Genomic DNA, 144179 nt, shown 5'->3' on the forward strand with positions numbered 1-144179 from the left:
CTTGACTCACAGGTATGAATGTCTTCATAGCTCTTCAAATTCCCATGATTTGTCAGTCTTTTTCAGACCGAACAGCTAGTGCTGAGATTTAGACTACCTTCCCGGTCTGGACGACCTGGAATGAGAAAGATCAGATTTCTAATGCTTTACTAGCTTCGTCCTCCTTTTCCAGGATCATGCTCCGTGCTCTAAATACCTTAACTGTCTCTAAAGAGAAGGGTGGGCTGTACCCCACTGATTGGATAGAGCGGATTAGGAATAGCTTCTACCAATAAAAACATTTTGGCTTTTGTTGAAGTTGAGTGACAAAACGTGGCTAGCTAACATCTACTAACAGCTCTCTGCGCCATCATTGAGCAGCGCAAACAAAGCAATTCTCAGGTCTAAACATGCCACGTGTGTATCAAGCCATTGTTTTGACAGTGCTTCCTCTTATTTGACACAGTCTTATTCTCCAACTGAAACCCAAACAGTCGATAGGCCTACTACGGGCACAGTTGTCTGATGTTTCATTCCTCTTCGTGAATTGCAACCCAATGCATAAGACATGAAGGTACAGCCTGTTCAGAGAAACATTGAATACTTATCAATTCTGAAATTCTAATCATATAACCACAAGGTAGTTTATTTAGAACGCTTTTCTACAACAGCAGAGTTTTCAGGCAGCTAATAGCTCTGCTCATTAGTATGCACCTAGTCCAGCCTCAGAGAAAGAATCAGGATTCGGGTACTTTACTGCAGGACATTTCAACAGATGAGAATCTCCTCCCACTCGTAGTCCTAGCTATGGATCGATTCGGAATACAGAAACAAAAAAAGAAAAGTATAAAAACTGTCCCTTTGATTTATATTCAAATGAGCAGTAGGCCTATGTGTGGAAATTGGATTTCTCAGAAATGAATTTCCTGATGGCAAATTGTATTGGATCATCTTGCTGTATTAATATCCAGGCTATGAGGATCATCAGGCTAGGCCTATTCTTCATTTCACAGTACAAAGGTAGGTTGAATAGAACCCTCCAACCACAAAGGAGCTCTGTACAAGAATTAACATTAGCTCTCTGTCTGTGTGCAGACTGACTCACATTTCCATTCCAGTTTCCATGTTCAAACAATTCCCCCTAAGCAATTTTGGGGATTTCGTCCTTGTTCATTTACATGTGAAAGGCGATCATATTTCAAGAGTCCCAACATTAGAATTCAAAAGGCGCATGCATTGAAAGTTACAGAGGCGAGGGAGAGAACTTTTCTCCACAATGCTAATGAAGTATTTACGCTAAGATTGAAATTCAATGGCCACATCCTCACTGAATAAGTGAAAACTAAAATGATTGGCACCCTCCGATAAAGCTCAAAAATACTTTAAAATAAATTATACAAATTCTGCACTATATTGTATGAAAATATACACAGTACCAGTCAATAGTTTGGACACACCTACTCATTCCAAGGTTTTTCTTTATTAAAAAAAAAACTATTTTCTACATTGTAGAATAATAGTGAAGACATGAAAACTATGAAATAACCAGTGGTGTAAAGTACTTAATTAAAAATACTTTAAAGTACTACTTTAGTAGTTTTTGGGGGTATCTGTACTTAACTTTTACTTTTTGACAGGAAAATGGTCCAATTCACACAATTATCAAGAAAACATCCCTGGTCATCCCTACTGCCTTTGATCTGGTGGACTCACTAAACACATGCTTTGTTTGGAAATTAATGTCAGAGTGTTGTAGTGTACCCCTGGTTATCCGTAAATAGAAGAGAAAAAAACAAGATAATTGTGATGTCTGGTATGACTTTTGAGTACTTTTTACATCACTGGAAAAAGCACATATGGAATCATGTATTAAACAACAAAGAAAAACATTTAAATATATTTTGTGAGACGCAAAGTAGGTAAACGGAGGATCTCAGCATGTGTGGTTCCCACCATGAAGCATGGAGGAGGAGATGTGACGGTGTGGGGGTGCTTTACTGGTGACACTGTCTGTGATTTATTTCGAATTCAAGGCACACTTAACCAGCATTGCTTCCACAGCAATCTGCAACGATACGCCATCCCATCTGGTTTGCACTTAGTGGGACTATCGTTTGTTTTTCAATAGGACAATGACCCAACACACCTCCAGGCTGTGTAAGGGCTTTTTGACCAAGAAGGAGAGTGATGGAGTGCTGCATCAGATGACATGGCCTCCACAATCACCCGACCTCAACCCAATTAAGATGGTTTGGAATGAGTTGGACCACGGAGTGAAGGAAAAGCAGCCAACAAGTGCTCAGCATATGTGGGAACTCCTTCAAGAATGTTGGAAAAGCATTCCAAGTGAAGCTGGTTGAGAGAATGCCAAGTGTGTGCAAAGCTGTCACCAAGGCAAAGGGTGGCTAGTTTGAAGAATTTAAATATATTTAGATTTGTTTAACACTATTTTGGTAACTACGTGATTCCATATGTGTTATTTCATAGTTCTGATGTCTTCACCATTATTCCACAATGTAGAAAATAGTAAAAAGAAAATACAAATCCTGGAATGAGTAGGTGTGTCCAATCTTTTGACTGGTACTGTAAATATTATTTTATACTAATACAATGGCTCAGAGAAAGAGATATTGTTTAAAGCGGCACTCAGCACTTGAAACAATAGCAAAGCGTTCTCCCCACCACTGTTTGTTCTTCAAGAATCAATGGGTACATATGGTTAGTTTATAAGTCCAAACATGGATTTAGCAACTACTGATTGCCCCTTGAACAAGTAGTACAAATTATTGACACCCCTGTTTTCAATATACCTGCAAAAATGATTGGCACCCGTTTTCAATACTCCTGCAGCCTCCCCTTGCGAGGATAACGACACAGCCTTTTCCTAAAATGTTTTATGAGATTGGAAAACACATTGTGAGGGATTTTAACCCATTCCTTCAAACAGAAACTTTCCAGATCCTTGATATCCTTCGTCTTCGCTTATGGACTGTCCTCTTCATTTCAAACCACAGTCCGGCCATTGCGATGTATGGCCATTGCAATTTATTTATTTTGTGGTCAATTAAACATCTCTTTGTGAATTTTCATGTATGCTTTGGGTTATTGTCTTGCTGGAAGATCCATTTGCAGCCAAGTTTCAGCCTCCTGGCAGAGGCAACCACGTTTTTGGCAAAAATGTCCAGGTACTTGGTAAAGTTCATGATGCTGTTGACCTTAAAAGGACCAATATACCTGTTTTTATCTCCATATCAAATAATTTCTGAGTAACAATTCAAGTACCTTACTGTGAATTGTTCAATTAAAATGGTCAAAAATAAACAAAAATAATTTCTTAGCAAAGAGCGATTTCTCAAGCAAAGAGTTTTGCTAGGACCGTCTGGGAATGGCCTGAGTGGGGAGCCGAACAATTAAAACTAGCTGTTATTGGCAGAGAACTTTGGAACTCACTTTCTTATTGTTTTACTACTGGTGATATCATATCACCAGGCTAGCCAAAACTCCTTCCCACTAAAAGAGGCTGATATTTCAGGCAGTTTGTTCAAACAGCTCTCACTAAAATCACATTTTTGACCACACAGGGCCTTAAACAACAACAGTGGAAGCAAAATAGCCTCATGACATCAAAGATCCACAACCATATTTTGCAGTCAGTAGAAGGTACTTTCCTGCTGATGCCTCCATTTTATTTACTCCAAAATGAAAATAAACCTCTTTGGCCAAGCAGACCTGGTTCCACAAGGGGGCAAAGGGGGGCTTAGCCCCCTCAGTTGAACTTGTGCCCCTTCAGTTTTCATTTTATGTCCCTATATAAAAATAGCAAAAAAAATCCAAGGATACGTGAAAGGTGGCGCAAAAGATGTATCTCCTCTGCGCTGTCAGGCCAATGGACAGAGCGTACCGCAGTGTGTAGGGTGGCTATGGATAGCAAATGAGGTGGTTTGGTATGGCTCCTTTGGGTTTCCATAAAAATAATGAAAAAAAAACACTTCTCATCTGTGATAGGATAAGTGAATAACGTGATACGATTCTGTGTTGCACAGATTTGGATTTAGAAGGGCGGGAACAAGTTTACTGCTTCACTCAATTCTGCCTCACACCCCACCACTGAGCTAGCTGTAGAACGTGTTAGTGTTATTAGCCTTAGCCTATTTAGCGAGCTCGAACCAGCTAATCTGCCATGATGGTTATCCGAAATGGGCTTCGCTAAAGTAACAAAACAAAGCCAAAAGGAGGAAAGCAATGAGCAGCAGGAGCATCAAACCATGAGGCCGACATCAAGCCCAGCAGCGATGATGCTGACAGGCTCCAGCTAGCGCCAAGTGCAGAGCCTACCCACCCTTCCACAAGCTCTGCCAGGATAATGGCTCTTACAGCCCTCTCCGCCTCCGACTGTTCCTGACGAGGAGCCAGCACAGGTTAGCCTAGAATATTACCCTAGCTGCAGGTTCTGTTCAAAAACATTAATTTAATAGCAAATGGTTCATAGAAGAGTGGGTGGAATATTTGGTTACTGCAGAATTCAATATAATTCCAATGCAGGAATCCAAATGACGCCCCTGGGTATAGCTATATATCGGTATGTTTCACCATAGAAATATAATGAACAAAAAATGTAAATGCAACATGCAACAATTTCAATGATTTTAATGAGTTAATTGAAGAAAATAAATTAATTAGGCCCTAATCTATGGATTTCACATGACTGGGCTGGAGCGCAGCCATGGTTGGACCTGGGAGGGCATAGGCCCACCCAAAAGGGCTTTATTACAGACAGAAATACTCCTCCTTCATCAGCTGTCCAGGTGGCTGGTCTCCAACGATTCCGCAAGTGAAGAAGCCGGATGTGGAGGTCCTGTGCTGACGTGGTTACACGTTGACTGTGGTTGTGAGGCTGGTTGGACGTACTGTTAAATTCTCTAAAACAATGTTGGAGGTGGCTTATGGTAGAAATTAACATTAAATTATCTGGCAACTGCTTTGCTGGAAATTCCTGCAGTCAGCATGCCAATTGCACGCTCCCTCAAAACTTGGGATATATGTGGCATTGTGTTGTGTGACAAAATGAAGGTTACGTATATAACCACAGTTATGTGAGCTATATGGATCACTCCAATATATTGGTATCACTCCACGGCGGAGGGATACATCCGAGGTGTGGATTTACAGATATACTCCCTTGTACACCTGTGTCACGGCTGGGGTCCGCTCCTATATAGAGACCCCATGGCCATGACACGCATTCTCTACATAATTTCTGAGGCGCCTCTAACACCGTAGAGGATTGGAGTGATCCATACAGCTCACATAACCGTGGTTAGATACGTAACCTTCTTTATGTTTCACTATATTGGATCACTCCAATATATTGGTTTACCCATACCAGATTGAGCCGGTGCTAGAGGGACCTGGCCAGCCAGCAGTGAAGTCCCAGCGCGGGACCGAGACGCGGGGGCCGTCAATGTGGAAGGGGGGTCCCGGCACATTCCCCGGAAGGAGAGGTGACGCCCAGGACCATTAAATCAACCGCAGTGGGAGGTGCCACATTTACCCAATAGTACCTAGCAAGGGTGCAAGAGGAAGCCCTCAGCGAGGGGCACTCCACTCAGTAGAGCCAAGGAAGCAGCCACACCTCGTGTTGAATGTGCCACCACAGATCCCAGCACTGGCCTGCCAACCAGGCAGTATGCTATTGTAATCGTGTACACGATCCAGAGAGAACCTCTGCTTTGATAACCCAGCCCCCAGGACTCTCTCACTGACTGTGTCCTCTCCACATAGGCAGTCAGTGCCCGCACAGGCCTCAGCATGCCGGAGGAAGACATGACATAAGCAGACATGTCGGTCAGACAGAACCTTTGGGAGGAATGAAAGGTTGGGGCTGAGAGATGTACTACTCCCACCGGGGTTCATCCGGTAGCACTCAGAACTTTCCCGAAAGAGCATGGAGCTCACCCACTCTCTTCATGGAAGTAATTGCTACCAAGAAAGCCACCTGTATATAGAGGAGTTTCAGGGAGGCAGACTCCAACGGTTCGAAAGGCGGCTTTGCCAAAGCTGCTAAGACCGCATCCAGATCCCAGCTCGCCATTGAGTGGGTCCTAGCTAGACGAAGGCGACAAACCCCCTTCATAAACCTGGAGACCAAGGGATGGTGCTCCTCTGGCCTGTCCATCCACCCCACACAGCAGGCAGATATAGCGGCCAAATACCCTCTCAGTGTACAGGCTGCCAAGCCTTCATCCAAGTGAGACTGCAGGTATTGGAGGACATACTGCACCCCGCATGACTCAGGCACAACCTCAATACCAGTGCACCAAGAGCAGAGCGCAACTGGTATGCTGCGGTTGTAGCCAGTGCCCTTGCGCTCTGCATGGTGTTCATTAAGCGCTCCTGTAGTCCTAACATGGACCATTGGTGCCGTTCAGCGACCAAGCCCACAGACTGAGGCTATGCGGTCTCGGATGCCACAGAGTTCCCCCAGCCTGAGACTGCAGGTCAGGGCTCAGTGGCAGTTGCCCAATGTTTCTCAGACAACAGGGACAGGAGAAGGCTGAACCAGGGTCGTCTGGGCCCACCAGCAGCAGACGATGCTCCGCAATTCTGGTCATGTACAGCAAAGCTTGGATCAGGTGACAATGTGTGAATGCGTAATGCTCCAGCCCTGGCCAATAGGGAGCCAGAGCATCCATGTCCAGAGGCCCTCCCGAACTTGTCCCACAGGTGCTGCACCACCTGGGGATGTAGGCTCCAGCTCTAGTGTATTGACGTGCCTGCCGCACCTGAGAGAAAGGAGTGACAGCGCCACCTCAACAATGCCCTGAGGCACTGTGCAGTCACCCGCAGGTGGCGGTGACACTTCGGGTGGAGCTGGTGGGAGTTGAACCACCGTTGAAGAGGCCAGAGATGGAGCAGGCCCAGGTGAATCACCCAGTACCTCTGCAACAAAAAAAACAGGGATGACCCGGGTTGGAAACACAGGCAGACCAAAAAAAAACAGGAACCAGGTAATGGATTTGATTTATTCGATTTTTTGTTTTTCGCCAAATGCAATATTACCTAGCCGGTTAAATATCCAAGCAGTAAAACCAGCACCATATGATGGAGTAACTCCATTAATGATCTCCAAAGTTAATGTCTCAATGTAGTGGAAAGCCCACCACGATACTCTTACACTCTGCAGGGGGAAAGAACAACGAAAAAAACATGCAGGGTAATTACCAGAGAAGCAGCATGTTAAAAAGCAATTCACAACACACGCATAGAACAAGCCAGTCGACAAGTTGTGTAAGGTAAATGAGTACATTTACATTACATTTAAGTCATTTAGCAGATGCTCTTATCCAGGGCGACTTACTAATGGATGCACATGGAGTAGTAGTGTAACTCTAACGAAACACGAGTCCGACAAACCACAGTGAGTGGAGCACTCAAGACAAGGGGCTGGCCATGTCGCCAGCTGCAAACAGCCAGTGAGAATACCTCCACCCAAGATATTACACTTACCAGTGACTTACCAAGCGAACTTCAGAAAGTTTGTACCTCAAACCATAATGAAAGAGAACGTGTGCTGCGGCCATGGGGTCTATATATAGGGGTGGACCCCAACCGTGACACAGGTGTGTACACGAGAGTAAATCCTCAGCCTATTGATTTCGCACCAATAATCCCAAACTCACAACAAAATCCACCATTTTTTATATATATATTTTTATTGAAAACAAAACTCTGTCTCCGGACTTGAACCCTATTGAAAATCTGTTGTTTGAATTGAAGAGGGAAGTCCATAAAAGCAGATGAAGCATATCAAGGATCTGGAACGATTCTTTATGGAGAAAAGGTTTAAGATCTCTCCAAATGTGTTCTTCAATCTCGTAAAGAAAATTGACAAAAAGGCTCAGTGCCGTTATCCTCGCAAGGGGAGGGTGCTAGAGTACTGACAAAATCTCTTTCTCCGAGCAATTTATCAAGGGTGCCAATACATTTGGACCTGACTATGTGATAACACCAAATGTCAAAATCCTATAACCAAACATCACATCCAATTGAGAGGGCAAGTATCTAAACAGAACAGTATAAGCACCTTTATACATTTTGCAAGAAATTCAAATTATTCAAATTCCTTTCCTAAATACACATCTTTGTTATGTAAACCATTTGAAACTCTCAGAGAAACCAAAATATTCAAGCATCTAACACTCATACCTTTAACAAAATTCAAGCAGATTACTATCGATGGTTTGAAGTGATATCCATAGATTATCTTCCACAAAGCTGTAGCTATGTGTAGGCCTAATTTGCACAATATGCCACATTTGAAACTACTAGGTTTCTCACATGCTGCACAGTGCAACACAGAATCTATAGGTCTGTTGCAAGAGCTGAATAATAAGCTAAAGCGTATTAGCTAATAAGTTAGTTCCTTTTATGGGAGTCTTCTGAGCTCATCTTTGACCAATATTACTTCTAGAGATGAAGTCATTTTTGGAAGTCACTTTGTGTGGTGTCTTCAAACTACCAGTAGTCCAAGAAGGTTCCCTTCAGTGCATCATCATGTAAACTTCTGTTTTGCAGTCTTCCAATTCAGTGACTGAAGATGGTTAACACTCACTGACATGTAAACCCCAGTGTGGGGTGCAGCTGTCCCTGTACCCCACTGCTTCTGCTGGATGGGGTGGGAAGTGTTTATGGCTTATGGTGAGGGGCTGAGCTAAATGTCAAGGCCTGGTGGGATGGCGAGTTGTGGACGTGAAGGGTTCAGGATGGCTTGGGGAGCTGGTGGGGCAGCATTCTTTATTTTACTCACTCCCTCCCGCTCTCTCTCTCTTTCTCTAAATGGTTCAATAAAGAGCTTTCAGAAGTCTCTCTGGAGTGGTGATTGACAGGGGCATGGGAGGTAAGACTAGAGGTCCATGACAGTGAGTGTATCAGCGTACCCCGGCAATGCTGCTGCTGCTACTACTACTACTATTACTTGGCTGCAGCGTCCCCCTCCGGCCTCATGCTGAAGGGCTCCAGGCGTTCGCTCTCCGGCAGCAGGTTGTTGAGCCTCTCCATCAGAGGGATGGTCTGGTCGATGCCCATCTGGATACGCCGCAAGATCATGGACATCTCGTTCACCTTCTGGATCTGCTCAGCGTACTTGGCGTAGCGCTTCTGACGGTCCTGCATGATGCTGAACAAAGTCTCCACCGATATGTCCATCTGGGAGGAAGAGTGAGGAAAGAATATGCCTTTCTGGCTGTGGCACACAAGTGACAAACGTTGTGGTGATATGGCATGTATTTCAATAGCCTAAAGTGCGTTCCTCTCCTCCTAAACTACATCTGTGAGTTCAGTGCAGATGAAGGAAACGAGACAAGGAGGAGGCCACTTTCGTCCATCAATAGGGATGCAGACAGTTAATTACGGCATTAGTTACCTCTTTGATCCCCTTGAACAGGGTGTTCTGGTCGAAGGCCACGGCCTCAGAACGCTGGTGTAGGTGGTCCTGGTAGCGGATGCACAGCTGCAGCACCTGGGCATAGTCCAGCCGCTCCCGACACACACTGCTGGGGGATGTCTGGCCACTCAGCACACCTAGAGACATGGACAGACTGACCCTCAAAACACTGGACATTATCAGTCTTGCTTTAGACTTCATGGTCATAAAGGAATGTCTAGACCTATTCATACTTCTACACATTCTCACAATATGATTTTCCTGGACTATTATGTAGCGTATTCAACTTCAACTACTTTCTTCTCCGAATCTCTGCAATACTGTAAAGGCAGAGAAGAGGTCTAGATCCAGGTTAGAGGCCGTTGAGCTTACCATTCAACAATGGCTGAAAAGTTGGGATTTCACGAAGCTTAATGACATCAGGGTCATTATGGATGTTGCGCAATGACTGTGTCCCCTGGGCCACCACCACAATGTCATCCAATTTAGCCTTCGGCTTTGCTGGTGAGGGCACCACTGCAACAACAAAGCAATACATTTTTTTTAAATGGCCAACTATAAGTAATACAAATCAAATCGAAAGTATTTGTCACATGCTCCGAATACAACAAGTACCGTGAAATGCTTACTTACGAGCCCTTTCCCAACAATGCTAAGTTAAAAAGAATAATTTGCAAATAAAAAAATGGGAATAGTAACACAATAAAATAACAATAACGGAGTTAGAAAGTTCGCTGTCAGAAGTTTTAAAATGTAACAACTTTTAATCTACATAGTGATTTCAAAACACTGCATGTCGGGGTGCGGTGAGATACACAATGGGCTGGACCATACTTATCGCAGTCATTCTGAAAAAAAACCATTTTACTTCAAAAATTGAAATCAAATGATCCTCCATCATTAAGACAGCAGATTAATCAAATACATTATTATTTAAAATATTGAACAAATGTTGGCTACAGAGAGAAACAAAAGAGTGCAATTTGTGTTGCAAGCACTGGAGATATCAAAAAGATGAAAAAAGGACAGGGATGTTATTGTGAGACGGACGGGATGGGTATAGATACGGTGTGAGCATGTGGGTCTAAGCAAGTGTGATGTCATTAATGTTTGTTGAAATTTATGTACGTCTGAGTTGGTGTTTTTTGTATTTTTTTCTTTGTTGAAGGTTGCGCATTAAGTCCCAGTCAACGTCATGTCTATTTAGTGGATCTGTTTGTGGAATGTTAAATTTTGTCTTTGTACACAGAGTGTACAAAACATTAGGAACACTTGCTCTTTCCTTGACAGACTGACCAGGTGAAAGCTATGATCCCTTATTGATTTCACCTGCTAAATCCACTTCAAATCAGTCTAGATGAAGGGGAGGAGACCGCTTAAAGAATCCTTTTTAAGCCATGAGACATTAATTGTGTGTGCCGTTCAGAGGGTGAACAGGCAAGACAAAAGATTTGTGCCTTTGAATGGGGTATGGTAGCAGGTGCTAGTTCCACTCAATAGTTTCCCGTGTGTATCAAGAATGATCCACCACTCAAAGGATATCCAGCCAATTTGACACAACTGTAGGAAGCATTGGAGTCAACATGTGCCAGTGTCCCTGTGGAACGCTTTCGACACCTTGTAAAGTCCATGCCCAGATGAATTGAGGCTGTTCTGAGGGCAGAAAGTGGTGCAACTCAATATTAGGAAGGTGTTCCTAATGTTTTTATACACTCAGTGTATATGTATATTTGTGTATTGTCTAAAATCCAAAATAAATGACAGAAAAAAAAACATTTAAAAAACAAGGCTATATACAAGGAGTACCGGTACAGAGTCAATGTGCAGGGGCATGAGGTAGTTGAGGTAGAATGTACATGTAGATAGGAATAAAAGTGACTAGGCAATAAGGATAGATAATAAAACAGAGTAGCAGAGTGTAAAATAGTGTATACATTGTGTGTGTGTTTGTGTGGTGTCAATATGCATGTGAGGCTGGCTAGCCATGTGATTAACTAGAGGACCAAATGGCGCAGCAGTCTAAGGCACTGCGTCGCAGTGCTAATAAAGGCGTCACTACAGACCCGGGTTTGATCCCGGGTTGTATCACAACCGGCCGTGATTGGCAGTACCATAGGGCAACGCACAATTGGCCCAGGATCGTCTGGGTTAGGGGAGGGTTTGGCCAGGGTAGGCAGTCATTGTAAATAACAATTTGTTCGTAACTGACTTGCCCAGTTAAATTTAAAAAAATGTACTGTTCAGCAGTCTCATGGCTTGGGGGTAGAAGCCTTTTGGTCCCAGACTTGGCGCTCCGGTCCAAACACACCAACACAGTTGTGACGAGGGTTCGACAATGCCCTCTTCCCCCTCAGGAGGCTGAAAATATTTGGCATGGGCCCTCAGATTTGGTACCACAGTACCACTTCCTGTACAGTAGCAGAGAGAACAGTCTATGACTTGGGTGACTGGATTCTTTTGACCATTTTAAGGGCCTTCCTCTGACACTGCCTGGTATAGAGGTCCTGGATGCCAGGGAGCTCGGCTCCTGTGATGCATTGGGCCATATGCACTACCCTCTGTAGCGCCTTGCGGTCAGATGCTAAGCAGTTTCCATACCAAGTGGTGCTGCAGGCAGTCAAGATGCACTCCACTTTGAGGATCTGAGGTGACATGCCAAATCGGTTCAGCCTCCTGAAGGGGAAGAGGCATTGTCGTGCCTTCTTCTTGACTGTGTTGGTGTGTTTGGACCACGATAATAATAATAATAATAATATATGCCATTTAGCAGACGCTTTTATCCAAAGCGACTAGGTCCTTAATGTGGACACAGAGAAACTTAAACCTCTCCACGACAGCCCCGTCGGTGTGAATTAAGGTGTGCTCGGTCCTTCGTTAACTGTAGCCCACGATCAGCTCCCTTGTCTCCTTTTGTAATTGTTGAAAGATTGCTAACTAGAGAGCTCCTAAACAATGACCTATGACTATGGGCCCTGGTCAAAAGTAATGGTCTATATAGCAAAATAGGGTCATTTGGGACACATCATAGGTCACCCTGCTAATATGAAACACTGTCGTTATGTAGTTTACATCCTGCAACCACAATTCTTTTCAGTATCCTATGTGTAAAAGAGGGCAAGGAATAATGTAGGGTAGGAACTTTGCGAGTCACCTACTAGACCGACAATGCGTGTCCTCCCTTACCTGAGGTGCTGTAGTCAGAGTGCTTGTGCTCAGAATCACCACTTTGCTCGGCCCCCATCGTGTTCCTATGGCTTCAATTCACCACCTCAGGAGACCTAAACCCAAACAGTTAAGTTATCAAGCTAACGTTAGCTGTACCACGCAAACAGACGGTTGAATGATAAACAAGCTCCGCTAGCTAACTTAGCTAGCACATCCCTTAGCTTAGTTCTTTTTCTTGCTCTATTAGACCGCGTCTGTTCGATTTCTATGAGATCTTTACCGTCATGATTTAGCTAAACGATATTTAACTTAAGTAAATGCTAACAAACTTTAAAAGACAGCTAGCGTTTCCCAAGCGAGCTACTTCTATAAAGACACTTTCTCTTCTTCACTAGTAGTCTGCCAGCAGCACAAACTATGTTTCTTCTGTGGGTTTTATGGCGGACCCAAAAAGGTGTATTGCCGCCACCATCTGGACGGGTTGAAACCAAAACAAGGTAAAAAAGAAAATCCATACGCATACAAAATAAAACTCCCACTTTTCCAAAGTGTCCATATCTCCCTTCTCAAGAGGGTGATACGGCTTGTGACAATATTCCATGTAACTCCGTCGCGAAAATCTTTCAGCCCAGGAACCGCTCCACCGATTCCACAATGATTACTATCTTCCTGGACCTTCTCTCCACCTTGGCAGTGCCATTTATCACCATAGCTATTACATTTACATTTAAGTCATTTAGCAGACGCTCTTATCCAGAGCGACTTACAAATTGGTGCATTCACCTTATGCCATCGAGTGGAACAGTCACTTTACAATAGTGCATCTAAATCTTAAAGGGGGGGGTGAGAGGGATTACTTATCCTATCCTAGGTATTCCTTAAAGAGGTGGGGTTTCAGGTGTCTCCGGAAGGTGGTGATTGACTCTGCTGTCCTGGCGTCGTGAGGGAGTTTGTTCCACCATTGGGGGGCCAGAGCAGCGAACAGTTTTGACTGGGCTGAGCGGGAGCTGTACTTCCTCAGTGGTAGGGAGGCGAGCAGGCCAGAGGTGGATGAACGCAGTGCCCTTGTTTGGGTGTAGGGCCTGATCAGAGCCTGGAGGTACTGAGGTGCCGTTCCCCTCACAGCTCCGTAGGCAAGCACCATGGTCTTGTAGCGGATGCGAGCTTCAACTGGAAGCCAGTGGAGAGAACGGAGGAGCGGGGTGACGTGAGAGAACTTGGGAAGGTTGAACACCAGACGGGCTGCGGCGTTCTGGATGAGTTGAAGGGGTTTAATGGCACAGGCAGGGAGCCCAGCCAACAGCGAGTTGCAGTAATCCAGACGGGAGATGACAAGTGCCTGGATTAGGACCTGCGCCGCTTCCTGTGGTAGGCAGGGTCGTACTCTGCGGACGTTGTAGAGCATGAACCTACAGGAACGGGCCACCGCCTTGATGTTAGTTGAGAACGACAGGGTGTTGTCCAGGATCACGCCAAGGTTCTTAGCGCTCTGGGAGGAGGACACAATGGAGTTGTCAACCGTGATGGCGAGATCATGGAACGGGCAGTCCTTCCCCGGGAGGAAGAGCAGCTCCGTCTTGCCGAGGTTCAGCTTGAGGTGGTGATCCGTCATCCACACTGATATGTCTGCCAGACATGCAGAGATGCGATTCGCCACCTGGTCATCAGAAGGGGGAAAGGAGAAGATTAATTGTGTGTCGTCTGCATAGCAATGATAGGAGAGACCATGTGAGGTTATGACAGAGCCAAGTGACTTGGTGTATAGCGAGAATAGGAGAGGGCCTCGAACAGAGCCCTGGAGGACACCAGTGGTGAGAGCGCGTGGTGAGGAGACAGATTCTCGCCACGCCACCTGGTAGGAGCGACCTGTCAGGTAGGACGCAATCCAAGCGTGGGCCGCGCCGGAGATGCCCAACTCGGAGAGGGTGGAGAGGAGGATCTGATGGTATCGATCCTTCACAGTATCGAAGGCAGCCGATAGATCTAGAAGGATGAGAGCAGAGGAGAGAGAGTTAGCTTTAGCAGTGCGGAGCGCCTCCGTGATACAGAGGAGAGCAGTCTCAGTTGAATGACTAGTCTTGAAACCTGACTGATTTGGATCAAGAAGGTCATTCAGAGAGAGATAGCGGGAGAGCTGGCCAAGGACGGCACGTTCAAGAGTTTTGGAGAGAAAAGAAAGAAGGGATACTGGTCTGTAATTGTTGACATCGGAGGGATCGAGTGTAGGTTTTTTCAGAAGGGGTGCAACTCTCGCTCTCTTGAAGACGGAAGGGACGTAGCCAGCGGTCAGGGATGAGTTGATGAGCGAGGTGAGGTAAGGAAGAAGGTCTCCGGAAATGGTCTGGAGAAGAGAGGAGGGGATAGGGTCAAGCGGGCAGGTTGTTGGGCGGCCGGCCGTCACAAGACGCGAGATTTCATCTGGAGAGAGAGGGGAGAAAGAGGTCAGAGCACAGGGCGGGGCAGTGTGAGCAGAACCAGCGGTGTCATTTGACTTAGCAATCGAGGATCGGATGTCGTCAACCTTCTTTTCAAAATGGTTGACGAAGTCATCTGCAGAGAGGGAGGAGGGGGGGGAGGGGGAGGAGGATTCAGGAGGGAGGAGAAGGTGGCAAAGAGCTTCCTAGGGTTAGAGGCAGATGCTTGGAATTTAGAGTGGTAGAAAGTGGCTTTAGCAGCAGAGACAGAGGAGGAAAATGTAGAGAGGAGGGAGTGAAAGGATGCCAGGTCCGCAGGGAGGCGAGTTTTCCTCCATTTCCGCTCGGCTGCCCGGAGCCCTGTTCTGTGAGCTCGCAGTGAGTCATCGAGCCACGGAGCGGGAGAGGAGGACCAAGCCGGCCTGGAGGATAGGGGACATAGAGAGTCAAAGGATGCAGAGAGGGAGGAGAGGAGGGTTGAGGAGGCAGAATCAGGAGATAGGTTGGAGAAGGTTTGAGCAGAGGGAAGAGATGATAGGATGGAAAAGGAGAGAGTAGCGGGGGAGAGAGAGCGAAGGTTGGGACGGCGCGATACCATCCAAGTAGGGGCAGTGTGGGAGGTGTTGGATGAGAGCGAGAGGGAAAAGGATACAAGGTAGTGGTCAGAGACTTGGAGGGGAGTTGCAATGAGGTTAGTGGAAGTACAGCATCTAGTAAAGATGAGGTCGAGCGTATTGCCTGCCTTGTGAGTAGGGGGGGAAGGTGAGAGGGTGAGGTCAAAAGAGGAGAGGAGTGGAAAGAAGGAGGCAGAGAGGAATGAGTCAAAGGTAGACGTGGGGAGGTTAAAGTCGCCCAGAACTGTGAGAGGTGAGCCGTCCTCAGGAAAGGAGCTTATCAAGGCATCAAGCTCATTGATGAACTCTCCGAGGGAACCTGGAGGGCGATAAATGATAAGGATGTTAAGCTTGAAAGGGCTGGTAACTGTGACAGCATGGAATTCAAAGGAGGCGATAGACAGATGGGTAAGGGGAGAAAGAGAGAATGACCACTTGGGAGAGATGAGGATCCCGGTGCCACCACCCCGCTGACCAGAAGCTCTCGGGGTGTGCGAGAACACGTGGGCGGACGAAGAGAGAGCAGTAGGAGTAGCAGTGTTGTCTGTGGTGATCCATGTTTCCGTCAGTGCCAAGAAGTCGAGGGACTGGAGGGAGGCATAGGCTGAGATGAACTCTGCCTTGTTGGCCGCAGATCGGCAGTTCCAGAGGCTACCGGAGACCTGGAACTCCACGTGGGTCGTGCACGCTGGGACCACCAGATTAGGGTGGCCGCGGCCACGTGGTGTGGAGCGTTTGTATGGTCTGTGCAGAGAGGAGAGAACAGGGATAGACAGACACATAGTTGACAGGCTAAAGAAGAGGCTACGCTAATGCAAAGGAGATTGGAATGACAAGTGGACTACACGTCTCGAATGTTCAGAAAGTTAAGCTTACGTAGCAAAAATCTTATTGACTAAAATGATTAAAATGATACAGTACTGCTGAAGTAGGCTAGCTGGCAGTGGGTGCGTTGTTGACACTACACTAATCAAGTCGTTCCGTTGAGTGTAATAGTTTCGACAGTGCTGCTATAAAAGGCCACCAAGTCCACCTTCCTAACCGTGAAAATGTTAGGATCCTGCTGGTGAAAAGCAACCCCTGCAGCCTGCAGTAAAGGCCTATCCACCACCATTGCCTCTTCTTCAAGTGCACCATTCAAACTCTCATCCCTTTTAACAGTTGCTGCATATGATATGCTCTGGATAGCCCTGACTTTGTCCACCTCATTCTCTTTCATCCATGTTGGGGAATCAAAACACGTAGCTTCATGGTTCCCACCACAATTGCAAAATGTCACATTTTCCCCACTTTTAAAACACATTACATGATATTTTCCACAACTTGGACATCTCCTTTCTACAAACACTTGAAACATGACCAACAACTTTACAATGATCACACTGCATTGGTCTTGGGATAAATGCTCTGACTGTAGTTTATATACCCCAACTGCACTTGAGTAGAGAGACTCCATATCAAAAAACAACTGAACAGATACTCTTCACGTTTTCACCATTCACCACACGATTCATTCGACGTGCATCAATCGCTCCAGAAATATTTTTAATCTCTTCACAATCGACTTCCGACGAGACACCAGATATAACCCCCTTGAGGGGTGCCCTGTTCCAAGGAGAAGCACACGAATCATCAAATCGAGGGAGAAGCAGAAAACAATCCAAACATGCCAGCCTGTCGACATTCTTCACTTAATCCAGCATGCTCTCCTTCTTCTTTGGTTGAGTTTATCGGCGGTTGGCATCCAACGTTTTGGTGTATTACCGCCACCTACTATACTGGCGTGCGGGCCAGAGACGGAGAAACGAAATCCTACCTGCCAACCCCGTTGCTCTTTAAAAATATAACAAAATATATGAAACTATATCTAATGACGTTCTCCTCAATATACTTTTAAAACCAATTTCCTGTTTATCCTTCTCCCTCATACTATATCTCAGCCTCTCTCTTTCCCTCTGATACTGCTTACACTGTAGCAATGCAGTACCTGCTCCATGGTCTGTTTCCTGGCAATAATCACACTTTCCTGTTGGATGCTTTCCTATCACATTTAAGGTCTTATTCAACTGGCTGTGTCCCAGCCTTAATTTTGTAAAAAAGATACCCTCCTCTCTTCTGTCCCTTCCTACCGCCCTCCCCTCCCCGACTTTCCTCTGGACTTTAAATAAATGCCTGCCCTTAGTACCTCTACTCCACTGCTCCTGCCATCTCTGTCCATATCAGGCTTTTCACCTCTGCCTTGCTCATTGAAACTATATACTATATAACAATATCAACATCGCCACTACTAAGTGGTTGTTTAGCCAGTACATCAACTGCCTCGTTCCCCTCCACCAGCACTCTCTCTCCACCAGTTTGGATATCTCAAATGTTTTTTTCAAGATTGGTAATCTGCTCAACTGCTGCTCACTAACAAACCGTACTCCTATTAGATACGGAGGGGCATTCTCTTCACTGTACACTACTTTGCTCCATTTTCCATTATTTTGGACAATACTCAAATTATCCTTGATTCTACCGCCATTTAGATTCAGAATCCTCTTCATCGTCCGCCTCCGCCATCTTTTTCCTTTCACCGGGAAACACAACTCAACTGGTATGTTGAGAATATAGAGATAACTTTTCTACCTGTCTAAACTAAACTGGGGTTGAATGTACTCAGTAGGTTCTCTACTAACAAATGTGTGTATTTTTGGAGGGAGAGTGTGTCGTACATACCCAGCAACGCTTTGTTCTCCACCATCTCCATAGTCCCCAATGCAATACACTGTAATAGACTGTACATGGGACACATTTTGGCTTGCAGACAGAAAACGTTACAACCTTTCTCAGCTAAAGTAGGATGGGAAACACTCAGGATGGTCTCCCGAGTGGCGCAGCGGTCTAAGGCACTGCATCTCAGTGCTAGAGGCATCACTACAGACCCCGGTTTGATTCCAGGCTGTATCACAACCGGCCGTGATTGGAAGTCCCATAGGGCGGTGCACAATTGAACCAGCGTCATCCGGGTTAGGGTTTGGCCAGGGTAGGCCGTCATTATAAATAAGAATTTGTTCTTAACTGACTTGCCTAGTTAACAAAGGTGACATTTTTAAAACAAATATATGTGTAGTTTTGGAGGGGGACTGTGGCGCACATATCCAGCAACAAAGCTTTAAATGGCTGGGTACTATCCATGGTCCTGAAATAAATACACAGCCATAAAAAAAGAAACACAAAAGCTAACCTTTAAAAAAAAATCTAAAACAAAATCAAAATTGAAATGTAATGAAAATTAACCAGCCTATTTGGACACAGTATAATCACACTTTCTGAACAGCCACAGAGAAAATTATTCACAAGTTGTAGGCCGATATATGCTTCTTATCTATCAAGGTTTGCAGTATACAGTAAAGGCATAGGCCTTGTTACCTAGTTTGAAAGAATAATAACAGAGACAAGATTATTTACAAGCTATATTAATGATCAAGGTCAGCCAAGACACTTTTGTAGAGTTAGAAATGGCTTACAACAGGCAACAAAGCTACAAGGCTAACAGTACACAGCGTAATCAAGCTTTCAGAACAATAATGGAGAACATTATTTACAAGTTATAGGCCTCTATGTGTTGCTTTTCCATCAAGGTTAGCAGTTTACTGTAAAGTCATATTAACCAAGTTTTCAAAACCAATAACAGAGACAAGATAATGAACACGTCTCTGTATTATCTACCATGGTCAGCAAAGGCATTTTCTGTAGAGTTTCAAATGTATTACATAGTATTTTTCTCTCTGATCACTCATATGAAACCTACTCTCGCATGCCATTGTGACAAAGCGTATTCACATTGCCCTCCAATAAGACTGCTTTAGTGAATAAGCACACAAACTTACCTCAACTACTACCATCTGACTGTTTTATAAAATGAGGGCACCAATGAGAAAATTCATAGTTTAGTGTCACATACACCACAAATCCATGAATTGCCAGATTCTGTCATGCCAGGTATTTCTTAAGTGGAAGTAGTGTATCCTTTAATTCTCTTTCATACAGACTTAAGGAATCCATAATTGTTAGATTTCATCTAGAACTGTCCAATATGACTTTAAGTTCACAGGAACTGTCACATGCTCAAAACCCCATCAATTGTGCACCCGTTCCAGGCTGTTTTGTCACAGCAGACTCTGTAATTCCTGACCCGCAAAAGACGTTAACACAAATGGTTCATTCAGATGTGACTTCAAAGGAGCATTATACCCGTCAATTATTCGGTCACTGAACCACTTGTCGTCATTGCTTAATATGTTATAATCATCTTAAGTAAGTGAAGATGGAAGAGTTTTGGTTGTCTTTAGAATTTGAAGTTTAGACCCAGATGAGTCATTCTTTGTGCATTTGTCAGAGCACAGATGGCTTTTGTCTTTCTGAAGAAAATGTAGTACCTTTTCACAGTATTTATTTTCGTATGATACCATATAGAACACAACTTGATTCAATAATTATTGAACCTTCTCTAAGGTGAAGCCCACACTTGATTTTGATACTTGAGTGCAGTCGATATAAACAGAGCTATGTTGTGTGTACAATTTGACAAATAGGTAATTGTTTGAAAATTCTAAAATACTAGATAATTCTTAGAGGTGTATGTAATACTGTATATGTAGGATAGTTTCAAGCTCTTGGGTAAACAGCTGTCTACCTTCACAAGTAATGTCTCTGGAGCATGAAAGACATTAAAGCTTGACCTCTGAAAGCTGTTAGCGTTATTACATGTTTTCCTAATCTTCTTTTCTTGAGATGCGTGCAGTGAAAATAATTATTTAATGGCTCTTTCTGAAATATCACTTGGTTCAAATATGATTTTTTTACCCTGGCTATACATGGCTTTTTGCTTTGGCTGCTATTTTGACAGCATGAACTACAGATGCTGTCTGTAATCCATTGCTTCTGGTTGGGGTATGTACGTACAGTCACTGTGGGGACGACGTCATCAATGCACTTATTGATGAAGCCAGTGATTGATGTGGTGAAAATCCCAGAACTTATTCCAGTCTGTGCTAGCAAAACAGTCCTGTAGCTTAGCATCTGCGTCATGACCACTTCCTTATTGAGCAAGTCACTGGTACTTCCTGCTTTAGTTTTTGCTTGTAAGCAGGAATCAGAATTATGGTCAGATTTGCCAAAAGGGAGAAGGAGAGTTTTGTACAAGTCTCTGTGTGTGGAGTAAAAGTGGTCTAGTGTTTTTTCTTCTTCACATTTAACATGCTGGTAGAAATTAGGTAAAATTGATTTAAGTTTCCCTGCATTAAGGTCCCTGAATGAGCATTTTCTTCTTGGCTTATGGCCTTATACAGGTCGTTGAGTGGCGTCTTAGTGCCAGCATCGGTTTGTAGTGGTTAATAGATAGTTACGAAAAATATAGAGGAAAACTCTCAACCTCAGGCGAGCAAAAAAAAAACAGCTGTTATTTACAAATAGACCCAGACCGCCACCCCTTGTCCTACCGGAGGCAGCTGTTCTATCTTGTCGATGGACCGAAAACCCAGCCAGCTGTATCTTATCCATGTCATTGTTCAGCCACGACTCGGTGAAACACAAGATATTACCGTTTTTAATGTCCCGTTGGTAGGATAGTCTTGATGGGAGCTCATCAATTTTGTTATCCAATGATTGATGTATTATAATAATTGATTATGCTTATGTTGTATTAAGAGGGGGAAGGGCTATAAGATTCCTCCCCCACTACATTTATAGGATCCTGGACTAATATATATATATATATATATATATATATATATATATATATATATATATATATATATATATATCTGCGAACAAAGCACAATCGTTGCACAAATGTACCTGCATATTTAGTTAAACTAAATTAATGTTAGCAGGCAATATTAAACTAGGAAAATTAAATAATTTCTCTTGCGTTCATTGCACGCAGTCAGAGTGCAACAGTTTGGGCCGCCTGGCTCGTTGCGAACTAATTTTCCAGAATTTTCCATAATTATGACATAACATTAAAGGTTGTGTAATGTAACAGCAATATTTAGACTTATGGGCATTAGATAAAATACGGAATGGTTCCGTATTTCACTGAAAGAATAAACGTTTTGTTTTTGAAATTATAGTTTCCAGGTTATAGTTTCCAGTTTTGACCATATTAATAACAATATAAACCGTATTTCTGTGTGTTATTATATTATAATTAAGTCTGATTTCATAGAGCAGTCTGACTGAGCGGTGGTAGGCAGCAGCAGGCTCGTGAGCATTCATTCAAACAGCACATTACTGCGTTTGCCAGCAGCTCTTCGCAATGCTTCAGGCATTGCGCTGTTTATGACTTCAAGCCTATCAACTCCCGAGATTAGGCTGGCAATACTAAAGTACCTATTAGAACTTCCAATAGTCAAAGGTGTATGAAATACAAATGGTATAGAGAGAAATAGTCCTATAATAACTACAACCTAAAACTTCTTACCTGGGAATATTGAAGACTCATGTTAAAAGGAACCACCAGCTTTCATATGTTCTCATTTTCTGAGCATGGAACTTAAATGTTTGCTTTTTTACATGGCACATATTGCACTTTTACTTTCTTCTCCAACACTTTGTTTTTGCATTATTTAAACCAAATTGAACATGTTTCATAATTTATTTGAGATTAAATATATTTTATTGATGTATTATATTAAGTTAAAATAAGTGTTAATTGTTTATTCAATATTGCTGTAATTATCATTATTACAAATATTTATATAAAAATCAGCTGATTAATTGGTATCAGCTTTTTTGGTCCTCCAATGATAATATCGGTATCGGCGTTGAAAAATCATAATCGGTCGACTTCTAATAGACACAGAACCCTGTAGGGGAGTGAAAGAGATACAAAACTAGTCAGACATACCACTATAAAGCAACTTGGGAGTGGAAAATTACTGTTGAGTCCTTAGAAAACACTGGAACCATCGTCTCTGCTGCAAGTTTGTATAACTGTAAATGCATGTGATTTGTCTCATGAGTAGGTGTTGACATAGGCAGTTACATCACTAGGGGTTGACTGCAAGCATATTAAAGCAACTTGGACCCTTTCCTATTTTTCAGAACTTACTCGGAAACATGCATATGCTATGTTCTCATTGTCAACTTCTGTCTGCAATTGCATTAATAAAGGTTTTTGATTGATTTACTTAAAGATATTGTCTGATTGCTGATTTGACCAATAAGCAAATTATTGACAAGGAACCTACCCCAACATGGTTGGTTAATAGGATTGATGGTAGAGGGGGATTACTCACTTGCCGTCGGATCCTTACAAGGCACCCAAACTCCGTCCCCGATATCTCCATCTCTTCTTCATGTGAATGATGGGGATTTGGGCCTTGCGTCCGACTCGTTAAATAAAAAATCTTTGTCCAGTACGAGGTGAGTAATCGCTGTCCTGATATCCAGAAGCTCTTTTCAGTCATAAGAGACTGTGGCAGAAACATTACATACAAATTAAGTTACAAATAACGTAAAAAAAACACACACAATGGCACAATTGGTTAGGAGCCAGTAAAACAGCACCCATCTCTTCCGGTGCCATCATCAGGACTCATCATGGATATAACCCATTTTAGCATGAACATTGCCATTGAGGGCTTCCACCATTTTAAAGTCGTCAACTGGGTGGGGATTCCTATAAGTTGGGAACAAGCAGTCAATGAAGAAGAAAATTGATTACTTTCAATGGCGCTGCCCATGCTGTCACAGGTGCGATAATGGCAAAGATTTGTCCCCTATACATCTCTTTCACAGGAGGTTGGTGGCACCTTAAGGGAGGACAGGTGACAGGTTTGTGGTAATAGCTGGAGAGGAATTTGTGGAATGGTATCAAATAATGGCTGGAACGGAGCAAATGGAATGGAACGCATGTGTTCAATGTCATTCCATTTACTCCGTTCCAGCCATTATAATGAGCCATCCTCCCCTCAGCGCCTCCACTGATCTCTATGCCCGTTGTACACACGCATATCTGCCCTTTTATTGTCTAGAAAGGTCCCACCTGATCTTGTTTCCTCCCGCCTGCTTTCTATATTGAATAACATGTATTTCCATTGTTAGAGCGGTCACTCGAATTTCTTGTCAACATAGTTTTTGAGAGAACGCAGGCCGATAGGAAGTAAAACGGAAGCGCGTCACTGCTGAGCTTCTTCTTCTTCGATGGGGTTCAACGACGGTTGGCATCCAATGTTAATGGTGCACTACTGCCACCGATTGGACGGGTTACTGCTGATCTGACCAATCGACAAGGAGTTATACATTTGGTAGCCAATCACACACGACAACACAGTGTCTTTAAAACATTGGCGGTCAAAGCAGACGACAGTGTAACGTTTGCTTTCAGAATTATCGTAATAACGTTTTGCTTTATGTCACATACATCAGTATGATGCAGGTACGAGTTTAATTGTTCGTTTATCAAGGTTCTTCCCACATTGCTGTTGTCTCTAGCTAATAGCTAGCTATACAGCGTTGTTAGAGAATGGCGTTGGCTAGCTAAAATTAGCTCAATGGTGGAGCTAACTTGAAGTACTTGATAAACTATTAAATCTCTTTGCAGAATAAGGAGAATTGTGATCCTAAAGGGCTACATAGACCGGTAGGTTTTGCTACAAATATGTTTTCTCTATTTTTGCTTCCATCCTTTCCATCTGAAATTTGAGCGCGTTGTGTCTAACGTTAACGTAACTAGCAAATAATGTTGGCTAGTTAACCCTTATGTCCGTTTTAGCTGTCTAGCTAGTTAGCCACCATTTGAATTAATTTATTACATTCAGATGACAATTCAGAACGTTGTACCAGTACTGGGGAGTTGGAGGCAATTGGGTTGAATCTAGGATATTTTTTTCTATACGATAGATGGCAACTCCAATGGTTTCTTTGGGTCCTCAGCGAGTTCAGATGCCCTCTGCGCCAGACGCTACAGAGGAGAAAGAAATTACAGGTACATTTCTGTAGCTACTATTTTTGCCTGCGGTGTTTCTATAACTTTTCAGATGCCACATCACACCACAATATAATACACCACCACTTCTGTTGCAACATTCTGAACTCCCATCTCCTTAGGTCCTGGGAGAGAGCTTGCCAGGTCTTCATCCAGTACAGCTCTAGCAAAGTAAATATTCTATCTAACAATACATCACCTGACACTAAATGTGTTTAATCTAAAATTCTTATGTAATATATTTGTACATTCAAGTTGTGGCTTAGCAACTTCTGTTTCTTTTAAGCAGGAAATTCACCATCAATGACTTTGACATTGGGCGGCCACTCGGAAAAGGCAAGTTTGGGAACGTTTACCTGGCCCGGGATAAGAAGCTGGACTTCATCGTGGCGCTGAAAGTGCTCTTCAAGTCTCAGATGGAGAAAGAGGGCGTGGAGCACCAGCTCAGGAGGGAGATTGAGATTCAGTCCCACCTTAGGTCAATAGTTTTGATTGAGACTTTTATTACATTTTTAAAGGGGTGGTTTCTGAGTCACAGATTGAAACATAATACTGGAATGAAATTAATTTTCAATGGATATTTTGTGGAAAACCAGCCCTTTTGAATGTAGAGATATGTGTTGATGTTGCCTTACTATTGTGTTTCTGCAGGCAATGTTGTGGCATGTTGATTACCACCAACATTATGTCTGGAACAATACCAGTATTGTGATTCTCGTTAGTATTGTGGCAAGGAAACAAAACAAGAAGGGGATTTCTGCGGTCCTTCTGTAGCTCAGTTGGTAGAGCATGGCGCTTGTAACGCCAGGGTAGTGGGTTCGATCCCCGGGACCACCCATACGTAGAATGTATGCACACATGACTGTAAGTCGCTTTGGATAAAAGCGTCTGCTAAATGGCATATATTATTATTATTTAACTTCTTTAGGAAAATGGCCCTGATGTTGGAAACCAACATCATTATGTTGTCATCCAGAGTCTAATTTATTTTCCGAGCTACAGCACACTATTTTACATGTGTGGTCTGCTTTGTGTTTTCATTTTTGCCATGGAAGAAAAAAAGTGCGTCCAAGCCCTAACCAATATCATGCAATGTACTTAATTTGGTTCACTTTTGAAACGGACCATAAATTCCTTTAGTTCATTGTGTAAATTGTTCCGATTATGGGAAAACTGAGATTAAATCCTTGCTGTATCCGCCCTCCTTTAGACACCCCAACATCCTGCACTTCTACAACTACTTTCATGACCGCACCAGGGTCTTCCTGATCCTGGAGTATGCGCCGCTGGGGGAGATGTACAAAGAGCTGCAGAAGTGTGGTCGCTTTGATGACCAGCGCACTGCTACAGTAAGACAGGGATCAGTGTTGTGGGCTATTTATAATTAATCTATTCTTACTAATCCTTTGTTTTATTTCACTCTGTATTTGCCCAATAACCCCTCCAATTGTAACATTTTGTAACTGAAAGGTGATTTTTGTTTTATAGATGCTAAAATAATTAACTTGGTATGTATATTCCTACAATGGACTAGTTTTGGCAGGTAGATTCATGAGGCTGACATGACTTTCTTAGCATTTTAAATCCATTGTAATAATCGAATGTGTGTCAAATGTTCTTTGTCAGTACATGGAGGAGTTGTCTGATGCGCTGTTGTACTGCCATGAGAGGAAGGTGATCCATCGGGACATCAAGCCTGAGAACCTGCTGCTGGGATTCCGGGGGGAGCTGAAGATAGCAGACTTTGGCTGGTCTGTCCACGCACCATCCCTAAGGTGAGGGAACCCTGAACAGAACCCTCTCCAGCCTAATATGTTTGCCTTCACAGCATTTACTTTTGGTACAATGTGTGTTTTATGTTGTTGGCAGATTGCGCAGAATTGCTAATCGACAAATCACCTTGTGTTCCAAATACCTACTCATTATGTGATCAAGCGATTAGTGATGTGATTCTTAGCCTCCTCTTGCTCAAACGGATCCCAGCAAAACAAACTGAATGTGACCATACTCAATATGGCTGTCCCCGACAAATCTTGGTCGACTGAAAGTCGTCTGATTTGCCACTTTTAAAATGTGTATTTTTCTATAGACAAACTTGTTTGTAATAAAAATCAACTAAACTCGGCAACAACAAAAAGTCCTCACAGTCAACTGTGTTTATTTTCAGCAAACTTAACGTGTAAATTTTTATATGAACAGATTCAACAACAGACAAACTGAACAAGTTCCACAGACATATGACTAACAGAAATGGAATAATGTGTCCCTGAACGGGGGGGGTCAAAATAAAAAATAACAGTCCGTATCTGGTGTAGCCACCAGTTGCATTAAGTACTGCAGTGCATCTACTCATGGGCTGCACCAGATTTGCCAGTTCGTGCTGTGAGATGTTACCCCACTCTTCCTCCAAGGCACCTGCAAGTTCCCGGACATGTCTAGGGGTGATGTTGCCGGTGATGTCTGGTGAGGACCTGCCTTACAACAGGCCTACAAGCCCTCAATCCAGCCTCTCTCAGCCTATTGTGGACAGTCTGAATACTGATGGGGGGATTGTGCGTTCCTGATGTAACTAGGGCAGTTCCACTGCGAGGACGATCAGCTGTCCTTCCTGTAGCGCTGTCTTAGGCGTCTCATAGTACGGACATTTCAATGTATTTCCCTGGCCACATCTGCAGTCTGCATGCCTCCTTGCAGCATACCAAATGCACGTTCACGCAGATGAGCAGGGACCCTGGGCATCTTTCCTTTTGGTGTTTTTCAGATTCGGTAGAAAGGCCTCTTTAGTGTCCTAAGTTTTCATAACTATGACCTTAATTTCCTACCATCTGTTAGTGTCTTAACAACCTTTCCACAGATGCATGTACATTGCTTATGGTTCATTGAACAAGCATGGGAAACGGTGTTTAAACCCTTTACAATGAAGATCTGGATTTTTAAGAATTGTGTTAGAAAGATGGGGTCCTGAAAAATGACCCTTTTTTGCTGAGTTTATATATTTGCTACTGCTTGACAAAAAAAAATCTTCCTCCACAAACATCAGCCAGTCAAATAATTCGGGTCAGCCTTTGTATTCATTAATTCACTGAGACATGTTTTTCCTTCGTCTTCAACTTGACAGTCTATTTTGTACATATGTAATTTGTTGACTTGCCCCTCTAGGCGCCATACAATGTGTGGAACACTGGACTACCTGCCCCCAGAGATGATTGAGGGAAAGCCCCACGATGAGAAGGTGGACTTGTGGTGCATCGGGGTGCTCTGCTATGAGTGCCTAGTTGGAAACCCCCCTTTTGAAACCGCCAGCAACTCTGAAACATACAAGCGCATCACAAAGGTTAGCATTTTTAGATGGTCGTTAACTTGTTGGCAGAGGCTGCGGATCTGACTTTTCCGGGCCCCTCTTCCTAACAGCTAAAGATCCCGACGCTTCTGTGCGAGATTCTCTACTTTGCACACAATCTCTGCTCTACTCTGTCAAGAACCTGCTATCACATTTCTCACTGTCAATCGTGAATGCTAATTTAAGTTTTACCGGTGACTAGTCCATGCAGCATCTGCATACCAACCATTTGATCTTACTCAATTTCGTGGGGATATATATATATGCATTTAGATCTTGAGTTAGTGTTTTTGAAGTAGCCTACAGGGTTTTGACTGATGTGCAGCGAGCAACCATAGAGTAGCCTGTTCTCTACAAGTAGAGCAGAGACTGCGTAAAGAATCATGCACAGAAGCTTCAGGGCCTTTAGCGGTTTTAATCTTTATGACCATATATTTATCATTTAACAAAAAATATAGTTTTTACTGCTGTTTGACACTGGTGGACCAAAAATAGACATGGTTGATATTAATCAATTAACTAAATGCAGTGGGTGAACAGAAATCTAAATCAAATCCATATTTTGTGTGGCCACCCGTTGCCTTCAAAACAGCATAAATTATTCTAGGTACACTCGCACAAAGTCGGGGATTTTGTAGGCATATTGTCAGGTGTATGATTTAAACAATTACCAAACCGTTGCTAATGATCATCAATTCAATATGTATCAAATCAAATTTTATTTGTCACATACACATGGTTAGCAGATGTTAATGCGAGTGTAGCGAAATGCTTGTGCTTCTACTTCCGACAATGCAGTAATAACCAACAAGTAATCTAACTAACAATTCCTAAACTACTGTCTTATACACAGTGTAAGGGGATAAAGAATATGTACATAAGGATATATGAATGAGTGATGGTACAGAGCAGCATAGGCAAGATACAGTAGATGGTATCGAGTACAGTATATACATATAAGATGAGTATGTAAACAAAGTGGCATAGTTAAAGTGGCTAGTGATACATGTATTACATAAGGATTCAGTCGATGATATAGAGTACAGTATATATGTATACATATGAGATGAATAATGTAGGGTAAGTAACATTATATAAGGTAGCATTGTTTAAAGTGGCTAGTGATATATTTACATCATTCCAGTCAATTCCCATTATTAAAGTGGCTGGAGTTGAGTCAGCGTCAGTGTGTTGGCAGCGGCCACTCAATGTTAGTGGTGGCTGTTTAACAGTGTGATGGCCTTGAGATAGAAGCTGTTTTTCAGTCTCTCGGTCCCAGCTTTGATGCACCTGTACTGACCTCGCCTTCTGGATGATAGCGGGGTGAACAGGCAGTGGCTCGGGTGGTTGATGTCGTTGATCTTTATGGCCTTCCTGTAACATCAGGTGGTGTAGGTGTCCTGGAGGGCAGGTAGTTTGCCCCCGGTGAGGCGTTGTGCAGACCTCACTACCCTCTGGAGAGCCTTACGGTTGAGGGCGGAGCAGTTGCCGTACCAGGCGGTGATACAGCCCGCCAGGATGCTCTCGATTGTAGGTTGAAACACGATCATTAAAAGAAACAGCTGTGTCGGAGGAATAAAACTGGTTGAGGAACAGCCAAACTCTGCGAACAAGGTGAGGTTGCTGTAGACGGATTACTGTCAAAAATCATACACCACGGCAAGACTGAGCCCAGCAACAAGACACAAGGTAGTTTATCAGCAAGGTCTCTCCCAGGCAGAAATTAAGGCAGACGAGGCTTTCCAGATGTGATGTGCTTCTTGCCTGATGAGTCCATTTGAAACCGTTCAGCAAATAAACTGCCTTCTGCTACAGCCAAAGGGCTGGACAGCGGTACATGAATGAGTGCCTGCAGGTAACAGTGACTCGTGGTGGAGGCTCTTTGCAAGTTTGGGGCTGCATTTCTGTTTACATACACCATAGCCATACATTTAAACTCAGTTTTTCACAGTTCCTGACATTTTAATCCTAGTAAAACTCCCCTGTTTTAGATCAGTTAGGATCACCACTTTATTTTAAGACTGTGAAATGTCAGAATAAGTGACTTATTTCAGCTTTTTATTTCTTAATCACATTCCCAGTGGGTCAGTTGTTTTAAATGCACTCAATTAGTATTTGGTAGCATTGCCTTTAAATTGTTTATCTTGGGTCAAACGTTTCGAGTAGCCTTCCACAAGCTTCCCACAATAAATTGGGTGAATTTTGGCCCATTCCTCCTGACAGAGCTGGTGTAACTTGAGTCAGTTTTGTAGACCTTGCTCGTAAACGCTTTTTCAGTTCTGCCCACAAATCGTCTATGGGATTGAGGTCAGGGCTTTGTGGTGGCCAATCCAATACCTTAAATTTGTTGTCCTTAAGCCATTTTGCCACAACTTTGGAAGTATGCTTGGGGTCATTGTCCATTTGGAAGACCCATTTGCGACCAAGCTTTGACTTCCTGACCGTCTTGACGTTGCTTCATTATATCCACAATTTTCCTTCCTCATGAAGCCATCTATTTTGAAGTGCACCAGTCCCTCCTGCAGCAAAGCACCCCTACCACATGATGCTGCCACCCCCCATGCTTCACGGTTGGGATGGTGTTCTTCAGCTTGCAAGCATCCCCCATTTTCCTCCAAACATAACAATGGTCATTATGGCCAAACAATTCTATTTTTGTTTCATCAGACCAGATGATATTTCACCAGAAAGTATGATCTTTGTCCCCATGTGCAGTTGCAAACCGTAGTCTGGCCTTTTTTTATGGTGGTTTTGAAGCATTGGTTTCTTCCTTGCTGAGCGGCCTTTCAGGTTATGTGGATATAGATACTTTTGTACCTGTTTCCTCCAGCATCTTCACAAGGTCCTTTGCTGTTCTGGGATTGATTTGCCCTTTTCGCACCAAGTATGTTCATCTCTAGGAGACAGAACCCATCTCCTTCCTGAGCGGTATGACAGCTGCGTGGTCCCATGGTGTTTGTACTTGCATACTATTGTTTGTTCAGATGAATGTGGTACCTTCAGGCGTTTGGCAATTGCTCCCAAGGATGAACCAGACTTGTGGCGGTCTACAATTTATTTTTCTGAGATCTTGGCTGATTTCTTTTGATTTTCCCATGATGTCAAGCAAAGATGTAGAGTTTGAAGGTAGGCCTTGAAATACATCCACAGGTACACCTCCAATTGACTCAAATTATGCCAATTAGCCTAACGGAAGCTTCTAAAGCCATGACAACATTTCTGGGGAATATTCCAAGCTCTTTAAAGGCAGTCAACTTAGTGTATGTAATCTTCTGACCCACTGGAATTGTGGTACAGTGCATTATTAAAGTGAAATAATGCCTGTAAACAACTGTTGGAAAAATGAGTTGTGTCATGCACAAAGTAGATGTCCTAACCAATCCTATCCAAAACTATAGTTTCTTAACAAGAAATGTGTGGAGTGGTTGAAAAACCTAATATTGACACCAACTTAAACGTGTATGTATAAAATATATTTAATGGTACAATGATTCCTACACTACACTAGCAATTTAGCAACCAGGAAATGACAGCAATTTCCATTAGGGGAAACAGCCACATAGTCAGAACAGCTTTCCCAGTTTGACAACCGATACCTTGAGAGAAATCAATAGCCGAATATCACCGCCAGTCACAACACTGGAGGATATGTTATACTATGAAACACCATCATCCCACTGTTAGTGCCAGAGATTGACATTCTCTGAAATTACAATGCAAAAATTCCACCACAAAAAAGGTGCTACACATTTAAGTATCTGCTATATGGAAAATGCTTTTATGCAACCTAGTTGTAATTTATTCAGAGAATGATTGATCAATTCATCCAGTAACCAATGCATGGGTATGAACAGTGATTAAGGACATCTCCTCCCTCAATGCCTCAGGTGGACCTGCAGTTCCCCAAAGTGGTGTCCGACGGGGCTAGGGACCTGATCTCTAAGCTGCTCCGCCACAGCCCCTCCAAGCGGCTACCGCTGCGAAATGTAATTGACCACCCATGGGTGAAAAACAACTCACGGCGGGTCCTACCTCCTGCCTTTCCTCTCAAGAAACCCTAAAAGCACCGAAGAGACAAATCTATTCACGGTTCCAGTCTGCCATCTACCTGAGTGGGGGACTATATCTTGCACTGCTGATTGGGAGGGACTATGGTGATATGTTTTTCTTTTTTTTCCTTCTCCACTTTCAAGGGTTTCACACCTTATGTTACCCGGGCAATCTTCATCCACAGGGTTTAGAGTAGTCTTTTAACTTCTAATTTCTCTGGTTTCTAAGATCTGAGAGGTTCGGGGGGGGGGCAGTTTGGGGAAAAACTGAACTACATTACTGTCATTTATATTTCAATTTACACCAAGAACAGGTTAAGGCTGCTCTCTACTGGTAGAAATGAGGAAGGCCATTGAGAATATGGATGATTCCTTTATAATTCTTAAATGGATTTCAAGAAGAGGATGTCTGTCTACTAACTAAAAGTCTTTTCAGTTTTTGTACAGCATGTGTGTGTATAACGGCATCTACAAGCAAAGTTTATGTATCTGAAATTTCCTTGTGCAACTGTTTTGAAATAAAAATCATCCCAACTGTGAGGGAACCTTAACCTCTCCTGCCTGATGTTTGCACCACAAATAAATACCTTGAAGTCAGTGTTTGAGATGGTGCAAAAGTGTGGCAAGGATTAATTGAAGTTGTGCAATTTTACCTGCCAAAATGCATATCTTACCACCTTGGAAAGGCTGGTCATGGATCACATCAACAGCATCCTCCCGGATACCCTAGACCCACTCCAACTCGCATACCGCTCCAACAGATCCAAAGATGAATCAATCACACTGCCCTTTCCCACCTGGACAAAAGGAACACCTCTGTGAGAACCTCCCTCTGCAACTGGGTCCTGGACTTCCTGACGGGACCGCCCAGAGGTGGTAAGGGTAGCCATCAACACGTCTGCCACGCTTTACTCCCTAGATCACCCGCGACTTGCTAAACACTACACCCAACACCTTCATTGCGTTTGCTGACGACACAACTATTTGCACCCCCCACGCTGCCGCTGCTCTTATCTATGCATAGTCCCTTTAATAACTACCTACATGTACATGTTACCTCGACACCGGTGCCCCTTTTCGCACCAAGTACGTTCATCTCTAGGAGAAAGAACCCATCTCCTTCCTTAGCGGTATAACGGCTGCGTGGTCCCATGGTGTTTATACTTGCATACTATTGTTTGTTCAGATGACTGTGGTACATTCAGGTGTTTGGAAATTGCTCCCAAGGATGAACCAGACTTGTGGATGTCTACAATTATTTTTCTGATGGCTTGGCTGATTTCTTTTGATTTTCCCATGATGTCAAGCCAAGATGCACAGAGTTTGAAGGTAGGCATTAAAATACATCCACAGGTACACCAATTGACTCAAATTATGCCAATTAGCCTAACAGAAGCTTCTAGAGCCATGACAACATTTCTGGGGAATTTTCCAAGCTGTTTAAAGGCAGTCAACTTAGTGTATGTAATCTTCTGACCCACTACATATTACGTCAATTCCCTCGACACCGGTGCCCCCTGTATATAGCCCTGTTATTTTACTTAATTATTTATCTCTTTTTTTTTACATACTTGGGGTATTTTCTTAACTGCATTGTTGGATAAGGGCTTGTAAAGTAAGCATTTCACTGTAAGGTCTACTACACCTGTTGCATAAAATTAGATTTTTTAAAATAGTGAATGGGAGCATTACATTGCAGTTTTTCAAAACACCCATACATATTTCAGACAAGTTTGTACCGGTGTGCAGATCAGTAGATTGACTGCAGTTTGTACAAGGGTCGAGGAACCCCAGGATTTTGTGGGTCATGTTAGCAATAAACAATGAAACAGCTCCGTCACTGCTTCCAATAAGCCTGTGACCTCACATCTGTGCCATATGCATAAGAACATTTCACCGAGCATCTGTGATGGGACTTGATTTCATGACTGACAGTGGCGAGGTGGCCAGTCCTTCGCTGATCAAGAAGTATTTTCAGTTTTTCCCCCAGTGTACTGTGCCGCCACCATGGGCTTCCTAAATGTATTATACAGGGAGCTACACGCACTGAAAAAGTCCTCTCTCAGGTTCCTCAGACATAGCGTGCACCACAACCAAATCCAGACCTTCAAGCAGGCGTTACAAAAGCCCTGCTTTCTCCCACTTAAAATGAGGCTCAGGTAAATGTCAAGACAAGCCTGCGCTGGCTCCTTCCTCCAACACCAACGTCGTCAGGCGCTAGAGGCTGGGGTAACGGAGGTGCAGGTGCTGGTTGTGATGTCACCCTCGTGCTTAGCCAACTAGCTATAATTATTCAGTGCGCCAGTACCACAACTTAAAGCTAGCTGTCTGCAAAAGTGAACAACCTTTTCTCTCCTCTGTGAGGGGGGGGGGGGACAGTTTGACCCTGTCCTGGGATCCAATGAGCTTCCTAAATAAGGTAAGGAAGGCAATACCGAATGACATTGCATGGCTAGGTGCCCAATCAGAATGCCTTTTGGGATTTGAACCACTACATTTTACATTATTACATCACACTTTCTCCCCTACACACCGGCATATAGCCTTTGTCCCGGTCTGCGCTACTGGCAAGCCCATTGGCCACCAGGCATGGTAGTTAATATACCAATTGTTATGTTTATGGGAAACAAAACTGGGGGTGGGCACAAATTCTAGCTGGGGATCCATACCTGGCTTTGCCACCCCGTAGAGCCGGTGTTGTGCCGAAAACCTCTCCCCTGCCAGAACCCCCCCCTTCTCAATTCTATATTATTGCCTATCCTGATGTGAAGTTTGTTCTATAGAAAGTATTTGACTCTGTGTGCCACAGAAAGTATTTGAATCTGGACACAAAATTAAGGATATTAGAGGGGGGGGGGTTTGGCAAAGCTATTTTCTTGCCTGCCGAAATCTGAAACATTTTGGTAGCTCATGTTGACCAGTAGTGTGCCACAGAAATGATTTGACTAGCCACAAAATGAAGTAAATTAGAAGGGGGGAGGGGAGGATTTTGGCAAGGCTATTTTCTTGCCTGCTGAAACCCCCCCTCCCCTTCTCTCTTCTCTTGGTACTGCTACAGAAAGCAAAAGTAGAGTATAAAGAAACATAAACACTTATTTTAGAAACATATTGTAATGTTTAAGATAATACACATATTATCATACAGTAACATAAAAACATCACAGGAAGTTAAGTTAGTTAATAAACATTAAAAAGGAAATACAAATTTTGATCTTTGCACAATAAGATATAAAATGACAAATCAAATATAAAAAGACAAATAACAAACAAATACTGGAAAGCCACAACAGCTCGACTGAACATTTAGTCCACTTTTTATGGAAAGATTTCAGGTGATGCCGTCGCCTTGAACTCAAGCCTAACCAAGTCCTGACAGGCAGCGCAGAAGTAATCCTCCAATGATGGGATGGTTTTCATACAGGACTGGTGGAACCATCGTGGGCAGCGTGGTCACAACCACTCTGAAATGTATGCTGAAAAATGTTAAGATATTTTAAACATTTAAATACATTTTCTTGAATTACAATTATTTCATTATCAGACCAAGCAGATAATACTACCTCTATGAAATATTACTGCTTATACAAATTCGTACTTGTAAAAATGTGCCTTTAGAAGTGAACAAGCAATTACCCCGTTAGTATTTTCCTCATTATTGCCCACATCACAATGTAGAAAGCTTGCTTGGTTGACTGGCTGTTAAAATTCCACACCAGATGGAACATGTAGGCAGTGATGGTCTGGCAGAAAAAAAGAAAGACAATGAAGGTAAATCAAGTTATTCTTAGAATGTGATTTTTTAAAATAACATTGCAGTTGATGAACTCAGTCAACAGATGTATTGTCCTGTTCATCCTTTCTACCAATCCATTAATCTGGGGATGGTACGGTGAGCAGAGACTTCTTCGGATCGCCAGAGTCTTGCAGACATTTTTTGTTGATCTTTTAATATAAAAGGGGAAAGTTAAAGTTGAGTAACACAGTTACTATTTACTTCATTGACAATCTCCTTCCCTTGGTCTGTGAGTATACGTTTGGGTGCCTCAAACTGACAGACAAATGTGATTATGCAGTCTGTGACCTCCTTAGCAGACTTTGTGTGGGGGGGTTATGCCTGTGGCCATTTAGTGAGGTAGTCAATCATAACACAGATATACTGGTGTCTGCTGTCTGTTTGTGTCAGTTTGCCGATAAGGTCCATCCCAAGTAGTTCAAATGGCTGCGTGACCTTGAGGAAACATTGAACACACTTTACATTAAGTGTGTATTAGCTATGCTGTAGGTATATATCAACACCTGTAGTAACAACATTGTAGATTGAATTGCTATGTAATTAACCTATCTGTTATGTTAGGGTCACCTACATCACACACGCTAAGACACACACAAACTTAAATGCACCATTTTATGTGAAAATTTGCTAGCAACAGCAAGCTAGCTAAATAGGACAAATTAGCTAGCAACTGCAAACTAGCTAGCTTGATTGCCATAAATATTTAATGCTTTTCAACCTGTCCACAAATTATTATAATTGGTTCAGTTTGTTTTTATATTTCAACCTGCGTGTCGTGATCACGTTTGGTGTGGGGGGACAAAATCAATTAGCGTAGAAAGAGATAGAAATCAATCCTAATCCAGGCAACTGACTGTATGCAATATTCAATCAGTGAGCAGAACAGTTTACATGACTCTTCATAGCTTTCTGTTTGTAAATCAGACCCAGTTGTCATGTCAGCACAGCTGTAAGTACTGCTGCATACCACAACAAAAAAAGACATGCCCGAGGGGCCAGGCTTCCAGTCTGGAAACACGTTTTCTACGCTCTTTGGCTTAAAGATTTGAAGACAGAAATCTGTGGAAAGCTTGATATACTGCCATTAAATGTTCAATTTGATCAATGTTTTCCTGCATGTGTATGCCACATCTTCCATTATCCATTGGCCTTTTTAGAATATTGCATGGAATAGAAAAATAGCTTGTCAGATGTCTAAAATGTTGTGTCCTTTCGGGACTTTATCATCGAGACACTACAGCAGATTGTATATTTATGTACACAAATGCAATTTATGTAGATTTGCCTTTATTGTAACTTATGAACCAATGAGCTGAAGTTCTGAAATGCGTTAATATAAATGTATATCACTCAACATGTGGTGCAGTGATGTGTTCAATGAGCAAGAATAAACTGCAAAACGTATACACATTAGGTAGTTTGTTAAAAAAAAACTTTATTGCCATTTCACTATCGATTATACACTTAAAACCCATAAGAGCAACAATTTAAGACTACTTCCATTTGAATTAAATACAAAAACAATGCATCAGAATTATCAACATTCTGCTACAGTACGCAAGATGGGAGTATTATTAAACCAATGACTTAAACATATTTTAGTAATGCAAACTTTATTACAAAAACAATTACTTCATGCCATGCTCCTTGCTTTACTTCGAGAACAGAATCAACCTTCAAGTTTTACAAGTCTTAACTTCATAGATGGAAAAGCAAAATAGCAAGTTTAGCAAACAGTCGTATGTACTGACAGGGCCTGAAAACAGGGTCGGGGTCAATTCCAGAAGTAAACTGACATTCCAATTCCTACTCAGATTTTCCTAAATGCTTCTCTATGAGGAAACATTTGGTTTTTTGTTTACTTCCAGAAATAACTGAATTAAAATGGAATTGACCCCAAACCTGCGTGGAGGCTCAGAGAAGAGACATGTCATGGTTTGACTATGAAATTCAAAACCTTACGAAAAAAAAAGAAAGCTAGATTAAGTAACACATATTACAGCATTCTGAACATGGAAACTGTACACTGTAACCCTAACTTGACACTTAAAAGCATTGAGTGGTTAGCATCCATGAGTATATACACAATTGTGCCACGATACTCAACAAAATAATTGTCCACTTACAGAATATTGTACAATGAGACCAGTGCTTTTTCAATTTACACAGAAGAGGGGGTTAACCCAGAAAAAGAAAGCCAGGATAAGAGCAGGGTTTTGGGGTGGGTAAAGCCAAGGCTGGGTGGGTATCGGGTCGAGGCTGGCTAACACATTGGATAGACTGGGTATAGAGATGAGCTTGGGGGTCAGGGGTCGTTTATTGGCGGTTGCTCTTTATCCGTTCCAGCCTCTTCTTGAGGTCGTCGAGGTTGGCGGAGGGGGACGAGCATCGAGTGGGACTGTGGGAGTGGGACTGCTCCTGCTGGAAGTGGGACTCGCGGGACTCTTTGAGCTGAGACAGTTTGCTTTGGAGCATGTCTGTGGAGGAGGCCACCGAGGGCTTGGACAGAAGGGACGTGATGGGACGCATCGGTCCACTGTCCCCCTCCTCCTGCTGCAACAGCTGAGCCTGCTATTAGGATGGAGATGAGAGAGGAGCGAGAGAGAGAAGAGAAAATGAGGGACGGGAAAGAGAAGGAGAGAAAGAGAACAGGTGATCAGCTTTCAAATTTAAAGTAAGCAAGCCAAGAAACGATGCTACATTACTGTGGGTATGACAAGCTATAATATAATGGGGACACTCATTAATACAGCAAGTATTCAATTTCTACATCATCATAATACGAATGTGAAATTGTAAGCCGAGTGGCACCAATGTGATCAACATTAAACTAACCCTGGAGTTGTTCTCCAGTCCTTGTCTCTGTCTCAGAATCTTCAGTCTCTCGTAGTACACTGCAGGTTTCATCTCCTCTCCGTTCAGAGGCACTGAGCCAGAGTCTAGGCCATGTTGGGGAATCACTGGAACAGAGAAACATTTAACTTCAACAGACCTCGTCACAGCAACTGAAGCGCTTTTCAAGCAGTCCAGCACATGCATATACAGTAATATGCATTCGTCAAGTATTCAAACACCGTGACTTTTTCCACTTCAATCAAATAACATTTTATTGGTCACATACACATGGTTAGCAGATGATAATGTGAGTGTAGCAAAATGCTTGTGCTTCTTTCAATTACTAGCCTAACGCTTTAACCACTAGGTTTCCTGCCGCCCATATATTAAAGTGTCCAGTGATTGGGTCTCAATGTAGGCGGCAGCCTCTCTAAGTTAGTGATTGCCGTTTAGCAGTTTTATGGCCTTGAGGTTGAAAAACAGCTTCCATCTCTTGGTCCCAGCTTTGATGCACCTGTACGGACCTCGCCTTCTTGATGATAGCGGGGTAAACAGGCAGTTTGTTGTCCTTGATAATCTTTTTGGCCTTCCTGTGACATCAAGTGCTGTAGGTGTCATGGATGGCAGGTAGTGTGCCCCCGGTGATGCTCACCCTGCATAGAGCCTTGCGGTCGAGGGCGGTGCAGTTGCCGTACCAGGCTATGATACAGCCCAACAGCATGCTCTCGATTGTGCACCTGTAAAAGTTTGTAAGGGTTTTGGGTGACAAGCCAAATTCTCGTCGTTGTTGGTTATCAAGCCAACTACTGTTGTGTCGTCTGCAAACTTGATGATTGAGTTGCATGACCACCAGTTGTGGGTAAACAGGGAGTACAAGAGAGGGCTTAGCACACAGTCTTGTGGAGCCCCAGTGTTGAGGGTCAGCGAAGTAGAGATGTTGTTTCCTACCTTCACCACCTGGGGGTGGCCCGTCAGAAAGTCCAGGACTCAGTTGCACAGGGTGGGGTTGGAGGGTACTATGGTGTTGAATGCTGAGCTGTAGTCGATGAACAACATTCTTATAGGTATTATTTTTGTCTAGATGGGATAGGGCAGTATGCAGTGTGATGGCGATTATGTCGCCTGTGGACCTGTTGGGGCGGTGGGAATAAATATATCTGAATGACAGTATGAGGACTGGTCTTAATAAATCAAATAAGATTTTTCTGGTAATGTAAGGATTATTTTGCTCTTCACTCGCAGTCAGTAGCCTAGGCCTCCGCCTGACCGGTCAGGTTGTATAGCGCCATATTTTCCTAACAGAAACCCTTAATTACAATTGCTTTAACCGTGATTGAAAAATGTATCAATGCTCCCTTTGTCATTTAGTTTTATAACTAAAATGCTTGACTGCATTTAAAGACATAGATGACTTGTATGCTGTTTGATGACGTGCACAAATTAATTGATTGATGTACTGTATATTTAAGTAGGCCTTTATGCCAATAAGTAAGTTCTTAAGTTTCTTCTGTTGAACCATTCCATTGTTGATTTACTTCTGTATTTTGATTCGTTGTCCTATTGCGTCACCAAACTTCTGTTGAGCTTCAATTGGCGGACAGATAGCTTAACATTCTCCTGCAAAATGTCTTGATAAACTCCGTAGATGATAGCAAGCTGTTCAGGCCCTGAGGCAGAAAAGCAGCCCCAAACCATGATGCTCCCTCGACTATACTTTACAGTTGGGATGAGATTTTGATGTTGGTGTGCTGTGCCTTTTTTTCTCCACACATAGTGTTGTGTTCCTGTGCTGTGTTCCAATGGTTTTTTTTGGACAGCAGTGGCTTCTTCCGTGGTGTCCTCCCATGAACAACATTCTTGTTTAGTGTTTACATATCATAGACTTGTCAACAGAGATGTTAGCATGTTCTAGAGATTTCTGTAAAGGCTTTAGCTGACACTCTAGGATTCTTCTTAACCTCATTGAGCATTCTGCACTCTTGCAGTCATCTTTGCAAGACGGCCATTCCTAGGGAGAGTAGCAACCGTAGTGAACTTTCTCCATTTATAGACAAATTGTCTTACTGTGGACTAATGAACATCAAGGCTTTTAGAGATACTTTTGTAACCATTTCCAGCTTTATGGAAGTGAACAATTCTTAATCTTAGGTCTTCTGAGATCTCTTTTGTTTGAGGCATGGTTCACATCAGGCAGTGCGCCTCTTGTGAATTGCAAACTCAAGATTTGTGTTTTTTTTTAACAGGGCATGGCAGCTCTAAACGACATATCCAATCTCATCTCATTGATTGGAGTCTAGGTTAGCTGACTCCTGATTCCAATTAGCTTTAGGAGAAGCCATTAGCCTAGGGGTTCACATACTTTCCCCCAACCTACACTGTGAATGTTTAAATTATGTATTCAATATATACAAGAAAAATACAAGAATGTGTGTGTTATTAGTTTAAGCACACTATGTTTGTCTATTGCTTGTGACTTCGATGAAGATCAGATCACATTTGATGACCAATTTATGCAGAAATTCAGGTAATTCCAAAGGGTTCACATACTTTTTCTTGCCACTAACTTATTTTGAACAAAAGCCAGGACTGAGAAAGTCACTCAGCCCTATTCTGTTCCTGCTTCTGTTGCCTATTCTCATTGTCATGTTGGTTTTGTCAGACTACACAGTTGCCTAATAAACATATACATTTTAAAACAAAAAATAATACATCTAATTCATTACAGTTCCCGGTTTACAGTAGTGATGGACAGCAGGAGGCATTTTGAAAACATGTTGTTTTCAAACACTTGTTTTTCACACAAGTGTAGCAGGTTGTAGAATTCTGCAAACAACGTTTCCACTCCGAGAATGAGAATGGTAAATGACTGTAATTAATACATTCATTCAAGACTTTGGAATACGAAAGAAGCCATCTAACTATGATGGGCTATTAGCAGGACAATGGGAAAGGAGGGTAGCGGGAGCATTGTATTTAAAGCCACAGATTTTAAATAGTAAAGAAATACAAATCAAATTCAATAACATATATTTCTACCACAGTAGATGCTGTGTTTCTGGTTGCTGGACGACATTAAAAACAGTCAAATGCATTTGTGAATTCAATTGCTTTAGCTGACATGTTGCGGTTTATTAATAGTTTAATTACTTAAAGGCTCCTTTCTCTTCTCTGTGCTAGTTCGTTTAAGAATACAAAAGAAGCATCCCACCCTTGATGGACTATCAGCAGGACAATAGACTTTTGCCGAGTTTAGGGACTTTATATGTATTCATGGGTGTTTGCGAGGCATGTCACTTCTCTCACACTTTTGCATAGCCCACCACATGCACTGTTTTCGAACCACATCTGGATGGATCCATAACAAATTACTATGGGAATAAACATCACTGAATAACATAAAATATTGGAACAAAGTAGGCTAACGATGGCAACAAATTGTTGCTTACTGAAACTCCCAAAGTCATCCAATTGTTATAGTGGGATTTGAAGCAATAGCCTACCCGCATGTGGTCAACTATTTCAGCACCGTTTTGTGCTGCTCCGAGACAAGCATGGTCTTGATAAATCAATGAGATTTTTTTTTTTCACTGAATCTTTGGGTATTGGTTAGCCTACAATTAGGGTGTGGAAAGTTAGGATTATTTTGATCTTCACTCGCAGTCACTTAGTAGCCTAGGCCTACTCCCGACTGGACACGTTGTACAGCGGCATATTTTCCTCATATTATAACAGTCAAATGCATTCCTGAAATCAATCGCTTTAGCCGACATTCATTTTTTAAATATTCAAGGCTCCCTTTGTTATTTCATTTTATAACTAAAATGCTTTAATACATGTAAAAGACATTTAAAGACATGCACAAATGACTGAATGATTGATATACTGTATATTGAAGTAGGCCTGTATTACAATAAGTAAGTTATGCAAAAACCGCTACAGTAAATAGGATTCTTAAGTCTACAGCTCCATGTCATTTCAATAACTTAACTTCTCAAATATGCTTCCTGGTGGTCAAAGTAGCATTAATGGCAACAATGGCTAACACTTAAATAACGTGCCATAGAATTATGCGGCACCACGCAAGCTGCGCTGCAGTATGACCCAACTTTTAAAGGAAGAACCACTGTAGGTGTCCAAACTTTTGACTGGTACTGTAAGTATATTCAGACCATTTACTCAGTACTTTGTTGAAGCACCTTTGGCAGCGATTACAGCCTTGAGTCTTCTTGGGTATGGCGCTACAAGCTTGGCACACCTGTATTTGGGGAGTTTCTCCCATTCTTCTCCGTAGATCCTCTCAAGCTCTGTCAGGTTGAATGTGGAGTGTCGCTGCACAGCCATTTCCAGGTCTCTCCAGAGATGTTAAATTGGGTTCAAGTCCGTGCTGGGCCAGATCACACTGCTGTGTGCTTAGGGTTGTTGTCCTGTTGGAAACCCCATTCTGAGGTCCTGAGCTCAGTCTCCCAAGTCCCTGCCGCTGAAAAACATCCCCACAGCATGATGCTGCCACCACCATCTTCACCATAGTGATGGTGCCAGGTTTCCTCCAGATGTGACTCTTGGCATTCAGGCCAAAGAGTTCAATCTTGGTTTCATCAGACCAGAAAATCTTGTTTCTCATGATCCAAGAGTCCTTTTAGGTGACTTTTGGCAAACTCCAAGCTGGTATGTGCTTTTTACTGAGGAGTGGCTTCAGTCTGGTCACTACCATAAAAGCCTGATTGGTGAAGTGCTGCAGAGATGGGAGAACCTGCCAGAAGGACAACCATCTCCACAGACAAACTCTGGATTTCTGTCAGAGTGACCATTGGGTTCTTGGTCACCTTTTTGACCAAGGCCCTTCTCCCCCTATTGCTCAGTTTGGCCAGGCAGCCAGCTCTAGGAAGAGTCTTGGTGGTTACACACTTCTTCCATTTAAGAATGATGGAGGCCACTGTGTTCTTGGGGACCTTCAATGCTGCAGAAATATTTTGGTACCCTTTCCCAGATCTGTGCCTCAACACAATCCTGTCTTTGAGCACATGGCTTGGTTTTTGATTTGACATGCACTGTCAATTGGGGGACCTTATGTAGACAGGTGTGTGCCTTTCCAAATCATGTCCAATCAATTGAATTTACCACAGGTGGACTCTAATCAAGTTGTAGAAACATCAAGGATGATCAATGGAAACAGGATGCACGTGAGCTCAACTTAGAGTCTCATCGTAAAGTGTCTGAATACTTACGTAAATAAGGTATTGCTGTATTTCTTTTTTATAAATGTGCATGAATGTCTAAAAACCTGTTTTGATTTGTCATTATGGCGTATTGTGTGTAGATTGATGAGGAACATTATTTAATCCATTTTAGAATAAGGCTGTAACGTAACAAAATGTGGAAAAAGGGAAGGGGTCTGAATACTTTCCGAATGCACTGTACATACAATAGCTAGCTACTAGTAATCCTCAATAGTAATTCAAACAATACTAACACGGCTTATACAAAAGCACTAGAGCTGATGTCAGGATTGCATTTCCTATTACTCTGCTACAGATGTGTACAATGGGTTAGACACATGGTAGAAAGTCATATCAGATGGCATAGAACAAAACTTGACATTTAAACTTTTGAGTGGAATTCCCCTTTAATCGTTCAGGGTTTAGTACCTGTGCTAGAAGGCTGGACCCTGCCTTTGCCCTCTCTCTCAGACTCGATCACGCGGAGGCCTCTCTCCACGTAGCTCTGAAAGAACTGAGACGTGTTCCTCAGGAAGGGCTCCAGGTCAGCGTCGGAGTACTTCTGCTTATACTCATACAGCTCCGTCAGGCCCTGGGGGAAACAACAAATAGTTAACTCACAATTCTGGATTGGTACTGTAAATTAGTTTAGCCAGTCACTGAGAACACCATCTTTACAATTACGACCTTAACAAGAGGGTGCACACCGTCAAATTAAGGTATGACTACATGAACGACCAAGGAAATAAAGAAAAATAATCACCTCTTTTGTGTTTTCCTTGGAGCCAATCTTCTTGAATATCTCAGAGAGGATATCGCTCACGTTAGCTTTCGACATCCTGTCATCCTGGAAGCGTCAAGAACACATTAGGCTATTATGGAAGTGGACTCACGTTGCACTACAGACATGTTTGTAAAAACCTTTGTGTTATCCACAACTATTTTAAAAGCAGTGTATTCACTTGAATGACGTTAAATAAATCAAGCAATTAGGTTAACAACAACGCACCTGGCCTTTCTCTGTGCCCCGGTCAGACTTCATGCCAGAGAAGTTTCCAGAGTGTTTGACCACTCGCCTCAGGTGGGCCTCCAGCTCAGAATCATTCTTGTTCTCTATCATGGACATGTGGTCCAGGATCTAGACACGGCAAAGCAACAGGGTCAAAACAACAAGCCTAGTAAGCCTCACTATGGTCTACTTAAATCAAAACCACAGACAACAATCACTCAACTATTGGATGTGAATGAGCTTTGGTTATGTACAGTACGTACCTTGGCTCCAGTGAGTTTACACAGTGTGTGCAGCAGTGTCTTGAGTGTCCTGTGGGGCACGTCAGACTTCAGCTGCTTCAGCTTCTCCTTGGGGTACACCTTCATAAAGTTGTGGACATCCAACAGGATGCGGTCCAGGTTGATGCTGTTGATGGTCTCCGGCAGGAACCGGATCATACGCCACAGGCACTAAAGAGGCAGTGAGAACCAGAGGGTTAAATATATTACATTTCAAATTTGTTCATTGAGCCTCAAAATAATTATTCATAATGATTGGGATTGGAAATAGGTAATCATTTTTTTAGGAGCTACATTTTTTATTTTTAAAGAAGGTAAAATGTCCCAAAGAACAGGGAATACACATTTGACTAGCTCATGTGCAAACACCATACATATCATGCATAGACAAAAGTAAACACTCCCATAACAAATGAAATAGCAATACCTTCATGACCAGTTCAGAGAACATAGGAGACCCTGATGAGGTGGTAAGGCTGTCCTGTAGCAGTACTAGAAGAGCACTGGGGGAAGAGAAAAAGACAGGCAGAAAATACTAGATACACTATTCTGGAAATGCCTTTAGCTGTATCACCCTTAACCAGGGTGCATTCTACTGCTCAGAGGTTCTCTGAAGTACACAAGCCATCATCGCTAACATTTCTCAGGACAAGGCATTTTGAGTAATGTTAGTTTAATGTGCACTGTCCCAGTAAAACTAAATGTAATACAAAAAAAAAACATTTAAAAGTCAATGTTCTGAGTTCTGACCTGAGGATGTTGGTCTGGTCAGACTTCTCCAGTACTCTGACCACCAGCAGGTTGACGGAGCGAATGAGCTGCTGTCCGTCCTCGATGTCCTCCACCCGGGCATCCAGCATTAGGGTGATCAGACCGTGCATCAGGTCCTTTAGAACCCCCATAGATGCCTCTCGCGCCAGGCTCTCCATAGAGAACAACTGCAGTACACAGGTGACACACAAACACAGCTGTGGCACAGATGTCCACACCAGTCCACTATGCCTACTCGGGTGTGGTCTTATATGTTAAAACAAAACCTCTTTAGAGAGTCTGAGCCGACTCCGAAACAAAAAGACCAGTATCACCCCTTAGTGGTGTGAATGTGTAGTCGCTACTCACCGAGAGCATGTTGCCGATGATACAGCTGTAGAGCTTGAAGATGTCCTTCTTTTCGAGGCGGTCGTCGGCCATGTGTGTGTTGTAGATGAGGCGCAGCTGCATGAAGGTGGCGATGAGGAACTGGTCGATATGACCTGACATGGCCTCCGCCTTGTCCTCCTGCCTCAACACCTCATCAATCTTGGGGGAAGGGGAGAGACAGAGGTTAATACGCACAGACACTGTCCACTGCTTGCACTCTTCTCGTTTCTAACTAGAGCAGAGTACTGCAGGTAGATAGGTCAAAGTTCGATGTTCCCTAGTCTCCCATTTCCAGACTCCCAAGTACCCTTCACTCAACTATTGGAAGACGACAATCGAGGTTTGATGTTCCCTAACCTCTTTTTCAATAAAAGACTACGTACAGGAGATGGTGCTATTGCACCATGGTGTACCTGAGCCTATACTACAGTGATGTACCAACCTGTGCCAGCGCCTGGATGCTGGTGTTGATGTCTCCACTGGCCACCTGGGAGATGACAAAGTTGATGGTGGAAGCGGTGCTGTTGTGAAGATCATCAAAGTGGGGCGAGACAGAACGGATCCTGGACACACACACACACACACACACACACACACACACACACACACACACACACACACACACACACACACACACACACACACACACACACACACACAACTAATTACATAACCACTCACTGTCATTAGTCTTGGGATGCCACAAGTCTCTTGGATCTTAGAAATGATAAAAATAACTTCTACAGTAGATCAATGCACATCCCTCCCAGCCAGTTGGTATAATGCTCGGACAGTTTAACCATGTATCCATACTTTAAAAGATCATCCCTCTACTGTTCATCCCAACGCTATTTCAGAACTACTGTGAAAAAGGCTGAAATGGAAGTTCAGACCAGCCAGGCCAGCGTTGGTCTAAGACTTGGGACAGGTCGGTATGAAGTTTGGCTCCGTTCACACAGACACTCACTTGGGCTCTGGCATCATGATGGGCTCCAGCAGTTCGTCCAGTTTGTGTTGGACCAGGTCAGGCAGCTCACTGACCCGTGTGTGGTCGTTCTCAATCATGTCCAGGTCCAGCTGAAACTCCTTGGGGATGGACGGGTGTGAGTGTTCCCGTACAGCGTTCTGAGCCCGCGCTTGGCTGGGGGAGAACAGAAGAGGATCATTCAGAACAAATGTCATCGAAACCAACAGACAGACAGGTCGGGTCACACATCTCCGTTCCAATATACCCGCACCGGCATACTATTTGTAAGGGCTGTGGAATACATTGCTTCACCCTAAGTGGTTTGCTAGTATGGAAGGTTGCCATTAACACAGGACGACAAGGAAGGGGGGGACACACCAACTGAACTATTTAGTTTAGACTGGTGAGTGTTACGTTTAGATTCATCTACATTACATCCCCATTCTGAGTGATTCTGGAGGAGAGCAGAGTGCACACTGTCTGGGAGAGGCACGGCGGTACTCACATCCTATAAGTGCGATACATTATTCTGTCCATGGAGAGCAGAGCAGCGATAAGAGAAGAGCAATTATAAAGGAGAAGAGAGGCTCAGGATTAAGAGACCACACACACACCATGCAATGAAACCAAACAGAATAGGAGAAGGAAAGAACATTCAAATACTCTTTTCACACCCTCGTGCCAACCCAAACCGTGCAAACCAATTTGCCGATTTTTTAAAATTATCATCTCACTGTGCCGGCTCAGATATTTTTTATTTCAAATTGTTGTTCAAGCACGTATAATGGATGCGAAACCTGGCCAGCGCAGTAGAGCTCGGCACGGTTCGGCTCATCTCGTCAGTGTGAAAAGAGTAAAAGACGGACATTGAGGAGGAGCATAAAAGAGGCCTTATCCTTACGAGGGTTTTGTAGGTAAGGTCTTAAGACATGGACAGAATGTTTTTGCCACGAATGTGAGTAAAGTACAGCGGCACTTGTAACTGCTCGATCACCAGACTAAAGTTAAAAACCCCATAGATCCGTTAGAATAGAGAGCCATGCTTTGGTAGGTAGGTAGTTGAGGAGGCACTAGGTCAGGGATTTTCACCCATCCCATACTTGAGCTTGTTGGGCACATCCTCCTGAGGTTGCTGAGCAGGCTTCCTCATGAAGGTAGCGTTGGGGTTGGAGGGGTGCTCTCTCTGGGGCCTCTCCCTCTCTGCAGCCTGTCTGGCGGATGGTGGGGCTGCTGCAGGGGTCTTCTTAGCAGAGCGCTTGACCCTCTCCTCTAACATACTCATCTCCTTCTCGGACAGCTGCAGAAGAAAGACCGACAGGGTGTTTGAGATAAACACCGGAGATGACATCTCCAGAGGTGTATACTCCAAAGCAGGATACTAAGTTAGCCAACTTTAAGAAACATTCACATTTTCTGGTTCGTTAATAAAGTGAATGTTGACTACGGGTTGTCGGTTGAAACAGTCCATGGCCATTTCAAGCATATTTAAAAATATATATATATATTAATTTCTGAACATTTAAGCAAGTTTGCTGGCTAACTCATTGATCCTGCTTTGTGACATAACCTCTATTGCAGTATATTGTAGTAGTATCTTACATTGCCAATGAGTTTGTAGACTTGGTCCCCACAGACATTGTACACAGCCAACACTGTGTTGAGGGCAGCGTTGCGTACTGAATTGTCCCTGTCTCCGATGTGAACAGCTATCTCTTTCATGGATTTGGCCGGTGTTGGCTGACAGACGTTCATGCCATAGTTCTCTATCAGACAGCCCAGCTCCTCAAGACATTCTAGGGGAATACAGGGAGAGAATGGTTAGTTCGTGCCACAACAAGGAGATACAAATAAGGATATTGAAGCACAGGATGTTTACACTCAAGAGAAGGTTCTTACTCTCCCCCTGCTTACTGTTGCTTGGCGATATTAATATTAACGTAGACTTACACTAAAAACTTGTCTCAGATTTCATTGGTGTTCTATTTCAATATTACCCAACATGTACATTTTTACACTCTCATCAAGGGACACCTCGTCTGCTCTCTTGGCCTCAACCAAACTCATATTTCCCCCTCCCTGTTCTCACTCTGACAACAAGATCCTTAATATCTCTCTTCCCGCATACTCACCCCACAACACTGACAAGCGCCTCATCAACTTCCGCAACATCAAAGCTGTCAATCCCCTCCAACGCTCTGATGCCATTTGCTCTGCCCCTTGACCATGCCCAACAATTCACCTGATGAACTAGCCCCAATTCAACACTGTTCGGTTTCCCTCAACTCTCTGGCCTGTCTCCAAACTAAACTCTGCAATTCATTCCTTCAGTTTCTCAAGGACAAGTTCACCAAAATAAAATAATCTCCCTCAGCTGCCCCTCCCAGTCAACCACCACCCCTGAAACCCGGCTCTATGAATTCAGCCCCCCATTGACCATCCCTTTATCTGTCATCCAAGACTACAACTTGCACACTGGATCCTCTCCCCATTGTTCTCATCAAAGCCTGCATGCTCTCTGTCCATATATCACACACAACGTCAACAGGAACTGTCCCCTCCAGCTACAAAACAGCTGCAGTCACCCCCCATAACTTCCACCCCATTTCCAACCTCTCATTCCTTACCAAGGAATGGACTGTTGCCTCCCAATTACAAACCCACCTGCTATAACAACAACATATTCGAGCCCCTCCAGTCTCGTTTCCTCCCCTCCACAGTAATGAAACTGCGCTCAAAGTTGTCAATGACCTCCTCACCTATGCTGATTCCCTCTACATCCTTATTCTCCTTGACCGGAGGGCCACTTTTGACACAGCGAACCATCAGATCCTCATCACCAGGCATGAGGGTCTGGGTGTTGAGGACTCTGCACTTTCCTGGCTACACTCATACCCCACAAAATCGGACCCCCTACATCTGCCGCAATGGCCACACCTCAGACTAAGCTGCAGTTACACAGGCTGTCCCCCAATGCTCTGTACCGGGTCTCTTACTCATAATCTACATCCTCCCCTTTTGGGTCAGATCCTCAGGTCACTTCAACCGAGACTCACACTGCTATGCCGATGACACCCAGATCTACCGCAGTGCTAAAACGCTACTCCTCATTAGGTACCAAATCCACCCTACCAAAGCTCGCAAATTTACCGTTCACCATTGACGACACAACTGTCTCTTCCTTGGCATCATCCTGGATTCCACTCTCTCCTTTTACCACCACTAGAAACACGGTCAAATCCTCTTCCCACCTCGCAACATCAGGTCCTCGCGCCCTGCCACTGAAACCCTCATACATGCATTCATCTCCTCCAGTCTTGACGACTGCAACTCACTACTCAAGCTCCCTCCATAAGCTCCAAATGGTTCAAAACTCTGCAGCCCGACTCCTCACCCGCACTAAGTCCTGGCAGCACACCCCTCGTGTCCTCCGTGAACTCCACTGGTTTCCTGTCTCCCAGCGCATTGACTACAAGATCCTGCTTCTGACCTACAAAGCCCTTCACCACCTGGACCCCCCCTTACCTCTCAGACCTTCTCCCCTACCAACCCACACGCTCACTCCATTCTACCACAGCAGGCCACCTTGTCATCCCCAGGTTGAAGCGCCAGAGCTTCGGTGACAGGGCCTTCGAGGGTTGCTCCTAGGCTCTGGAACACCCTCCCTCCAGCTATCCGAGTCATTCCCCCTCTTTCAGTCCCTCCTAAAGCCCCACCTCTTTGACAAGGCCTACACTTAAAGAAGAATTTTACCCCAAATCCGGAAACTCCCAAGTGATTCCATCACTGAACTAGTTCAGTGGACTTGGCCCTCTCCCCCTCCTTGGATTGCAGAACTGAGATAGCTGCAAAAATGGGTCATGTGACGTTGCTGGATGCAGGCCTCACTCTGCATGATTCACAAATAGTGTGTTACTAAAAAGAGTAGGGACGAATTAGCTAACTTTGAGTCAGGAAATGTGCCACAGCAGCAGAGACGGGTAACAACTGAGCATGTGCGCCCTCGTGGGGGAAACCCTGCTCATGATATGCCCTTATATGGAGGTTGATGTCAACGCATACGAGCGAGATATGCAATCTGAAATTACGGGGGCAGAAACGAAGGGATAATAAAAGATACAACTGTTGCTACTGTAATTCCATGGCGCAGTGCATTTGAAAAGAGAAAGCGACAAAGAAAGCATGCGGCGGTATCATATGTGGTGGCCTAAGCTGATCCTTGAAGTGCATTGTGTTCTTATTACCATATCATGCAGGCCTAGGTGGTCGACAGGTTAGCATACAGTATACTCGGGGAAAGTATTCAGACCCCTTGAATTCTTCCACATTTTGTTACGTTACAGGCTTATTCTGAAATTGATTAAATAAAACATTTCCTTATCAATCTACACACAAAGCGAAAACGTACGTATAATGACAAAGCGAAAACAGATTTTCCACCTGTGATACATTCAATTGATTAGACATGACAGGTGTGTGTGCCAAGTTTATTTAAGGTCCCACAATTGACAGTGTATGTCAGAGCCAAAACCAAGCCAGGAGGTTGAAGGAATTGTCCGTGGAGCTCCAAGACAAGTTTGTGTCTGGACACAGATCTGGGGAAGGGTACCAAAAAATGTCTGCAGCATTTAAGGTCCCCAAGAACAGTGGCCTCCATCATTCTTAAATGGAAGAAGTTTGGAACCACCAAGACTCTTCCTAGCGCTGGCCGCCTGGCCAAACAGAGCAATCGGGGGAGAAGGGCCTTGGTCAGGGAGGTGAACAAGAACCCAATGGTCACGCTGACAGAGCTCCTGAGTTCCTCTGTGGAGATAAGAGAACCTGCCAGAAGGACAACCATCTCTGCAGCGCTCCACCAATCAGGCCTTTATGGTAGTGGCCAGACAGAAGACACTCCTCAGTAAAAAGCACATGACAGCCTGCTTGGACAGCCTAAAAGGACTCTCAGATCATGAGAAACAAGATACTCTGGTCTGATGAAACAAAATTGAACTCTTTGGTCTGAATGCCAAGCGTCACATCTGGAGGAAACCTGAAGCATCATGCTGTGGGGATGTTTTTCAGCGGCAGGGACTGGGAGACTAGTCAGGATTGAGGGAAATATGAATGAAGCAAAGTACTGAAATGTCCTTGATGAAAACCTGCTCCAGAGTGCTCAGGATCTCAGACTGGGGCGAAGGTTCACCTTCCAACATGACAGCGACCCTAAGCACACAGCCAAGACAACGCAGGAGTGGCTTCGGGACGAGTCTCTGAATGTCCTTGAGTCGCCCAGCCAGAGTCCAGACTTGAACCCGATCCAAAATCTCTGGAGACCTTAAAATAGTTGTGTAGCGACGCTCCCCATCCAACCAGACAGAGCTTGAGAGGATCTGCAGAGAAGAATGGGAGAAACTCTCCAAATACAGGTGTGCCAAGCTTGAAGTCATACTCAAGACTTGAGGCTGTAATCTCTGCCAAAGGTGCTTCAACAAAGTACTGAGTAAAGGGTCTGAATACTTACGTAAATGTATATTTCAGTTTAATTATTTAATACATTTGCGTAACAAAATGTGGAAAAACTCAAGGAGTCTGAATACTTTCCGAATGCACTGTATGTGCCTTATGTATTTATGACAAGGGGGGGGTTGAGAGGACAAGACATTGGACCAAATTGATCAGAAATATAGTGTTGTGAAATACAGTGTAGATATTGTTAATGTTGTAAATGACTACTGTAGCTGGAAACAGCTGATTTTTAAAGGATTCTCTACATCGGCGTACAAAGGCCCATTATCAGCAACCACCACTCCTGTGTTCCAATGGCACATTGTGTTAGCTAATCCAAGTGTATAATTTTAAAAGGGCTAATTTATCATTAGAAAACCCTTTTGCAATTATGTTAGCACAGCTGAAAACTGTTGTTCTGATTAAAGAAGCAATAAAACTGGCCTTCTTGAGACTAATTGAGTATCTGGAGCATCAGCATTTGTGAGTTCGATTACAGGCTCAAAATGTCCAAAAACAAAGGACTTCCTTCTGAAACTCAGTCTATTCGTGTTCTGAGAAATGAAGGCAATTCCATGCAGTAAATTGCCAAGAAACTGAAGATCTCCTACAACACTGTGTACTACTCCATTCACAGATCAGCGCAAACTGGCGCTAACCAAAATAGAAAGAGGAGTGGGAGGCCCCGGTGCTCAACTGAACAAGAGGACAAGTACATTTCAGTGTCTAGTTTGAGAAACAGACGCATCACAAGTCCTCAACTGGCAGCTTCATTAAATAGTACCCGCAAAACACCCGTCTCAACGTCAACAGTGAAAGGTCGACTCCGGAATGCTGGCCTTCTAGGCAGAGTTAAAGAAAAAGACATATCTCAAAAAAGTGTTAAAAGATACATCTGTCCAAGTTTGAGGTGTTTGGATGCTAGAGTGCTTGACACCATCTGTCAAGCATGGCGGAGGTAATGTGATGGTCTGGGGGTGCTTTGGTGGTGGTAAAGTGGGAGATTTGTACAAGGTAAAAGGGATCTTGATGAAGGAAGGCTCTCACTCCAAATTGCAATGCCATGCCCCGTGGACGGCGCTTAATCTGAGCCAATTTCCTCCTACAACAGCACAATGACCCAAAGCACAGCTCCAAACTATGCAAAAACTATTTAAGGAAAACGCAGTCAGCTGGTATTCTGTCTATAATGGAGTGGCCAGCAGTCACCGGATCTCAACCCTATTGAGCTGTTCTGGGAGCAGCTTGACCGTAAGAATTGCCCATCAAGCCAATCCAACTTGTGAGAGGTGCTTCAGGAAGCATGGGGTGAAATCTCTTCAGATTGATAACTAGAATGCCAAAGGTCTGCAAGGTTGTAATTGCTGCAAATGGAGGATTCTTTGACGAAAGCAAATTTTGAATGACACAATTATTATCTCAATTAAAAATAATTATTTATAAACTTGTCAATATCTTGACTATATTCCTATTCATTTTGCAACACATTTCATGCATGTTTTCATGGAAAACAAGGACATTTCTAAGTGACCCCAAACTTTTGAACGGTAGTGTACATTTCCTGAGTCAAAATTCAGCCTTACGCTTTCAATAAAACAATTAATTTGTCACAGTTAGCAGATTTGTGAATCATGCATTCACTGACAACGGAGCGGAGTGAAGCCTGCATCAAGCAACGTCACAAGTGATATGACCCGTTTTTGCAGCATTCTCAGTTCTGCACTCCAGAGAAAGAGGGCAAACTCAACAGAACTAAGTTTCAATGTATGGAATCACTTGTGAGTTTCTGGATTTTGGGTAAATTTATCTTTCAAAGAAACTTTGGGTCGTTGAAAAATGACAAGTCCCATGTATTAGTATTATTACAATGAACATAAGATTTGACAATGCAATAAATGATATTGTCTCGGTCTTTATTCTAGCCTTGGTCCACTTGGTCTTACCAGCTCTTTGTTTGGAGTTCTTGGACTTGGTCCCATCCATGAGGAAAGGGAAGACTTTGCTTGCAGGGTAGACCTTACACAGCATGGTGAGGATGGCACGCACGTCTTTACGCACCACATCCTTTGACTCCCCAACCTGTCAGGTGAACAGAGGATGTTAAAACAATGGTTAGTCACACAAACGAAAGCTTCTATAAAACAAAGACCACAACACATGGAGAAAGTGTGTGGTGGTCCCAGACCTAGGTTCAAATAGTATTTGAAATATTTGTAATACTTAAGTCTACCCTGAGTGCCAGATAGGTGGTACTCAAAATGTGCCAGAATCAAGCAGAGTTTAAGTATTTGGTACTAGGGGTGGTGGAAGAGGTGACTTATGTTGAGGTAGTGGATGAAGAATGAGGTGAATTTGAGAAGGAGGTAGGGGATGAAGGATAAAGTGACTTAGTTTGAGGATGAGGTAGGAGATGGAGGTGACTTAGTATTAGTATTTAGTCAGCCACCAATTGTGCAAGTTCTCCCACTTAAAAAGATGGGGTTGAGATCTGGAGACTGGCTAGGCCACTCCAGGACCTTGAAATGCTTCTTATGAAGCCACTCCTTCGTTGCCCGGGCGGTGTGTTTGGTATCATTGTCATGCTGAAAGACCCAGCCACGTTTCATCTTCAATGCCCTTGCTGATGGAAGGAGGTTTTCACTCAAAATCTCACAATCAGTCGTCCTGGTCCCTTGCAGAAAAACAGACCCAAAGCATGTTTCCACCCCCATGGTTCACAGTAGGTATGGTGTTCTTTGGATGCAACTCAGCATTCTTTGTCCTCTTAACACAACGAGTTGAGTTTACCAAAAAGTTATATTTTGGTTTCATCTGACCATATGACAAACTTCAGACGGGCCTGGACATGTACTGGCTTAAGCAGGGGGACACGTCTGGCACTGCAGGATTTGAGTCCCTGGCGGCATAGTGTGTTACTGATGGTATGCTTTGTTACTTTGGTCCCAGCTCTCTGCAGGCCATTCACTATGTCCCCCCGTGTGGTTCTGGGATTTTTTGACCCCACGGGGTGAGATCTTGCGTGGAGCCCCAGATCGAGGGAGATTACCAGTGGTCTTGTATGTCTTCCATTTCCTAATAATTGCTCCCACAGTTGATTTCTTCAAACCAAGCTGCTTACCTATTGCAGATTCAGTCTTCCCAGCCTGGTAGAGGTCTTCAATTTTGTTTCTGGTGTCCTTTGACAGCTCTTTGGTCTTGGCCATAGTGGAGTTTGGAGTGACTGTTTGAGGTTGTGGACAGGTGTCTTTTATACTGATAACAAGTTCAAACAGGTGCCATTAATACAGGTAACGAATGGAGGACAGAGGAGCCTCTTAAAGAAGAAGTTACAGGTCTGTGAGAGCCAGAAATCTTGCTTGTTTGTAGGTGACCAAATACTTATTTTCCTCATTTTGAAGTGTACCTATGATGAAAATTACAGGCCTCTCATCTTTTTTTTCTGGGAGAACTTGCACAATTGGTGGCTGACTAAATACTTTTTTGCCCCACTGTGTATATATATATAGTGTATGTGAACACCACTTCAAATTTGTGGTTCCGGCTATTTCAGGCACACCTGTTGCTGATATGCATATAAAATCGAGCACACATCCATGCAGTCTCCATAGACACACTTTGGCAGTAGAATGTCCTTACTGAAGAGTTCAGTGACTTTCAACGTGGCTCTGTCATAGGATGCCACCTTTCCAACAAGTTAGTTCATCATATTTCTGCCTTGGTCAACTCTAAGTGCTCTTATTGTGAAGTGTAAACGTCTAGGAGCAACAACAGCTCAACCGCGAAGCGGTCTAGGCCATTATTTTGGAATGGCATGTTCGATGAGCAGGTGTCCACATACTTTTGGTAATGTAGTGTACTTTGAGGACGAGGTAGTAAGGTGACTTACTTTGAGGATGAGGTAGGGGATGAAGGAGGAAGCCTCGTATTCGTTGAGGTGGTAGTTCTCTCTGCTCAGCATGGGGAAGAGCAGCTTGAGGTACTCCAGAACCTTCATCAACACAGTGCTGTTGGTCTCAAAGAAACGCAGTGTGAACCACTTCAGGATCAGGTCCAAGCAGCTGACTGTGCCCTCAAGCTCATCCTCCATTCGCTAATGAGTGGAAACATAACATCGTAGTCAGTCAAGTAAACAAACGACCTTACGTTTCAAAGAAACACGAAATGGTTTTAGTCTAAAATAAACATGTATATAATAGGCGGAATCTACCACACAGCCTTGGCTGATTTGTGAAGGTGCTGGAGGCAAAAAGGTAATACTGGAGAAACAGGAGACTTTTTCCTGTTACTCCCGTCTAAAATAAACTAAAAATAAGATTATATATTTGAATTCTTTTCACTCTTCAGAGTATAGTTCTCTATTGCAAAAAAACATATATAATCTCAATAACACAAGCCTGTATGAATAAGAAAGAGCACTTGTTGAGTCTATCATAAATGTGTTTTGCTGTCTCCTGCGGGGGTTCTTACCTCTCCCATGACCCCAATAGCCTTGACCTGGCGTTGGAAGTCAGAAGCGTGGAAGAGTTCGTCCTGGAGCCATCTGGCGAAGCAGGTGGACATCTGAGTCTTCAACTGGTCCACATACTCATCTCGCGGGGTGTTGAAATTCCATTTCAACACCTGCATCACAAGTGAGATGATTATTCAAGCACTATATCAGCGTTATTTGCTCACATTACCGGGGGGGAGGGGGCGGGATATGTTTTAAGATGGTCATTCCAAGGATCATTTAGATAAGACATTTTTTACTTTTAGAACCACTTTAGGTATCCCAAAAATAATCATCGTTGCTGAAACAAAGGAGTAAAAAAAAAAAAAAGTGTATTATGCCAATTCGAGTTTCCGCAAATTTACTCGGTTTAACTGACTCGCCAGGTTAAACAAAGGATAAAATAAAACAATATTTCTTCCTCAGCAAACAGTCTCATCTTGGACATCCAAAATGACACACAAAAAAAAGAAAAAAACTGTCAGGGAGCAGATGAAACACATGACATGACTCGTTTTGATCAACCTAGAATTTCCTTCAACACTACACAACCTCCCCTGACAACAAAGAGACACCTCAGCCACTCAGCCAATCAAAGTAAAAAGCTGCAAGGTGACAAACTGAATAGCTAAAAAGGTAAAGTGACTTTTCTGTAGCTCAGTTGGTAGAGCATGGAGCTTGCCACGCCTAAATATAGGTTTGATTGCCGGGACCACCCATAAATGAAATGCGTGCATGATTAAGTCGCTTATATTATTATATTCTATATTACTTGCCTTCAGCCCTTTTTCCTCCTTTATCCTCTGTTCCTTGCCGTTGGGTACCAGAATAAAGATAACACCAGACCTGTCCTCCTCATCCTTGGCAGTGGCCTTAGTGACCGGGGCCTTCTTCCCAAGCACACCCTGACGATGGGACAGAGGAGAAAAATGGGGAGGTTTACAAGACAGCACAGAGACATTATCAGTAAAAGATACAAAGCTACAGGTAACTGCCAAAATAAAGGAAACACCAACATAAAGTGTCTTAATAGGGCCATCGGGCCACTACGAGCCAGAACAGCTTCAATGCACATTGGTACAGACTCTACAAGTGTCTGGAACTCTATTGGAGGGATGCAACTACATTTTTCCACAATCAATTCCATCATTCTGTGTTTTGTTGGTGGTTTCAGGCACCGCTCCACAATCTCCCATAAGTGTTCATTTGGGTTGATATCTGGTGACTGAGACGGCCATGGCATATGGTTTACATCGTTTTCATGCTCATCAAATGATTCAGTGACAACTTGTGCCTTGTGGATGGCAGCATTGTCATCCTATGGGGGCATAGCCAAGGTAACCAAAATAATGGCCTGCCCAGCATTTTTGTACATGACCTTAAGCATAATGGGATGTTAATGGCTTAATTATCTAAGGAACCACACCTGTGTGGAAGCACTTGCTTTCATTTACTCAAGTGTTTCCATCATTTTGGCAATTTTCTGTATATAAAACGCTAGAGATCTATATTGTGCTCAGAATATGTGGTAGAGAAACGGGGAGGTTTAAAAAGACAGTTCGGAAACATAAGACATAAAACTCATTTATAGCATGGTCAGACAAAGAGAAAGGTTTAAAAGACTACATTATAAACCTGTGTTTATAATGTAAAAGAACTCGGATTTCAGCCTGTAAATGAGAATAAGTCAAGGGGTATGAGAAGCTAGACAAAATATTACTGCAAGATAATACGAAATAGAAAAGCAAAAACATACATCAGTTCGATAGTGTGTTCAGCCTCACACAGTGTGTGTGGGGGTGTGCGTTAATACCCACAAAACATGCTTTAAAAAAATCATTTAAAAAACATAGTTTTAGAGACAGACACACGTGCAGTGTCTCAACAACAGCCGGTGCAAGGCTCAGTCCACCCAGTTAGTAATTCCCATGTCACATATTAGCAACACAGTGGTGGTCGACTCCAACCATGTACCTGCTGGCTGCTAGGCTTCCCTTTGTAAGTCTTTTAGGACTACTGACACTATCTTTATCCGAGCTCGCAACAGATTCCTGGGGGGTGTTCTATTAAATGCAGAATGAAATATCCAGTTCACAGAGAGAAAAGCTGGCACATAGTAGTAGCTTGGTGTGCCAAGTGCCAAATGAGATTGTCATGAAAAATCTAATTCGGTACAGTGGCAGGTAAGATTCCCAGGGACTGGAGCTGAGCATTATCGGTCTAGCCACAGAGCATTCAAAAAGCATTTACAGCCCTTTACTTTTTCCACATTTTGTTGTGTTACAGCTTGAATTTAAAAATTGAGATTGTGTGTAGGCCAGTGACAAACAATACCCCATAATGTCAAAGGGGAATTATGTTTTTAGAATTTTTTTTACAAATGAACTTAAAAAAAGCTGAAATGTCTTGAGTCAATAAGTATTCAAACCCTTTGTTATGGCAAACCTAATTAAGTTCAGGAGTAAACATGTGCTTAACAATTCACATAAGTTGCATGGACTCACTGTGTGCAATAAGTGTTTTTGAATGACTGCCTCATCTCTGTACCCCACTCACAATTATATGGAAAGGTCCCTCAGTCGCACAGTGAATTTCAAACACAGATTCAACCAGAAAGACCTGGGAGGTTTTCCAATGCCTAGCAAATAATGGCATTGTTAGATGGGTAAAAATAAAAGCATGGTGAAACATGGTGAAGTTGTTAATTACACTTTGGATGGTGTTGCCGGAGAGGAAGGAAACTGCTCAGGGATTTCACCATGAGGCCAATGGTGACATTGAAACAGTTACAGATATTTGTAATGGCTGTGATAGGAGAAAACTGAGGATGGATCAACAGCATTGTAGTTACTCCACAATACCAAGTGCAAAGCAATCCACTTTTTGTCATGTTTGGGGCAAATCCAATACTCTCCATATTTTCAAGCAGAGTGGTGGTTGCATCATGTTATGGATATGCTTGTAATCCTTAAGGACTGGGGAGATTTTCAGGATCAAAAATAAAAACGGAATGGAGCTAAGCACAGGAAGAATCCCAGAGGAAAACTTGTTTCATTCTGCTTTCCACTAGATACTGGGAGATGAACTCACCATTCATCAGGACAAGAACCTAAAACACAAGGCCAAATCTACACTGGAGTTGCTTACCAAGATGCCAGTGAATGTTCCCGAGTGGCTGAGTTACTGTTTGACTTAAATCTACAGCAAGACCTGAAAAAATGGTTGTCTAGCAATGATCAAAAACCAATTTGACAGAGCTTGAAGAATTTAAAAAATATATATTTTTTTAAATGGGCAAATGTTGTACAATCCAAGCGTGGAAAGTTTTTAAACTTAACCAGAAAGACTCTCAGCTGTCATTGCTGCCAAAGGTGCTTCTACAAAGTATTGACCCAGGCATGTGAATACTTAAGTAAATTAGATATCTTTATTTCACTTTCAATACATTTGCTAACATTTCTAAAAACATGTTTTCACTTTGTCATTATGGGGCATTGCATGTAGATGAGTGAAAAAAAAACCTAGTATATTTTGAATTCAGGCTGTAACAACAAAATGTGGAATAAGTCAAGGGGTATGAATACTTTCTGAAGGCACTGTATATCTGGAACAATGCATCAAATGTATGTTTTAATTGTACACGGTGCCAGACAAATAAACACTTAAGATGAATAAATGCATACCTTTTTAGCAGCTCCGGGCTTAACCACTTTCTTAGTCTTAGTTTCGGGCTCTGGCTCGTCGTCATCATCATCATCATAGTCATCAATAACAGGTTTAGGTTTAGCTTTAGACGAAGCTGCACAACACCAACAACAGAGTGGTTAGGAAGTTCTGGGATGAACACGGCTTATATAAACAATACTCTATTATAGAAGATATTTTTATATAGATTTACAGACAAAGTCGACATTTTACAAAACAGGCTACCTATCCAAGGGAGGTAGAGAAATGTTTGTTTGCTCAAGATGATGGGTTGAGAATCTGAAATATACTTATTCATGTCACTGATGGAGTGCTGAGGTTTAGAGGGTCTACACCAGAAGTGAATGGTTATAGGAGGAAGGTATATAGTGTGTGCAATTAAGCTTGGAATGTGTTGAGTGCAGGGACGCGATTACAGGTGGCAGGCATTGATAAGGGGAGAGAGTCATGGATTAGTGATGGAGGGGTGGGTTGAGGTCAGGTAACCTTAAGGGAGAAATAAAAGTTTATGGCCCACATCACTAGTGTCCTGCCTAGCAGTAAAGAACGATGTTTGTACAGATAGGTAGGAGGAGACTCAAGCCTATGAGGATACGTTAAATATCTGTGCTTGTGTGAAAATGTTTGTCTAATGCAGCTGTATTGATCCTCTGGACAGAATAAACTTGGTTTCATAGTGTCCGTAGAGTTTTTTTACTCTGAGAATTAGAACCTAAGATAAGACAATTGGAAAAGATATAGCCACATGAAAAGGCGCATACTCCCCTATTGAACCTGGTCAAAAGTCATGCGTATTTAATTAGGTAATAGGGTGCCATTTGGGATGCACACTGTTCTGCACACTCATAGTTATACAGCTGCACCACCGAGAGCATCCGGAACGGTTGCATCACCGCCTGTTACGGCAACTGCTCGGCATCGGACAGTAAGGCGCTACAGAGTGTAGTGCGCACGGTCCAGTACATCACTGGGACCAAGCCATCCAGGACCTATATAATAGGCGATATCAGGCCCCCAAAATTGTTAAAGACTCCAGTAACCCAAGTCATAGACTTATCTCTGCTACCACATGGCAAGCAGTACCGGAGTGCCAAGTCAACGTTCAAAAGGCTAATTATGAGCTTCTACAGAGCTGTATGATCAAATCGTATGTCACATGCATCGAATACAACAGGTGTAGAACCGTGAAATGATTACTTACAAGACCTTAAACAATGCAGAGTTAAGAAAATACTAAAGTAACAAATGTAATAAAAAGTAACACAAAATAACAATAACGAGGCTATATACAAAGTGTACTGGTACCAAGTCAAAGTGCGGGGGTACAGGTTAGTCGAGGGGGGGGGGGGGGTTCAATGTAAATAGTCCGGGTGACCATTTGACTAATTGTTCAGCAGTCTTACGGCTTAGAAGACTGCTGAACAATTAATCAAATGGGAGTGACCATTTGTGTATTCGGCGCATGTGACAAGTACAATTTGATCACCCATCATTCAGACAGTAACTGAGAAGCAAGCCAACCTGACTTTGCAGCAGGGGCACCGCCGCTGACAGACTTGGCTGCGCCAGCTTTGCCAGGAGGTGGAGCGAGCTTGGCTGGCATCACTGCCCGCGCCTTCTCCAGCAGGGCAGACACAGGCTCCTTGGAGGCGGGCTGCAGGGACAGTGGGACACACAGAGAGTCACGACAGAACAACAATACAAGCCCATTGGCTTCAGAAAAATTGCGTCATTCTGACACGACAGCGTAGCCACGAACCGGACGTAAGACAATGTTCTCTAGCCTGGGAATCCAGCTCCATTTCACTTTCTTTCACTCCACTATCAATTAGTCATTCAGTCATTTTTTATATCTTTATATTTAGCCTGTCCAAGTCATCTCCTCCGTAGCAGGGCGTACCTTGAGTTTGCCAGTGGCCTTCAACATCTTCTCGTAGCCCAGGTGCATCATAAAGATGGGCAGGGCGTCCTGGGCCTTCTTCCTCACATCTCCGTTGCGGTCCTCCAGACAGGAGTACAGGTAGGGCACACACAGCATCAGGTCAGAGGGCACCGTACGCATGGCGGGGAGCTTCTCTGCCAGCCAGCCCAGCACCTGGGGGGGGGGCATGTTATAGGAGTCTTTCTCAATCAAATGCATTTATAAAGCCCTTTTTACATCAGCAGATGTCACAAGTCCTTATACAGAGACACAGCCTAAAACCCCAAACAGCAAGCAATGCAGAAGCACAGTGGCTAGGGGAAAAACTCCCTAGAAAGGCAGGAACCTAGGAAGAAACGTAGAGGAACCAGGCTCTAAGGGGTGGCCAGTCCTCTTCTGGCTGTGCCGGGGGGAGATTCTAAACGTACATGGCCATCAAACATGGTTGGGAGGTATTACGCTTCCCATTCCAGATGCCCCCAATGTTTCAACCTTGTGCTCAGATTCCACACAATACCAGCACCTAACCACATCCTTATTACATATTACTGCCAGCTACAAGAGGCAGGCTTTAAGAGAGGTTTAAAGTGATGACCTGAAGGGCTGTGTTTGTACCTCCTGCCTAAGGAAGGGGTTCTCTCTCTTGAGCTCTTCAGACAGGTCCTCTCCCTCCAGCCAGTCCTTCATGCCGGTCTGTTCTACCCAGGCCTGCAGGGTTGTCATGGCAGCAGCACGCACGTTGGTCTACAGGGGAGAGGGGATACACAGAGTCAGTCAACACCAAGTATTCACTCAATACAATACTGAGTGACAACTGATGCTGAGAACAACAAACAGTCACTCAGTCTATCACTTATACGAGATTGTTATGCTCATCATGTGTGTACTATGCATACAGTATAATATTCTCTATCACACTAATCATAATAACTACCTATGCCTTTGTGCATGCATGTCAGAGTATGATAGTCTTTACCTTGCCGTCTCCCAGTACAGTGATGATGGGCATGCCCAGGTTCTTGACATGTTGCTTCAGAGCTGGGCCCATTGCTACGGCGATCTGCTGAAGAATGGTCAGGGTTTGCTGGACCTGGGGAAAGAAGAGATACATTGGGGTCAGAAAAAGCTACAATAAATCAAATAACATTCTACTATCAGATAGAAGAAAATATACTTTAGACTTAACATACAAGAGTGCCTGGCAAAATGTTTGAAGACTTTGTCGTAAAATAACTGCCTTTTAAAACAATCCACGCCTTCATCATGCTGTATATTGAATTTGAAACTGGAAAAAAAAACAGACCGGTAGCTCTTCAGTCAGAGCCCAGCACACTTCTTACCAGGATCTTGTTGGAGTCGTTGAGGCGTCCCTTCAGTGCCATGGGTAGCTCTCCGATGCTGGGCTGGATAAACTTGGCCTCAGAGATGACCGCTGCCACCTCGTCCAGACCCTCCTTACGAATCTTCCAATTCTTGTCACCTACCTTATCCACCATGTCTTGCGTGATCTTATCACTGCACAGGAGACGAAAGAATGGAGTGCATTAATGAGGTGGAATGGCTAAACCATCAAAAACATAGAGCGGAAAAAACGTCATCTAAATAGTCAAAGTAGTACAGGGTTCTTCACACTACTGAGCTGAACAGAGCCAAACCAATCTAAGCAGTAATGAGCTGGCCTGATTACGCATCCATCATAGTTGCTGAAAATACAAAACAGCACCGACAAGGTAGTGTGAAAAAGGGTATAAGCGTAAAGTCAAACCTGATGTCGGTTCTAGGTAGCAGATCCATGACGTCAGGTGCTCCTCCCCCATCCTCCTCCTGCTCGTCTGCCTCCTCTCCATCCTCCTCCGCTCCTCCTTTCCTGGCTCCTCTGAACGCAGTTGGAGGAGACTGGCCTTGCATCTGAAGCAGCAATCTCATCAGCCCCATTGAAAATATATACATACAATATATACATGTCTTATATGCCTTCTTGACAATCTTATGTAGAGCGAACAGATTGCAGATGAAATCAACTTGTTGCTAGCGATTTCAAAAGAGAGCCAGAGAGGCCATTCATTAGAAAATACAAATACACAATTGTATACATACTACACATATTAGATACGGGCATATTTGTGGGTTCTCCAAATCAACCTATTCCTCACCCATGTTTTTCTTACCTTTTCAAACTCATCGTCTATCTGTTTCAGCAGGGCAGGTTTCTCATCCTCGAAGAACATGCGCAGAGGAGCTCCCATGTACAGGTACATGACTCCTAGGAGGGTGATGGCTGCGGTCCGCACCGCAGGGTTGGTCGCTCCCAACGCCGTCTTGACGTTGTTAATGAAACCCTTCACATTGATGCTGCAGGGGATAAACATGCACATTATCATACATATTTTGAACAAGTTATAAAGCATTATACTGGCAGACTTGTGTTACCACGATGGTTGCGTGAATTAGAACATCTTATCATAGGACACAGAATGCTTTGATATTGTCATTGGTGAATGAATACACCGACAACAATGGGTAGTAAGACACTTACCCAGCAAATCCAAATTCCTTCATGGCATTAGCCAACCAGTTGAGGGTTTCAGCTTGATTTTTAGGATTCTTCTGTGCAAAAACCATGGAAACCACCTGAGGGATGAAGAACGCTCGTGAACAACTGATATTTCTTACCCGTATTTTTTTATTATTTTTTATTCAAAGACACGGGAGGGAAAAATTGGAATAGCAGAACCACAGTGTCAATTAGAAATGTAGTCAGAAAGACAACAACAGACCTGTTCAGCAGTCCAGGGGAGGGAGCAGGCTTCAGCAGTAGCAGTCAGGCCCTCCTTGGCTTTTCCGCCACACTTCACATCTCCTATTTTATCCACCAGGCCGTCCAACACCACGAAGGCTGACGTCTTGGAGAATGATCCCTTCTGGGCTATCAGACCCACAATGTGAAGCTTCATCTGCATCACCTGAACCATGACCCAACCCAAGAACCAAAAGTCAATTGTGACGACAGAGCAAGGTGGATCCATCTAGTGAAGAGTTTTTTTATTTTACACAATCCACAATAAATGACAGGCGCTGGACAAATACAAGGTCCAATGCATAGGTCTAAGCCGTTAAAAAAACAAACCTCAGGTGATTAATCAACATTTGTATCTATGCATCCATTTTAGCGCTTGTTGTTGCGGTAAGTGTTTTAAAACGTTGGTATGATGTACCTGGAAGTTGGTCTCTTTCCAGCCTGGTTTCTTGGCAAGCATCCTAACCAGAGCCTGGCAAGGCATCTCACTCTTGTCCATCTGCTCCACAGCCTGATGACAATCACATGACAAGAATGTAACATAATAGTAATGAATCTATTTACAGGTTCGCAATACGAGCAAGATCACAGAATTAAATAGTACACAAACGGGTTCCATTTAATGAGATATGAGTAAGACAATACTAAAGAAGTCAGATTATACAGTCAAAACTAGTCACCTTCTGAAACTCCTCCATGCTGGCCAGTCTCTCCTTCCAGTTAGCAGAGTCCAGCAGCTGCATGCAGGAGGCAGGGAGCACCGTGGCGGACCTCTCCTCACACACCTCAATCTAGTGGACACAAACAGAAGGGAGATGAAAGAGTTCACTGCACGAAAAACTGTTTCGCTCATTCAAATCAGACCCATAAAGCATGAGTATTCCTACGGTTAAAACGCTGCACATAGCAGTCCTCTTAAACAGTCGACTCACTGATAGCTCGGTCTCTACAAATTCCTTCGTTTCAGGACATTTCTTTCCTTTCGCACTCGGAGCGGAGGCAGGTTTCCCTTTCTTAGGAGGTCCACCCAACTGCAAAATAACGAACACAAATACTCATTTTAGTAGTTTCTTTACATACGCCTACAATGGTTACAGTTTGTAATCGGGGACAGTGCAGCGAGCCTGGTGAATAAGACTGACAGCCTGGGCTTCACCTCGTCTCAGGCGGAAGTGGCTTTAATATGCATTTTAACTGCCAAATCAATTAAATCAAACCTTAGCTGCTGGGGCCTTCTTGGGCGGTCCAGAGGATCTAGCTGGAGCCACAGCAGGCGGTGCTGCCTTTGCAGCAGGTGCCTTCTTCTCCGCCCCAACACCACCTTTCTTTCCAGGCAGCTCCACTTTATCGGCACTTTCTTTAATCTGTTCATTTAGAGATGGATGGTCAGGTCATTTCATTTGTTGTCTACTCTTCCAAATGGGTCAACTTTAAAGGATACAATCTCATTTACTCATAATACTACAACCCTGTATCCGATAAAGAACTCATCTACATTGGCATTAGTTCACCTTTAGTTTCAAGGGGTAAACTAGTTTTACACAGGATACACAATATAACACGACACACAAGATCGACTGATACCAACGATAAGGTCATGCTGCATATTGACGATAAGCTAACACACTGATATTAATGATAAGATATACTGATAGCAATCCTCACCTTGTCAAGCTTGAGTTTGTCCAGATCAGCCAGGAATGGGTTGACAGCCTTCTCCCCAACCACCTTCATGGCTGTCCCCAAAGCTTCATACGCAGCGTCTCTCACCTCTGGGGCCGAATCATTCACTTGCTGAGAGGGTTAATCAAGAGATGGGGAAGTAGGAGTATAATTCCACACGCATTCACAAAATGGCAGACAAAACATTATCACTTGTGAACACAGAGGGACGTTTTCCCCAGGCACAGATTAAGCCTAGTCCTGGACTAAAAAGTACTTTCAATCCAGATTCTCAACTAAGCATGCTTTTTAGTCCAGAACTAGGCTTAATCTGTGTCTGGGAAACCAGCCTGTTGCCCATTTATGAATAGGAAATGTTTTCGGGAACCTTGAGAAATGCAGGACAGAAAACTTTGAGCATGCTCTTTGGCAACGTGGCTTGGGTGCAGTGGCGGAAGCTTCTGGCCAGGAACAGAGAGGCCTGCTGTTTGATGGAAGGGTTTTTGTTGTCCATCACACCCAACACATCCTCACTGATATTCTGGAGAGTTGTCTGCAAAACAATAAGAAGACATGGAAAATATTATGTTAGGCCCAGAAAATATAGGCAGTCCCTTGACCAAGTCAAACGGCAAAAAATATCTCAAAACATTCCAGATCTCACAAAATCAGCTTGATATGAAAGCCCAAAGCCCAAACTATTACCAGTGAATCCACATAGTACAGTTCACTCACAGTAAGGAAGATTGCATCAATAGCCTCTTGCAAGGCCTGGACCACTTGGGGTTTCTTCTCTTTAAACTTTTCTAAAATTGTTGGCACCACCTTGAAACACAGAGCATAATATAAGCACAGTGTTTCTGGCACAGTAAATCAGGATGTACAAGGACATGTTGCCACTGCTCCCTACTGTTAACCCACTCAGCTTGTTCATGCATCAGCTCCCACATTCACTGCTCTTGGCTTAGCATAACTGTTGTGAACACAATTCTATACCACTGCCTTGAAGGTAACTTACATGTCCTGCGTACGTTCCAAACTTCTTCCGAAGCCCAGCTGCTAGTCCAGCCACACATTTGGCAGCTAGGGTCACCAACATAACATTTGCATCTTTACCAATAACCTGGGAAACAAGAAATCGTTCTTTTCAGGACGTTTAACATTGTCCTACTTCCTGGAGACACATTTCACTACCCGGTATCCCCATTAGTGGTGTTCCCGTGAAGCATAAATGTTACAGTACCTTTCTTAGTGCTCTGACTAAGTCACCAAAGTCCCCGTTCTCCAATTTAGGGTTTTTAGCCAAGGTCTCCACTGCTTCCAGGGCCTCTTTCCTCTCCTGCCATTTTTTGGCCTCCTAAGGACAGATATGATGATAGATGGTTTGTGTCTCATGACATGGATTTCACACAATACAAGAAACAAATAATAGCTTAACTTTTGCTTTCAAAAAATATTACTACACATGTTTAGAAAATATATTAATTCAATAGATACACTTAAGGCCTATGTCCCTTAAACAGTGGTGCCCAAACGTACAATGTTGTCGTAGAAGTCTTTAGGTAGTTTCGAGAGGATCTCCACTGCTTCCAGCAGCTCGTAAGGGTCTACCTGAGGTGCAGGTTCATCATCCTTATCTCCTGAAAGAGAGAGTTTACGGTGTTAGACATTCAATTTGATAATGTAGGCCGGCCTACCCATCTCATCATCAACATGATTATAGAAAAAAACAAGACTATACAGTACCAGTCAAACGTTTGGACACACCTACTCATTCAAGGGTTTTTCTTTATTTTGACTATTTTCTACATTGTAGAATATTGGTGAAGACATCAAAACTATGAAATAACATAACCAGCTTCATGAGGTAGTCACCTGGAATGCATTTCAACTAACAGGTGTGCCTTCTTAAAAGTTAATTTGTGGAATTTCTTTCCCTCCTAATGCGTTTGAGCTAATCCCTTGTGTTGCGACAAGGTAACACTTTTATGGTTACTACATGATTCCATGTGTGTTATTTCATAGTTTTGATGTCTTCACCATTATTCTAGAATGTAGAAAATAGTCAAAATAAAAAAAAATCAGTGTGTCCAAACTTTTGACTGGTACTGTATGCTTGACAACGCTTCAGCAAAGGTTTTTCACAAGGCCAGTTTCCATCAAAAAGATAACATGGCACATTTAGATACATCTTCCACAAAGACAAAGCGTTGCGCAAATTCTCTCAAAAAAAAAGCCATTGACGAAGATCAATTGTTTCACAAATGGAATTAAGCTGCTGAGGAGAAGCCTAGTCACAGATCTGTTGGCGCCATCTCGTCAACAATTCCTTAAGGAGTTCCATAAGACAGCGCAAAGACTGCCATCCAGGCTAGGGGGGGGGGGGGGGGGGAAAGAGGTAAAAGTGCCTTAAAATGTGAACTTCAAAACTATAGGCTAAATCCGACAAAGTATACCATCTGCCTCGTCTCCTCCAGCTGCCTGCTGCTGTTCAAACTTGGCCTTGAGGGCCTGCTGTGAGCGGAGGAAGCGGCTCTGTTTGGGGGCTGCAGTCGGCAGCTTCACCCACTCTTCCTCCAGTTCCTTCAACTGTGAAAGAAAGAAAAGGAAAGACCGCTGTTAGACATCCCATTCATCAGTTGTTCCAGTATTTACGGAGACCCATGTTGCATATGAGCATAAGCAAACTCTGGCTGCATCTCAATTGGTCTTTTGAAGATTCCATGCATCAAGCCTATTATTGAAGAAGGTCCAAAGTCCCTCCTCTCAGACCTACTTATCCTATGTGTTTTGAGAAGGATGTAAGAAATCAAGGAAAGATTAACTGAGAAAGAGCCTCTGTATCAACATTTTCAGAAGCCTCATCTCACCTGAACAGAGTTGATGCCCTGGAGAGGAGGTCGAAGAGCATCCCGGATCCATTTATAGATCTCTACTGCTAGTAGTTTGGCCTCATCTCGAACTGCCTTTTCTCGAGACTCAAACTGTTTGGGCAAAACTTTCACCACTGGCTTCAGAGTAATAATTTTGGAGCCAAACTCACTGGAAATGAAGGGGAAAAAAGTGCTACATTTCAGGATTTAGCCCTATGGTAAAAAAATGTGGCTGAATTAATTGGTTGGAGAAATCTTTAGGAAAACTATGAAGTAGAAAAACTCACCTAAGTGCTTTCCTTAAAGTTTCAATACAGGTGACAACAATCTTGGGGTTTTTGTTATCGAGGCCTTTGATGAGCTCGTCCTGAACCACCTCAGCCCTCTCAATCTCCATGTACATGAGGCAGATGTCTGAGCCCAGCTCTTTGGCCCGAGCTTTAGGCTGGTTGAACACTTTACTGACCACTCCCGACACCACCTCTCCTGATGTTCTGGAACACATGCAAAACACTTAACCCGAAACCACACAGAGAGACACCGTCAAACTTTCCGTGCGAGAGTAGATTATCAATTCACAGACACTGCGTAGCGTATACCAGCTTAATTGTCATTAAGAGTCCAAAATAAACAGTTGAATGATATGTTTGCTACGTAGCCCTTACGAATTATTGTTGCGTGTTCCTTTTGACTCACCTTATATGTCCTACGGGAGCCACTGTACCTGCCTTCTGTTATGTTAGCTCACAAACGTGAGGAGAGTTCTAGCTAATACAACCTAGCCGTTTATAAAGAATTTCGCTAGTCTCGTTCTATCCACATAACAGTATTCTCTCTTGAACGGAGTTCCCCAGGCGTAGGCGATATGCCTGTGCTCGAAATCAACAAAGTCAGAGGCATAAAGTTATTGTTTTCAAATATGTATTATTGCCACTGGCAGCTACACAAACACTAAATAGACGCGTTTTAACTATACATGTCACAACTACAGACATGACAATGCACAAACAGTCTATTTTCTAGCTTTTTATCTGCTCACTTTACCACCATTGCTTTAGATAGACACGAGGAAAATAGACTTGCTTTCCAATTTGAAACACATAACGCCGTTGATGCTCGCGGCCGTCTTCTCTCATTCACTACCGGGCATTCTAATTCCAGCATGTTCACACACGTTTAAAAGAAAAGCTTTTTGTTTGACTTCAAATATAAGTTAGGCTTTGATATCTTGTAGAACATGTAAATATCAACCTAGACTAATCACCACATAGTAGACATCATCCGGGTGGAATCTTGAAGTGTCAACTCTGAGATGGACTCAAAGTCCCTACTAGTCATTCAATAGTGTAATCCTTGCTTGATAGGTTGCACACGATATACAGCTCTGATGTCAGACTGGCTCTCTCCATAAATAAGTATCAGGCAGGCTTAAAATGTATCCTGACAGCGTTGCAGCTCACTGGAGCTTCCACAACTAGCCCAGTTTCACACAGAGAGCAGCACTTAAAACAGACAAAGCTTTCATTGGGAGATGTAGATGTATGAATCCATCTAATTCAGTGGTTCTTAACCTTGGAGGTACTGAACCCCAACAGTTTCATATGCGCATTCACCGAACCCTTCTTAATTGAAAAAAAAATCAAATTCAAAACATAGGTATATATTTGACTGGTGCACAAAATGAACCATGCATCAACATCACTGTGTTCAAAGAACAAAATCATCAAAACATTTTCACACAGATTATCATTTTCACACAAAAACAAAAACATAATAATGAATATTTACTGCAAATCAGTGTGACTTCTGCTGCCTTTCAGAGACAAGTTCAGAAATGCGCGGCTTCACCTTGGCAAGTGCCACTCTCATGTCATTTTCGCAACAAAGTCTGTTCCTTTTCTTCATTTTTATGTCCAGCATCCTCGAAAAGGATTGCTCGCAAAGATATGTTGTAACAAACGGTATGAAAATCTCCAGAGCTTTCTTAGCAATAACAGGGTACGTTACCATTTGTTGACGCCAAAACGTTGAAAGCGTTGTTGTTCTGAAGAGTTGCTGTTGAACCTGGCTCTGCTGAATTTCAATGATTTCATCGAGGTATTCATCATTGACATCTGTTGTCTCAACACTAAACGTGAACGGCTGTCTCACCCATGCTGGATATGACTCTCTTGTAGGGAAGTATCCGTCGAGAGACTTTGCAAGCTCATCTAAGTGCGTGGCAATTGCTTGCTTCAGTTCAGCGGGTACAGAAATGTCTCCGATTCCAGATACATTTTCGATCTTACTTACACAGTCGTCCAGCAGGGGAAAGTTTGCGGTTATTGTTCTCTGTTCGTCGTTTCCATAACGGTAGCTTTTTTTGAAAAGCCTTCAGGTTTTCCTCCGCTTCGATGATGTTGACTCCACCGCCCTACATCTTTTGATTGAGATGATTGAGAGCTGCGAAGATATCGGCCATGTACGCTAAAATGAGAATGAACTCAGAATTTTTGAAGCAATCTGCATGACAATGTTGGTGCTCTTGCAAAAACAGGGCTAATTCCACACGCACGGCAAAAACACGATTCAGCACCTGTCCCCGGGATAACCACCTAACGTTAGAATGGTACAGGAGTACCTCGAATTCAGAGCCCATTTCTTTACACAGCTCACTGAAGATGCGATGCCGCAGAGCACTAGTTCGCACATAGTTCACGCATTCCACTACAATTTTTAATACTTCTACCAGTTTTGGAGGCAAGGTGTTTGTTGTCAACGCATGCCTGTGCAGAATACAATGCGTAACAATGTGTGGTGCATCGGCTTTCACTGGCGCACCAAAACCAGACTTTCTTCCCAGCATGACTGGAGCTCCGTCCGAACAAACTGCAGAAACCATATCCCATGAAAGATTGTTGTCTTTGAAGAAGTCATCCACAAGTTTCTTCACATCGGCTGCCTTAGTTGTTGTTGTAAGAGGCTTACAAAATAAAAATTCTTCCTTTATCACGTCGTCTTTCACATAGCGCACGAATACAGCAAGCTGGCTTAGATTGCAAATGTCTGTGGTCTCATCGAGTTGAAGGCTGAATTTTGCCGGGCTTGAAATCAGATCTGCAACTACTTGAGCCAAGATGTCTTTGCTCATGTCCTCTATTCTGTCGATGATGGTGTCATTTGAAAGAGGAATTTGGGATAAATGACTTAAATGTAAATGTAAACTTAACTTCGGCCTCTTTTCCCAGCATGATATTCGCCATCTTCAACACAGCTGGTTTTATGAGTGTTTCACCAATGGTGTGTGGTTTGCCCTGCTTTGCGATCAGGTAAGCAACTTTGTACGATGCTGTGAGGATCGGTTTGTTGATGGGTACAAAGCCGAGAACAGGCAGAGTAGCCTTTTCATCGAATCTGGCTCTCTTCACCTTGAATTCAGCGAGCGTTGTGTTCTTGTATTTTCTCCATCTCCATCTCCATGCAGCTTAAGGAAGTGTTATCTTAGCTTTGCCGGTGCTAGACTAGAATTGCTCAACTTGGCATTGCAAATCATGCAGTTAGGACACTGACTCCCATCACGTTCGGTTATACATGTAAATCCATATTGTACATATTCGTCCGACCACTTTCTTTTTTTGCTCGACATAGTAAGTATGAAGGAATTAAAATATTAAGAAAGAAATCACAAGACGTACCATCACCATTGTCACAAACTGAGCGCGCCAAATTCCCTGCAGCACAGATAGGCCAAGCGATGTAGCGTGATCACCTGCAGCCAATGATGGCCAAGCAGAGCGTGTCATCACGAATCATATGAATCTGATGTTTGTCTTGCCCTCCGCCGAACCCCTGAGACTGACTCACCGAACCCCTGGGGTTCGATCGAACCCAGGTTAAGAACCACTGATCTAATTACAATGAGTCTCTTGTATTATAATTGTATGCATTCACCTAACCTGTTAACCAAGGCTATGAGTTAGGCCTTTTCATGACTTATTTTCAACTAGCCTGAAGATCTAGGCAATGAGTTACTATTACATATTCTTGTATTTACAAAGTTCAGTTTGTGTAGTCAGATGAAATCTAGGTCTAATACTTACTTGCCAGCCACATGAGCATTCTCGACGTAGGCAAGTGCTGCCTCAAGGCCCTTAAGCTGGGCCACTGCGTTTGAGTCTGTCACAAACTTCTTAAGCAGGCCCAGGTATTTGCCCCATTCTGGGCTCTTCTCGTCCTCTATCCTCTTGAAGAGCTTCAGGGCTTCTTCATAGCCATTTAGTCTGGCTTTCCATACCTTGGTTGGGATGAAGCAGGAGAATAGTGAGCCTTGTGATGAGAGGGAGTCAAGGTACATTTTAGTTCATAACTAAGGGATTTGATGTGACCCAGATTCTAGTTGTACAGCCAGAGTAAGAAACACATTTATAATGGGCCTTATTTTGATGTTAAGTACAGAGGGCAGTTGTTTGGCTTAGCATATCCTCCATTGTGATTGAAGCAGTCAGTGAGTGTAAATAATTTGAGAGAGACTGAAGACAGGGATCGGAAACTTTAAATCATAAGCTTCACTGCATGTTAGGCTATCCTTTTGGAAAATCCATTGAGCAGTCTTCAGTCTAGCTCTTTGCTGTGGGAAACGTAGTCCAAATGAGCTGTTTTTGTGGGGGAAACGGTGTTCAAGAAAAGCTGCTCCTTAAAATGAGCTTACCAGTGTTTTTCACAAGTACACAGAGTAGCCACCAAAGAGAAACATTTGCCAGCCAGGCACCCCCGGGCCAGTAGTGCGAAATGATTGAATTGGCTACTTTATCGAGTTTACCTCCCAGATTGGAAAAATGTATTGTGTAGAAAGACATGACAATTTAAATGACTGAACATGTATGAATTCAGTGTATTGGTAGTAGTTCTGGATTTTGTCTAGGTCTATATGATAAGGGCTATTTCCTAAGTATAAGAATATGAAACATTTCATTTAACCTGTATTCGAGATTAAAGTCTTATTACGTTTTACTGCAAAGTATGCATTGCCACGTTTCTTTTTCAAATTATGTATTTTAATAGAATAGAAAAATTAAGTAAATAGCCCACATTACCTTGAAAAATAAATGAAAAGGGTTCAATGGAAAACATCAAAGGCTTTACGTCAGTCTTAAGTATTATACTCAACACAAAATTAAAAAACTCAACATGTTTCATACGCTCAAAACAAATTATGCTAAAAACATCAATACATTCGTTACATTGTTGAATTCCGTTTTAAAGCCCAGATTCCGTAAGGGACCTAATGGTCATATTTGGACCAGAATGAGGCTCTCCAGAACCTATTGTTCCTGCAGTGATGATTCTTCATCTAATGTTTTCATTATTTATCTGCAGATAATCATAAAAAAAAACCTTGGCCTACCGGTCCCCATGCAAATTAGAGAGCCAAATGAATGGCTCTCTCACCTATGCGATAGGCTACACTGACTGATGAGACCAGAGTCACTCACTTTAGCGCCACTGTCTGGCAAGCCCGGACATCCTAGGAAAGGAAAACCTTTGGTTTACTTGTCCCGATGCGATACCATGTACATAACCACGCTGCATGATTTATGAATGGCAAAGGGATATAGGACATCGACTTTATTCAGTCGGTTCGACACCTTTTATAACAAGTCAACACTTGCTTTTAAGTTGTCCAATAAAGCACAGTAAAATAGCTTATGCGTTACGACTCTGCGTCGCTGGCTATGTGAAAGACGCAAAAGAAAATACATTGTCGCAGAAAATAATAAATAGGCTAAGTGGATTTCGACTCATTGTTACAACTTACATGACATGGGATGTACAAACCCACGAGCATCATGCGCTCTCCCTCCTCCATGTAAAGAAATTCAACTGCAACCAACCACAGCACACACAAATTATACCGGGGATGGGACAGACGAAGCTTCCGTCGTCGCTCGCTTTGTGTATAATAGGCGCCTATCTATCAATAGATTGCTAGAAACTGCATGTCATTCATTCTAGCGGGAGAGGGCCTGAGGGACTAGCCAATTTAAACTTTTAAATGAAAAGTAGCCTTGTTAATAGGAAGTGGAAAGGGTAACCGGCTGAAAAGGAGTCCGTAACCGGCTGATTAGCCGACGGCTGGCACTAATGGAAAACACTAGCTGATAATGTGAGTTCAGGGTGTGCTATTGGATAACATTTTCTGAAACAAAACCACAGCTGCTGAAACACATCCAGCAAGGATTCAACACTGTGGAAAGTCAGGTTTGTCTTCAGTGTGTGTGTGTGTGTGTGTGTGTGTGTGTGTGTGTGTGTGTGTGTGTGTGTGTGTGTGTGTGTGTGTGTGTGTGTGTGTGTGTGTGTGTGTAAGGGGGTAATCACCTTGTGTTCACACTTCTGGTCGATGGGCAACTTCATCCACTCACTGTCATCACCCATGATGACCTCTGTTTTTCACCTTACAAATTCAACTGTAACAACAATATCAAAACAAAGTGGGAGTCACCAGTTTTGCTATCCATTCTCAGAACATCCAGTTGGAATGAGTGCTGGTATGTCAATAGTGCAGTCATAACATACAATGCCTTCAGGAAGTAGTCATACCTCTTGACTTATTCCACATTTTGTTGTTAAAAGCCTGAATTCAAATATTACTGCACACCGAGTGAGTCCGTGCAACTTATGTGATTTGTAAAGCACATTTTTACTCCTGAACTTATTTAGGGTTGCCATAACAAAGGGGCTGAATACTTAAGACATTTCAGCTTTTCATTTGTAAAAATTTCAAAAAACATATGGTCTATTGTGTGTAGACCAGTGACAAAATCTCAATTTTAAGCTCAGGCTGTAAGAACAAAATGTGGAAAAAGTCAAGGGGTGTGAATACTTTATGAAGGCACTGTACATTTCTGATTAAATGAAATGTGTATTTCACTTCCTTTCATCCAAGAGACATAACCTACTATGCATGCATCAAAAGATTGAGAAGATCATTCCAAAAGTGAATTTAGATAACAGCATGGCACTCACAAAAGCATCAGTGTGAAATGCTCTGGCCTGCAGCAATAACACGTGTGTGGAGAGTGCCAACATAATTCAGTTAAACAATTAGCTTGTCGAATGCACTGCTGGTGGAGAACTGAAGGCAACACTTGCCGTTACAATATAGCCAGCGAGTTAAGTAGATCAAAACGGCCGTACTAGGTGCTACAGCTCTATTTGAACGGACAAGCATGTCATTCCCTCCTAATGCCCGTCAGATTTCATATTGACCAATGCACGTTGGGGTAAACAGCTTTCAGAAATGACACTCATGTCATGTGTAACGGTATTCCTCAACATGTTAGCTATCCATCTATCTAGCTAGGCAAATTAACTACTTGCAAATAGCAGAGCGATATGTAAAGATTTGCCAAGAAGCATGGCAACAGACTCTGGCAAGCTACATCAAGTACATTACCGGGGGCAGTGTTCCCACCCATCCAGAACAGCTACTTGAAACGGTGCCTGAGGAAGTCCTGCAGCATAATCAAAAGGACCCCACACCCCAGTCCACTCCCTTACCGTCTGGCAGACGCATCTGAGCATGAGGCCTGATACCAACAGGCTCAGAGACAGTTTATATCTACAAGCCATCAAGCTGCTGGACTGACCACCTGCACCACACACCCACACAATGTAAATACTTGGCCCAATTCCCCCGTTCGTCTAGCGTTAGCTTAAATACTGTACTAGAAATGGTGCCTTCCTGTATTATACTAAAATGTTTATTCTACTTCCATTCACTTGTTCCTATTGTTATATTGTATTATATTTGATTGTTGCGAGTACGAATTTCGTTGTATCCTGTACATACGACCAAATACAACTTGAAACGTATGTGTGACTGGCTGGGACGAGTTCAGTATCTTGGCTGGGCAGAATGAACTAGCGAGCTACATTACAACCTAACGTTAGGTTGCTAGTTACAGTAACATGATGACCATTGCTGGCAGAGCCCCGCTCGCAACTAGTTAGCGCGCTAATATTTCGAGAGAAAAAAAACTGTTTGTTATGAAGCTAGATTTGGTTGGAATCAAATAACGATACAAATGTGTGGCACACGTCTTAAACGTCAGCTTGCTGAAACTGATGCCGTTGCAAGCGGCAGCGGACAGCGTCAAGCTAACGTGGCTAGTAACCGTAACGTTAGCTGGTAACTGCTAGCTGGACCTGTCAACACCACCAAAACCCAACAACCACGTTAACTATTTACAACGATGCTTTCTCACCAACCGGTGTAACGTGGAGCAAATATAGAAGGTACGACATTGCATTAAGCTGGCATGTGTACAAAATAAGACATGTCTAACGTTACCTGACATTTAAAAAAAAACAGCTATTTCATCTCCACCACAGCCAGGCCCAGACAACGCAGCAGTGAGCGAAATGAATGAGGTCTGTTGTCTGAGTGAACATCAAAGCGCGAACTCTCCTTTCATTAGCTAGCTAAGAAGCAGAACAATGAATAGTGGCTTTTTAAACATTACCTGTGGTCTTTCTGCTAGGCAAAATGGTGTTATCTATTTTGATGGAGCCGATATTCGATCATTACTTTCTCCAGTCCAAGCTTTGAAAACGCCTCCAAGGGCGGGGAACCAGAGGGAGGGTCATAACTAGAGTAACGTACCACAGCCACAAATGGCTAAACCCCGCCCTTTTCTACAATTCTCTTCGTTCAAATCTGAACTCTAACCTTAACCCTAACCTTAACCACACTGCTAACATTATGCCCAAACATTAAATTAAGCAGTCCCCCTAGGTAAGTGTCAATCAAAATATATTGACTTTTAGACCTCAACAATACATATTGTATTGCCAATATGGCAAACGCCATATCTGCACATGGCATATGGAATGAAAACATGTGTGAGCCCTGAAATTGTAAAGTTATAGAGTCAGCATGAGCATGGTCTCAAATCTCTTCTGTCTATTTCATCGCCAGTGTTTCCCCTTACTGTCCCTACCTGCCCTGAGGTCAGCTTGGTGCTCTACTGTCTCCAGTCCTCCCCTGCCCCTTCCTTCCTTTTCTCTGCCTGCCTCCTGTTGCTTGCACAGTCTTGCTCCTGCCTTAATCTTTGGCACATGATGCCCTCGTTCTGGGGCTATACCTGACACAGGACATACTGCCTTGTCTTCACAATTTGGATTATTGATGGACCTGGTTGGCCTACACTATTTATTCTATTCGTGTTAAAGGGATACTTCATGACTTTGGAAATGCATGCTAGCAGTTACCATAGACCTCCAGACATTGCGCTAACGCTTGTTAGCAATTACGCTAACTCTAGTTAGCAACTTCTTTCAAACTGAACCTAAAATGGTACAGTATCCACAAATTCATCTGACTCTGGGGAAGTAGATAAAGGGCTTCATTACCAAAATAGTATCCCTTTAATGTATTTGACTAGGGACAGATACAATAAAAACATTTACACATTGAATAACAGTCAGATACCTTGCACCATCACACTTTAGGTTGAACTAATTTCCAGTGGTGTGTAGGGAGTAATATTCTAGTGATTATGCTATTTCCAAGGATGATGACATTCTGAGTTCTTGTAGAATTCTGTGACAAATGCATTTAAATGTAGAAAGCATTACAGTACATAAAGTTGAGGATTCCACTGATTTATTTATACAGCATAGACTAGAATATATTCCTATGGTATACACAGTAACAATATGCTGTAAACTTGTAACATCAAATGTTAGTTTGTGTACTTGCATATTGGCGTATGTATCAATGAAAACATGGAGAGGACAATGATTTCCATGACAGGACCATGGCTTACCTTGCTTTCATCTTCTGATCTTGCCTCATTGTATATATATTCCATTAAAGACATGGAATATAATAAATGTTGCATGTTGTCAGAACAGCAGAACCAAATTAATGGATTAATTAGTGGAAACAGCATACTGTACTCATCAAGTTCAGGGTTTTCAGGCACACTGGAGCCAAGGGAGGTAGTTGGATGCCCCAAAGAGAGAGTGATTGCCTTGTAAAATGTAATATATGTACAGTACCAGTCAAAAGTTTGGACACACCTACCCATTCAAGGGTTTTTCTTGATTTTTGCTATTTTCTATATTGTAGAATAATAGTGAATACATCAAAACTATTAAATAACACATATGGAATCATGTAGTAATCAAAAAGTGTTAAACAAATCTAAATATATATTTTATTTTGCCTTGATGACAGCTTTGTACACTCTTGGCATTCTCTCCACCAGTTTCATGAGGTAGCCACCTAGAATGCTTTTCAAACCATCTTGAAGGAGTTCCCAGATATGCTGAGCACTTGTTTGCTGCTTTTCCTTCACTTTGCAGTCCAACTCATTCAAAACCATCTCAATTGGGTTGAGGTTGGGTGATTGTGGAGGCCAGGTCATCTGATGCAGCACTCCATCACTCTCCTTCTTGGTCAAATAGCCCTTACAAGCCTAGAGGTCATTGTCCTGTTGAAAAACAAATGATTGTCCCACTAAGCGCAAACCAGATGGTTGCTGCAGAATTCTGTGGTAGCCATGCTGGTTAAGTGGGCCTTGGATTCTAAATAAATCACTGACAGTGTGGGAACCAAACATGCAGAGATCATCCGTTCACCTACTCTGCGTCTCACAAAGACCCAGCGGTTGGAACAAAAAATCTCAAATATGTACTCATCATACCAAGGGACCGATTTCTACCAGTCTAATGTCCATTGCTCGTGTTTCTTGGGCCAAGCAAGTCTCTTCTTATTGGTGTCCTTTAGTAGTGGTTTCTTTGCAGCAATTCGACCATGAAGGCCCGATTCACGCAGTCTCCTCTGAACAGTTGATGTTGAGATCAAATCAATAACATTTTATTGGTCACATACACATGCTTAGCAGATGCGTCTGTTACTTTAAATCTGTGAAACATTTATTTGGGCTGCAATTTCTGAGGTGCAGTTAACACTAATGAACTTATCCTCTGCAGCAGAGGTAACTCTGTGGCGGTCCTCATGAGAGACAGTTTCATCATAGCGCTTGATATTTTTTTCGACTGCACTTGAAGAAACTTTCAAAGTTCTTGGAATTTCCCGCATTGACTGACCTTCATGTCTGATAGTAATGATGGACTGTCGTTTCTCTTTGATTATTTGAGCTGTTCTTGCCACAATATGGACTTGGTCTTTTACCAAATAGGGCTATCATCTGTATACCACCCCTACTGTATCTTGTCACAACAGAACTGATTGGCTCAAATGAATTATTAAGAAGGAAAGAAATTCCACACATTAACTTTTAAGAAGGCACACCTGTTAATTGAAATGCATTCCAGCTGACTACCTTATGAAGCTGGTTGAAAGAATGCCAAGAGTGTGCAAAGATGTTATCAAGGCAAAGAGTGACTACTTTGAAGAATCTCAAATTTAAAATATATTTGGATTTATTGCACACTTTTTTGGTTACTACATGATTACATACGTGTTATTTAATGGTTTTGATGTCTTCACTATTATTCTACAATGTAGCAAATAGTAAAAAATAAAGAAAACCCTTGAATGAGTAAATTTGTCCAAGCGTTTGACTGGTACTGTATATATTTGTTTACTATTGTGTATGTTATGCTTTATTTATACAGGTGAGTCACTGAGTTAAGAATCTATTTTCCATACCTGACAACTATTCACGGAACAGAGGAGTGTGTTTGTGACAGAGGGGGTGTGTTATCGATACAGCATTTGATTCATGTTGTTCTGACCACATGCAAAATGTATTTGTCTTTGATTTCTATGAACTAATACAATAACCTCCATTGGTGAGGTCATTATGTGTAAAGAAATCAAGACAAATACATTTGGCATGTGGTCAGATTAACGCGAATCAAATACTGTAGATGCAAAAGTGGAAACATTATATCCATAAGGTATAACACGACAGACACATTGGGGCCAAAGAGAGTAAGAGCTGGGTGCCCTGAGTAGACAGAGAAGTAGTAGATATTCCTGATGAGTAACATCTTGATGCCACATAATACTATTTTTATTGGATGTATTTGTCATGTAAAGTTGGTTAAAGCACAACAAATAAATTCAAAATTGTGTAATTGTGTAATGTACTATAATATAATTGTATTATTAATAACCATTAGTGAACCATTCTATAATTATCCTAAAATGATCCTTAAATATAATTGTTATTTATTATAGGTGTCACCTTCCTTCTCCTCATTCACAGTGCCAAGACACGTAATATCATTTCTGCTTTCCTCTGTAAAACAGTTGGCCTAAAGACATAGCAATCGCTGGAATTTTTAAAATTTAGTTGATGATGAGCCAACATCATAAACACCCCCTCGGTTATGCAGGCATTCAAATAACTGAGTGCCTTACATTTTCCAAAGACCCATTCCTTTTTGGCGAATCTACCAGACGTTTTGATTTGATATTTTCTAGAGAACGTGGCGTTGAGAAGAGTGGCCTCTCAGTCCTCTCTGTATGATTGTCAGGGTGAACCTGCTCATGCCATTGACGAGGACAATAACCAAGACTATCAAGCAAGGTCCTGTAGCGGCACTTCATGGCAAACTTTCCCAGATGTGTCCCAAATCGGACCAGGCAAGACTGAAAATGTCCAGTGTAATTAGATGGAGGGTCGCTACATCATTGTGGTCATTTCTGGAAAGGACAACCTACTCATGCTATGTGAGGTGGAGGTACATGCAACTCCTGCAGGTAATAGCCAATGACTGTCTTCACTGTTCATCTTCATCAGACAGTTGAACTCTTCCTATATTTCATATAGACCGTTTCAATCTTTTTTTTAGATAGGAAATTAACTCTTGCACATTTACAGAGATATGCATTAGCCCTGTCAAATACATTTAATAAAGTAAAGGAAACATTTTTGGTATCGTGGTAAGATTCCCTGCATGCTGTGTCAGTGAGTGCACCCGTGTCAAGAGTGAAATATTGTAAACTCTCTCTCTGTTTCAGACACACCCACCTCTGTGTCCTCCACTCAACCTTCCAAAATCCTCCTATCTTTTCTCCTCTCTTCCCCAATATCCACTCCTCTTCCTTCTTCTTCTACTAGTGCTTCAACTCCCTTATCTTCTCCCACACCCGCTCTCCTGCCCACCACCCCTCCTCCACTTCCTTCCTACAGTGTCCTCTTAAGGGGAGGAAGGGGACAGTGGTGACGAAGAAGCTGTGTTGGTCCGACGCTCTGTTCTACTGTAGGGATTACTATGGGGACCTGCTCTATGTCCGCAGCAAGGATGAACAGAGAGCGGTGGAGGATCTGCTGCAGCGCAGCGACCTGCCCTCACAGACAGGTGGTGCTGGATGACCGGGGACCACATGGACTACAGACACTGGGAGGGAGTCACACCCCCTAAGAAGGACTTCTCCAACCCCTGTGGAGCGTTGACCAACGGGTGAGTCTTCCTATGGGTGGAGCTGCGCTATGATGTCCATCACCCCTTCCTCTGCTACGCAGGTGAAGATGACAGAAATGCACTGCCTTACCGCCCCATGGTCACTCAGTGAACCTCAACAAACCTCTTTTCATCCTGTGTTTCAAATGACTTACTGTACCTCCAATACTTTAACTATATGTTATGATGCTGTGTCTGAATGTTTAGTACCAAGATACCACGATTACAAAATCCCTGTCTCGCCTTCCTCCTGAGTAACATCTCTCCGTTTCACTCCCTCTCTCAGATGCAGCACATAAATATGCCTCATACAGATGCTTCAAAATGTAGATAATAGAGAGATAATAATAGAGAGAGATCAAATCCAATGTATTTATAAAGCCCTTTTTACATCAGCAGATGTCACATAGTGCTAATACAGAAACCCAGCCTAAAACTCCAAAGATCAAGCTTTTTTGTGAATCCTTTGTCTCTCTCTCCCTCAGGTGCAGAGGAAGGGGTCTAAAGAGTGTGGTTCTACAGCACCTACAGAGACAAACGGCCAGAGACAGGCTCTGTGGAAAGACAGTCCATCCATTGATTCAACCGGTAGTGGAGTAGTAGTGTTTGATAAAGATCTGTTGATAGATGCAGACAAGAGTGATTTATTATCATTTTGAATGTACTTAGATGTTTTGTGTTGTCTTTAACTAAACATGGCCCTTAATTTAAATGTTAATATGACAAGCGGCAAAGGACGATTTTGATAAAGTGATTGAAATTAGACGATTGAGGCTACTCAGGCCAACATACTTCATAGCTTGATGTATTGCATATACGGACTGCTTTAATAAATGTGTAATAAGCTATTTGAATTATTGTCCATTACATTAATAGTTCATCAATCACTTATTGTCCATTACATCAATAGACCCATGATTGTTGCCTTCTGTTTGTGGGTTACACTAGGAACCTTTCAGTGAATACCGATGTTCCATGGGGGTTTAGTTGATAAAACCCAAAACATCCGGTACTGTTTCCCATGGAAACGAAGTCTGTGCCGAAACCTACCAAGGCTAGATCGCCACAGTAACATGAACATGCAATGTCAGCTATAAAATTCAAGTAGTGAATACATTAAAATATAAATATATAACCTTATAATTACGGACGCAGCAATGTGCACGAAAATGAATCCTGATCGTTTCAACTCTAGCCTCTCAGTTGATGAGTACCTTGGTGAGTAGCTAACGTTAGCTAAACCAGGCAGCAGAGCCGTTAGGCCTATGGGTAGAGATATGCTGCTCTGCATTACACTTCTTTGTTAGCTAGAAACACCTACATAAAAGGGCACCAATATTGGTTGGCCCAATGCTAAAAAATAGTTTGCAGCTACTCACCCTCTCTCCTCTGGCAGCTGAGACCAACGTGCTTTTCTACCTGAACGATGCTGTGACCCAGCTTCTGGAGCACAAGGAGGAATACACCCAGTTTGGCATCGTCCGTTACTTTGCAGAATAGTACGTTTCTATTCTATTCTACCAGTCTTTGTTTCTTCAGAGCAGATCATGTTGTTGGTGGAATACGTTTCCCTGCTACGTTCCTCAAATCAATTCATCTTATTTCAAAGTTACTACATTGTAGCTACAGTGTAGCTATGTAGGTAGATATACATTCTTACATTAAACTGCTTATAGCCATCTCCTGTTTATGGATTATTATTATGTTTTTGTCAAATTATTGGACCTTATGTTGTATTTCACTTCCTTTGTGATTGGTTGACAGCTTTAGCAGTGTGAAGAACGGCAACCACGTACTGTTCAGAGAGTTCGGCTACATCAAGGCCACAGCTCATAACAGGGCCTCCTTCATACGCGTCCTCTGGAGGTGCTTCCGACAGATTGGGAAGAATGGAGGTAGGCCTAATGAGTGTGTGTGTGACTGTCTGTGTGTGTGATGAGGTAATGCTGTCTTTGAACATTTGGAAAATGTGAAAACAATTGAGTGAAAAAGTTACAATTAAAAACACAATGCTTATGTGTGTCAAATCAAAATCAAATCAATTTTTATTTGTCACATGCGCCGAGTACAACAGGTGTAGATCTTACGGTGAAATGCTTACTTACAAGCCCTTAACCAACAATGCAGTTTTAAGAAAAATAAGTGTGAAGTAAAAAATAAAATACCAAAAAATAAAAGCAGCAGTAAAATAACAGTAGGGAGGCTATATACAGGGTTACCGTTACAGAGTCGATGTGATGGGGCACCGGTTAGTTGAGGTAATTGAGGTAATACGTACATGTAGGTAGAATGAAAGTGACTATGCATAGATAATAAACAGAGAGTTGCAGCAGCGTGGGGGGCAATGCAAATAGTCTGGGTAGCAACTTTATTAGCTGTTCAGGAGTCTTATGGCTTGGGGGTAGAAGCTGTTAAGAAGTCTTTTGGACCAAGACTTGGAGCTCTGGTACCGCTTGCCGTGTGGTAGTAGAGAGAACAGTCTATGAATTGGGTGGCTGGAGTCTTGACAATTTTTGGGGCCTTCCTCTGACACCGCCTGGTATATTGGTCCTGGATGGCATGAATCTTGGCCCCAGTGATGTACAGGGCCGGACGCACTACCCTCTGTAGTGCCTTGCGGTCGTGCCTTGCCCATACCAGGCAGTGATGCTCTTGATGGTGCAGCGTTAGAACTTTTGAGGATCTGAGTACCCATGCCAGATCTTTTCAGTCTCCTGAGAGGGAATAGATTTTGTCGTGCCCATTTCACGACAAATGTCTTGCTGTGTTTGGACTATGATAGTTTGTTGGTGATATGAACACCAAGGAACTTGAAGCTCTCATCCTGCTCCACTATAGCCCCGTCGATGAGAATGGGGGCGTGGTCGGTCCTCCTTTTCCTGTAGTCCACGATCATCTCCTTTGTCTTGATCACATTGAGGGAGAGGCTGTTATCCTGGCACGACACGGCCAGGTCTCTGACCTCCTCCCTATAGTAGCCTAGTGGTTAGATTGTTGGGCCAGTAACCAAAACGGTTGCTTGATCAAATCCCTGAGCTGACATGGTAAAAATCGTTGCCCCTGAGCAAGGCAGTTAACCCACTGTTCCCGGGGCGCCAAAGACGTAGATGTCGATTAAGGCAGCCTCCCGCACTTCTCTGATTCAGAGTGATTGGGTTAAATGAGGAAGACACATTTCAGTTGAAGGCATTCAGTTGTACAACTGACTTTATATTGTTGTCGGTGATCAGGCCTACCACTGTTGTGTCGTCGGCAAACTTAATGATGGTGTTGGAGTCGTGCCTGGCCATGCAGTCATGAGTGAACAAGGAGTACAGGAGGGGACTGAGCACACACCCCTGAGGGGCCCACGTGTTGAGGATCAGGGTGGTGGATGTGTTGTTAGCTACTCTTACCACTTGGGGGCGGCCCGTCAGGAAGTCCTGGATCCAGTTGCAGAGGGAGGTGTTTTGTCCCAGGGTCCTTAGCTTAGTGATGAGCTTTGAGGGTACTATGTTGTTGAATGCTGAGTTGTAGTCAATGAATAGCATTCTCACATAGGTGTTCCTTTTGTCCAGGTGGGAAAGGGCAGTGTGTAGTTGCAATAGAGATTACATCATCTGTGGATCTGTTGGGGCGGTATGCAAATTGGAGTGGGTCTAGGGTTTCTGGCATAATGTTGTTGATGTGAGCCATGACCAGCCTTTCAAAACACTTCATGGCTACAGTCTTTTAGGCAGGTTACCTAAGTGTTCTTGGGCACAGGGACTATGGTGGTCGCTTGAAGCATGTTGGTATTACAGACTCAGTCAGTGACAGGTTGAAAATGTCAGTGAAGACACTTGCCACTTGGTCAGCGCATGCTCGGAGTACACGTCCTGGTAATGTGAATGTTGACCTGTATAAAAGGTCTTACTCATCGGCTACGGAGAGCGTGATCACACAGTCTTCCTGAACAGCTGATGCTCTCAAGCATGTTTCAGTGTTGCTTGCCTCGAAGCGAGCATAGAAGTAATTTAGGTGGTCTAGTAGGCTCGTGTCACTGGGCAGATCATGGCTGTAGATCATGGTTGTACAATTCGATTTTAGTCCTGTATTGATGCTTTGCCTGTTTGAGGGTATAGCGGGATTTCTAATAAGCTTCTGGGTTAGAGTCTCGCTCCTTGAAAGCGGCAGCTCTACTCTTTAACTCAGTGTGGATGTAATACATGGCTTCTGGTTGGGGTATGTACAGTCACTGTGGGGACGACGTCATCGATTCACTTATTGATGGAGCCAGTGACTGATGTGGTGTACTCCTCAATGCCATTGGTAGAATCCCAGAACATATTCCAGTCTTTGCTAGCAAAACATTCCTGTAGGTTAGCACCTGCTTCATCTGACCACATTTTTATCGACCAAGTCACTGGTGCTTCCTGTTTTAGTTTTTGCTTGAAAGCAGGAATTAGGAGGATAGAATTATGGTCATATTTGCCAAATGGAGGGCGAGGGAGAACTTTGCACACATCTCTGTACGGAGTAAAGGTGGTCTAGTGTTTTTTCCCCTCTGGTTGCACATTTAACACACTGGTAGAATTTAGGTAAAACAGATTTAAGTTTCCCTGCATTAACGTCCCCGGCCCCTAGGAGCGCCGCCTCTGGATGAGCTTTTTCCTGTTTGCTTATGGGCGTATACAGCTCGTTGATGCGGTCTTAGTGCCAGCATCGGTTTGTGGTGGTAAATAGACAGCCACAAAGAATATAGATTAAAACTCTCTTGGTAAATAGTGTGGTCTACAGCTTATCATGAGATACTCTACCTCAGGTGAGCAAAACCTCGTCATTGAGTTATATAGATTAATGAATACCTCTGGTGTTGCTTGTCGGTGTTTATATATTTTATGTGCTTTTGTATGCTTGCTATAGACCTCCTGGCCATGTTGGAGTACAGCTCCCTTCTGCAGCTCCTCTGTCCAGACTTCCCAGTGGAGATGGTACAACATGCAGCAAGGTCTGATTTGGGATAATTTATTGATATTGTACAATATGTTAATTTAGCTACATTTAAGTTACATTACGTTCAGTGTGTTTCCATCTCTGTGAAATGGAATGCCAACACATGATTGTAAATATTTAAAGTATACACTATTTGTATTTGTATTTATTATGGATCCCTTTTAGCTGCTGCCAAGGCAGTTATACAATTTAAAAAAACATTACAGTACATTCACAGATTTCACAACGCACTGTGTGCCCCTCAGGCCACTACTCCACTCCACATATCTACAGTACAAAATCCATGTGTACCTGCTGTGGTAAACCGTGGGGTGTTGGATTGAGCGTGCAGAGATTGACACAGAGACAGGGAGGCTTTAGTCTGGAAAAACAACTTTACTTAAAACAGAAAATGAATATATCAAAGAAATAACTCAGGTTTGCGCGGTCTTCCGCCTCTCTCTTCTCTGGTGTCCGTCTCTCTCTCTTCTCTCCCGCGGTGTGCCGTCGTGCTCCTTTTATTTAGCCTCCACGGCTGGTTGGCACTTTCGTCTAATTACCTCCACTTAGCTGTCAGTGCCCAGCTCCCGTATTCCCAGCAGAGGGAGCCAACGTCGCCTCACGTACCTCCCCTCTATTACCATCCCCCGGGGTAGACCTCCTGGGATACCACAGTGTGTGTATAGTGCGTATGTTATCGTGTGTGCGTGTAAAATCAGATCAAAGTTTATTTGTCACGTGCGCCGAATACAACAGGTAAACCTTACAGTGAAATCCTTACAGTGAAAAAAGGCATGTGTGTGTGTGTGTAGGTAAGTAACGAAATAAAACAACAGTAAAAAGACATTTGAAAAAAGAGTAGCAAGGCTATATACAGACACCTGTTAGTCAGGCTTATTGAGGTAGTATGTACATGTAGGAATCGTTAAAGTGACTATGTATATATGATGAACAGAGAGTAGCAGAAGCGTAAAAAGAGGGGTTGGGGGTGGCACACAATGCAAATAGTCCGGGTAACCATTTGTTTACATGTTCAGGAGTCTTATGGCTTGGAGGTAAAAACAGTTGAAAAGCCTTTTTGTCCTAGACTTGGCACTCCGGTACCGCTTGCCATGCGTATTAGTGAGAACAGTCTATGGCTGGGGTCTTTGACAATTTTTCGGGCCTTCCTCTGACACCGCCTGGTGTAGAGGTCCTGGATGGCAGGCAGCTTTGCCACAGTGATGTACTGGGCCGTACGCACTACTCTCAGAAGTGCCTTGCGGTCGGAGGCCGAGAAATTGCCGTACCAGGCAGTGATGCAAAAGGTCAGGATGCTCTCGATGTTGCAGCTGTAGAACCTTTTGAGGATTTTAGGTCCCATGCCAAATCTTTTTAGTTTCCTGAGGGGGAATAGGCTTTGTCGTGCCCTCTTCACGACTGTCTTGATGTATTTGGACCAATCTAGTTTGTTGTTGATGTGGACACCAAGGAATTTGAAGCTCTCAACCTGCTCCACTGTTGTGTCGTCAGCAAACTTAATGATGGTGTTGGAGTCGTGCCTGGCCATGCAGTTGTGGGTGAACAGGAAGTACAGGAAGTACAGGAGGGGACTGAGCACGCACCCCTGGGGAGCTCCAGTGTTGAGGATCAGCGTGGCAGATGTGTTGCTACCTACCCTCACCACCTGGGGGTGGCCTGTCAGGAAGTCCAGGATCCAGTTGCAGAGGGAGGTGTTTAGTCCCAGGATCCTTAGCTTGGTGATGAGCTTTGAGGGTACTATGGTGTTGAACGCTGAGCTGTAGTCAATGAACAGCATTCTCACATAGGTGTTCCTTTTATCCAGGTGGGAAAGAGCAGTGTGGAGTGCAATAGAGATTGCATCATCTGTGGATCTGTTTGGGCGGTATGCAAATTGGAGTGGGTCTAGGGTTTCTGGGATAATGGGGTTGATGTCAGCCATTACCAGCCTTTCAAAGCACTTCATGGTCTGTAGTCATTGAAGCAGCTTGCCTTTGTGTTCTTGGGCACTGCTTGAAGCATGTTGGTATTACAGACTCAATCAGGGACATGTTGAAAATGTCAGTGAAGACACCTGCCAGTTGGTCCGCACATGCCCGGATCACATGTCCTGGTAATCCGTCTGGCCTCGCAGCCTTGTGTATGTTGACGTGTTTAAAGGTCTTCCTCACGTCGGCTACGGAGAGCATGATCACACAGTCGTCCGGAACAGCTGATGCTCTCATGCATGCCTCAGTGTTGCTTGCCTCGAAGCGAGCATAGAAGTGATTTAGCTCGTCTGGTAGGCTTGTGTCACTGGGCAGCTCGCGGCTGTGCTTCCCTTTGTAGTCTGTAATAGTTTGCAAGCCCTGCCACATCCAACGAGCGTCGGAGCCGGTGTAGTATGATTCAATCTTAGCCCTGTATTGACAGGGCTTTGCCTGTTTGATGGTTCGTCGCAGGGCATAGCGGGATTTCTTGTAAGCTTCCGGGTTAGAGTCCCGCACCTTGAAAGCGTCAGCTCTACCCTTTAGCTCAGTGCGAATGTTGCCTGTAAATCCATGGCTTCTGGTTGGGGTATGTACGTACAGTCACTGTGGGGATGACGTCCTGCACTTATTGATAAATCCAGTGACTGATGTGGTGTATTCCTCAATGTCATCGGAAGAATCCCGGAACATGTTCCAGTCTGTGATAGCAAAGCAGTCCTGTAGTTTAGCATCTGCTTCATCTGACCATTTTTTTTATAGACCGAGTCACTGGTGCTTCCTGCTTTAATTTTTGCTTGTAAGCAGGAATCAGGAGGATAGAGTTGTGGTCGGATTTACCAAATGGAGGGCGAGGGAGAGCTTTGTACGCATCTCTGTGTGTGGTGTACAGGTGATCTAGAATTGTTTCCCCCTCTGGTTGCACATTTATCATGTTGATAGAGATTTGTTAGAACTGATTTAAGTTTCCCTGCATTAAAGTCTCCGGCCACTAGGAGTGCCGCCTCTGTGTGAGTGGTTTCCTGTTTTCTTATTTCCTTATACAGTTGACTTAGTGCGGTCTTAGTGCCAGCATCTATCTGTGGTGGTAAATAAACAGCCACGAAAAGTATAGCTGAGAACTCTCGAGGCAAGTAGTGTGGCACTCAACTTCAGGCGTGCAAAATCTAGAGACTTCCTTAGATTTCGTGCACCAGCTGTTGCACAGACCCCCCCTGTCTTACCGGAGAGTGCTGTTCTATCCTGCCGGTGCAGCGTGTATCCCGCTAGCTAAATATCCATGTCGTCATTCAGCCACGATTCCGTGAAGCATAGGATATTACAGTTTTTGATGTCCCGTTGGTAGGATATTAGTGATCGTACCTCGTCTAATTTATTGTCCAATGATTGCACGTTGGCGAGTAATATTGACGGTAACGGCAGCTTTCCTAGTTGTCTTCTGCGGGTCCGGACGAGGCATCCGGCTCTTCGTCCTCTGCGTCGCTTCCTTTTGTGAATAATTGGGATGTCTGCCCTGTGGGGTGTTTGGAGAATATCGTGTGAGTCCTGCTGTTGAAGAAATCTTTGTCTAATCCGAGGTGACTGATCGCTGTCCTGATATCCAGATTCTCTTTTCTTCTGTGAGATACGGTTGCAGAAACATTATGTACAAAATAATTGACAAATATTGCGAAAAAAAAACCCACATAATAGCACAATTGGTTAGGAGACCGTAAAACGGTGGCCAACTCCTCGGCGGCCATCTCCTCCGGCGCCATTTTTTATATGTGTGTGTTTGTATGCATGTGTCTGTGCCTATGTTTGTGTTGCTTCACAGTCCCTGCTGTTCCATAAGGTGTTTATTTCATCTGTTTTTTAAATCTAATAGTACTGCTTGCGTCAGTTACTTGATGTGGAATAGAGTTACATGTAGTCATGGCTCTATGTAGTACTGTGCGCCTCCCATAGTCTGTTCTGGAGACTGGGGACTGTGAAGACACCTCTTGTGGCATGTGTTGTGGGGTATGCATGGGTGTCCGAGCTGTGCGCCAGTAGTTCAAACAGACAGCTCGGGTGCATTCAACATTCAACACCTCTCATAAATACAAGTAGTGATGAAGCCAATCTCTCCTCCACTTTGAGCCAGGAGAGATTGACATGCATATTATTAATATTATCTCTCTGTGTACATCCAAGGGCCAGCCGTGCTGCCCTGTTCTGAACCAATTGCAATTTTCCTAATTTCCTTTTTTGTGGCACCTGACTACACGACTGAACAGTAGTCCAGGTGCGACAAAACTAAGGCCTGTAGGAGCTTAAATCTTTGTTAAGTGTTGCAGTAATTTCAGTTGCTGTAGTAGCTGACATGTATTGTTGAGTCATCTTCATACATAGACATGCTGGCTTTACTCAAAGCCAGTGGCATGTCATTAGTAAAGATTGAAAAAAGTAATGAGCCTAGACAGTTGCCCTGGGGAATTCCTGATTCTACCTGGATTATGTTGGAGGCTTCCATTACAGAACACCCTCTGTGTTCTGTTAGGCAGGTAACTCTTTATCCACAATATAGCAGGGGGTGTAAAGCCATAACACATACATTTTTCCAGCAGCAGACAATGATCGATAATGTCAAAAGCCGCACTGAAGTCTAACAAAACAGCCCCCGCAATCATCGTTTTATCATCTACACTATGACTATATCCAACTGATATCTCTTTCAACATAGGATAGTGCTAATGGATGATGCCATGGACTGCCTCATGTCCTTCTCGGATTTCCTCTTCTCTTTCCAAATCCAGTTCTACTTCGAAGGTAAGTACATCTGTATAAACCAATGACGAGAGAACTTGGTTTAACACTCTGTACCTGACATGATGATCAAATCAAATAAACTTTATTTGTCACATGCCGAATACAACAGGTATAGACCTTACCGTGAAATGCTTACTTACAAGTCCTTAACCAACAGTGCAGTTCAAGAAAGAGGGACGAAAATATTTACCAAATAAACTAAAGTAAAAATGAATAACAAGTAACACAATGTATATAGTCCGGTGGCCATTTGATTAATTGTTCAGCAGCCTTATGGCTTGGGGGTAGAAGCTGTTAAGAAGCCTTTTGGTCCTAGACTTGGCGCTCCGGTACCGCTTGCCGTGCGGTAGCAGAGAGAACAGTCTTATGACTTCGGTGACTGGAGTCTTTGACAATTTTTGGGGCTTTCCTCTGACACCGCCTAGTATATAGGTCCTGGATGGCAGGAATCTTGGCCCCAGTGATGTACTGGGCCGTACGCACTATCCTCTGCAGCGCCTTATAGTCCGATGCAGAGAGCAGTTGCCATACCAGGCGGTGCTGCAACCGGTTACATAAACTCTAATGCTATAGAGCACTAGATCCTTTTCAGACTCTAACTGGGTAGACTCTAGGTTGTACTGTGTCACCTGAAATCCTGTATTCCTTTTACTTTCCACTAACAGAGTTCCTGGAGAGTATTGCTGTGATCTACCAGGACCTGCTGTCAGGGAAAAGCCCCAACACTGTGATCGTCCCAACCTCTACCTCAGTGGAACAGCTCCCCCAGGTGGCCACAGAGGAAACTGAGGCCCAGGAAGGAGTGGACTCCTCTGTCTTTGGAGAGTGCATCGAGGTGCTTTGTGAAAGGTTCAAACACAAGTAAGAAATAGTTCCATGATTACAATACATCTAAATACATATTGTGACTAGCCTACAATGACAATATAAACAAACATTCAATGATTCTCAGGTAACGCCAGCACTCGGGAGAAGATCATACCGGGGGGTCAAATGAAGTTGTATTGAACTACTAGGGTACATAACTCCTGATTAGAGATGCTCTATGTTGAAATCGCTCCACCATTTCCTGGTTGCTAAAAATGGAATAGTTTGCCTAATATCAGTTTATGTGATAAAACAAGCAAGTATAGTGTAGAGAATTATTGTACCATCTAAACAGCTTTTAAATATATTTTCCAAACCCATTTTTTTTTGTAATTTCAGCTGTTTGAAGCTTTTGTACAAAACTGAAAGTAAAGGACGCAAAAACTAAACTTAAAAACAGGAAGTATAGAAATAGTGCTCATAGAACAGATCTACTGCATTTTAGATTTTTTTGGGGGGGGAATGACAGATCCATAACACACATTTCTATGTGAATTTGGTCAGGTCACCGAAAAAGTTACATATTGCCGCTTTAAGTTAGAGTGATTTATTGATCTTGTGTGTTTCTCCATAGCCATCCTTCTACATCTGCCATTAGAGAGGTTCTGGAGCTAACACAGAGAGTGACATTCTATGGCTTTGTGATGGCTCTGGTCAGACATGAGGGCATCAACCAGGACATTGGTGAGAACTAGCCTACTGTGTCGTTATCTATTGACAACAAAGACTATTGTTCCAATAATGAAATAGAACTACAATGAAATACAATAAATGTACCTTAAAAGGCTTTTCATTTAATCACTGTTTTATCTAGTGTTTGTAATTGAGTTGACCTTGCTAGGTGCCCTACCAAACAAGTCAGAGCTTCTCATTGACCCTGAGATGGACCAGGAAGTGGAGAAACTGTGAGTAAACTGGAGCACATAATGTACTATAATCAAAACCTAAATTTACCCATGTTTCTACTACACTGTTAAAATGGCTAATAGAGCACGTTGCATGCCTTCATTGCCTTGACACAACTTGACTATGAACCTTCAGTCACCCTCTGGTTGGAAGCTCAGTCAGTTCCGTAGTACTGTGTATCCTCTCCTCTCAACAGGATTAAATAATATTATATTGTAATATGTTATGATATCTCTATGCTCTCTACAGCATTGCCCAGATCGCTATCAGCCCTACGTCCAACAGCAGCAGCAGTGTACCAGGACACAAGGAGCCCCCTAGGAAGGCCTCCCCACGCAAGTCCCTTCACCACCGCAAGAGGATCGAGATGGAGAGTGACGGATCCACCGAGGAGACTGACTCCTCAGAGAACTGAGCCTGGACTGAGGCTGACCTCCCAATGGCCCCTTGGCCTCCCATTAACACACTTATACTTCCACTGGCAAACTAAATTTGTCATTAACCCTGTTACAACTATAGTGTCTGTGTTACAACGGTGTAGGCTTATTAGGCTTATTACTCTAGGCGAATTTCTGTAGAACTGTTATATATTTAGTACTATGAGAGAGAACCTGTCTGTCTGAGAAGTGTGAAAGTTTTATTTTACGATAACATCTCTGCAGGTTGGAACTGTAATACAGTGTTCCCTACCTGGTAACACACATTCTTGTATGTAGTTATTTATGATGTGATATATTTGTATGTAATTTATGATTACCAACCCTGTATCACCTAATATAAAAATTGTTGCTGTGTGTCACAATGTCGCCCATGGCAATAATGTCTCACTGCATGGCCAGGAAGATTTTTACACCTCAGGCTACCTCTTCGAGTGTTGTTTAGAGATGGAATCATCAAGGAAAATATAAATCATAAATTTCAGAGAGGATGCAAACACCTTCACATTTAATGACAAGAATTGACATCCTGTGTTTTTTTTCTCTACAATGTTTTGTTTGACATTGATATCATGCAATACACACCCGGTTTGATCAAACTAACTGTAGGACATTTCATTTACAAACAGCATATTTATATTGTACAGGTATTACATCTGTCCCACAGTGCCAGGATAACCTTCTCAAATAAAAAGGAAATACATCATGTATACAGTAACCACAATAATTAGAAAATAGGCACTACTTGTGGTTTGAAAACATGATTTTAGAACACATGCCTTCTGGGTGACTTTTAAAGTGGAAAGACCACAGTGATTCCAAGATCATATTTATTAAAGTATTTTCCTAATAAAGGAATCCCACCTTACCATTTGGGCCAAAAATATTGTTTCCAAGTTACGGTAGTAGTATGGGCTCTATTAAATCATATCCGCTTTGGCCGACATCCGCATAGCAGTTGTTTTGGAGGTGTCAGAGGTGGAACTGCGTTAAGAGTTGTCAAATCCACAAGCCTAAAGCGGACATTGCCATTGGCTGTACGGAGTCACATTAAGAGAAAAATAAAAGTGAATTCACCTTTTTGGTATTGGAAGATAGATGAGAGGCCCTAGTCAGAGTTCATTGGTGAGAATGATGAACGGGGCTTCATTTAAAGCCTGTTATGATGTGATGGGGAACATTAATCCATTAATACACTTTCCCATCCAACATACATACTAACTGAATCTGAAATCAAACACAGTGTGATTTTAAAAACAGTCCAGGGACACATACGGACAGATTGAAATCACTGCCTCTCTGTCTTCCTCTGTGCCAAGACAAGGTTTCCAGGTGACTTGATATCGTGATCTCATATCATTTGGAATTGCTCGTAAAGCCACACACATAGAAACATATTCTATCTTGATTTTGAGTGTGATATTGAATTAGATCTGAAATCTGTAACTACTTTTGGGATTTTCTGTACTGTAGTGCCGGGCCTTATATTTGGCTGCATACTTGACATTTAAAAGTACTGTACTTTTGGCCAATTACCTTCTTTTTCTTTTAAGGAAGATACATGTTTGCTCTTTTGGATAGGATTGGTAATGCTTTAGTTTGGGTATTTCTGTTTGTGCTGTGGAATCACGACAGTGAATAGGAAGACCGCACCAAGTAGACCTGTGTGACAGATCAATATTACTAGAAGTTAGTTACCATTCAATGCAGTAATCCACCAATGCAAGTTGTTTCATCATGACACAACATTGGAGAAATGTACTATAGCCAGAAGAAAGCTACTCAATGAAGATGTCCTCCGTTGGGCATGAGTAGCCCACCGTTTCCTTGTAGTACAATTGAAAGGCTTTTCTATAGGTAGGAACAACAAAAGAGGGGTTAGGTACAAATAGTGAGTAGCAGTTTGTGACTAGAAAGATGTGTTATTATAAACAGTATGATGTTCATATTCATGAGCGTATTTGGATAGCAAGAAGTGATGAGTGGTAGAGAGAAAGGAGGAGAGAGAAACGCTAGAGAGCTTACCCAACAGACTGAGCCAGAGGCATCATGGAGTCGTCTGACATAAACACGTGGCAAGCAAACCTCTGGTGATCAGGATGTTTGGTGATGAATCCAAAATACCTGGAATCAATGGGAGAGATGTGGTACAACCTGCTCCAGATACAGTAGCTGCTACTTGCTAGTCTTTCTGCCCTTGAGATACAGCTCTTTTAATTTTTGTTATAATAAGTTGCCCACTGGGCACAGACGTGGAATCAACAAAAAATGGAACCATGTCATTGGATTTAGGTTAAAAGTTCAAAGTGAAAAATGATGACTGTGCAAATCCAATCAGTTTTCCACGTTGATTCAACGTCATCACATCATTTCGGGGGGTTTAAATGACATGGAAAGTTGATTGAACCAGTTTTTGCCAAGTGGGTGAGGTGGCCATCAATCTGATTTGGTATTTATAGGCCTGTAGCCTGGAGTTGAATGACTTCCTTAGTTAAGTACGTGTCATTTACTCACTTGTTATGTTTTGGGTGACAGCCGCAAAAGGAGATGTTCTTAAGTTGAAAAAAGTGAAAGCACTTATCCCCCTGTGAAAATATACATAGAGATGAGAGATAGTCACGGTGAGTTCCTGCACTAGCATGTGATGTCATAGAATTAGAGAGTACCTATAGAATGTGCTAATTCTATTTCTATGGGTACAGTAGTTGTTGGGCCTGAGTGAATGCATCATACTAGCGTAGCCTGGGTCCCAGTCTGTTTCCGCTCATGCTTGCCATGGCAATTCAATAACGAGTTGTCAAGAGAGCAGAAACAGACTGACTCTCAGGCCACACCACACCATACACCACACCTCGGTAAGAACAGAACATAATGTTAGGCTCAGACCCTATCGTCTGTGTCTGAGAGTGTACTCATACAGTAAGCCAGTCCAATGGGACACACGGGTGGAACCACGAGTGAGGAGGATTAAAAAGTCTTAAGACTAAGTGGTCATTACGCAAGAGGGGTTATGTCACCAACCCACAGGACCACAGTATCCCACCAGGGAAATGTCCACCCTGCTAAATGACTGCTGCTTTCCACCCAAGACTGTTTTGAAAAGATCTAGTCATACTTAACCTCGTTTTGAACCTTGTTTGAACCCTGCTTTGAAAAGGTCTAGTTATACTGTATTTTCCATGCCTACAGAAATACTCCAGACTTGTATTTCCCAATGTATGACAAACGCATGAGGGACTACGACTAATGTATGACTACAAGTGACTTACAGGATTAACTTTGTTCTGACTGGAACATTCCTTATCGCAACGTGTGTCTAGCTAATCGAAATGAGATATTCTGTATCTACATAGGACTTGAACACAGATGCATAAACTCATAAGAGTGAGGCATTGTGAACACGGATACCAATAAAAAAATGGCATTTGAGTGTATAAGAGAGGACATACTCTTTCCGAGGTCCTACATTCATCTTGCACAATGATTTTCACCCCCTTCAGGTTGATTTCCAGAATACACGCAGAGGGAGGCTGCATGGTCATCCGGCGGTTGTTAGCAACCTGTTGACGAAAACAATAAGCACAGCTTGATTGTTTACACGTGTGTACGTCAGCATATCCACTCAGGTTTTAAAGAAGCCAGTCCGTTCTCAGACTTTGCTGTAAGTACAATAGGCTGCCTTAATCCCCTTCCTTCTGTGTTGTTCTTCCAATTGAGGATTGTGAAATGATGGTTTAGATTACCGACCCCAACACACCACCAGGGGGGGGGGGGTACTGTACCTTTTGCATAGCAGCACAAAGCACGTCGTTGCCTTTGTGGTAGGGTACGTTAACAGAACCCAGGAACTTCACTCGGAACCTGTCTACCCAGTCATCTTTGTTATCTAACGGAGATGGGGTAAGACAAAGGCAAGGACAAAGACACACTTAGAGTTCTATTTGTCAGCATATTATTCAGTAGAGGTTCATTCAAAGCCAAATCAGGCTATTTAAAGATCCTATCCATCCTGTACTGTTTGAACTCTCTTGCCAAAATGCCAACTCCTATGGGCAAACATGTTTGGCATGACAATAAGGGACAAGGAGTTGGCAAGAGGGCACAGACTTGCACTCAGGCTAATGAATTGAATGCATTTCATAGAACGTCTATATTGATCCTATAACCAAACACTGATGCCCAAAGTGTATTGATGACAGTACCCTTGCTGTGTTCAAAGCCTGTCTACTGGATTAAATAAACCATCATAAACAGTGTAAACCATATGTGATACCTTTGATGGGTTCCTGGGTGACCTTGGCAGCGTAGTAGGCAGGGAAGATGCCGCAGGCCCCAGTTCTCATATTGTAGGCCTTACACCACAGATCATCAGCCTGAACCACCATAAGCAGAGGGTCGTCCACTTCTAGCTCCAGCTCATCGCTATGGCGAGGGACAAACCTGTTAATCACACAGACAGCATGGTTAATCATTCAATCAATAAATCAATCAAATGTATTTACAAAGTGTGTTTTGCATGATCTTGCTTAATGAGGTGTTAATCACACTGACCACTATGATGTTATGTTTGATATTAATCCATGTAATTAATCTCCAATGTGTTTGTCGGTACTTGAAGGAGGACCCTGTGTAAGATTGCGTCAAGCATTTATAAATATTTATATCTCAGCGTTGTTGAGTACTCGTCGCTGATTGGCTAGAAGTCCATTCTAGGGCTTGAGCCGGTGTTTGGAGGGGATATATTGGCACGGTATTGTTAGGCCCAAGTCAAAGTAATTCTAATTATTTTATTCCATAGCATTGTTGAATAGTCGTTTATGATTGGCTGGAAGGGCATTCTCGAGTGGACATTTAAACCAGATGGGACAGTTGGAAAATATATCGGGACAGTTGGAAAAGATGTTGGGACACCTTGCAATCATGGCACAATAAGCGCAGACACATGCAGACCGTACTTGCTGCAAACAACCACTCAAACTGAAGTTGGATACATTGTAAACGCGGGTCCAACAAGGAAAAAACCTAGCTAGCTAGCATTGATTTCTTTTTGCAGAGACACATTTTTTGGGTACATCTCATGACCTAACGTGGTGAGTGATAAACACGAATTGACCTTTTTTGGGTACATCTCATGATGTGGTGAGTGATAAACATGAATTTCTCTGGTCCCGGCTACTGTTGCACGCAAGTGCTGTCAAATCCGCCCACGTTTCAAGTTTGACCAGCTGTTTTCAGCAACTGATATATTTATAATTTGGTTGTCATATTGGCAGGTTTGCTAGCAACAAACTATTTAGCTAGCTTCTAGCTTAGTGTTTGATGCAATCCGATCTCCTTGTAATTGTAACAGCGTCGAGTGTCCTGACGAGAAGGCAAACTTTCCTAGCGATGCCAGGCAAAATTGGGCATTATCAGCTTATTGTTATGGATGTATCCAAATGAATGTCAATAGAAAACAGCTACTTTGCTGTTATTCTGGCTGCAGAGGTCATGACTGTGTTAGCCGTAGCTAGCTGGCTAGCTAGCGAGGGATAAGAACGCTGCAAGCAGCAGGATGGCAACGGAACATAAAGAATGAATGACTGGGTCACATCCATAAATATCGAACTAATCGAATGAACGACTGGATGGCGTCTCTAGCAACCAAATGTTTTTACTTGTTACTCCCAAACTTTGGGATATCTAATTGGTAGTTACAGTCTTGTCCCATTGCTGCAACTTCCTTATGGACTCGGGAGGGACAAAGGTCGAGAGCCATGCGTCCTCCGAAACACGACCCTGCCAAGCTGCACTCTTTACCCAACCCGGAAGCCAGCTGCACCAATGTGTCAGAGGAAACACCGTACAACTGGTGACCATGTCAGCATGCATGCGCCCAGCAAACCACAGGAGTCGCTAGAGCACGATGGGACAAGGTTATCCCTGCCGGCCAAACCCTTCCCTAAACCAGAAACAATTGTGCAATTGACCCCATGGGTCTCCCGGTCGTGGCCAGCTGTGACAGAGCCTGGACTCAAACCCAGAATCTCTAGTGGTACAGCTAGCACTGCAGCAGTGCCTTAGACCACTACACCACTCGGGAGGCCTCTGGCAACATTCTTATCCCTTGCTTGCTTGCTAGCTACATCTAACACAGTCACAACCTCTTCAGCCAGAATAACAGCAAAGTAGCTGTTTTCTATTGACATTCATTTGGATACATCCATGACAATGAGCTGAAAACGCTAGATTTTGCCTGGCATAGCTAGGAAAGTTTGCCTTCTTCACAGGACATTTGGCACTGGTCATTACAAGGAGATCTCAATACATATCAAACACTAGGCTAGAAGCTAGCTAAATCGTCTTTTGCTACAAACCTGCCAGTATGACAACCAAATAAAAATATATAATTTGCTGAAAACAACTGGTCAAATTAGTCTAGAACTGTGGGAGTATTTGACAGCATACAGTTGAAGTAGGGAAGTTTACATACACTTAGGTTGGAGTCATTATAACTCATTTTTCAAACACTCCATAAATTTCTTGTTAGCAAACTACAGTTTTTGGCAAGTTGGTTGGGACATCTACTTTGTGCATAACACAAGTCATTTTTACAACAATTGTTTACAGACAGATTATTTCACTTATAATTCACTGTATCACAATTCCAGTGGGCTAAAGTGTACACACGCTAAGTTGACTGTGCCTATAAACAGCTTGGAAAATTCCAGAAAATGATGTTATGGCTTTAGAAGCTTCTGATAGGCTAATTGATGTAATTTGAGTCAATTGGAGTTGTACCTGTGGATGTATTTCAAGGCCTACCTTCAAACTCAGTGCCTCTTTGCTTGACATCATGGGAAAATCAAAAGAAATCAGCCAAGACCTCAGATTTTTTTTTGTAGACCTCCACAAGTCTGGTTCATCCATGGGAGCAATTTCCAAATGCCTGAAGATACCACGTTCTTCTGTATAAACAATAGTACGCAAGTATAAACACCATGGGACCAAGCAGTCATCATACTGCTCAGGAAGTAGATGCGTTCTGTCTCCTAGAGATGAACGTACTTTGGTGCGAAAAGTGCAAATCAATCCCAGAACAACAGCAAAGTACCTTGTGAAGATGCTGGCGGAAATAGGTACAGTAGTATCTATATCCACAGTAAAACGAGTCCTACATCGACATAACCTGAAAGGCCGCTCAGCAAGGAAGAAGCCACTACTCCAAAACCGCCATAAAAAAGCCAGACTACGGATTACAACTGCACATTGGGACAAAGATCATACTTTTTGGAGAAATGTTCTCTAGTCTGATGAAACAAAAATAGAACTGTTTTGGCCATAATGACCATCGTTATGCTTGGAGGAAAAAGGGGGAGGCTTGCAAGCCGAAGAACACTATCCCAACCATGAAGCACGGGGGTCGCAGCATCATGTTGTGGGGGTGCTTTGCTGCAGGAGGGACTGGTGCACTTCACAAAATAGATGGCATCATGAGGAAATAAAATTAGGTGCGTATATTGAAGCAACATCTCAAGACATCAGTCAGGAAGTTAAAGCTTGGTCGCAAATGGGTCTTCCCAAGGAGGCCTACAAACCTGACTCAGTTACACCAGCTCTGTCAGGAGGAATGGGCTAAAGTTCACCCAACTTACTGTGGGAAGCTTGTGGAACTTCTACCCGAAACATTTGACCCAAGTTGAACAATTTAAATGCAATGCTATCAAATACTAATATAGCGTATGTAAACTTCTGACCCACTGGGAATGTGATGAAAGAAATAAAAGCTGAAAGAAATGATTCTCTCTAATATTATTCTGTCATTTCACATTCTTAAAATAAAATGGTGATCCTACCTGACCTAAGACAGGGAATTTTTACTAGGATTAAATGTCAGGAATTGTGAAAAACTTCCGATTTCAACTGTAGCTCGACATGCCTCAAGACTGCTACAGTAGGATTCGTGTTCATCACTCACCACATTAAGGTGATCAGATGCTCCCTGCAAAACAAATCAATGCTAGCTAGTTAGCTAAGTTTTTTCCTCATTGGACCTGCGTTTACATTGTATCCAATTTCGGTTTGTTCGGTTGTTGGTTTAGCTTTCTGTAACTTTGCACGGTTTGCATGTGTAGGTGCTTATTGTGTCGTGATTGCAAGGTGTCCCAATATCTTTTCAAACTGTTCCGTTATATGGTTAAATATGCTTTTATTGTCCATTCTAGAATGCTCTTCTAACCAATCAGAGCCAGTATTCATCAATGCTGTGGTATAAATATATATACATGTCATTTACCAGATGATCTTATCCTAAATGACTTGCAGGAGCAATTAGGGTTATGTGCCTTGCTCAAGGGCACATCGATAGATTTTTCACGTAGTCAGCTTGGGGATTCAAATCAGTGAAATTTCAGTTACTGGACCAACGCTCTTAACCACTAAACTAGCTGCCGTGGCTCTATGCACTCTCTGGCAAATAATGTAACTTTTTCCATAGAACGCTCGTCGTTGATTATCACTTACGGATAACTCATTTATAATGGCTTATTCGTGAGTTTTTATATAAACCAAGTTTTTATAAAGAGTAAAACCGTACAACCTCTCACCTAAACACAGCTCTGTGGCTCTGCTCTTGCTCTACTCCATCCAACACACAGGAGAACAGGCCAAAGGACTCCGCACCTGGAGGACACAAGGCAGGAGAGGAGCTTTAGGTCATTGTGATAAAAATGGAAAAACAAAGTGCCAAAACAAGAGTGCCTTACAGGAGTCACTTTGCTGAATTTAGTGTCTTTCAATCATGTTAAATGGGGCATTCTAACTTCTGTAATTCCTTTGAATTAAGAAAGTAAGTTCAGCTCTTTGTGTTCAGAAAGGTAAACACGGTTTCAATGAATTTACAACACAATTGAGTATGAGCTTTATCCTGAGCCAGGTCTGCCTCAGGGGGAAATAAGGGTAATTGGCAGCAGCCAGCCACACAAAACTCACCAGAGGAATGTAAATGTCTGTTCACAAACACATTGCGGAACTTGCGTGTTCGAGGTCCCCCGCCAACTCCTGCCTCAGAGGACGAAGAAGCCCTCGACAGACGTGATGACTTCCTTTCTCTCTTCAGCTCGCTGTGATCCACCTCATAGTCCTCTTCCTCGTTGGCTGACTCATATACCGTCTCTGTGTCGCTTTCATCACTGTAGCTCTGGTAGCACTGCTTCAAGCTCACCAGTTCTAACTTGGCGTGCTCGTCCACCACTAGGGTGTACTTAACAGAGTCATAGGAGAGGCCATCGGCCTCGGAGCTCTGAGCGTGTGCAGTCCGCAGGGCCCCCGACCCCCCCGACTCACCCTTAGAGCTAGACTTAGAGTCCCTGTCCCACAACCCCCTTTCCCGCTCCCCTCCCTCACTGTCAGATGGCCTAAAGCATGAGGAGATGGAGAAGGAACGTGGAGGAGGTGCAGGGGGGTGCAGGTAGACCTCGTCCTCCTCGCTGATAGAGGGGTTTGTTCGGTTGGGGAGGGCAGTGTTTGTGTACGCTGGGGGTCCCTCCGCGTCAGAGCTGATTGACATGCGATTGCCCTCGCTGCTCTGAGACAGGAAGGGACGGTCAGAGTCTGGACAGTCAGTGTCTGTGTTCTTCTGGTGTACCGGTGTCAGGTAGATCTCCTGCGTGGCTTCTGGCTGGCGCTCCTCCTCACTGCAGCACCCCCGCCCATGCCCCTGTCCTCCTCGCCCCCTGCTCCCATCCCTATCCCCATCCACAGCTTTGTCTCTCACGCTGTCTGCTTTCGGCTTTGCTGCTGTCGTCCGGTTGTGCGGAGCAGTGGAGGACTTCTTATCCCGCTGCTTTGCGTCACGCCGCCTGCCCCGTGATTCTGTCGGTCCATGTGAGATGAACGTGGAGTAGTCCTTGCTGTATGCCTTGACTGCCTTCTCTGGTACTCTACCTCTGTGTTGGGGTTGTTTGGCCACAGAGCCATCGTTGTGCTGCTGGACTTTAGACTCATCGTTGACCTGCTCCTTAGTGGGTGTCAGATCGCCTTTAACACACACAAACAAAACAACAGCACAAGCAAAAACAAAAGATGATTAACTAGGCCTCGAACTGCTGAAGGATTATAAGGGATGCAGCTACAGTAACAGTATCCATGCTGCATGGGAAAGTGTTACAGGATGAGAGCCATTTGTTGGGTTTCCTGGCCAACCATGTTCTGATTGTGTGTATCATCCTGAAGTATGAGAACGCCGAAGATGTTGGGCTTTTAATATTTTCTATTTCTTGAACATTTGAAGGACTGTGACCGTGAGTGTTCATGTCAGGGTCACCTTATGAAGGGATTAGCGGATTGGAGTTGAATAAATACCGTACTGTAGTGTTGACATACTGTATGTGCAATTACATTGTGCTCATTGACACAGATGAAATAAAAATGTCGAGAAAAATGCCACTGAAAGTTGTCATTTTCTAAACGCTTCCGCTTCCGCTTCCGCGGACAGAAACGTTGCTGCCTTGTTCAAAGTTAATGTTGGTATTACTCTCACAAGAAAGTACTGTATACATGTACAGTATATGGTTTAAACCAGTGAATATCCCATTCTCACCTGTTATGTGGGGGGAGGAGGAGTTTGAGTTTGACAGATTCTCCTTCCATGTGTCCTTCTTTCCAAATGAGTTGTTGTTAATTGTATCCTTGTCCTACAACGATATTACAGACAGAGAGAGGTAAAGATTGAGAGATAGGAAGAGCGAGAGAGGTGAGAAAGATAATGAGATGTAACTTTTATTTGATCAACTTTACATCACCCTTTAAGAGTGTGTGTACACACACAGTCTGTACAGCTACCCTTGTAGGGACACACAGTTCAGTCACATTCAAAATCCTATTTTCCCAAACCCCTAACCCTAAACCTAACCTGTACTCTCACCCTTACCCTAACCCCAACCTTAACCCTAACCTAAAAACCTAACCCTCAAATGAACCCTAGCTCCTAACCCTAAACATAATTCTAACCCTAATTATAACCTTAACCCTAAACCCCATAGAAATAGCATTAGACTCCTGGTCCCCACAAGAATAGTTAGACACGTCCACACACACGCACGCACGCACGCACGCACGCACGCACGCACACACACACACACACACACACACACACACACACACACACACACACACACACACACACACAAAGGAGTGGCTGTTAAAACGCATGAGTGGTTGTTCTGCCTAAGAAGACGGCTGTTCTCTATTCTCTATTATTACCGCCCAGTCAGTCCACAGCCCTTTTCTAGCCAAGCAGCTCTATGATCAATGACTTGTCTCAGCTGTCAATCATCTACCCAGTCCTATCCTCTGTTCCAGGCTTCCTGCAGCCAAGTGATGAACGAGGCTTTGGACTACGGTAACGCAAGATCACAGCCATCTAAATATATGGCGCTGGCTTCACCAAGCCCCGATGACATCATCTCACATATCATCACAATTTGATCCGGCTGCCAGGAAGAGGAATCAGGAGCTAGCCAATAAAGAGGAAGTCAAGACTGTTAGACTACACAGCAGCACACTGTCATAGAGACCAGTCACAGTGATGATGCTGACTCACAGTCGTGATGCAGCTGCTGCTGGGCACTGGAACTGGCTCTGTTACCATGGTTACCATGGCCAGGAACTGGAGGAGAGCGAAACCGTGTGTAGGTGTGTGTGTGTGTGTTTCTTTCGTGTGTCGGGTTTGTGTTGATAGAACGGTTTGATGCTGAAACGCTCCAAGTTCTATTTATGAAATGAAAATAAGACATTTTGGAATTCATGGGACTGACTGTTTATCAAGACTGTGTTATCATTTTGGTAGCTGTTATCCCTTTGGTTGAAGTCTTCGGGTCTCAGGTAAGGTTACTCCTCATGTAGCTTCACAAACTTTGGTACACTTCACCCTCCCCCTTGGTCTCCTGTCCACAGTAACCAACCCCGGGAACTGATAACCATCCACTGTGTAATCCGATTCACGACACCACCATAATCAGTCATATTGCTCTGAGAGATTCAGGCCTGTTCAGGCCTCAGGCAACATGGCACCGGCATAGTTTAGAGTAGTATCATCACGTCTAATAGCCTAATTGTCAGAAAAGTGTTCAGCCCAAATAAACAACCGTGATGACTGTAATGATAATTGGACTGCCGTGTGCTCCATAAGCTGCATTGACCACGCACCTATGTACGCGTGTGGCCAATGCAGCTTACATACATAGTCACGCATACACACACACGCACGCACGCACGCACGCACGCACGCACGCACGCACGCACGCACGCACGCACGCACGCACGCACGCACGCACGCACGCACGCACACACACACACACACACACACACACACACACACACACACACACACACACACACACACACACACACACACACACACACACACACACACACACACGGCTCAACCCATCCATCACAACAGCGTGATGTAACAAGGTGGGACACATAGTGACGGCAACAGCCATGGTGACATATCAAACTAATCCGTTTTTTTTGTCTCAACAAAGGGGCTAAAGTTTCTAAGTAATCGTTCACCTTGATCACATTAGAAACCTCAGTGGGTGTGATATAGTATAGAGCAGGGCTCTTACAACCCTGTTGCTGGAGAGCTAGCCTCCTGTTTGGTTTTCACTCTGCCCCAGTTGTAACTAACCTGATTCAGTTTATCAACCAGCTAACTATTACGAGAATCAGGGGCGCTAGACTAGGTTTGGAGCGAAAACCTACAGAAACAGGGTTGGAGAGCCCTGCTATAGTCACTTGATCTTGAGGGGGGATGTATTCTCAAGGACTGTGAAAATAGGCCTTGCTACAGCACAAACAGATCTGGGACCAGAATATCTGAATCAAGCTTTCACTACCTGTTTCCCCAGTCCTTGAGCTCAAGTGTCTCTGTCATCTGTACCAGGCTAACACTCAGACAGAGTAGGAGCGAGACATCAAACATGGTTCGCCTAATCACAGCGTGAACACGGGCAGCAGCAGGGCTCTGAGGTCAGGTCATGTTGTGGTGCCATACACAGAGACGTTAGTCACGTGACCAGGTCTGACAGGGCCAGAAGTAGGAATTACACCACCTAGAGGGGAATAACATCCCAGGCTTCCCTCTATCCTCCGCAGGCCACACCTGGGTTCAAAAACAAATACTTTCAAAATCCTTTGAATAATTTTTAGCATTTGCTTTAGTCTGCCTAGAGTGCCAGACGGACAGAGTCTGAGTCTAAAGTGGATGTGGTGTTAGGTTATTTGATGGGAAGGGACCTTGACAGGGTAAGGATTAACCAGTCAGTGTAGCAGGTTATCCAAACCGACATCTGGTCACACACCTCATCCTGATCTTCTTTGAATTGAATCAGAAGTCTGCCATAAAGACATTGTGCTCATCATTCGTGGATGCCCTTGTGAAACAGATTCTCTGAAACATTTCCTCGTTTAGCCTCTTGATGTTTTGGTGGCAACTGATTATAAGCGGTTATGTCTGATTATCACCGGTTTCAACTGGTTCCGCCTGATTTGAACTAGTTATAACTGGGTGGAGTTGTTTGGGTGGGTACATATATCATACATACACTACAATAATCCTACCAATGGCTTAGGTTAAAAGATGAAACCGTCAAACATTCAAACTGCAGTCTGCACTCTACTACTAGATACTGTAGAGTATTTGGCTGTGCTGAGCATTGTTGGCAATTACTAAGATCATTCCAAATCTCCTCCAGAGAAATGACAGCCCTCTCCCCGTCGCATACGTCTTCAATGAAGACAGGTCTGAAGCTCACTGGACTGTATCAAAGCATCCAAGCAATAATAAACCCTTTTTTCTTTTTACTACAAAATACTAACCTACAAAATCTAATTCTGGCAAGAGGTCTATTCTGAGGGAAAGATCAAAGACGTTTTTATAAAGATCAACATGAGGATGCAATGGATGAAAGGCGAGTGAACAGATCCTCACTCGTTTATAGACACTCTACATAGGATCGCCATTGTAAACGGCCCTATCCTTGGACTGACACTGATGGACTCTGACCTGTCCTTTCCATCGTAATCCCTAGTCAGCAGAGCACACACACCCTTCCTTCCCTGTCTGATGCCATTCAGCTGGCGGGGAGAAGCCGACAGACTCACAGAGGGACAGAAGGGTGCGCTGTTTACAGACAGCAAAGATCCAGGACAGCAGTCACACGGAGCACATGCCACAAACACAGTCGTAAGCATGGGCTCCGTCGAGAGAGAGAGAGAGCACATTCATTATCACACGCGTGAACATTTCCTCTACTGTTACAATGCTTTGATCCAGAACCACAACCATCCCAGCTTTATGATTTTCTGGTATACAGTGGCTGCAAATGTGAAATGAAAATATTTCCATTTAACGACATTAACAAATAAACACTGTAGACATATTGCTTACATTACATTAAAAGGGAATCCATATTTATATTGGTGCCTGGGTAAGGCATGCTGCCTCGACACAGATACCATTCTATACCGATTCAATTCTATCTGGTCTCCCATTAATTATTTAAACCAAACAGACGATCTGTAAAAACAGAGGAGAAAATAAGCAGGATCTCTACTGTAAATTGGTGCTGCGTGTTAAGCTACCAGCTTCTATTCTGCTCTTATACAGATCCCATCCTATCCAATCTCATATTTCAAACAAACCTAATATGATCTATAATACAGTACATGATCTGCCTGTCATCCCAGGGAAGATATAGAAGCAGCCCCTTTAATGCCTCTTTACAGATCCCGTTCTATAGCTAATCCAATATTATATGAACCAAACAGATGATGTGATGATGTCGTGTCATCACAGAGGGTAGAAATAAACAGTCCCCACCTGAGTCCTGGGAGGCTGAGGAGGCTGAGGCTGCACCTGTGGAAACAGCGCTAGTGTGGTGGGTCTCTTGGGCCTGTACGTATCCATAGCGACTGGATGTTCAGCAGATTTGAATTCTATCACATTGGGCTGCTGCTGTCTGACAGGAGTTAGAACGACGGCCCCTCTCTCTCCCTGGTTGAGTCTGTGGTCGCCGAGGGAACCATGGATCAGGCCCCAGTGCTCCTCTTCCTCCTGGATCTCCCCCTCAGCATCGATCAGTTCCAAGTGGAGCATCTCCGCCTGCACTTCCCTGAACCCCCGCCCGTCTGCCTTCCCCGCTTCGCTACTGGCTGGCCACGTCACATGGTCCTGGGAAGAGCCAGGCAGCAGTGTTGCAGCAGATAGAGAGAGAATAATTCAGTGAGGTGGAGGGGGAGAGGGAGGGAGGCGGAGAAAGCAAGAATGAGAGCGAGTGGAGAGAGAGAGAGAGAGAGAGAGAGAGAGAGAGAGAGAGAGAGAGAGAGAGAAAAGGATTCAGTGAGGAGAAAAGGAAGGGAGGGGAAGAGGAGGAGGAGAGCAGAGAGGGAGCCAGTCAATCACGGCCTGGCAATGACATCAGCAGCCTGAGCCCGTGGCTCGTTCTCTGCTCATGCTCACTGTAATGCCGTTCTAATTCAATCATACTGTAGTAGGATAAACCTCGATGAAAACAAACACAGGCAAAGCTAGGCTACTGTTCTGTTCTGTGAGGTATACAACAGCAGCATGTAACACCCTTACTGTCTTTACACTGACGTCAAATCTAAAGATAATGTTAATACGGAATCATTTCTTTAACCACAAAATACTAAGATGCACACAGACCTGCTGTACGGTACATCAACGCCATACAACCGTCCCCTGAGCTAATGTATGGTCTGACGTTCTCCATTTGACTCATACTAAAATGACAGTTCACCCTAGCAGCTCGTTGAGTGGAATATCTGCAGGGCTGAAGGCGGAGGCCAGGGATGCGATGGCCAGGCTTTAATGGCGTGTGGCATGTTAGGTCTACTCGGCTCTGGAACACATGTGTACCAGGACCATCCCCGCCTGCAGTCATTAATCTGATTAGTGACTTTGGACTACTAACTCTGGATTCTACTGCCTCTTCTGCTTCTGCTACGATCTCACAGCGACAGCCCCAAAATAACATCAAGAATACAAAATGGGGAGCGACATTTATCTCAATATCTCAACCTTCTGTCATGAATATTCATATTGTGAAAAACAGGACTGCAACAGGGCGAAGTCAGGCAGTGTGTTGTCGGAGAAGGGAGGGAGGAGTTTGTTGAGGGGAAACTGGTGCAGAGGAGCTTACTTGGTCATCCCGGTTGCCGTAGTTGAGGCTGGCACCCCGCTGTGCACTGGGTTCATATACGATTCAAAATCATTTCAAATACTTGATCTGTGCTTGATTGAGCTTGCCTGGCTTAATGGACCAATAGAAAAGTCGCAAAATTGCGATCCGAGCTCATTTGACACTTTGAAACTGTTTTTGAACCCAGGTCTGGTGTGTGTACATGTAGATTAGCTTACTTGAGAGTCAAGGTCGTCGTAGTTAAGGCTGGTTCCAGCCTCATCAGTGATCTCTGTGACCTGAGAAAGGTCCTCGTCCTCAAACTCCTCCAGGCTAATGTCATGGGTCAGCCTGAGGACACGACATACACACCGCATCACACCACACTACAGAAAACAAACCACGCCGTCACTCAACATCTCTGAGAGCCGAGGGCAGAGCACACTGTTTTACACACATCAACGAGAGAGTTTGTCTGCTCTCTGCAGACAAACGACTTGGTCACACTTTCACCTTAGTGAGGTACTGCTTGATACTCCTGATGGTAGGTGGCAGTTGCACAACCAGGTGGACAACCATCTGTGCTGACATCAAAAAGCTCTGAACCCTTTAATAAAAAGGCGTGCATTGGGGTTTGCATGAAGGCCCGAGAGAGACAGGAAAAAGTGTGCTCTCTTACATTAGCATCACTGTACGTCACTGCCAGGAAGTCTAGACCTTTATGGCAAATAAACGCTTGTCTGGTAAACATTTGTTTTAGTTATCCTTTGAAAAACATTTTGTTACTTTTTACCCTAATGAATGTGACCCTGGTTTAACTCTACAGTATATAAATACTACTGTACCATTTCTCCCACTGGTCCTCCATCCACTTCTCTCCATTCTCCTCCTCCCTCCAATTCTCCCCATCCTCGTTGGACTCCATGGCCAGACTGAGGTAGAGCAACATCAGCTGGGCTGGGCAGGGTAGGCAGATGGACGAGGAACTGGTCGATTCAACAGGCAATTACAGCACTTCCGCCTTTCAACAGAGCATCATTCACAGTCCTGACTTTTCAATCTCCATCCGCTCTGGCCCACACGTCAGCAACAGCATCAGCAACAAAAACAACAACAACAACACCACCACACCACTGATAGAGAGGGACTCTGAAGCTAAAGAAAGCTTATTTTTCCTTTTCCCCACACACAGTATAGAGCTCTCTTCTCTTCACCACGGGCTCCACCCAGGCACTTATCTCCTCTCTGTGTATTTGTACTCCCCCTCTGGTCCAGAATAATGACTGGAGGAGGATGGGGGGAGGTGCAGGCTGCAGGTGGACAGTAAAGAGACTGGCGATCGGGTGACTCAATCACTCGCTCAAGCCCCAGCCCATCAGCCCTAGCTGGGTAGGTTCTCCTCCTGTAAGTCCCTGCCTCCTGTATGATGGGCGGCTTGAATCGATGCAGCTCTACTCCGTTTGCCTGCCTCCTCCTCCGCAGGCCAGGCAGCCGTACACAGGGAGGGCAAGACTGAGGGAAGGGAAGTGGTGACTGCTAGGATCAATGGAGCCGCTGTAGTGCTGAACTAGAGCCTTCTTCCCTTTTATCCCTGGTCTGAGGGAGGGAGGATTTGGAAGGTATGTGGCCCTGCTTAGAACATCATGGCTTCCATTGTGTTGTTGTTTAGGTTGGTTCTCACGCCATGGAATGACCCACGCCTTCTTCTCCTCACTCTGAACAGACTGTGACGTGATGTGTGAGCCGGTGCAGCAGAGAGAATTAACAGCTTACGTATGTCGGCGGTGTACATTTTTTTAAATGGCGGAGGAGGTCAAGTGTGCTAAGCGGGCATTACATTATTTACCTCTAATGTGATTGGCTGTCCCTGTGGACATGTCCACACATTACACACTAAAATACTGTTTAAGACATGACATGCACATCACAGTCCATTTATAACTGGATACACCAGAAAGAAGGGAGGGCAAAATCACAGTAAAAAGTTTGACAACCCGGGCCTGTGTACATTCATAGACACAATATCCTATTCTTGGTATCCTAATCCTGTCCTCACTTTATCAAGTTACAAACCAGGATAATTATACTGTACGGGAAAGCTAGAATGTCACTTTCACTGCGCCAGGTCTGTATCAGATAGCTTAAAGACAGCCAGGTCTGTATCAGATAGCTTAAAGACAGCCAGGTCTGTATCAGATAGCTTAAAGACAGCCAGGTCTGTATCAGATAGTCTGTAAAGCTTAACAGCCAGGTCTGTATCAGATAGCTTAAAGACAGCCAGGTCTGATAGCTTAAAGACATCAGGATCAGATAGCTTAAAGACAGCCAGGTCTGTATCAGATAGCTTAAAGACAGCCAGGTCTGTATCAGATAGCTTAAAGACAGCCAGGTCTGTATCAGATAGCTTAAAGACAGCCAGGTCTGTATCAGATAGCTTAAAGACAGCCAGGTCTGTATCAGATAGCTTAAAGACAGCCAGGTCTGTATCAGATAGCTTAAAGACAGCCAGGTCTGTATCAGATAGCTTAAAGACAGCCAGGTCTGTATCAGATAGCTTAAAGACAGCCAGGTCTGTATCAGATAGCTTAAAGACAGCCTTTAGCTCGTTTCTCTCTCCTCACCCTTCTATTCTTTGCTGTTCACCGCAACAGACGGGTCGTCAGAACCATTCAGGAATTTGTTTCTATCAGAGTTGATATCAGGGAGCGAGGCGAGAGAGTGTGAGATGGAGAGACAGATACAGAGAGGAGGGAGAGACACACACACACAGACAAAGAGAGAGACAGAGAGAGAGAGAGAGAGAGAGAGAGAGAGAAATAGATAAGAGATAAGAGAAGAGAAATAGATAAGAGAGAGGGAGAGAGAGGACTCAGACCGTTAGCAGTGATCCCTGAGGAGATGGCATGAGGGTTACTGCTGGTCAACAATTCACTGTTAAACCTCATCCTTCTCACCCTCCTCCCAGACTACAACCTGTACAGTATTACATAACAAGCTTCTATTGCTATAACTGACCTGAGATTACCACTTCAATAAACCAAAGTTTGGCCCTAAAGTGTTTATGGATTGTTGATTAATTGATAAGTCTATTAATGATACATAACCATTGATGAGCCACAACCATTTTCAGAAAATAAGGGTTGTTCGAGTGAAGTGCAGATGACCCGCGGTCCAAGTTCAGTTCCAGACCTCCTGCACTGTACAAAGCTTTCAGCACATTCTGTGCTAAGAACCTACTGCATGTGGCCCTCCAGTGGCGAAACACAGTACTGAAAAAGTGGTACTGTAACTACCTACTACCAATTATAAACTGGGTGGTTCGAGCCCTGAATGTTGATTGGCTGACAGCTGTGGTATATCAGACCATGGGTATGAAAAAACAGTTATTTTTACTTCTCTAATTACGTTGGTAAACAGTTTATAGTAGCATTAAGGCACCTCGGAGGTTTGTGAAATATGGCCAATATACCACGGCTAAGGGCTGTAATCCAGGCACTCCGCGTTGTGTCGTGTATAAAGATAGCCCTTAGCCGTGGTATATTAGCCATATAGCATACCTCCTCGGGCCTTATTTCTTAAATACAATGCTATGAATTAACTATATTTATTACCATCGACAGTGAATTCCAGCATCAGGTATAGAGGTTCATATACAGATACAATCCCGAAGACTGAGTGGATCACTATACTATCAGCGCTTTAATGAAAATAAAACTATTTTGTACAATACAAAACAAATAAATACATACACGTTTCACAAAGCTCATCATGGGATTTTGTTTTTATAGTAAATGTACTCTTTTTCATGGAATGTACAATATTTGGTGACTGACAAATTATGACAAGCTTTAGATGTTAACGGGAAATATAAATGAAGTTTGACCTCTGTCAGTATATCCTGAAGTCTTATTTATAGCCAATTTAAGTATGCAACGCAAAAATGCAAAATGGCTGTCCTGAGTACTTAAGTAGACTATACATTAGGCAAAACTCATCCCCTTCTGGGCAGATCCACAGACAGAACAGTGCAAACAAAGGAAACGTGTTTTATGGTAATATATACAGTATAATATACACACAGGGCTGATAGATGTGCACATATAAACAGAATATAGCGGGAATTAATACAAATATTTTATACACATGGTACTTAGCGGAACTAGCTCTTATTGTATTAGTATAGACACTATTATGATTATGGGATCTTTTGGCAAAATATGTGTTTCTAAACCAACGACATGGTTGTGATCGAAGTCAAAATATCATACAGAGGACAAACAGACGAATGACAGTAGAAGCTCAGATCACGAATGGAGGTTGTTAGGAACACTGAAATGTATAGAAAATATGAATTTCGTATTTTACATTTTTTATTTTTTTTTAACCTTTATTTAACCAGGCAAGTCAGTTAAGAACATATTCTTATTTTCAATGACGGCCTGGGAACAGTGGGTTAACTGCCGATTCAGGGGCAGAACGACAGATTAGTACCTTGTCAGCTCGGGGGTTTGAACTCACAACCTTCCGGTTACTAGTCCAACGCTCTAACCACTAGGCTACGGTGCCACAATGAATGTGTATTGTTTTAATGCGTTTTATTTAATGCCGGGGATAACAAAAAAAAACATCCATGTTAATATTGCCTGCTCGCTTGACCAGTCAGTTCGTAAATCTAAGGTTTGTATCTTTGAGGTTCTACTGTAGTCCTAAGGCAGTTATTCACTCACGAATCAAAGTGTCTGGTGGTGCAAAAAAACTATAGCAAAAAAAAAAAACAGTTTAGGAAAGCTGAACGAACGGTGTAAAGCACTAACTTGCTATATAATACACTGGTTGTAACCTTTCTGTATGCAAATGATTATTGGCAATTACAGAGATGTTCTTGCTGCTCTTATACCTCATAAACCGGTTATTGTATGTACAACTCTGTGTATGCTTGTGTGTGTGTGTGTGTGTGTGTGTGACTAGTCTTGGCCGAAGGGAAAGAGTGAGCACAAGACATCAGAAGTCTTCTGCTATGTCTCTCTAGAATACGCCATCCCACATGCCAAGCTCCGAAAAACACAGAAACCAAATTGTACAGTTGGTTAAATTTCTACAAATAGCCTACAGCAGGCTTCCCCAACTGGGAACAACTTGGGAACAGATATCTTAAATAAAAATCACTTGGAGTTTATTTCCTGGTGTTTTCCCAGTCTTTTACACTTCCAGTCAAAAGTTTTCGAACACCTACTCATTCAAGGGTTTTTCTTTATTTAACTATTTTCTACATTATAGAATAATAGTGAAGACATAAAAAACATGAAATAACACATATGGAATCATGTTGTAACCAAAACAGTGGTAAACAATATATTTTAACAAATTATTTTATATTTGAGAGTCTTCAAATAGCCACCCTTAGACTTGATGACAGCTTTACACACTCTTGGCATGGAAAGACACCAGGAAATAAACTCCAATGGATTTTTATTTAAGATATCTGTTCCTGCAAAAGTATTCATCCCCCTTGGAGTTTTTCCTATTTTGTTGCATTACATCCTGTAATTTAAATAGATTTTTTAAAACATATTACTAGCTCAAAGCATTTGAATCTGCTATATGACTAGTTAATCAGTGGGTGATGAGGATGTTGGATAACAAGGTGGGGGCACAAATCTGTTAGTGGTAGATGTACACACACATTGTTGAAGTGAAATTTTTAAAATTACTTTTTAAAATTACTTTAACAAAATAAAAATTTAATGGAAAAGTGGTGCATGCATATGTATTCACCCCTTTTGCTATGAAGTCCCAAAATAAGATCTGGTGCAACCAATTATCTTCAGAAGTCACATAATTAGTTAGATTGCACACAGTTGGACTTTATTTAAGTGTCACATGACCTGTCACATGATCTCAGTATATATACATACACCTGTTCTGAAAGGCCCCACCACTAAGCAAAGGGCACCACCAATTAAGCTGCAACATGAAGACCAAGGAGCGCTTCAAACAGGTCAGGGACAAAGTTGTGGAGAAGTACAGATCAGGGTTGGGTTATACAAATATATCTGAAACTTTGAACATCCCACGGAGCACCATCAAATCCATTATTATTATTTTTTTAAGAATATGGCACCACAACAAACATGCCAAGAGAGGGTCGCCCACCAAAACTCACAGACCAGGCAAGGAGGGGATTAATCAGAGAGGCAACAAAGAGGCCGAAGATAACCCTGAAGGAGCTGCAAAGCTCCACAGCGGAGATTGTAGTATCTGTCCATAGGACCACTTTAAGCCATACACTCCACAGAACTGGGCTTTACGGAAGAGTGGCCAGAAAAAAGCCATTGTCTAAAGAAAAAAAATAAGCAAACACATTTGGTGTTTGCCAAGAGGCATGTGGGAGACTCCCCAAACATATTGAAGAAGGTACTCTGGTCAGATGAGACTAAAATGTAGCTTTTTGGCCATCAAGGAAAACGCTATGTCTGGTGCAAACCCAATACCTCTCATCACCCGAGAACACCATGTTTTTCATCGGCAGGGACTGGAAAATTGGTCAGAATTGAAGGAATGATGGATGGTGCTAAATACAGTGAAATTATTGAGGTAAACCTGTTTCAGTCTTCCAGAGATCTGAGACTGGGACGGAGATTCACCTTCCAGCAGGACAATGACCCTAAGCATACTGCTAAAGCAACACTCGAGTGGTTTAAAGGTTAACATTTAAATGTCTTGGAATGGCCTAGTAAAAGTCCAGACCTCAATCCAATTGAGAATCTGTGGTATGACTTAAAGATTGCTGTACACCAGCCGAACCCACCCAACTTAATATTGAAGGACTTGAAGGAGCTGGAGCAGTTTTGCCTTGAAGAATGGACACAAATCCCAGTGGCTAGATATGCCAAGCTTATAGAGACATGCCCCAAGAGACGTGCAGCTGTAATTTCTGCCAAGTAAAAAAAAAAGCCTTATTTCTTGTTTGTTTCACAAATTTAATTCCAGGTTGTAAGTCAGCAAAATAGGAAAAATGCCAAGGGGTGTGAATACTTTCGCAAGCCACTGTATTTGTTTGGGCTTTTTGCGGTCAATTTGCAGTCTACAAATGATTTGTAATTATGTTCCGCCCCCCCAACCATCCACTGAAGAAAAAAATTGGCACATGGCTGAATCTAGTTGATGATCCCTGGCCTACAGAAAGAGTATTGAAAGATTTTATTTGACTGAAATTTGATGACTTCTGAAGAGGTTCCAGTAAACATTTCAGAATACAGAACAACCCAGTGTCTTGTTATCGTGTGCCACTGCAGATCCATTGGCTGTTCTACAGTCTGCTGCTCTGACTGTTCCTCCCACTGCTCCTGTGCTGTTCCTGTTGTTGCCGCTTGTCTCCTTGGGCATTGATGGTGTGCTGGTGTTTCGGGTGGGTGCACTTCTGGGTGCTCTATGGTTCGGAGGGCCTGCCTCTCTTCAGAGTGTTGGACTGGGCAGACAACGTGTGTGTGGGTGACTGCATTAAATAGAGTTTAGATTGGTCATGTCTTTTTCCTGTACATGTATCCTTCACTTTCTGTTAGACGACATGTATTTGTTTAGCTGATACATTGAAACTTTGAGAAAAGAAAACTCACGCATTCAATTTCAAATCATAGCTTGTTTTTTTAACGTTAATCTAAAGCAGCAACTAAAAGCTGGAAAATGCTGCTTTCTTGACCAGGACTTTCCTGGTTAATTAAATGATACATTTAAAAAAACATACCACAGGTGCTGCTGCTGATCTAAAAGTCGTCTGTTGGGGGAGGCACTGCCTCTTCCTGGATGGTGGGCACAGAGGCCAGGAGACCTGATGGACACACACACACACACACACACACACACACACACACACACACACACACACACACACACACACACACACACACACACACACACACACACACACACACACACACACACACACACACACACACACACACACACACACACGTTACATCACTGTTACCATGGCAGCAACGGACTGGAAATAGCCTACATAACGGCTGATGGCAGAATGAAAACATAACACAGAAAAAATGGTAATGCAGGACATCCAAAGAAAACAACAACAACATTTAACCACTAGGTGGCTCTCTATTCTCTCTACGTCCATAGAATAAGACAGGAGAAGTGCTTTGTAAAAACAGGATGCAAAAAGAGTCAAATGACTAGCTAGAGGATTGTGGTGGAGTTATGGGCCGAATCAAGAGCCAAATTGCTTCAGTTCTCAATAGGAACTGTGAGAGAGAACCATGATGTGGAATCAGAAGAGAACGAGTGGGAGAGTTGCTGGAAGACCTTCTTCATCTTTTCTCTGTTGAGCCTGCTGCCCTCTGCATGGTTGATCATGGGCTTAGGGTAGTCCACTCATGATGCAGTTAGCTGCTTTCTGGACAGGCTCTGGGGCTCTCCACGGCTCATAGATGGATAGTCCTTTAGTGTAAGGATGTAGCGCCTGTGAGATAGACAATCACAGATACAGTATGTTAGGGACAGGCATTGTTATTAGAGATGTGCATCTCTCCCTCCTTACAAGCGCGATTTGATACACATCTAGATACATGGGCTCTGATACGATACAGGAACGCGACTTTTAGTTTGAAACGATTCGGTGTGATTCAATTAGATTCATGGAACGAATCGATGCGATTCGATGTACTAACAATTGTTGCATGTACCCATTCATGTTCTATTCAAAATGTTAATAAGGTACTGATGGAGCTCAGGAGCTGACCTGGATCTATCTGAATTGACTTCTCTGAGCTGAGTGGCTCTGTGTGTTTGTGTGTGTGTGTGTGTGTGTGTGTGTGTGTGTGTGTGTGTGTGTGTGTGTGTGTGTGTGTGTGTGTGTGTGTGTGTGTGTGTGTGTGTGTGTGTGTGTGTGTGTGTGTGTGTGTGTGTGTGTGTACATCTACCACTAACAGATTAGGGGGGGAAATTTCTGTTTTTTTGTGCCCCCACCTTGTTATCCAACATTCTCATCACCCACTGATTAACTTGTCATATAGCAGATTCAAATGCTTTGAGCTAGTAATATGCCAAAATCTATTTTTAGAAATGAGCTATGACATGACTAGGGAATTAATAGAACACAGTTTTGGATTTGACCCCCATCTCAAAAGCAAATAGTTGTGACCGTTTGGAAGTTTATGGAGGAGAGAAGCTCTCTCCCAAAAAAATGGTTGCTGTCCTTGTTATGAAAATGATCATGTAAAAGTTAGCAAATGCACTGACTGTTGAAAGCAGACAAAAACCCACATCTGTTTACAATGAACCTGGCAATCAAAAAGCCCCAATCAGCAGTAAGATGTTTTCTACACCGCATTTGGTGACAATGACCCAGAAACTTACGTTGGTTGTCACTCAACGAATAAAGACTATGATTGAATATTGCGAAAGCCATTTTACAAACATCTAAATGCTGAAGGTGCCGCGCAGATGAAGCCTACGAATGTCAGAGCAGGGAAAGAGGGTAGGCCTCGTTGACACAAGCAGCTGCATCAATTATTCTGCCAAAGCACAAACGTTGTGGTAATCACGGACCAATCACTGTCTTTGTCTGAAGCCCAGGAGGGCAGTATAAAGTGAGTGTCTGTGTTTGTGTGTAGTGTGGGTGTCTATGTCAGTACCTGATGTCGTGTGTGTGTAGTGTGTACCGGAGTTAGTGTGCATGTGTGTGTGTCTACGTGTGTGTCTATGTGTGTGTATGTGTCTACGCGTGTCTATGTGTCTACGTGTATGTGTCTACGTGAGTGTGTATGTGTGTGTGTGGTGTGGGTGGGCGGGCGTGCGTGCGTGTGTGTGGGCGTGTGGGCGGGCGTGCGTGCGCGTGTGTGTGTGTGTGTGCGTGCGTGTGTGTACCTGATGTAGTCTCCTCTGGGGTCTTTCCTTCGTCCGAAGCCTACAGGAGAGTAGCAGTGGAAGAACTGCTGGAAGAAAGACACTGCAGGAGAGCCACATCCAGTGCCTGAGTTTATACTCTCGTCTGCATCCAGAGGCACCTCCTCAAATACCTGACAGGCAAAACCAACCAGCACAGAATACAGTTAGTCAGATTCTAGTGAAGCGGCACCACTACTGTCTCTCTTAAGCATCTATCATAGTCCAAAAACGTGTATGTGTATGCACAGCAGTGTTCGAGTATAATGGACCGTTGGCTTTCGTGCTTTTAAAATTCTCAGAGGAGCTCAAGCTATTTCTCCAATGTCACCACATTAAAATGAATACAGGATGTGTAGCGGAGCCGCGTTGGTTGGGAATTGTGGAGAGGTGAGCGTTTGTGATTTGCATCCCCCGCAGATGGTGGTCTCAAAGCAGTTTATCTATGCATTGCGTCTTATCGTCTGTGGACTATGATTTACGCTCGGTTGTCTTTATGCCATGCTTTGTATATTAAGTAAATCCCCATGTCCCCCAATGCTTTTATGTGTGTGTAAATGTCTTGTATTTGTGAGAAACATATTGGACTGTTTTGTGGAAGTAATAGGCTAAGGTAAAGGAAACACTGCGTTGACATTCTGTATTCGGTAAAAGCTCTTTAAACACATGGACAAGGGGAAAACGCCCCAATAAGGAAAAGCCCCTATAGAGAAAAGCACCAATAGGGAAAAGCCCCAATAGAGAAAAGCCCCAATGTTACATGCTCTAAGACACAGACTAACTGATAACATGCTTTGTGGCTTGGCCCAGATGTATATTTGCAACGGGCTTATGACAAGCTTTACAGGTTACTTTTATATGTCCTCCTAACAAATGTAAGCTTTGAAATTATTACGTTTTTGTCAAACTATATCTGTTTGGGTTTCCTGCAGTCAATTTGCAGTCTACAAATGATTTGGAATTCTGTTGACATTTTATATATTTTATATGTTTAGTAGACGCTCTTATTCAGGCTCGGGGATTTGAATCAGTGCCTATTTACCTGACTTGTTTAATATTCATATTTAACAGGTAATATGCTTAACAATGGTATAGACATGTCTTTAGTGCCAATGCTGTGCTTCTGAGAAAGGATGGCTCATTTCTTCCACGTTCACTCCCCGCAGCTGGTCTAGGCGTGTAGTCAGGGACATGGGATAGAGATCAGCTGGTCTAGGCGTGTAGTCAGGGACATGGGATAGAGATCAGCTGGTCTAGGCGTGTAGCTGGTCTAGGCGTGTCAGTCAGGGACATGGGATAGAGATCAGCTGGTCTAGGTGTGGAGTCAGGGACATGGGATAGAGATCAGCTGGTCTAGGCGTGTAGTCAGGGACATGGGATAGAGATCAGCTGGTCTAGGCGTGTAGTCAGGGACATGGGATAGAGATCAGCTGGTCTAGGCGTGTAGTCAGGGACATGGGATAGAGATCAGCTGGTCTAGGTGTGGAGTCAGGGACATGGGATAGAGATCAGCTGGTCTAGGCGTGTAGTCAGGGACATGGGATAGAGATCAGCTGGTCTAGGCGTGTAGTCAGGGACATGGGATAGAGATCAGCTGGTCTAGGCGTGGAGTCAGGGACATGGGATAGAGATCAGCTGGTCTAGGCGTGTAGTCAGGGACATGGGATAGAGATCAGCTGGTCTAGGCGTGTAGTCAGGGACATGGGATAGAGATCAGCTGGTCTAGGCGTGTAGTCAGGGACATGGGATAGAGATCAGCTGGTCTAGGCGTGTAGTCAGGGACACATGGGATAGAGATCAGCTGGTCTAGGCGTCTAGGCGGAGTCAGGGACATGGGATAGAGATCAGCTGGTCTAGGCGTGGAGTCAGGGACATGGGATAGATCAGCTGGATCGTGTAGTCAGGGACTGGTCTAGGCGTGTAGTCAGGGACATGGGATAGAGATCAGCTGGTCTAGGCGTGTAGTCATGGGGGACATGGGATAGAGATCAGCTGGTCTAGGCGTGTAGTCAGGGACATGGGATAGAGATCAGCTGGTCTAGGCGTGTAGTCAGGGACATGGGATAGAGATCAGCTGGTCTAGGCGTGGAGTCAGGGACATGGGATAGAGATCAGCTGGTCAGGGACATGGGATAGGCTGTAGGCGGAGTCAGGGACATGGGATAGAGATCAGCTGGTCTAGGCGTGGAGTCAGGGACATGGGATAGAGATCAGCTGGTCTAGGCGTCAGGGACATGGGTAGTCAGGGACATGGGATAGAGATCAGCTGGTCTAGGCGTGTAGTCAGGGACATGGGATAGAGATCAGCTGGTCTAGGCGTGTAGTCAGGGACATGGGATAGAGATCAGCTGGTCTAGGCGTGTAGTCAGGGACATGGGATAGAGATCAGCTGGTCTAGGCGTGTAGTCAGGGACATGGGATAGAGATCAGCTGGTCTAGGCGTGTAGTCAGGCGTGTAGGACATGGGATAGAGATCAGCTGGTCTAGGCGTGTAGTCAGGGACATGGGATAGAGATCAGCTGGTCTAGGCGTGTAGTCAGGGACATGGGATAGAGATCAGCTGGTCTAGGCGTGTAGTCAGGGACATGGGATAGAGATCAGCTGGTCTAGGCGTGTAGTCAGGGACATGGGATAGAGATCAGCTGGTCTAGGCGTGTAGTCAGGGACATGGGATAGAGATCAGCTGGTCTAGGCGTGTAGTCAGGGACATGGGATAGAGATCAGCAGGTCTAGAGGCTGGTCTAGTAGTCAGGGACATGGGATAGAGATCAGCTGGTCTAGGCGTGGAGTCATGGGGGACATAGGGGATCAGGGACATGGGAGATCAGCTGGTCTAGGCGTGTAGTCAGGGACATGGGATAGAGATCAGCTGGTCTAGGCGTGTCAGGGTAGGCGTGAGTCAGGGACATGGGATAGAGATCAGCTGGTCTAGGCGTGGAGTCAGGGACATGGGATAGAGATCAGCTGGTCTAGGCGTGGAGTCAGGGACATGGGATAGAGATCAGCTGGTCTAGGCGTGGAGTCAGGGACATGGGATAGAGATCAGCTGGTCTAGGCGTGGAGTCAGGGACATGGGATAGAGATCAGCTGGTCATGGGGCGTAGGGCGTAGTCAGGGACATGGGATAGAGATCAGCTGGTCTAGGCGTGTAGTCAGGGACATGGGATAGAGATCAGCTGGTCTAGGCGTGTAGTCAGGGACATGGGATAGAGATCAGCTGGTCTAGGCGTGTAGTCAGGGACATGGGATAGAGATCAGCTGGTCTAGGCGTGGAGTCAGGGACATGGGATAGAGATCAGCTGGTCTAGGCGTGTAGTCAGGGACATGGGATAGAGATCAGCTGGTCTAGTCAGGGACATGGGTGTAGTCAGGGACATGGGATAGAGATCAGCTGGTCTAGGCGTGGAGTCAGGGACATGGGATAGAGATCAGCTGGTCTAGGCGTGGAGTCAGGGACATGGGATAGAGATCAGCTGGTCTAGGCGTGTAGTCAGGGACATGGGATAGAGATCAGCTGGTCTAGGCGTGTAGTCAGGGACATGGGATAGAGATCAGCTTGAAAAACAGATAGACCTGTATTATTTCCATTTCTCTTTGCTTCTGAAAAAGCTGGTCACACGGCATAAGACAAAGAGCCTCTGAGAAGTGACCACTGTACTGGACCCTCCTGTTCTTTTACTGTCTTCCAAGGGCACAGCTGTGGGGAGAGAGAAGAGAACGGAGGCTAGCTTGGTAGAGAAGGGAGTAAACGGAACCAACGTCTGCTATGACCCGATACACATAGCCACAAGATGAAAACAAGGTAGCTTAAATTGCCCTGATCTGCCAGGGAGGGTGGAACCAACCATGACTAAGCAGTTTTGTGTTTCAATATAAACCCCTTGCTTCTCTGTATTATTAGAGCACTCAATCGATTCACCTTTTATGTGTGTGTTGTATTGATCTGTTCCCTTACTAATAAGTGAATAAAGAAGTATAACTGACTTGTGTGATAAGCTTGTCTTTCCTCATTTGATAATACAGAAATAACCACTACACGGTCCACGGCTGACTCTAGTAGACGATCCCTGCTGTATAGGCTACTTGCTCAGCCCATAAAATGAAGGATAAAATCACCTGCTATTGAAATTATGCTCTCATCATTCACTTTCCTGTCAGATCGACTCGGGCAGTATTTGTTTCATTCGGGCCAGTAGCTTTCAGTTGAATGTTGAGCCCTGCTGTGTGCGGTGTGCTATGTGCCCCAAAAGAATGTTGCAGGAATGGTAATCTTATTGGTTTCTAACGGAAACGACATCAGAACAATCTGAGATGATGTGTGCCAAAATTCTCTTTCTTGTGCTTTTGGAGGTGGAACGACCCACATCCAATTCTGTTGTTTTAATTTAAAAAAATTGAAAATGTGACATTTATTTAACCAGGTAGGCTAGTTGAGAACAAGTTCTCATTTGCAACTGCGACCTGGCCAAGATAAAGCATATGGAGTAAACAATTAACAAGTCAATAACACAGTAGAAAAAAAGAGAGTCTAAGGCATGAGGAGGTAGGCGAATTTTGCAGATTAACACTGGAGTGATAAATGATCAGATGGTCATGTACAGGTAGAGATATTGGTGTGCAAAAGAGCAGAAAAGTAAATAAATAAAAACAGTATGTGGATGAGGTAAGTAAAAATGGGTGGGCTATTTACCGATAGACTATGTACAGCTGCAGCGATCGGTTAGCTGCTCAGATAGCAGATGTTTGAAGTTGGTGAGGGAGATAAAAGTCTCCAACTTCAGCGATTTTTGCAATTCGTTCCAGTCACAGGCAGCAGAGAACTGGAACGAAAGGCGGCCAAATGAGGTGTTGGCTTTAGGGATGATCAGTGAGATACACCTGCTGGAGCGCATGCTACGGGTGGGTGTTGCCATTGAGACCAGTGAACTGAGATAAGGCGGAGCTTTACCTTGCATGGACTTGTAGATGACCTGGAGCCAGTAGGTCTGGCGACGAAAATGTAGCGAGGGCCAGCCGACTAGAGCATACAGGTCGCAGTGGTGGGTGGTTTAAGGTGCTTTAGTGACAAAACGGATGGCACTGTGATAAACTGCATCCAGTTTGCTGAGTAGAGTGTTGGAAGCAATTTTGTAGATGACGTCGCCGAAGTAGAGGATCGGTAGGATAGTCAGTTTTACTAGGGTAAGTTTGGCGGCATGAGTGAAGGAGGCTTTGTTGCGGAATAGAAAGCCGACTCTAGATTTGATTTTCGATTGGAGATGTTTGATGTGAGTCTGGAAGGAGAGTTTACAGTCTAGCCAGACACCTAGGTACTTATAGATGTCCACATATTCTAGGTCGGAACCATCCAGGGTGGTGATGCTAGTCGGGCATGCGGGTGCAGGCAGCGAACGGTTGAAAAGCATGCATTTAGTTTTACTAGCGTTTAAGAGCAGTTGGAGGCCGCGGAAGGAGTGTTGTATGGCATTGAAGCTCGTTTGGAGGTTAGATAGTACAGTGTCCAAGGACGGTTAATACATTTTCAAAGTGTGATTTTGCTCTCAAAATCCTGAAAAAATGTGTTAAAATCATTTGCTTTCTCCCTGTTTTTTGTTTGTTTGTTGCCTTGGTATCATTTTGGTATCAAGTCTAGTTTTTATTAGCCTAGTTCCAATTCTATTAGTTTACATGAATATTACATGGCGATCAGCGAACACGTGTTGATCCTGGTCCACTGTTAGTTAGCCACCCAGGCCTTTCTGTCTAAGTGTTTGTAGAGTCTCTAGTGCTTCAGACTCCTCACCCTTCAACATCGCTGGGTCCAGTCCTTGAGTCTTGAATCCCGGAGAACGGAGTACAAGTCAAGCACAGTCAGATAACAAGCACCAAATGTACATGGACACTGTGACTCTCTATTTCTCCTTGTCAACAGACAATAATGCAAACAGTACTGCACACAGTATGTGAGGAATAACAGGATGTAACAGTTCTGGATATCACAATGGTGGATATGTGTCAAGCACTATATTATACAGTACAATCACACTGTTGTTCCACCAGGTGTTAATGAAACAAAAAGAGTAGATTTAGGTCAACGTTAAAATGACCTTCTTCCATATGGTCCCTTCTCCCTAGTCTGGATTACCCTGTTTGACAATAGCTGATGTAAAAGGGGATTTATACAGAGCCTTCAGAAAGTCATGACTTTTTCTACATTTTGTTGTGTTACAAAGTGGGATTAAAATGGATTTAACGCTTTCGGTGTGATCGAGGCGAAAGAGCTTTGCACACCTAGATTGTACAATATTTGGGCATTATTCTTCAAAAAAATATTTAAGTTCTGTCAAGTTGGTTGTTGATCATTACTAGACAACCATTTTCAGGTCTTGCAATATATTTTCAAGCAGATTTGGGTCAACCCGGTAACTCGGCCACTCAGGAACATTCCCTGTCATTCTTGGTAAGCAACTCCAGTGTAGATTTGGCCTTGTGTCTTAGGTTATTGTCCCACTGAAAGGTGAATTCATCTCCCAGTCTTTGGTGGAAAGCAGACTGAACCAGGTTTTCCCAAGGATTTTGCCTGTGCTTAGCTCCATTCCGTTTATTTTTTATCCTCGAAAAACTCCCAGTCCTTAACAATTACAAGCATACCCATAACATGATGCAGTCACCACTATGCTTGAACATTTGTGGTGTGGTACTCAGTAACGTGTTGTATTGGATTTGCCCAAAACATATCACTGTATTCAGGACAAAAAGGTAATTGCTTTGCCACATTTCTTGCAGTATTACTTTAGTGTCTTGTTGCAAACAGGATGCATGTAAAGGTGAAATAAAAAAAATAAAAAAAGGTTTTGGAATATTTGTATTCTGTACAGGCTTCCTTCTTTTCACTCTGTCAATTAGGTTAGTTTTGTGGAGTAACTATAATCTTGTTGATTCATCCTCAGTTTTCTCCTATCAAAGCCATTAAAGTCTGTTTTAAAGTCACCATTGGCCTCATTGTGAAATCCCTGAGCGGTTTCCAGAAACAGAGTTAGGAAGGACGCCCGTATCTTTGCAGTGACTGGGTGTATTGATACACTATCCAAAGCATAATGCATGCACCAAGGGTTAACCCCCTAGATTCGATGTCTGTGCCCCACAAAAACAAAAACAAATCCCCATCAAAATCAGTCTAAACTAGAGATATCCACCGCATGCACCAATGGCGACCTTCCACATCTGCGGAACATGAGACATCCCGAAAATCAATCCTCCCACCAAAATGTCTGTAGTGTTCAAACGAATACGAAAGGAATGGAAAGATGACGCTCTCACGAACACGATGGTGTTATCAGTTTTGCTCTACAGCCCCCACAAGCGTCACGGGAAACATCTGAAGCTAGCCTGGTACCAGTTTAAAATGTTTTATTCAATGCGTTTCTGTGGGTTAATAGCAGTAAGGCTAAATTCAATGTTTCATCAAATAATTGTTTTCGATACCTAAAAGGGTCCTGAAATTCAAAATCAAATGCCTTAATAAATGATCCTTGGTATGACCATCTTAATTAAAACAACTCCATATGTTAGCTTTGTAGAACCTCCCCCCATAACAAAGGGGTTTGAATACTTATCGACTTACTTATTGGCTTACATTATGGGGTATTGAGTGTAGGCCAGTGGCACAAAATATAAATGCAATCCATTTTCAATTCAGGCTGTAACAACAAAATGTGGAAAAAGTCCAGGGTTCTGAATACTTTCCGAAGGCACTGTAAAATACATCGGATTGATTGATTACCCGGCTCTTCCAGAACAGGGGACGCTGTAGTGTCGGTCTGTGGTTGTCTGCGGTCTTCGTCTGACAGCTGTCCAGTTGTTCTTGTGCGATGGTGGGCATGGGTTTCCTAGGCAGCTCTAGCCTGTTCCCTAAGGCCTGGAACTTCTTGAATGTCAGCGGAGGACTGCCGTTGTCCTTCTCAATTATCCTGATAACAGCAGAAACATGAGGGACAGTGGGATTAAAACATTGACATCTGGGCCCATATTCATGAAACTAATCAGAGTAAGTGATGATCTAAGATCAGGTCCTTTAGGTAAGGTCTACACTTACCTAAAAGTTTGATTTGATTATATGTGACAAAAGTTTGATTTGATTTGATTATCCTGTTCTTGTGATCTTACTCATTATTTATCTCAAAGGCATAACTGATACTAGATTAGCACTTCTACTCTGAGACAGTTTCTGAATACTTGGCCCGAGGTAACTTTGTAGAAATGTCAATAATAATACTGTTGGTGTGGGGAAATGATGCTGTTAATAAAAATGTCTTCTTTGGTATGACGCTACAAGCTTGGCACACCTGTATTTGAGGAGTTTCTCCCATTCTTCTCTGCAGATTCTCTCAAGCTCTGTCAGGTTGGATGGAGAGCGTTGCTGCACAGCCATTTTCAGGTCTCTCCAGAGACGTTTGATCGTGTTCAAGTCTGTCTGTTGTCTGTGTGCTTAGGGTTGTTGTCCTGTTGGAAGGTGAACCTTCACCCCAGTCTGAGGTCCTGAGCACTCCGGAGCAGGTTTTCATCGAGGATCTGTCTGTACTTTGCTCCGTTCATCTTTGCCTCGATCCTGACTAGTCTCCCAGTCCCCGCCGCTGAAAAACATCCCCACAGCATGATGCTGCCACCACCATGCTTCACCATAGGGATGGTGCCAGGTTTCCTCCAGAGGTGACGCTTGGCATTCAAACCAAAGAGTTCAATCTTGGTTTCATCAGACCAGAGAATCTTGTTTCTCATGGTCTGAGAGTCTTTAGGTGCCTTTTGTCAAACTCCAAGCGGGCTGTCATGTGCCTTTTACTGAGGAGTGGCTTCCGTCTGGCCACTCTACCATATAGGCCTGATTGGTAGAGTGCTGCAGAGATGGTTGTCTTTCTGAAAGGTTCTCTCATCTCCACAGAGGAACTCTGGAACTCTGTCAGAGTGACCACCGGGTTCTTGGTCACCTTCCTGACGAAGGCCCTTCTTCCCCGAATGCTCAGTTTGGCTGGACAGCCAGCTCTAGGAAGAGCTTGATGGTTTCAAACTTCACCCATTTAAGAATGATGGAGGCCACTGTGTTCTTGGGGACCTTTAATGCTGCATAATTAATTTGGTACCCTTCCCCAGATCTGTGCCTCGACACAATCCTGTCTTGGAGCTCTACAGACAATTCCTTCGACCTCAAGGCTTGGTTTTTGCGCTGACATGCACTGTCAACTGTATGACTTATATAGACAGGTGTGTGCCTTTCTAAATCATGTACAATCAATTGGACTCCAATCAATACAATGTATCAAAATGTGGAAAAAGTCAAGGGGTCTGAATACTTTTTGAAGGCACTGTAAATGTAGAGGTAGAAATGATTAAAACATAATTTCAAGATTAAAATAGAGCATAACTTGTTGAAATGCCAATTGATTCTGATCTGGCAATCTTTGCACACCAACAAACTGGTTGTTTCAAGTTAACTACACAGTACATAATTTCTCAGCACAATTCAAAACATCATAATACCAGTACAGTTTTACTTTTCAGTCTTTGAAATTCTGTAGATTTTACATTTAGTAAAATCTAAAATCCTACTGTATAAATGATTTTTAGTCCACTTGTAAAGTAAACATAGTCATGGTACTTAATTTGATCATCGTTATCAAGTTGTTATTCATCTTCTCCATTACTCATATACAGGATGTACAACAAAGTACATATAAAATATATATTTAACTAATTATAATAAAATGGCAGCATCATGACTCATTATAGAACAGCAGGCAGTATCTACATAGCCATTCCATAACCATGCCCTGATGAAGTTACAGCACGTCATCTATATCGGTGCTGGCTGGAGCCTTTCAGACCTTCCTATTGGATCATTCCCTGTTGTGGGCTGGGCCAAACAGGCGTATCAAGAGCCCCCATGAGTCTCCAGCAGAAACATGGTTTGTAATGGCTAAGCACTGCCACTCTACCGGGCCAACCACTCGCAAGTCTGCCACGGTGACTGCCTCCCTGCTTAGCTATTTCATCTTCTCACTGCTTGGAGCACACGTTGTGCGGTGTGACAGCACTGAGCTATGGGACTCTCTGCTGTAGGAAGTAAAACATCAAAACTCTTTCAGTTGGTTCTACATCAGTGAGAGCTTTTTCCCCTTTGACCTCCGGAGCTTTGCTCGCAGCTTGCGTGTCTTTCGAGCATCGATCACATTTATGTAACCCACTGTGCTCTAGTTTAGTTACAGTAACATACTGACATCGGTTAGCCTACTGGATAGTAAGAAATAGGCTGAATGGACGCTACTGTGCTGACAACAGACGTTGTGGAAATGTGAAAGTAGAAATGATAATCTTTATTGATCCCTCTCGGGCAAAATACCCCACCAATACTGCACTTTACACTGTCCTGGGGTTCTGGATTTTCTGGAACCTGATTTGCCGTTCTGGATTTTTCTGCTCAGTGCTCCCACTGCTCCGCTGCCGCATCCCTTTCATTGACACGGAGGGAGAAATGTTGTACAATAAAGATATGGTTGACATGTTCAAACTATGTATTCCGTGCGTCCTCCTCCTCTCCGAAAACTCGGTGTTCACGGCCTATAATTGAACATGCTCTTAGATGTGCCGTTTCCCTATCCGCGAGCATTTTCTCAATTTACACTCTTATTTTCCAGTTGGCTCTTCTCTATCCAGCAAGCAACCGTGTTGAATATGCCACCGGAAACAGTTTGAACTCAAAATTCAAATATTATTCAAATCACTATTGAATGTACAGTTATCGGACTAATCAGAATTGGGAGACATAACTTCAAATGACATGGGTAGGTAAGCACTAGCCTGGTCCCAGATCTGTTTATGTCGTCTTACTAACTCCTATGATCATTGTCCTCTGGCTACAGAGCACAAACAGATTTGTGACTAGGTTTTTAAAAATTATTTTACATTTTTTAAACTTTACCTTTATTTAACTGGGTAGGCTAGTTGAGAACATTTACAACTGCGACCTGGCCAAGATAAAGCAAAGCAGTGCGACACAAACAACATCACAGAGTTACACATGGAATGAACAAGTGTACAGTCAATAACACAATAGAAAAAAGAAAGTCTATATACAGTGTGTACAAATGGCGTGAGGAGGTCAGGCAATAAATAGGCCATAGTAGCAAGTAATTACAACTTAGCAAATGAACACTGGAGAGATAGACGTGCAGATGTGCAGATGATGATGGGCAAGTAGAAATACTGGTGTGCAAAAGAGCAGAAAAGTAAATAAAAACCATATGGGGATGAGGTAGGCTATGTACAGCTGCAGCGATCGGTTAGCTGCTCGGATAGCTGATGTTTAAAGTTAGTGAGGGAAATATAAGTCTCCAGCTTCAGAGATTTTTGCAGGTAAGCACTATCACGGAGAGAAGCATTTCACTTATTGGACCCTTCCTACTGAGTGTGGCAGTAAGTGACTAACCTGTTCAAGTTGTAGAGTGTGTTAAAATTCCCCACTATTGTCTCCACTACAAACTCCTGGGCCATTTTAATGATGGATTCATCTCTCTCCTTCCCAAAGGTCACCCGGGTGATGTTCCACTCCTACAGAGAATACAAAGGCAGGAGGAGGGATAGAGACGGGTATAGAGGTGGGAATTGGGGCGGCAGGTGATTAGAGCTGTTGGACTAGTAACCGAAAGGTTGGAAGTTCATATTCCCGAGCTGACAAGGTACAAATCTGTCGTTCTGCCCCTGAACAGGCAGTTAACCCACTGTTCCTAGGCCGTCATTGAAAATAATAATTTGTTCTTAACTGCCATGCCTAGTTAAATAAAGATATTTATTTTTATTTTTATACATTTAAAAAAATGAGAGAGGATGAGAAATGATAACATGACATATTGTATGTACTGGGGTTGAGATCATTATCCAGTGAGGTTTTTGGGACTATCTGTTGACAGATATGCCAGACTAGCCATATCTCCCAGACATACAGATCAGAACCTAACAATACTGTTTGTGCCTGCATGATATTGACACAATTTTGTACCTACTAGGGCAGAGAAATCAATCTTAATGCGTGTTCAGGAAAACACATTTTGTATTCACCTATTGGGCCTATATTCACCTATTGGGCCTATATCTACTAGCATGACAGGTTGCCAGAGTGTACACGTAAATCCATGTGTTTATTAAGATGAGGGAAAACAGAGTATGCTTGTTGCAAACCAGTGGTTTCTTACTAGTCACAGAACCTTCTAAACATCCCCCAGGGATTGTTCTGCCATTGAAATCCTTAGGATTTCAAAATTCTAGAATGGGAAAGTGCTAAAACCTGATATACGGTATGTAGAAAAGATCATGTACCTATATGTTTTAAATAAATATATATAATCTTAGAGAACTATGTTGGAGCAAAATAATACAGCATTAACCAAAATGTTCTCTCAGCTCCATGGCAAAATGTGTAGAACGGCAAGACATTTGCCGACAGCACCCATTGCCTGGCCCCGTGCCACGCCCACCACCTAAGCCCCTTTTTGAGCCAATAAGACCCTGCTTATCTGTTGAAGCAGTGGCTGAATAGATGCAGCAATCTCCTATAGTGATCACATCTCTGTGCAGAACAATTTCATCACTATCACTGCATTCACTATCAAAACAGGCAGCAAGTGTGCACTGTATCTGTACTTCTGAAGAGGGGCTGTTATTGGAGTTTTATAGACATCTGATGTTGATGGCTATTCAACCATCTAGGCCCTGCTGCTATACACACAATGGTGATAAGAGCTTAACAGCTGAATATGAAATGTGCTGACTGCTCTCAGACCTGAAGGACTCTTGCATAAGCAACCCTTTCTCTAACCGTCTGGTCGGTGCTTCACCCACTACACGTTCACAACATCTAGCGCTGTCAATTGGACATCTCAAAGTTTGGCTGTTCACAAGCACATAACTTCTGAATTATTGTATTATGACAATCAGCCTAAAAGTCTGTGAGACAATCTTTGCACAACTGTCAAAAGAGTGATGTTTTCTCTCTCCTCTTAGTTATCAACCTTTCAGAGATGAATTGAGACATACAAAAGTGCCATTTCTTAGAGCAGGTGAAAACAGGTGACTGGCATCAGACCACTTAGTTTTTTACAGGTTGTTCAGTGTGGCTTGATTGACTTATTAACCACAGGCTCTATTTCTGAAAGGTGGAAAACATTTTCTTCTCATAGGCACCTCACAAGACTAATGGTGATTCATCATCTTGTCTCATGCATGAACAAACTCATTGCATGCTAGAAAATATGGGTAATTAAGCAGGTTGATGCATATTCTCAGTGTTCAGTTTATTTCTTTGTGGAGGAAATTAAGGTGTCTGAGTTGTAGGCTGTGTTGTGTTAGGCCAGGCATAGTCATTGCGCAGCTCGCAGAGCCTTGATTGGTGGCTCGCGGTAATATTTCGATTTTACATGTGCAGACTACCAAATACAGCACAATTTCAAATCGTTTCCGAGCAGTCAAATTCCACAAACTCCCAACAGGTGGCAGTATAAGATAGATGTTGAGCTTTTGCATTAACATGTGCAGTCGAATTGCCTTGCAATAAAGATTTAAAATTGAGCGATTTGTAGTACTCAAGCAGAAGCAAAAAAATGCAATAATGAGAAACTTGCTAGCAGGGTGTGGATAAAATCACGGGGGAAGTCAATGCCCCCGCCCCCCATAAAACAAATCCATATTACACACACATATATATATACATATGTACTATAGGCCTCTGGCCAGTGAAGTCCACAAAGCATATTGCATGTAGAGTAACAGACAGATACATGACCTACAGCAGGGTCAACCAAGTTAATGTTTCCGACACTTTCGGACCACTAAACAACTATTGATTTAGACCCTTACGAAAATAGATTGCAGTTTTGAAACTGCAGTAAAAGTGCAGTAACTGCAGTCGACTGTGGTATTTTGGACGCAGTGATTACAGAATAACTCCAGTGTACTGCAGTTTAACTGCAGTTATACTGCACTGTAACTGCAGTTACACTGCAACATTACTGCAGTAAAAAAAAAATTGGGGGTGCAGTATTTACAGCCTGCTGCAGTTATATTGTATTCTAACTCCAGTTAGATTACAGTGTACTGCAGTTATATTGTATTCTAACTCCAGTTAGATTACAGTGTACTGCAGTTATACTGCACTCTGACTGCAATCTTTTCTTGTAAGGGGAACCACAGAAAAAGAACAAGAGCTACCTCCACTATTCCAGCACCATTTCAACTTCATCAAATCACCTCTGCTTAGTCTAATACATTGACAACTAAAAGACACCAAAGACAATCAACGTAAGCTAAATATGATGTGGCTGTCCATGGTTCTGATTTCACTCTGCGCGTGTATGTGTGTGCATTCGTGCAAGTAGAAAAACTAATCTCCCAACATCAGTGCCCAACCTCACTAATGCGCTTGTGGCTGAATGGAAGCAAGTCCCCACAACAATGTTCCACCATCTAGTGGAAAGCCTTCCCAGAAGAGTGGAGGCTGTTATAGCAGCTACGGGGGGACCAACTCTACATTGATGCCTACGATTTTGGAATGAGATGTTCAACCAGCAGGTGTCCACATTATTTTGGTCATGTAGTGTATTTACAGTTGAAGTCGGAAGTTTACATACAATTAAACTCAGTGGTTTTTCACATTTAATCCCAGTAAACATTCCCTGTCTGAGGTCAGTTAGGATTAATGTAAGAATGTGAAATGTCAGAGAGAATGATTTCTTTCTGATTTGATCTCTTTCATCACATTCCCAGTAGGTCAGAAGTTACACTCAATTCGTATTTGGTAGCAATGCCTTTGAATTGATTAACTTGGGTCAAATGTTTCTGGTAGCTTTCCACAAGCTTCCCAAGATATGTTGGGTGAATTTTGGCCCATTCCTCCTGACAGAGCTGGTGTAACGTAATCAGGTTTGTAGGCCTCCTTGCTTGCACACACTTTTCCAGTTCTGCCAACAAATTTTCCATTGGATTGAGGTCAGGGCGTTGTGATGGCCACTCCAATACCTTGACTTTGTTGTCCTTAAGCCATTTTGCCATAACTTTGGAAGTATGCTTGGGGTCATTGTCCATTTGGAAGACCCATTTAAAACCAAACTTTAACTTCTTGACTGATGTCTTGAGATGGTCCTTCAATATATCCACATAATTTTCCTACCTCATGCTGCCATCTATTTTGTGAAGTGCACCAGTCCCTCCGGCAGCAAAGCACCCCCACAACATGATGCTGCCACCCCCATGATTCACGGTTGGGATGGTGTTCTTCGGCTTGCAAGTCTCCCCCTTTTTCCTCCACACATAACGATGGTCATTATGGCCAAACAGAAAAGTACGATCTTTATCCCCATGTGCAGTTGCAAACCGTAGTCTGGCTTTTTTATGGTGGTTTTGGAGCCAATTTTGTTTTGCTGATTCAACTTGTTAGCCTGGGTTTGTGAGAGCCAGAAATCTTGCTTATTTGTAGGTGACCAAACACTTATTTTCCACCATAATTTGCAAATAAATTCATAGAAAATCCTACAATGTGATTTTCTGTATTTTTTTTCTCTTTTTGTCTGTCATAGTTGAAGTGTACCTATGATGAAAATTACAGGCTTCTCTCATCTTTTTCAGTGGGAGAACTTGCACAATTGGTGGCTGACTAAATACTTTTTTGCCCCACTGTACTACCCACTACTGCGACCTGTATCCTCTCGTTGGCTGGCCCTCACTTCATATTCGTCGCCAAACCCACTGGCTCCAGGTCATCTATAAGTCTTTGCTAGGTAAAGCCCCGCCTTATCTCAGCTCACTGGTCACCATAGCAGCACCCACCCGTAGCACATGCTCCAGCAGGTATATTTCACTGGTCACCCCAAAGCCAATTCCTACTTTGGCTGCCTTTCCTTCCAGTTCTATGCTGCCAATGACTGGAACAAATTGAAAAAATCACTGAGGCTGGAGACTCATATCTCCCTTACATACTTTAAGCATCAGCTATCAGAGCAGCTTACAGATCATTGCACCTGTACATAGCCCATCTGTAAATACCCCATCCAACTACCTCACATTAACTACCTTTAATGTTTTGCTCCTTTGCACCCCAGTATCTCTACTTGCACACTCATCTTCTGCACATCTATCACTCCAGTGTTCATTTGCTAAATTGTCATTATTTCGCCACTACGGCCTATTTATTGCTTCACCTACCTAATCTTACTTAATTTGCACACACTGTATTGTGTTATTGACTGTACATTTGGTTATTCCACGTGTAACTCTGTGTTTGTGTCGCACTGCTTTGATTTGTCTTGGCCAGGTCGCAGTTGTAAATGAGAACTTGTTCCCAACTGGCCTACCTGGTTAAATAAAGGTGAAAAATAAATAAAAATAAAGGTATGTACAGTACATCTCTGCATTCAATAATTGCACTTGTGTGGGCTACTTAGCAAACATGTGATGACATATAATATCTAACTGTTGTCACGCCCTGACCATAGAGAGCCATTGTTTCTCTATGGTATAGTAGGTCAGGGCGTGACTGGTGTGTTCTATGTGGTGTTCTAGTTTATTATTTCTATGTGGCGTTCTAGTTTTCATATTTCTATGTTGGTGTGCTTGATATGGTTCCCAATTTGAGGCAGCTGGTAATCGTTGTCTCTATTTGGGGAACATATTTAGGTAGCCTTTTTCCCACCTGTGTTTTGTGGGATATTGAATTTTGTATTTTGAGTAAGTGTATGTAGCACCTCTGTAGTCACGGTTCGTTGTTCATTTATTGTTTATTGTTTTTGTTAAGTTTCACTATTAATAAATTAGGTGGAACTGTAATCACGCTGCGCCTTGGTCCGTTTCTACAAACGATCGTGACAACTGTAGGACCATGATTATGAAATGGATATAGAAATCTATGATGTCTAATCTGTCAGCAACATAAGCCATAATTACCCTTAATATTAAAGATGCCGACCTCAATGTTGGTGACTAAATATTTTAGAAACCTCTCGCTTTGGCTGGAATTCGTCAATAAGCATTCAACACATGCATAATTAATGTCTTACATCAATTAGATACAATCTTTAGTTGAATCCATATCATTTTGTGGTCAGCCATTTTGGATACAAGGAACACTGATTTCCTGTTATATGAGCCAGACTAACTAGAAAAATGCACTGCCCAGCATTACCAGAGCTGACGGCAGAAGTGTGGCGAGTTGGCATTTGCCCAGCACTTTTCAATAAGGTGGAGAACCACTCAGTTTGCAAGGCAGGCCCAATGGCTCTCCGAGGGAGAGCAAAAAGAGAGCGATGGCAAAGACGTGGTGCACGTGTGATGTAGTACGCAATTTACCACATTTGGCTTGTGAGTGCCACTTTCTCAACCAGTGGCCAAACTTCGCACAAAAGTAGCTTTTGACTAATTGGACTAGCTACCATCTAAGACTGCTAGATTGTGGACCAAGACATTGTGCACCGAAGACAGGACTTCCTCAACCAGTGTCCCAGTGTTAAAGACATGAAAGGCAGATGACCTGCTCTGTTTGAAACCTCTCAGGTGAGTCAGCAGCCAAAATATACAGTACCAAATGAAATATCTGTACCACTACAAACCTCTTAATTGATCATATTTGAGTATTTGTCTTTCAGATAAATGAAGATTCCAGAGGATCACCACAAAGCATCTTGAGCCAAGGTTTATGGCCATGTTGGACCAGTACATCCCTAAGCTGCTGTCTTTATTCCATTCCAAGGGAGGAGCACTTGGACACAGATTGCGGGTCATGCTGGATGTGTTACTCCAGGTAAAGTATTCTCAGGAAAAATTCATTGTTTTATATTTAGCTGGCTGATGTTTGGTGCTGCATTTTATGTCATAGCCCTTGCTTTAGTACCCAAGCACTATACGCCTTTTAGTAATACGGGATACTTGGATCAGTGGATGCATAGACTTCAACCCTTCACATATGCACAGATTCAATCCAATGAAAACAGTGATTTTATTCTACATCAGGGTCATGATGTGAGTTCAGTGAGGAATTTTTGTTCAGTGTTACTGAGCAATGAGCAGTGAATGGTATGTGGTTTGTGTTGAATACCTAATTTCAGAACCCAAACAGTACCCCCATTTGAGAAGACAAGAGAAGTGGTTTTACGTTGCTTAATTGACTACCTGGCTGAAGATGGAGGTGACCTCATTAAAGACTACCATGTGAGGGCAATAAAGTATTTTCTGACCTGTATATTCTAGTGTGTGTGTGTGTGTGTGTGTGTGTGTGTGTGTGTGTGTGTGTGTGTGTGTGTGTGTGTGTGTGTGTGTGTGTGTGTGTGTGTGTGTGTGTGTGTGTGAGAGAGAGAGAAAGACAGAGAATGTTCACTGCATTCTGATAAAAAATAAGGGCATCTCATAATCCGGTTTGATTTAATGGAAAATTGCAAGGAAAATTTTATCCCAACAGTGAAAGAATATATCTGTATTTTTGTTAAATATTTTTTTACAGGAAGCAGGTCATGCAGGACCTGGCACAACATGTAATGAAAATCTACAGTACCAGTCAAAAGTTTGGACACACCTACTCATTCCAGGGTTTTTATACTTAAATGTTTTTACTATTTACTTTTTTAAATAATAGTGAAGACATCAAAACTATGAAATAACACATATGGAATCATGTAGTAACTAAAAAAGTGTTAAACAAATAAAAACATATTTTAGATTCTTCAATGTAGCCACCCTTTGCCTTGATGACAGCTTTGCACACTCTTGGCATTCTCTCAACCGGCATCATGAGGTAGTCACATGGAATGCATTTCAATTAACAGTTGTGTCTTGTTAAAAGTTAATTGGTGAATATCTTTCCTCCTTAATTAATGTGTTCGAGACAATCAGCTGTGTTGTGACAAGGTAGGGGTGGTATACAGAAGATAGCCCTATTTGGTAAAAGACCAAGTCCATATTATGGCAAGAACAGCTCAAATAAGCAAAGAGAAACGACCTTCCATTATTTCTTTAAGACAAGAAGGTCTGTCAATCTGGAACATTTCAAGATCTTTGAAAGTTTCTTCAAGTGCCGTTGCAAAAACCCTGAAGCGCTGTGATGAAACTGGCTCTCATGAGGACCGCCACAGGAAGGCAAGACCCAGAGTTACCTCTGCTGCAGAGGACACGTTCATTGGAGTTAACTGCACCTCAGATTGCAGCCCAAATAAATGCTTCACTGAGTTCAAGTAATAGAAACATCTCAACATCAACTGTTCATAGCAGACTAAGGAAATCAGGCCTTCATGGTCGAATTGTTGCAAAGAAACCAATACTAAAGGACACCAATAATAAGAAGAGACTTGTTGAGCCAAGAAACACGAGCAATGGACATTCCTTTTTGGTTCCGACTGCTTTGTCTTTGTAAGATGCAGAGTAGGTGAGTGAATGATCTCCGCATGTGTGGTTCCCACCGTGAAGCATAGAGGAGGAGGTGTGATGGTGTGGGGGTGCTTTGCTGGTCACACTGTCTGTGATTTATTTAGAATTCAAGGCACACTTAACCAGCATGGCTACCACAGCATTCTGCAGCGATATGCCATCCCATCTGGTTTTCGCTTAGTGGTACTATAATTTGTTTTTCAACAGTATAATGACCCAACACACCTCCAGGCTGCAGAGTGAAGGAAAAGCAGTCAAGAAGTGCTCAGCATATGTGGGGAGCTGGTTGAGAGAATGCCAAGATTGTGCAAAGCTTTCATCTTGGCAAAGGGTGGCTACTTTGAAGAATTTGTTGAAAGTCTTTTGGGTTACTACATGATTCCATTTGTGTTATTTCATAGTTTTGATGTCTTCACTATTATTCTACAATTTGGAAAATAGCAAAAATAAAGGAAAACCCTGGAGTGAGTAGGTGTCCAAACCTTTTACTGGTACTGTATGTATATATATTTTCCTGTTTTGCATATTATTTTAGCATTAGTACGTGTCACATATCAGTTTGCAAACAATGTAAAAAATATTACGGGGAGAGCTCGACAATTCAAGCCCTTTGGATGCTGCCATAGAGTTTGGCCCAGTTTGGCTTGGTGATTTCATGGGCATATACCTCAAGTGCTTGGTCCCAAATCACCCACCAATTTTCAAATTATACACTGCTCAAAAAAATAAAGGGAACACTAAAATAACACATCCTCGATCTGAATGAATGAAATACTTTTTTCTTTACATAGTTGAATGTGCTGACAACAAAATCACACAAAAATTATCAATGGAAATCAAATTTATCAACCCATGGAGGTCTGGATTTGGAGTCACACTCAAAATTATTATATTAAAGTGGAAACCCACACTACAGGCTGATCCAACTTTGATGTAATGTCCTTAAAACAAGTCAAAATGAGGCTCGGTAGTGTGTGTGGCCTCCACGTGCCTGTATGACATCCCTACAACGCCTGGGCATGCTCCTGATGAGATGGCGGATGGTCTCCTGAGGGATCTCCTCCCAGACCTGGACTAAAGCATCCGCCAACTCCTGGACAGTCTGTGGTGCAACGTGGCGTTGGTGGATGGAGCGAGACATGATGTCCCAGATGTGCTCAATTGGATTCAGGTCTGGGGAACGGGCGGGCCAGTCCATAGCACCAATTTCTTCCTCTTGCAGGAACTGCTGACACACTCCAGCCACATGAGGTCTAGCATTGTCTTGCATTAGGAGGAACCCAGGGCCAACTGCACCAGCATATGGTCTCACAAGGGGTCTGAGGAACTCATCTCGGTACCTAATGACAGTCAGGCTACCTCTGGCGAGCACATGGAGGGCTGTGCGGCCCCCCAAAGAAATGCCACCCCACACCCACTGCCAAACCGGTCATGCTGGAGGATGTTGCAGGCAGCAGAACGTTCTCCACGGCGTCTCCAGTCTCTGTCACGTCTGTCACGTGCTCAGTGTGAATCCGCTTTCATCTGTGAAGAGCACAGGGCGCCAGTGGCAAATTTGCCATTCTTGGTGTTCTCTGGCAAATGCCAAACGTCCTGCACGGTGTTGGGCTGTAAGCACAACCCCCACCTGTGGACATCGTGCCCTCATACCACCCTGATGGAGTCTGTTTCTGATCGTTTGAGCAGACACATGCACATTTGTGGCCTGCTGGAGGTCATTTTGCAGGGCTCTGGCAGTGCTCCTCCATGCACAAAGGCAGAGGTAGCGGTCCTGCTGCTGGGTTGTTGCCCTCCTACGGCCTCCTCTACGTCTCCTGATGTACTGGCCTGTCTCCTGGTAGCGCCTCCACGCTCTGGACACTACGCTGACAGACACAGCAAACCTTCTTGCCACAGCTCGCATTGATGTCCCATCCTGGACAACTCCGTCTCATGCTACCACTAGAGTGAAAGCACCGCCAGCATTCAAAAGTGACCAAAACATCAGCCAGGAAGCATAGGAACTGAGAAGTGGTATGTGGTCCCCACCTGCAGAACCACTCCTTTATTGGGGGTGTCTTGCTAATTGCCTGTAATTTCCACCTGTTGTTTATTCCATTTCCACAACAGCATGTGAAATGTAGTGTCAATCAGTGTTGCTTCCTAAGTGGACAGTTTGATTTCACAGAAGTGTGATTGACTTGGAGTAACACTGTGTTGTTTAAGTGTTCCCTTCATTTTTTTGAGCAGTGTACTTCAGAAGAGCACATTTCCATTTTGGAGCGCTTTAAAATGATCCTTTAGGATTGCACTAGCAGTCAAGATAACATAATTCAATAAGTCAATTTTAGATATTCATGATGAAAGGAACAGAAAAGGACCAAATCCTCTAACAAATAATGCTTCAGTGCAGCACATCAAAATCATTCCTTACAAATGTTATTTATGTGTCCCTTTTCATAACAATGATTGTCGCAGAGTGCTTTACAACAACCCGTCCTAGACACCCAAAGAATAAGCAGCAGTTATGTGGCAAAGAAAAATAAGGAAAAGTGGGTAACTTATGATATTTTTCTGGCCAATGCCCTATGATATGACATGCTAATACTTTTAAGTCTACGTTTCTTTTCAGGGCTGGATTTTATTTTCACTAAATGCTTATGACAAATCCAGCCCCAGAACCAGCCTAACCTAGCCAGCTGGCTAATCTTTTGAATATGATTTAGCAACAACAGATAGATCAAATCAAATCAAAGTTTATTTGTCACGTGCGCCGAACACAGCAGGTTTAGGTAGGCCTTACAGTGAAATGCTTACTTACAGGCTCTAACCAATAGTGTAAAAAAGGTGTTACTTGAACCATAGGTAACTAAAGAAATAAAACAACAGTAAAAAGACAGGCTATATACAGTAGCGAGGCTATAAAAGTAGCGGGGCTACATACAGACACCGGTTAATCAGGTTGATTGAGGTAGTATGTACATGTAGATATGGTTGAAATGAATATGCATATATGATGACCAGAGAGTAGCAGTAGCGTAAAAGAGGGGTTGGTGTGTGGTGGGTGTTCAGGAGTCTTATGGCTTGGGGGTAAAAACTGTTGAGAAGCCTTTTTTGTCCTAGACTTGGCACTATGGCACTGCTTTTCATGCGGAGTAGAGAGAACAGTTTATGACTGGGGTGGCTGGGGTCTT

General features: G+C 43.3%; 5 protein-coding genes across 10 annotated transcripts; 2 read left to right on the plus strand and 3 right to left on the minus strand.

The window, feature by feature from the left end:
* Positions 1-7667: 7667 nt before the first annotated feature.
* Positions 7668-22954, minus strand: LOC124004016 (BLOC-1-related complex subunit 5-like). The gene is made up of 5 exons (XM_046312750.1): positions 22898-22954; positions 12605-12699; positions 9794-9937; positions 9401-9558; positions 7668-9183 (listed from the first exon to the last, which is right to left on the minus strand). The coding sequence occupies exons 2-5, from the start codon at positions 12660-12662 to the stop codon at positions 8950-8952; spliced, it is 594 nt and encodes a 197-aa protein (XP_046168706.1). The 5' UTR covers positions 12663-12699; positions 22898-22954; the 3' UTR covers positions 7668-8949.
* Positions 22955-23918: 964 nt separating this feature from the next.
* Positions 23919-32528, plus strand: LOC123993122 (aurora kinase B-like). 4 transcript variants are annotated; one of them, XM_046294938.1, is made up of 9 exons: positions 23919-24039; positions 24205-24243; positions 24504-24588; positions 24711-24759; positions 24875-25066; positions 25799-25937; positions 26215-26363; positions 27748-27922; positions 31816-32528. In XM_046294938.1, exons 1-9 carry the CDS (start codon positions 24031-24033, stop codon positions 31987-31989), a joined length of 1011 nt encoding a protein of 336 aa, XP_046150894.1. In that variant the 5' UTR covers positions 23919-24030; the 3' UTR covers positions 31990-32528. The 4 variants fall into 4 exon arrangements, with proteins under 4 accessions (XP_046150894.1, XP_046150903.1, XP_046150912.1 ...); XM_046294947.1 differs by having other exon boundaries at positions 23920-24039; positions 24878-25066; XM_046294956.1 differs by having other exon boundaries at positions 23929-24039; positions 24537-24588.
* A 4657-nt stretch (positions 32529-37185) lies between these two features.
* On the minus strand, positions 37186-78787 carry LOC124004024 (cytoskeleton-associated protein 5-A-like). Of its 3 annotated transcripts, none has more exons than XM_046312761.1 (44): positions 78651-78787; positions 76504-76592; positions 74229-74422; positions 70437-70643; positions 70147-70318; positions 69733-69865; positions 68816-68916; positions 68520-68633; positions 68295-68399; positions 68012-68101; positions 67665-67829; positions 67280-67408; positions 66832-66978; positions 66547-66645; positions 66295-66405; positions 66033-66125; positions 65595-65780; positions 65354-65448; positions 64986-65169; positions 64583-64725; positions 64158-64332; positions 63794-63907; positions 63433-63561; positions 62797-62991; positions 62418-62550; positions 60875-60990; positions 57968-58096; positions 57170-57322; positions 56589-56792; positions 54646-54781; positions 48818-49011; positions 48319-48515; positions 47724-47747; positions 47219-47392; positions 46694-46814; positions 46231-46410; positions 45862-46049; positions 45539-45614; positions 45094-45282; positions 44831-44959; positions 44585-44668; positions 44251-44413; positions 38606-38730; positions 37186-38341 (listed from the first exon to the last, which is right to left on the minus strand). In XM_046312761.1, exons 2-44 carry the CDS (start codon positions 76558-76560, stop codon positions 38087-38089), a joined length of 6108 nt encoding a protein of 2035 aa, XP_046168717.1. In that variant the 5' UTR covers positions 76561-76592; positions 78651-78787; the 3' UTR covers positions 37186-38086. The 3 variants fall into 3 exon arrangements, with proteins under 3 accessions (XP_046168717.1, XP_046168725.1, XP_046168733.1); XM_046312769.1 differs by lacking the exon at positions 78651-78787 and adding an exon at positions 78479-78534; XM_046312777.1 differs by lacking the exon at positions 47724-47747.
* Positions 78788-84554: 5767 nt separating this feature from the next.
* Positions 84555-96090, plus strand: cstpp1 (centriolar satellite-associated tubulin polyglutamylase complex regulator 1). The gene is made up of 9 exons (XM_046312802.1): positions 84555-84789; positions 84968-85070; positions 85336-85466; positions 88456-88540; positions 93196-93281; positions 93947-94142; positions 94723-94832; positions 94990-95053; positions 95304-96090. Exons 1-9 carry the CDS (start codon positions 84729-84731, stop codon positions 95467-95469), a joined length of 1002 nt encoding a protein of 333 aa, XP_046168758.1. The 5' UTR covers positions 84555-84728; the 3' UTR covers positions 95470-96090.
* On the minus strand, positions 93661-113373 carry mapk8ip1a (mitogen-activated protein kinase 8 interacting protein 1a). The gene is made up of 12 exons (XM_046312788.1): positions 112524-113373; positions 111918-112029; positions 110358-110708; positions 106071-106164; positions 104462-105508; positions 104077-104152; positions 99765-99931; positions 99274-99377; positions 98941-99051; positions 98006-98076; positions 97517-97615; positions 93661-97342 (listed from the first exon to the last, which is right to left on the minus strand). Exons 1-12 carry the CDS (start codon positions 112625-112627, stop codon positions 97270-97272), a joined length of 2409 nt encoding a protein of 802 aa, XP_046168744.1. The 5' UTR covers positions 112628-113373; the 3' UTR covers positions 93661-97269.
* Positions 113374-144179: the final 30806 nt, after the last annotated feature.

Source organism: Oncorhynchus gorbuscha, linkage group LG02 (genome assembly GCF_021184085.1).
Source record: "Oncorhynchus gorbuscha isolate QuinsamMale2020 ecotype Even-year linkage group LG02, OgorEven_v1.0, whole genome shotgun sequence".
Taxonomy (NCBI): Eukaryota; Metazoa; Chordata; class Actinopteri; order Salmoniformes; family Salmonidae; genus Oncorhynchus; species Oncorhynchus gorbuscha.

Coding starts and splice junctions, on each gene's coding strand:
- LOC124004024 (XM_046312761.1), bottom strand. CDS start 76,560: ATGGGTGATGACAGTGAGTGGATGAAGTTGCCCATCGACCAGAAGTGT. Junction 64,726..64,985: donor TAGACGATGAGTTTGAAAAG/GTAAGAAAAACA, acceptor TTGCTGCTTCAG/ATGCAAGGCCAGTCTCCTCC. Junction 58,097..60,874: donor AGCCCGGAGCTGCTAAAAAG/GTATGCATTTAT, acceptor TCCCATCGTCAG/GGTGTGCTTGGGAAGAAGGC.
- cstpp1 (XM_046312802.1), top strand. CDS start 84,729: ATGTGCACGAAAATGAATCCTGATCGTTTCAACTCTAGCCTCTCAGTT. Junction 94,143..94,722: donor TGTGAAAGGTTCAAACACAA/GTAAGAAATAGT, acceptor GTTTCTCCATAG/CCATCCTTCTACATCTGCCA. Junction 95,054..95,303: donor GACCAGGAAGTGGAGAAACT/GTGAGTAAACTG, acceptor TGCTCTCTACAG/CATTGCCCAGATCGCTATCA.
- LOC124004016 (XM_046312750.1), bottom strand. CDS start 12,662: ATGGGGGCCGAGCAAAGTGGTGATTCTGAGCACAAGCACTCTGACTAC. Junction 9,559..9,793: donor TTTTCAGCCATTGTTGAATG/GTAAGCTCAACG, acceptor CCATGTCTCTAG/GTGTGCTGAGTGGCCAGACA. Junction 9,184..9,400: donor TGTTCAAGGGGATCAAAGAG/GTAACTAATGCC, acceptor TCTTCCTCCCAG/ATGGACATATCGGTGGAGAC.
- mapk8ip1a (XM_046312788.1), bottom strand. CDS start 112,627: ATGTTGCTCTACCTCAGTCTGGCCATGGAGTCCAACGAGGATGGGGAG. Junction 106,165..110,357: donor CTCAGCCTCCCAGGACTCAG/GTGGGGACTGTT, acceptor ATATCGTTGTAG/GACAAGGATACAATTAACAA. Junction 99,932..104,076: donor AGCCACAGAGCTGTGTTTAG/GTGAGAGGTTGT, acceptor TGTGATTAACAG/GTTTGTCCCTCGCCATAGCG.
- LOC123993122 (XM_046294938.1), top strand. Junction 24,244..24,503: donor CTAAAGGGCTACATAGACCG/GTAGGTTTTGCT, acceptor TCTATACGATAG/ATGGCAACTCCAATGGTTTC. Junction 26,364..27,747: donor GTCCACGCACCATCCCTAAG/GTGAGGGAACCC, acceptor TTGCCCCTCTAG/GCGCCATACAATGTGTGGAA.